General features: G+C 41.7%; 2 protein-coding genes across 5 annotated transcripts in view; one reads left to right on the top strand and one right to left on the bottom strand.

Annotated features, from left to right (window-relative positions):
• The first annotated feature begins 32,656 nt into the window (after positions 1-32,656).
• On the top strand, positions 32,657-84,467 carry LOC126474894 (uncharacterized). Of its 2 annotated transcripts, XM_050102387.1 has the most exons (7): positions 32,657-32,882; positions 32,963-33,025; positions 33,130-33,192; positions 72,611-72,655; positions 81,403-81,474; positions 83,435-83,548; positions 84,430-84,467. In XM_050102387.1, exons 1-6 carry the CDS (start codon positions 32,811-32,813, stop codon positions 83,537-83,539), a joined length of 420 nt encoding a protein of 139 aa, XP_049958344.1. In that variant the 5' UTR covers positions 32,657-32,810; the 3' UTR covers positions 83,540-83,548; positions 84,430-84,467. The 2 variants fall into 2 exon arrangements, with proteins under 2 accessions (XP_049958344.1, XP_049958345.1); XM_050102388.1 differs by lacking the exon at positions 84,430-84,467 and having other exon boundaries at positions 83,435-83,597.
• Positions 84,468-106,848: 22,381 nt separating this feature from the next.
• Positions 106,849-144,179, bottom strand: part of LOC126473407 (rho guanine nucleotide exchange factor 10) — a 554,949-nt gene continuing 517,618 nt past the window's right edge. For 2 of the 3 annotated variants that reach the window (XM_050100428.1, XM_050100427.1), the window contains exons 2-16: positions 143,366-143,510; positions 136,290-136,572; positions 135,908-136,081; positions 135,006-135,302; positions 134,777-134,869; positions 131,314-131,538; positions 130,831-130,992; positions 128,580-128,804; positions 125,217-125,400; positions 124,910-125,049; positions 122,868-123,136; positions 118,678-118,969; positions 112,802-112,936; positions 112,090-112,387; positions 106,852-109,701 (exon numbers count right to left, since the gene is read on the bottom strand). In XM_050100428.1, the coding sequence (XP_049956385.1) occupies positions 108,998-109,701; positions 112,090-112,387; positions 112,802-112,936; positions 118,678-118,969; positions 122,868-123,136; positions 124,910-125,049; positions 125,217-125,400; positions 128,580-128,804; positions 130,831-130,992; positions 131,314-131,538; positions 134,777-134,869; positions 135,006-135,302; positions 135,908-136,081; positions 136,290-136,572; positions 143,366-143,510 (3,626 nt within the window). In that variant the 3' untranslated portion in view covers positions 106,852-108,997. Of the gene's footprint in view, positions 109,702-112,089; positions 112,388-112,801; positions 112,937-118,677; positions 118,970-122,867; positions 123,137-124,909; positions 125,050-125,216; positions 125,401-128,579; positions 128,805-130,830; positions 130,993-131,313; positions 131,539-134,776; positions 134,870-135,005; positions 135,303-135,907; positions 136,082-136,289; positions 136,573-143,365; positions 143,511-144,179 lie in introns of all 3 variants that reach the window. The other variant, XM_050100426.1, reaches the window with a different exon arrangement.

Raw genomic sequence — 144,179 nt, 5'->3', positions numbered from 1 at the left:
AACTCACAGTGACCCCTCCCCTTTCCCCCATGTAATTTAGAGAGAACGTGAAGGACGCACACCATAGCAACTTCCCATCCTCTGCCCTTGTGAATGGAAGTGTAGGACGCCAGCCAAAGCGGCTACAACCACGTGTGTAAAAATTATTTGTGAACTTTTTCTTTCAGGTTTAGAAAAGACTGCTAAGAGATAATTATCTGTTTATGTATCATGTTATTTTCTTTGAATTTGTGTATGTAAAAGTGTATTTAATGTATCTAATGGATCTAAGATTTTCATAAATTTTCAATTTCTATGTGTTTGTTTGTCTAAGGCAATATGTATGCCAAAATATTTCATGACTTTGCTTTAAAAATTTTGAGTAATGACATTGTTTAAAAAGGCAGTGAATATGCCTACAACTTAAATAATTAATGTAGGTAATAAGTTTTCTTTAATATTTCTACAGGTTTATATTTCAATTTTGATTTTCATAGGGAGTTAAACTGTACTCTTGCTTCCCTTTTTGTAATTAAATTTTTTTTTCATTCATTAACATTCATAAACAAAAAAATTTAAGTAGAGGGTGATGTAGGGAAGCAGCCTACTCACGCTGTAGTAAATTCACATTAGTTTCCATCGTGTGCCAGCCAGTCTGCTGTAACTAGCTCTGACGTCATAAATGTTGCGCAATACCTTAAAAATCAAGCAAATGAACTAAAACTTTTCTAGCATGTCAGGAATATTACTAAATTAATGTGTGTTAAATATCAGTTCGATAACTTCAGCCATTTCCGAGATTTGGACGTTTTTCTGGAAAAATCATTGGCGCAACAGAAAAGAGCTAGAGACTTCAAAATTTATATTTAGATTCATCTTTCATAATGATTTAATAAAAACAGTACTTTGGATTTCACAAATTAAGACTTTAGTGGAAATTCATGTTTTTCTGATTTTCATCTCAAAACTGAAGGAAGCAAGATAGATTAAGTAGGCTAGTAAATAAGGCTAGGATGTTTAGATTTAAATAGGTTGGAGGTCCGCTATGATTATGAAGATGTGTAAAGTTTCTTTTTAATACCTATAAAATTATAGCGATAGCGGATCTCAAAAGGGGCAGTTCAGAGCTCATCTACTGCGGGCAGTGTAATTAGATTAATTCTCTCGCCCAGAATATTTAACTTAGCCACGTCAAAATTTTGTTATCAATACTTACCTGCGTGCTGAATGCACGTTTAAATTAAGAGCTTCTTCGGCCATCAGCCAAAGAAGCTATAAATTATTATGTAACTTGAAGTGGTGCGTTACTAGCCCAGCGGCTAGTCGGGAGAGCGGATTTGATCAGACGTTCCCTCAGCCGTCCGCACCGCGGCTTTATATATAAGAACACTGCGCGAGGAAGCAAGGCCCCAGTTCTCTCCAGACGCTGAATGACACGCCATCTGTGTCGGTAGTCGCGTCGCATCAGTGTATCTGCTACAAACAGCCTCGGGTGCCGTATTAAGTTACTAGAGATACGCGGAACCATGAAAACATTTTATGTGAAGTGTTAATTCTGGGATGATTTTCATTATCTAGCTTCAGTTTGCGTATTGTCGTATTTTTCACGTGCCGTCGCGGGACAGACATTCTACCAAAAATTTAGCGTGGCGTTTGATGAAATATTTTCATCAAATTTTGGCGAGCATTCTTTTTAACATTTGATTCGGACATTTATAGTTGCATCAGCGCATTAGACTCTGAACTGTTCTGTTAGTTAGGTTGTAGGGATACTTGTGGTTTTTATTAGTGAATTTCAGAATATACGCAACTATTTTGGAAAACCGTTTTTGATTAGTAATCCCGGACAATCTCCTAATTCCTCAGAGCTATAAGCTGCAGCTATAAGAACATTCTCAGGTAAAGTGGGCACTAGGATATCTATTTACTGGCTCCAAGTTTTATTAAATCACTTTCTGGGGGTCACGGAGTAAATAGAGAGCCAGTGTTGAGAACGGCAAAAGACAGCAATAACAACATTCTAAAAGCTAGAAACTGATTCAACACGCAAGCATATATCCAGCAATAGATTTAATTATTTTTACAAACTTTTATCCGCCGCCCCACAATTTGATGCTTTCCGTATCATAACTTGCATGCTATGACATTACGCCATTTCCGTGCTTCCACCCGGATCAGTTTACGATTTATGCGAAACACAAAAATGACGTTGAAAGATTACCTTCAAACCTCCTTGCCTAGGGACGCAAGATGAAAGTTGATGTCGTCAAGCCCTGAATGAAAACTGCGCAACGGCCAACTGGGGAGGGGAGCTTGAGAGCGCTACCTAGAGAGCGTGTCCTTCCTGTACGATACTAGGCAAGGGGCTGGAGGGCTCACACGCTGATGAGTGGGTCCCTGCATTCTATAGCTTTTATTTTAAATAAATTCCTTTAACTTGACTTCTTTGTGATTTTTAAGGTATGTTAAAGATTGATGACAATTGATTATCTGTTTATTTTAAACATTATCACTCGACTTTACAGCGATAGCAGCAATTGTTCCAGTTTACAGATATTACAATTTTACAACTTACAGCTCGGGTATATTTTATACTAATCTGCACGCACATTTCTACGGGCAAGACGGAATTGCGTTGGCCAAATGTATACCACCAAAGTCTCCCAATATTTTACGTGGGACATCCACTATTTGAGGGGGATAACAGGCAAACTGGGGACCATATACATTAACACAGGGGGGTCAAATTTCCGAAATTAAACGAGAAAATTCATTTCCTTACACAATCCGAAGCTGGAAATAAAAGAATTAGTACAAATATTCAAATACCTCTCTTCCACGCGTGAACATTGAGACAGACGCACTGAGGACACGTCTGCTCACTTACCCGTCTTCTGTAACACTCCCAGAATATGGCGGGCACCCAGAGGTCTTCCTAGGCCCCGGTGGAGGGGATGGTCGAACCACTTTGCCGTGACCAACCTCTCCACCCCCAAATCTTGTGACACTGGAACATCTTTGACTTTTACCTGCCTGTGCTGTCTCTCTGATTCCCTACTATACTACAGAACTGCTTCCCAACTAAGATTTGGCAACGCTTTACGGAAAGGTGTGAGGAGGATTAGGAAAGTTCATGTGCAGATTCACATTCACGTACAAGAAATGCATAATACACGACACATATAAATACGTATTATGAAGCCTGACACATTTCTTTCCACCCATCCACATGGGTTCTGTTGCACCCGCGGTCGGCCGCGTCGTGCAATAAAATTGGCGGCGGAGCCTCCTCTGCTTGTATTTCCCGGTGCTAACGAGCAGCGAAACCTGCTGCTTATGGAGCGGAAATTACTGTACCGTTTCAGCGTTCTGCCGTGTCTTACCAATGGCAACAACAATGGCGAACGTGAGCACGAACATCGTGCAATGCCTTTCGACCTCCTTGACGATTGCAGTGATCTTCTCTCACGCCAAAAAGACAATATTCCGCCGCCTAATTCATGTCTACATGACAACAGCTCGTGTGATTTTGCAGTCCGTCCATGTCAGGAACTGTCTAGCTGATCCGTTCATGAAGTCATGTGGGGTCCAGTCAGCTGGGCATGAGAAGACCCTCAGTTTGCCACCATCGACACACATGGTCCAAGAAATCCTATCTGCCATCATCCTCAGACCACATTTTCCAGCACATCAAGAGAACTTCTGTAGAGCACATATATGACCGACTTTCCACACCTAAACTGCCAACCTTCCAACCAGAACACAGTTCATAATCGTCTAATTCATTCTATACAGTTACAGAATCTTCGATGATACAGTAGAGCGTCGATTATCCGAACGTCGGTCAACCGAACGACCGCTTAACCGAACTGTGTACTCGCTCGCACCTGTTACTCTCCCACCCTACCGTCCATCATCCCCCTCACTCCCAAACCAAGTTTCCCACGGTAGTCACCGCACTGGGCCACCGCTGGCGGAACATTGCTTCTAATGGGGCCTTCACATGGCGCTGCTGACCGGCCAAGCAGCCAGTCGCTGTGTTCCAACAATCAGTACACTTCTGTCGGCTTGGCACTGGCAGTAGAAGTAGCGGCAGTATCAAAGCTGTTCACAGCAACAGCTGCGCCAGCTTAGAATTGAGGCGTGCCGCTCCGCGCAATTTGAAGGATTGCGCGCCCCCAAGAAGAGCTTCTCACGGTGCTAACAGTCACCTTCTGTTCTCTGATACGACCACTTGTGTGCTGCTGCGTGAAGAAGTGAACTTGACGATACAAGATGCTTAAACATAAACGTGTTGTCCTTTCTATGAGGGACAAGTATGTGATTATTAAAAGGTTAGAAGAAGGTGAATCTGTAACCACTTTATCCAATGAATACAAGGTGGGGAAGTCGACAATTACGGATATAAAAAAAAAACAAAAGACGAGCATAGCAAATTTTATAGCTATGCTTGATTCTACTGTACAGTACTTCTTTTTGGCAAATAAACATGTACAGTTCAATTATCCGAACAAACCAGTTTTCCGAACACCCATGTCCCCCCAATTACTTCGGATAGTCGACGCTCTACTGTACTTCCAAGTTCATGGTCCTGCTAAGCAATATAGGGGAACACACACACACACTTCATAAGTGATATCATACAATCACCTTGGACGAAGGCCAATTCGACTCTGCAGATCCTGCATTGCCCCACTGACTTGCCAAGAAACCAGAGCAACAGCTGCAACAAGTAATTTGCAAGGAAAAATTGGGCAGCAGGACACCTTCTCAGTTTTGGAGATATCTCTGTGCGTCTATCAACCTGACTCTCATGCCAGACAGCACACTATGGATTCTCCCATTAATTGCCCACATCTCGTGGTCGTGCGGTAGCGTTCTCGCTTCCCACGCCCGGGTTCCCGGGTTCGATTCCCGACGGGGTCGGGGATTTTCTCTGCCTCGTGATGGCTGGGTGTTGTGTGCTGTCCTTAGGTTAGTTAGGTTTAAGTAGTTCTAAGTTCTAGGGGACTGATGACCATAGATGTTAAGTCCCATAGTGCTCAGAGCCATTTGAACCATTTTTTTCTCCCATTAATTAAATTACCGCCTCAGACACAACAACCGATGATTTCGCACGGAAACGAAATGAGGGAACTCAAATAATTCCTGGCTCAAAATCCTTTTGCAATCTGTAAGACGCCTTTTCTATAAATTTTTGTGTAAAATTTTGTATATGCTTGTGCAAAGGAAAATTTAATTGATACATCGATTGAGGATCAAAAAGCCCATTTGGCAGTATTTATACTGTCTGTAGAAATAAACTAGGGCACAACCTTCAATTTTTTCTTCGAGGGTAGCTAGGAGATGCCTGGCTGTTCACTTTTGTCTTTTACCATCCTGATCTTGTCATTTAAGCATCGCTGTCTGCAGCTCTGAATAATTTCTAAAATAATTAGGGGCCATTGAGAATGTGTTCGAATACGTTATTACAATACGAATACACACATTTACGTTAATAATCTACATCTTCATCTACACGGATACTCTGCAAATCACACTTAAGTGCGTGGTAGAGGGTTCATCGAACCACCTTCATGCTAATTCTCTACTGCTCCACTCTCGAAGGCTGCGCGGAAAAACAAACATCTATATCTTTCCGTGCGAGCTCTGATTTCCCTTATTTTATTGTGATGACCTGTTCTCCCTATGTAGGTCGGCGTCCACAAAATATTTTCGCATTCGGAGGAAAAAGATGGTAACAGAAATTTCGTGACAAGATTCCGCCGCAACCAAAAACCCTTTGTTTTAATGTTGTCCACCCCAAATCCTGTATCATTTCCGTGACACTCTCTCCCCTATTTCGGGTATAATACAAAAAGGGCTGCTCTTCTTTGAACTTTCTCGATGTAATCTGTTAATCCTACCCGGTAGGGATCCCAGACTGCGCAGCAGTACTCCAAAAGAAGACACACAAGTGTAGTGTAGGCAATCTCCGTAGTAGATCTGTTACATTTTCTAAGTGTTCAGCCAATAAAACTCAGTCATTGGTTTGCCTTCCTCACAACATTTTCTGTGTGTTCTTTTCAATTTAAGATGTTCGTAATTGTAATTCCTTGTTATTTAGTTGAAGCTGCGGTGACTGATTTATCGTGTAACAGAGGTTTAACGGATTTCTTTTAGCACTCATGTGGATCCATTATTTAGGGTCACTGTGCTACTATTTCGATTTCTCACCCTTTTTGTGGGAGAGACATAACAGTTCGACGTGGCACAGGACCGTCATTGAAATGACTTTGTTACTAATTTTCAGTTTCTTTTTCTCTTATTGTACGACCTGAACCTGCAGTCATTCAAAGAAGAAGTCTGACAATTTTCACTAATCTCACAGCATAGAATGGTTAACAGGTCGCGTTATGGAATTTGTAATTTCAAATATTGCATCGGTCCACATCTTTAGTTGCACTGCTCCCAACACCAACCTGGGATAATTAACCCTTAACTACTATCGACCGTCTCTCAGACCACTACTAATTTTTGTGAAGAAATATTTCTCACACCCCTGCAAAGCCAAATGGACTCTTCCGTGTACCTTCCTATTGGCTGTCAAGCTACACGTGCCAGCATTCTTGCATTGTTGCTGCTCTTTGTTTCATAATTATTAGCCTTCAAGAGGTCTCACAGACGTGCCATAGTGTTTGCGTGCCGCATTTTTATTGCATGCTACTGTTTCTCCATGGCGGGGAAAGCTGGGCCTTCTGTGCAACGTGTGTTATGTGAGACAGATGTCTTCACTTGCAAGATGAGCCTCAGACACCGAAAGAAGAATTTGAAAATCGAAAAACGTGCACCTTTTGCCCTCCTCGTCTGAAGAGGAAAACAAGGTATCAAAATAGTTCAAAAGGCTCTGAGCACTATGTGACTTAACTTCTAAGGTCATCAGTCCCCTAGAACTTAGAACTACTTAAACCTAACTAACCTAAGGATATCACACACATCCATGCCCGAGGCAGGATTCGAACCTGCGACCGTAGCGGCCACGCGGTTCCAGACTGTAGCGCCTTTAACCGCTTGGCCACACCGTCCGGCAAACAAGGTATCCATGTCAACAGTGTGGTGGTCTGATTTCTTTGGACTGTTCCAGGAAGGGCTGCGAGAAGTGATTGCAGGTGGAAATTGACTAAAGTATGATTCAGTGGCACATGAGAACAAGTATTTAGTTTTTTTTACTTGTAATTTTAGAAGTAAAATGTGGCAGTTTCTCCATTCATAGACTTATGGAGTGAAATATTCGCTCTACATCGCAAAGTGAGTTGACTTCCCACACAATTTATCGTAAGTCATGTTGGATTTTTCCACCCAGTTATATTGCCAATTTGTAATATAATCCGTCTGATGAAAATCTATGTGTGAGTAGAGAGCTAACTATTTGCTGTTATTTTCGTAACTCATAAAATAAAAATATACTCCAGCTTTCGCTTTGTTTTAAGTGTCGGAGTGTTTAAAACATAGTAGTGTTCAAAGAAAATCTAATTTCTGCAAAGGCCACCTCTAAGAAGTGTAATGAATGACTGAAAGTCAAGAAACTATATATATTCTGCAAAATTCCGGTTTGATATATAAAATAGAAAAATGCGGTCTGCGAGACCCCTCCATAGTAATTGTGTTCCTGTAAATGACCATAGTAGTTAAGGGTTAAAATCTGCATTATTAAACTGCTTCGGAATTCATTTAGCGAGCGGAGGTGGAAGCTAACTCACGAATCCTACAAGAACGACAATACTCACATGTGATCGACGACAATGACCGCCAGCAGCACAGTCCTGACACGACACATCATTCACCAGACGCGACCTGAGTAATTACATACTCTCACGAGAGTGACGTCACTAGACCCCACTGTGAGGACAGTGACCTTCATTTAGCCGTGAGTGACAAACCCGCAGCCAACAATAACATTCCTCACAGCAGCGAGGGGTGTAGCTACTGCTGTGTTGGTTTCACGCCTGCTTTTGCTATGCTCCACGCCATGCAACAACCCAAATACAAGACGTAGTCCGCAATAGGTACTGAGGATCGCTACACGCAACAAAGTCACCTACTGCTTAACTACATGAACCAAAATAGTTTTGCCCCATTTACAAGTGACAATAGAAGACTGTACATGCTAGAGAGCTCAACAAATCAATACTTCCATATCGACTCTGGCGCTGAAGCGAGCACCATTCCTGAAGAGCAACAGTAAATGGAACTTACAATGTCAGTACTCCAACTGCACGCCACATACGACACAAGTGGACCTCAACTTGGACGAGAAATTTCCATTGCACTTTATGGTTGCAGATGCCCGTGAACATACATTGGGCACAGATTTTCTCCACCAATTTCACCTTTCTCTGACCTAACAAAAGTCATCCTCAGACAAACCTGAAGTGGAGAGTCAGTATGCTGTATCAGTGGCAGTCCGCTATCGCATTCACATGCAGCCTTGGAAGGGACTAATCTGGTACAACGCCCTTCAATCTCTATATATGATATCGGCCTCCAACTACTTAACGACCATTTGACTTTAGCATCTGAATTACAAACTGTGATGAAGAGTTACAAAGAAATAAGAAAGGAGAGGCTCATGCTACACAACGAGAATTTAGAATTGAAAACTCGAGTACTTTCGTTAGAAAGGGGACCGGTTCCATGCAACCTCACCTATGGCAGTTACAGCGAGAAATGCACCACTGTCTGCAAATATCCAGCGTGAATGAGACAGTACCTGCTGCGACGTCGATGGATGACACACATGGGCAGTCGGAGCTTAGGCGCTGCATAGCTCATCACAGATATAGGTCAGTAAGATGAACTTTTGTAATAGTGTGCATGCAACCCCTACTTGTGTCCCTGTGTTCTCTATGTGACCTGGACAACATATAAACGTAGAAGCATTAATCGCGACACAGTGCACAAAATAAACAACATGCCAGGTCCGCCAGTGTATCACAAAGTATGTGGACTGTTACCAGACAGACTATGAGCAGCTAAAACTGCTGTCGACGAATTACTGCAGGCAGGCACAGTCGGGCCATAGGAGAACCCGTGGCTTTGCCCATAGACTTAGTTCCTAAGAAAGATGGAACATACAGATTATGTGGTGATTATTGGGTCATGAACACCCACGCACAATACCACACCGTTACCCAATGCTGAAAATCCAAGACTACTCATACCTTAGCTGGTGCTTCTGTACTTAGCGTTCTAGATTGTAAAAAACCTTACCTGCAAATTGCCATGGCTACCGATGACATACCAAAAACGGTTATGGTAACACTGATGGCTCTCGATCTTCCACCATAATCGAGTCCATCAACATGAGGTGGCAAATATTCGGTAGCCAAGGAGGTGGAAACGTGGGTTCTACTATGCAAAGACTGCTTGGTAGCTACAACAGGAAAACACAATTAATTAGCAGGAGTACAAAACAAGAAAGTATTCATTATATAACTTTGCTGTAGTCCATGATAAGTTGGTTGAAAATTATAGAAGACGCGACTAGACTAACCGCCTGTAGAATGACATAATTTACAAGTCACAAATCTTGCAGCGACGAATTAATCTCTAGTTATCTTGAATGTGGAATCCGGTGAATTAAAAGACTAACTTGGAACGGAGCTACAAAGACTTGATGGCAGCAACGACTGAGCTGCAGGCGATTAACATGGGCGCTGGCTGACCACTGAGCGCGGCTACGAACTGTAGACTGGCACAACTGCAGTATTCTCCTGCTGCACATGAAGCGGCATCGCGGCGAGCATAAGTACTGCGACTGGCTGTGTACTCTTTGGCTAACACAGCCGTTCTTCTGTTCCGTTTATCGAGAGAATCGCATCCGGCGGATCGATCTCTCAGGCGGTGGTGTGGTCGTATGACTGACGACATCACAAACACCATTTGGGCGCAGCGAATTCTTGTTCATGCCTTATGATTTGAGAAACACAGCCCAAACGTGGCAATGCTTCATCAATAAAATTCTCCCCCAAGTTCCGTTCTGTTTCTCATACATAGACAGTCGTTAAGTTTTGTGCATCACTAAAAGAGAATGGGTACCAACTTATTTTTGAGAGCCTTGAACATTTCAGGGTACTGACGAATGACAGCAATCTGAAGCAACATCTCTGGGACACTCTGTCAGGTGAGTTGGAGTTTAACCTTACGATCCAACATACAGAGCTTGTCTGTCATCTTTCATGGCCCAAAAGCTATCAGGAGTTATAGCGATTTCTCAGCATGATTAATTTCTACAGACATGACATGACACAAGAGGCAGCCATACAGGCACAGTTGATGGGTGCATTGGCTGGAAAAAACACAATCGTCAGGCAGGCTCTCACTTGGACTCCAAAAATGCAACAGGCCCACAACTGTCTTAAGCTCAGCTTGCTACGGGCTACAACATTAGCCCATCTGGTAGCAAAATCTCCCAGGTCAATTACCTCTGATGTGAACGAAATTGCAATCAGTGCAGTTCTTCAGCAGACTGTTACAGGCGAGCAACAACTGTGACATGTCTTCTCACAGAAGCTAGCTGAGTCTCAATGTAAGTGGTCAACTTAAGACTGGGAACTGTTAGCCACATATCTGGTAGTGCGACACTTGCAGGATGATATCGAGGGTACACCACTCACAACTTACACAGACCACTAACTGCTATCAGATTCCATCTACTGTCTGGCAAGTACAGTTATCCACCATGTTACCGTCAGCTCGAGTAGACTGCGCAATTCGTCACAGACGTTCAGCACCTGAAATGCCCTAACATTAATGTGATCGATTACCTACCGTGAGTAAATGCACTGACAGTTGAGATGAGCTAAGATGACCTCGGCAAGGCTCAACAAAAGAATCGGCAAATCTGCAATCTTTTACAAGATATTACAACCGGTTTGTAAGCAGAATATCATCCCACCCATCATTCGTCCACACAGGTCTAGTGTGATGTACTACAACGCCATTTCCACCCACTTGTCCCACTAAATATGAGGAAGGCTATCTTTCATAATTAGCACCAATAGCCACATCTGGAGTATGCCCTATTACTAAGCTTATTACAGATAAGTTTGTCTGGCCTGATGTGAAGTGAGATTGCAGACTGTGGACTTAAGCCTACACAGCTTACTAGCACTGCAAGATTGATCGACTTGCACATCCAGGGCAAAAGCTATACAAAATACCTAAAGACCAGTAAAAACATGCTGACGTTGATCTGGTCAGTATCCTACATCACTTGCTGGATTGAGGTGACACCCTCGCTGGATATATTGATGGAAATGAGGCCTAGGGCGCTTGTAAAATTGTGGGTATCGGGTTTCAGGTTCCTAACATCCATCACTACTGACCAGGGCTGCCAGTCTGAGTTTGCACTGTTCTCCGATCGCCATAACACTTCTGGCATTCAGTGTTACTGCACCACAGCCTACCATCCACAAAGCAGTGGACTGGCGGAACAGTGGCATTGAATACTCAAGGCAGCTCCAATGTGTCATGAGGGCCAGTATGCAAAGTTCCTACCCTTTGGTCATACTGGGCGTTCGTTTCACATTCAGACAAGACCTCTGGGCCTATTTGGCAGAGATTTTATATGGTGAGCTGCTCAACTGGCCACCAGATTTCGTTTTCCAAGTACAACCACCAGTCACTATGGAGTTACCAGCCCTAGTCCAGTAAGTGAAAGAACAAATTACATGAATAGGAATACCACTGCTCCAGCCCCATGGCTCCGCAAAATCTTTGTGCACGAGAATCTAGCAGACTGCGAGTATGTCATGTTAAAGGATGATACAATCAGAGCAGCACTGCAGCCACCATATTCTGGACGACATCAGGTACTCGGACTGGAAGACAATACATTCGGCAAACCACTGGTCACCGGCTCCATGCATCACCTCAAACCCTCCTGGATTTTGCGACGTACACCCAGCATAGGCGAAGCATGAGATGCTCAGACAGAAGACAACACTCATGGTGGAACATCAAACATTTGGAATACTAACAACGATTTCAAGGTGAGCCTTGATGTGCGACAATTCCAGCCAAATGAAGTAAGTGTAAAACTTTAGACGATTTTATTGCTGAAGGACAGCGTGAGGAATGACAGGCTGAGAACGGTTTTATTTCCAGGCAGTTCACTTGTTGCTACATGCTAACCAATAGTGATGTACCAGAGGCGATATGATCATGCCTATCACCTGATGATTTCCTACCCATCACAGCTGCTAGGAAACAATTACCTCCAGCAAGCGCACATGAAGAGAAGGACAACACTGTACCACGTCTTTCGCCACCTTAACCAAAGAATTACACGCCGATCAGCAATACCGCTATGGCGATCCTCAACGACTTCCCTCATACGTCAGCCATTAAAATCTGTACTGAAGAAAGGAGGCACCATCACTGCACTTCTTGTCGAGAAACGGTCCAGTCGTGTCCTGTCTTGCAGTCGCAAATGTCCGAAGAACATGTCAGCAGCTGGAACCTTCACCAACTCGCTTCTGCCAGTGGTCCGCACTGCGGGACTGGGGAGGGGGGGAGGGGGGGCTCTGTAAGGCAACCTCACTTTCGATTACATACAATATTACTTAAATAAATCTTTGGCAGTGATGTGAATTCAGCCCTTCACTGGGAGAAAAATCTTTGACACTCTAGCCTGCTGCGTACACTATGAACAATTGTACTGTGCGCACGCGTTTCTGGTGTACGTCCGTTAGCGGTAATACAGTCTGTTAACTGCTTTTACTAGCATCCTCCAAGTATACCCCTCCAGAATCACTACGTATCAAAAATTGACGTCTTTGGTTGCAGCCTTTAGACATTTGTAAAAATTGTATACCGTGTAACACAGACGTAAAAATTGCATACCGTGCAACACAGACGATACTATCATCATCACGCCGTAGTTCAACAGACCGGGTCATGAACTTTGCAGGGAGCTGTATCAGATTCGTATCTACCTTCCAGCAAACTTTTTCCCCTTCTGTTGTAAATAATGTATTTGCCGCAATTCCTGTTGCATAGGCCAACGACTGGAACGTTTCTTCAGCAGCCATAAATCTTAACGTGTATGCCAATGTATGACAGAAACGATAAACGAGTTACACATTTTAAAATTTTATTTTTGTGGGGATCCACAGCCTCAACGAGTTTTTAGCCTGAAAGCATGATCCAATTAGGTTGTATTCTTTTTATTATCCGTGCAGTTGGCCAGTTTCAACCGTGGACCATTTTCAGCCTTTTTTTTTAAGCTTCCACCTTCATTTCACATTGTAATACATCACTGGTACCTATGGACAAGTCACTGTGCGATTTGTGCTTTTACCATTGGGGGGGGGGATGTCTTAGGGGGTTAGTATAAATATACATGTTACTAGCTTGGACCGTGGCGTTACCCATGGTTAAATAGTTATTTATAAATAGATGTTAATGTCGAAACTCACTATTCATGCGTATGCACTATCAGAAAAGCCATCCCTTGTTGTATCTTTAAAAGTACATTATAGGTAAAGCTTATTTACAGAATCATCTACATACAGGTATACGAGGGGTATTCAAAAAGTAAAGGCACATTTGTGAAAAGCTGTACTTATTCTGATGACAGAAAACTGAAACATGCGTTATTTTTCTACGTAACCTCCCTGGACTTCAATGCAGTTTTCCAGACGTTTTACGAGTTTTCAGCAAATACGTTATTATTATGGAAATGGAAGAGGATGTAGATGAAGACGAAATGGGAGATAAGATACTGCGTGAAGAGTTTGACAGAGCACTGAAAGACCTGAGTCGAAACAAGGCCCCGGGAGTAGACAACATTCCATTAGAACTACTGATGGCCTTGGGAGAACCAGTCATGACAAAACTCTACCATCTGGTGAGCAAGATGTATGAGACAGGCGAAATACCCTCAGACTTCAAGAAGAATATAATAATTCCAATCCCAAAGAAAGCAGGTGTTGACAGATGTGAAAATTACCGAACTATCAGTTTAATAAGTCACAGCTGCAAAATACTAACGCGAATTCTTTACAGACGAATGGAAAAACTGGTAGAAGCGGACCTCGGGGAAGATCAGTTTGGATTCCGTGGAAATGTTGGAACACGTGAGGCAATACTGACCTTACGACTTATATTAGAAGAAAGATTAGGAAAAGGCAAAACCTACGTTTCTAGCATTTGTAGACTTAGAGAAACCTTTTGACAATGTTGACTGGAATACTCTCTTTCAAATTCTGAAGGTGGCAGGGGTAAAATACAGGGATCGAAAGGCTATTTACAATTTGTACAGAAACCAGATGGGAGTTATAAGAGTCGAGGGACACGAAAGGGAAGCAGTGGTTGGGAAAGGAGTGAGACAGGATTGTAGCCTCTCCCCGATGTTATTCAATCTGTATATTGAGCAAGCAGTAAAGGAAAAAAAAGAAAAATTCGGAGTAGGTATTAAAATTCATGGAGAAGAAGTAAAAACTTTGAGGTTCGCCGATGACATTGTAATTCTGTCAGAGACAGCAAAGGACTGGGAAGAGCAGTTGAACGGAATGGACAGTGTCTTGAAAGGAGGATATAAGATGAACATCAACAAAAGCATAACGAGGATAATGGAATGTAGTCAAATTAAGTCGGGTGATGCTGAGGGAATTAGATTAGGAAATGAGACACTTAAAGTAGTAAAGGAGTTTTGCTATTTGGGGAATAAAATAACCGATGATGGTCGAAGTAGAGAGGATATAAAATGTAGACTGGCAATGGCAAGGAAATCGTTTCTGAAGAAGAGAAATTTGTTAACATCGAGTATAGATTTAAGTGTCAAGAAGTCGTTTCAGAAAGTATGTGTATGGAGTGTAGCCATGTATGGAAGTGAAACATGGACGATAACTAGTTTGGACAAGAAGAGAATAGAAGCTTTCGAAATGTGGTGCTACAGAAGAATGCTGAAGATAAGGTGGGTAGATCACGTAACTAATGAGGAGGTATTGAATAGGATTGAGGAGAAGAGAAGTTTGTGGCACATTTTGACTAGAAGAAGGGATCGGTTGGTAGGACATGTTTTGAGGCATCAAGGGATCACAAATTTAGCATTGGAGGGCAGCGTGGAGGGTAAAAATCGTAGAGGGAGACCAAGAGATGAATACACTAAGCAGATTCAGAAGGATGTAGGTTGCAGTAGGTACTGGGAGATGAAGAAGCTTGTACAGGATAGAGTAGCATGGAGAGCTGCATCAAACCAGTCTCAGGACTGAAGACCACAACAACAACAACGTTTATCGGTTGCATCTGTAGCCAATTTTGCACCGCAGCAATGACGTCTTCATCACTTTCAAATCTTCTTCCCTGTGGTGCTTCCGTTAAGGGTCCAAACATGTGAAAATCGCTTGGAGCCAGGTTTGGACTGTTTGGTGGATGTTCCAGCACCTCGAATCTCAACTCCTTTATTGCGTCGGCTGTCCGTTTGGCAGAATGTGGGTGAGCGTTATCTTGCTGCAGGATGACACCTCTTCACAGTTTTCCACGACGTTTGGATCTGATTGCAGGTTTTAGTTTCGTACGCAACACATCACATCCGCCATACAATACAGACCTGGCTGTAAAGCCTCGTTTACTCTGGGGCGACGTCTTGCAACATTGTGGCAGGCTACGGAAATGTGGCGTACGTCGTCTTGTCATTTAGTTCTAAATGCTTTGAAATTCTTAACTACTACGGAACACTTTTTCAAAATTAATAAGCAAACTTATTAATAGTATTAATAGTAAACTTTCAGTGTTCGGCTCCACAAATTTGAATTATATGTAAAGTCTTACCCCAGTGAGTGGGAAATAAACATCCCAGGTTGGGATGCATAAACTAAAACCAGAAGAGGGGATGGTCTGATGGAGAGGGGGGGGGGGGGAATCGCCCCCCCTCCCCCCATGCAAATCGCACACTTGGACAAGTATACATCGTACACTCCTGGAAATTGAAATAAGAACACCGTGAATTCATTGTCCCAGGAAGGGGAAACTTTATTGACACATTCCTGGGGTCAGATACATCACATGATCACACTGACAGAACCACAGGCACATAGACACAGGTAACAGAGCATGCACAATGTCGGCACTAGTACAGTGTATATCCACCTTTCGCAGCAATGCAGGCTGCTATTCTCCCATGGAGACGATCGTAGAGATGCTGGATGTAGTCCTGTGGAACGGCTTGCCATGCCATTTCCACCTGGCGCCTCAGTTGGACCAGCGTTCGTGCTGGACGTGCAGACCGCGTGAGACGGCGCTTCATCCAGTCCCAAACACGCTCAATGGGGGACAGATCCGGAGATCTTGCTGGCCAGGGTAGTTGACTTACACCTTCTAGAGCACGTTGGGTGGCACGGGATATATGCGGACGTGCATTGTCCTGTTGGAACAGCAAGTTCCCTTGCCAGTCTAGGAATGGTAGAACGATGGGTTCGATGACGGTTTGGATGTCCCGTGCACTATTCAGTGTCCCCTCGACGATCACCAGTGGTGTACGGCCAGTGTAGGAGATCGCTCCCCACACCATGATGCCGGGTGTTGGCCCTGTGTGCCTCGGTCGTATGCAGCCCTGATTGTGGCGCTCACCTGCACGGCGCCAAACACGCATACGACCATCATTGGCACCAAGGCAGAAGCGACTCTCATCGCTGAAGACGACACGTCTCCATTCGTCCCTCCATTCACGCCTGTCGCGACACCACTGGAGGCGGGCTGCACGATGTTGGGATGTGAGCGGAAGACGGCCTAACGGTGTGCGGGACCGTAGCCCAGCTTCATGGAGACGGTTGCGAATGGTCCTCGCCGATACCCCAGGAGCAACAGTGTCCCTAATTTGCTGGGAAGTGGCGGTGCGGTCCCCTACGGCACTGCGTAGGATCCTACGGTCTTGGCGTGCATCCGTGCGTCGCTGCGGTCCGGTCCCAGGTCGACGGGCACGTGCACCTTCCGCCGACCACTGGCGACAACATCGATGTACTGTGGAGACCTCACGCCCCACGTGTTGAGCAATTCGGCGGTACGTCCACCCGGCCTCCCGCATGCCCACTATACGCCCTCGCTCAAAGTCCGTCAACTGCACATACGGTTCACGTCCACGCTGTCGCGGCATGCTACCAGTGTTAAAGACTGCGATGGAGCTCCGTATGCCACGGCAAACTGGCTGACACTGACGGCGGCGGTGCACAAATGCTGCGCAGCTAGCGCCATTCGACGGCCAACACCGCGGTTCCTGGTGTGTCCGCTGTGCCGTGCGTGTGATCATTGCTTGTACAGCCCTCTCGCAGTGTCCGGAGCAAGTATGGTGGGTCTGACACACCGGTTTCAATGTGTTCTTTTTTCCATTTCCAGGAGTTTATGTCAGTGCATATGAGGCACAAAAGCAATACAACATTGTACATGATTACGACCATTACTCGACACAAACAGAAAGCTGCTATATCATAGTATAGCCACAGCTGTGCCTATAGTATGATAGGGCAGCTTTCTGCAGACGCACCAACAGCCACTGGAGGGCGCTACAGTGGAAAATCATAATAAAGAGCAAGTTCTGTGGCTGAAACCTGAAATTGATGGCAGTGGGATTTTTGGGGAAAATTTAAGTGTATATCGAAAGGACAGGCAAATGAGAAATGTACGTGTTGTATTTCTCAAGGTGGACAAGAAACTCAAATCCACTGAGACAGAAATTGAAGCTTCTTGTGAGATTCTTTGGGCAAGACTCAGTATCAGGGGTGGACAGAAAATAATAATTGGATCCTTCTATCACCCACCAAAATCATCTCCTGATGTAACTGAAAACTTTAGAGAAAACCTCAGTTCACTTGTACGTAAGCTCCCCAATCACACTGTAATCATCAGTGGATCATTCAACAGTCAATTACGAATATTATAGTTTTGTTAGTGGTGGACGTGATAAAGCATCCTGAAACATTAATAAATGTCCTGTCTGAAAGTTACATAGAACACATAGTTTGGAACCCCATTCATATGGAAATATGTTCGATCTATTGGCAAGAAATAGACCTAACCTCTTTGAGAATGCCCACATCAAAATTCGTGTTACTGACCATTACATGGCTGTGGCGACAATGATTGCCGATGTACAAAGGACAGCTGAAATAAACACAATGAATATATGTTCAATAAACTAGATAAAAATCTTGAGTGTCATATCTCAATGAAGAACTTGAAACTTGAAGCACAAGGTAGAGGTACTATGGCTCAAGCTTAAAAGAAAAATTGACCACACACTGGACAGATAGGTACTCAGCAGAACACTTCATAATCGTAGGGTCCCCCCATGGTATGCAGTCACAGTAAAGGAATTTCTAAAGAATCAGATATTACTGCATAATAGGTGTAAACCAAAGCATGGGGCTATAGACACACAGGTGCTGAATGAAGCGCAGTTGGCAGTCAAGAGGGCAATGCATGAAGCCTTCAAAGACTGCCGCAGCGGAATATTATCAAATGATCTTTCACAAAACCAAAAGAAATTCTGGTAGTATGTAAAGGCTGTTAGTGGCACTAAAGTTAGTGTCCAGACCCCACCGAATTAGACAAGAACAAAACTGAGGGTAGCATAGCAAAAGCTGAAATGCCGAACTCCAACCCAAATAAATTCTGGTCTTAGGTAAAGACTATTAGTGGCAATAAAATTAGTGTCTACTTCCTAGAGAATGAGACAAGGACTGAAATTAAGGGTAGCAAAGTAAAAGTTGAAAGGCCTGACTTCATTTTAAAATAGGCTAAACGCGATTGGCGGAGGCATGTTTGTTGCTGTCAGAAGTAGTTTAACTTGTCGCGAAATTGAAATAGATACTTCCTGTGAGTTAGTATGGGCAGAAGTCATTGTTGGCAACCGCAATAAAATAATAATTGGATCCTTTTACCGACCTCCCAATTCAGATGATACAGTTGCTGAAAGGTTCAAAGAAAACTTGAGTTTGATTTCAAACACGTACCCGAATCATACGATAATAGTTGGTGGTGACTTTAATTTACCCTCGATATGTTGGCGAAAATACATGTTTAATTCCGGAGGTACGCGTAAAATATCATCCGAAATTGCGCTAAACGCGTTCTCTGAAAATTATTTCGAGCAGTTAGTTCGTGAGCCCACGCGAATAGTAAACGGTTGTGAAAACACACTTGACCTCTTAGCAACAAATAATCCTGAGTTAATAACGAGCATCAAAACCGATTGAGGCATTAGTGAATACAGGGCTGTCATAGCAAGATTGAATATTGTAATCCCCAAATCCTCTAAAAATAAACGAAAAATATACCTATTCAAAAAAGCAGATAAAAATTCACTTGACGCCTTCCTAAGAGACAATCTCCACTCATTCCAAATTAATAATATAAGTGTAAACTAGATGTGGCTTGGATTCAAAGAAATAGTATCGACAGCAATTGAGAGATTTATACCAAATAAATTAAAAAACGACGGAGCTGATCCTCCTTGGTACCTAAAACGGGTTAGAACACTGTTGCAGAAACAACGAAACAAACATACCAAATTTAAACAGACGCAAAATCCCCAAGATTGGCGATCTTTTACAGAACCTCGAAATTTAGCGCGGACTTCAATGCAAGATGCTTATAACAGTTTCCACAACGAAAATTTGTCTCGAAACCTGGCAGAAAATCCAAAGCGATTCTGGTCGTATGTGAAGTATGTTAGGGGCAAGAAACAATCAATGCCTTCTATGCACGATAGCAATGGAGATACCATCGGAGACAGTGCTGCCAAAGTAGAGTTACTAAACACAGCCTTCCGAAATGCCTTCACAAACTAAGACGAAGTAAATGTTCCAGAATTCGAACCGAGAACACCTGCCAACATGAGTAACGTAGAAGTAAATATCCTCAGAGTAGTGAAGCAACTTGAATCACTTAATAAAAGCAAGTCTTCTGGTCCAGACTGTATACCAATTAGGTTCCTTTCGGAGTATGCTGATGCATTAGCTCCATACTTAACAATCATATACAACCGTTCGCTCGACGAAAGATCCGTACCCTAAAGACTGGAAAGTTGCACCGGTCACGCCAATATTCAAGAAAGGTAGTAGGAGTAATCCACTAAATTACAGGTCCATATCGTTAACGTCGATATGCAGCAGGATTTTAGAACATATATTGTGTTCGAACATAATGAATTATCTCGAAGAAAACGGTCTATTGATACGCATTCAATATGGGTTTAGAAAACATCGTTCCTGTGAAATAAAACTAGCCCTTTATTCACATGAAGTGCTGAGTGCTATTGACAAGGGATTTCAGATCGATTCCGTATTTCTGGATTTCCGGAAGGCTTTTGACACTGTACCACACAAGCGGCCTTGTAGTGAAATTGCGTGCTTATGGAATATCATCTCAGTTATGTGACTGGATCTGTGTTTTCCTGTCGGAGAGGTCACAGTTCGTAGTAATTGACGGAAAGTCGTTGAGTAAAACAGAAGTGATTTCTGGCGTTCCCCAACGTTGTGTTATAGGCCCTTTGCTGTTCCTAATCTATATAAACGATTTGGGAGACAATCTGAGCAACCGTCTACGGTTGTTTGCAGATGACGCTGTCGTTTATCGACTAATAAAGTCATCAGAAAATCAAAACAAACTGCAAAACGATTTAGAAAAGATATCTGAATGTGCGAAAAGTGGCAGTTGACCTTAAATAACGAAAAGTGTGAGGTCATCCACATGAGAGCGAAAAGGAACGCGCTAAACTTCGGTTACACGATAAATCACTCTAAACTAAAAGACGTAAATTCAACTAAATACCTAGGTATTACTATTACGAACAATTTAAATTGGAAGGAACACACAGAAAATGTTGTGGGGAAGGCTAACCAAAGACTGAGTTTTATTGGCAGGACACTTAGAAAATGTAACAGACCTACTAAGGAGACTGCCTACACTACGCTTGTCCGTCCACTTTTAGAATACTGTTGCGCGGTATGGGATCCTTACCAGATAGGACTGACTGAGTACATCGAAAAAGTTCAAAGAAAGGCAGCACGTTTCGTATTATCACGAAATATGGGAGAGAGTGTCACAGAAATGATACTGGATTTGGGGTGGGTATCATTACAAGAAAGGCGTTTTTCGTTGCGACGGATCTTCTCACGAAATTCCAATCACCAACTTTCTCCTCCGAATGCGAAAATATTTTGTTGACACCGACTTACATAGGGAGGAACGATCACCAAGATAAAATAAGGGAAATCAGAACTCGTACGGAAAGATATAGGTGTTCATTCTTCCCGTGCGCTAAACGAGATTGGAATAATAGAGAATTGTGAAGGTGGTTCGCTGAACCCTCTGCCAGGCACTTAAATGTGATTTGCAGAGTATCCATGTAGATGTAGATGTAAATGTAGAAAATGTTCATTTACAAGGGGAAACCCAGGAGAACTACCCCAATTTAATTCTTGTACCACTGAAAAGATGAGCGAAATAAGTATTAGTGTCAGTGATGTTGAGAAACAGCTGAAATCGTTAAAATTGGACAAAGTTCCAGAGCATGATGGAATCCATACAGAATTCTGTTCTGAATTTTGGGCTGAGTTAGGCCCTTTCCTAACTATAATCTATCGTTCATCTGTCGAACAAAAAACTGTGCCCAGTTCTTGGAAAAAGGACAGCTCACATCTGTCTACAAGAAGGGTAGTTGAAGTGATCAAGAAAACTACAGTCCAATATCTTTGACATCGATTTATTGTAGAATCTTAGAACATTTTCTGTGCTCAATCGTAACGCGGTATCTCGAACACAATGACATCCTCTATGCCGACCAGCATGGCTTCTGAAAACATCGACTCTATAAAAACCAACTTGCAGTTTTGTCACACGACATGCTTAACGGTTTGGATCATGGCAGTCAGACAGATGCAGTATTTCTCGATTTCTGAAAAGTACATCTCAGTAACACACCTATGCTTGTTGCCAAGAGTATGATCATATGGGGTGTCAGTGAAATTTGTGATTGGACTGAGCTCATTTTGGTAGGGAGGACACTGTACTTTATCTTGAATTAAGAGTCGACGTCACATGTAGAAGCAACTTCAGGTGTACCCCAGAGGAATGTATTGAGACCGTTGCTGTTCACGTTATATATAGGGTGAGTCACCTAACATTACCGCTGGATATATTTCGTAAACCACATCAAATACTGACGAATCGATTCCACAGACCGAACGTGAGGAGAGGGGCTAGCGTAATTGGTTAATACAAACCATACAAAAATGCACGGAAGTATGTTTTTTAACACAAACCTACGTTTTTTTTTAAATAGAACCCCTTTAAGTTTTGTTAGCACATCTGAACATATAAACAAATACGTAATCAGTGCCGTTTGTTGCATTGTAAAATGTTAATTACATCCGGAGATATTGTAACCTAAAGTTGACGCTTGAGTACCACTCCTCCGCTGTTCGATTGTGTTTATCGGAGAGCACCGAATTACGTAGGGATCCAAAGGGAACGATGATGGACCTTAGGTACAGAAGAGACTGGAACAGCACATTACGTCCACATGCTAACACCTTTTTATTGGTCTTTTTCACTGACGCACATGTACATTACCATGGGGGGTGAGGTACACGTTCGACGGGCGTTTCATAGGACGTGGAGGACGCATAAATTGACCAGCCCGTTCTCCTGACCTTACACATCTGGACTTCTTTCTGTGGGGTACGTTAAAGGAGAATGTGTACCGTGATGTGCCTACAACCCCAGAGGATATGAAACAACGTATTGTGGCATGCTGCGGCGACATTACACCAGATGTACTGCGGCGTGTACGACATTTATTACGCCAGAGATTGCAATTGTGTGCAGCAAATGATGGCCACACCACATTGAACATCTGTTGGCCTGACATGTCGGGACACACTCTATTCCACTCCGTAATTGAAAACGGAAACCACGTGTGTACGTGTACCTCACCCCTCATGGTAATGTACATGTGCGTCAGTGAAAAAGACCAATAAAAAGGTGTTAGCATGTGGACGTAATGTGCTGTTCCAGTCTCCTCTGTACCTAAGGTCCATCACCGTTCCATTTGGATCCCTATGTAATTCGCTGCTCTCCGATACACACGATCGAACAGCGGAGGAGTGGTACTCAAGCGTCAACTTTAGGTTACAATATCGCCGGATGTAATTAACATTTTACAATGCAACAAACGGCACCGATTACGTATTTGTTTATATGTTCAGATGTGCTAACAAAACTAACGGGGTTCCATTTAAAAAAACGTAGGTTTGTGTTAAAAAACATACTTCCGTGCATTTTTGTATGGTTTGTATTAACCAATTACACTAGCCCCTCTCCTCACGTTCGGTCTGTGGAATCGATTCGTCAGTATTTGATGTGGTTTACGAAATATATCCAGCGGTAACGTTAGGTGACTCACCCTGTATTAACGACCTTGCAGACAATGTTACTAGTAAAATCGGGCTTTTTGCAGATGAAGCAGTTATCTGTAATGAAGTATTATCTAAAAGAAGCTGCATAAATATTCAGTCAGATCTCGATAACATTTCAAAGTCATGAAAAGAATGGGAACTTGCGTTAAATGTTCAAAAATGTAAAATTGTGCACTTCACAACACGAAAAAACATAATGTTTTATGACTATAATATCAACAAGTCACTGATGGAATTGGCCAACTCAAACAAACCCCTGGGGTGCAACACTTCTTAGGGATATGAAATGGAATGTTCATACAGGCTCAGTCGTAGGTAAAGCAGGTATACACTCCGGTTTATTGGTAGAATACTGGGGAAGTGTAATCAGTCTACGAAGGAGATTGTTTACAAATCACTCGTGCGACCAGTTCTAGAATATTGCTTAAGTGTGTGGGACCAGTACCAAATAGGACTAATAGGGGATGTTTAATGTACACAGAGAAGGCCAGTATGACTGGTCACAGGTTTGTTTGATCTGTGGGAGAGTGTTACAGACTCTTGAAGATAGACGTAAACTATTCCGAGAAAATCTACTAACAAAGTTTCAAGAACTGGCTTTAAATTATGTCTCTAGGTATATACTACAAGCGTCCACGTATTGGTCACATAGGGATCGTGATGATAACATTAGAATAATTACAAAACGCACAAAGGCATTGAAACAATCATTCTTCTCACGTTCCATAGATGAATGGAACAGGGAGAAATCCTAATAACTGGCACAATGTGACGTACCCTCTGCCATGCACTTCACGGTGGTTTACAGAGTATAGAGGAAGATGCAGATATATAGATGTAGCAGGTCGTTTCGGGGCGTGCAGCAACCATCACAGCATGGTTGGCGTGCTACGCCATGGAAAACATCACGTGTGAGGACGGCTTAGTCCAAAACTTTGCACATATACACTACTGGCCATTAAAATTGTTACATCAACAAGAAATGCAGATGATAAACGGGTATTCATTGGACAAATATATTATACTAGAACTGACATGTGATTACATTTTCGCGCAATTTGGGTGCATAGATCCTGAGAAATCAGTACCCAGAACAACCACCTCTGGCTGTAATAAAGGCCTTGAAACGTCTGGGCATTGAGTCAGACAGAGCTTGGATGGCGTGTACAGGTACAGCTGCCCATGCTGCTTCAACACGGTATTACAGTTCATCAAGAGTAGTGACTGGCGTATCGTGACAAACCAGTTGCTCGGCCACCATTGACCAGACGTTTTCAATTGGTGAGAGATCTGGAGAATGTGCTGGCCAGGGCAGCAGTCGAACATTTTCTGTATCCAGAAAGGCCCGTACAGGACCTGCAACATGCGGTCGTGCATTATCCTGCTGAAATGTAGGGTTTCGCAGGGATCGAATGAAGGGTAGACCCACGGGTCGTAACACATCTGAAATGTAAAGTCCGCTGTTCAAAGTGCCGTCAATGCAAACAAGAGGTGACCGAGACGTGTAACCAATGGCACCCCATACCATCACGCTGGGTGATACGCTCGTATGGCGATGACGAATACACGCTTCCAATGTGCGTTCACCGTGATGTCGCCAGAGAAGGATGCGACCATCGTGATGCTATAAACAGAACCTGGATTCATCCGAAAAAATGACGTTTTGCCATTCGCGCTCCCAGGTTCGTCTTTGAGTACACCATCGCAGGTGCTCCTGTCTGTGATGCAGCGTCAAGGGTAAACGCAGTCTCCGAGCTGATAGTCCATGCTGCTGCAAACGTTGTCGAACTATTCATGCAGATGGTTGTTGTCTTGCAAACGTCCCCACTGAACAGAGGCAGCCCGAAGTATATGTTGCTGATAAAAGTTCACCACCCCTAGGAAACGGCGCGTCGTCCGTAATCCTCGGGGAGAGGCAGAGTGAGGATGTTCGCGATTTGGCCGAGACCGAATGGCCAAGTAAAGTAACAGAAATGGAACAGAGTTGCGAATAGTCTAAGACAGAAAATAACTTCAAGCCATGCAGTAGCTGCATGAAATCCTGGATATGAGGAATCGGATAGCTGTCTATAATAGTCTTAGTATTAAGGGACCTGTAGTCCCTGCACATGTGGAGCAAACTTTCTTTCTTAGGCACCAGGTGGATGGGAGAGGATCAGCTGCTGTCCAATGATCGGAGCCAGTAAATCCTGAACTACCTCTTCCGCTTGCAACAATTTCGAAGCGTTAAGACATCGAGATTTGTGACGTACAGGAGGGCCGTCCGTGGTGCGGATTCGGTGGCAGGTGCCATTGCTGATGTCCGAGACCCACAAAGCGAGGCACGTGTGGTGGGACAAGAGGGGGGCATGAGCGGCAGTGGTTGACTGACCTTGGTGTGCCGGGATGGCATGTATGAAGCGTTGGCAGTAGGTGACGGCTGAGCACACGGCGCAGTAGCCATGGAAAGCGAGTGATCCCACGAAGCGGGAACACGAGCATCTGAGATGGGCCGGAGTGATGTGGGCGGGGCCTCATCAGGAGACAACGATAATGGGTATAAAGCAATGGCCATGCAATGTGAAGGATCCCACGAAGCGGGGACAGGAGCATCCTTCAGGTCCAACTGCGTCCCTGTGGAACCGGCAGCAGGAAAGGTGCAGCTCAACACAGGAAGGAAACAGAGTGAAGACACAGTAGGAGAGGTTCTTCAGAGAGGCAGCATAAGGTAACTCGTGCATGAGCCAATATAGCAGAGGCGGTAGCAATGCGGGAGTGTAACTCCGCATTATGAGTGCGTAGTCCATCGATCTGCTTGCAGACGTCTTTGAAATCAGAGACGCGAACTGTAATATCTTCGAGCAGAGAAGCACTTAAGGAAAGTGTGGCCAAGGACATGGAAACATGCTGCACTCATTCGAGCTAGAACCTTAGGACCAGCGAAAGCTTGTAATGGTGTAGAAAGTCCAACCCGATCACAGATTCGACCACATCGGTGACGTGGAAGGTCTAAGGAAGTGTCACGCCAAGAGATAGACGAAGCGACTTCTTGATGGAGCTGAGGACCGCGATATCAGAGTTATTCATGGTGATCAGTGTGAGGTTAGCAGGAGAAAGTGTGTTTCCCACATGCTTGGCTGGGATAACGCTGACATCGGTGCCAGTATCATAGAGAATGCGCGTACCGAACGAGAAGTCCATGATATAGAGGCATCACGTCATAGGTGCAAATAATGTGGCATCGGAACGTAGGCAGCGTGCGGGATATGGCGCCTAAACGTGCCCGCCGAAATCGTTTGGGTACGCACAATGCTCGCAGCATCCCCATAGGTTTCATGGTACCATCGAACCAGGTAAGCTTGGAGGTGAGGCGTTGTGGGGCAGGCGGGCGATGCAGCTAGCTGCATCATAGCTCGAGAACGCTCGGGCTGCTGCTCGTGTTAGGTTTGCTGCTGTCAGGAGGGTGCAGGTAGTACCTTATGTAGGCTGCCAGTAGGCAGCTCATGGCTGGTCGCTGAGATGCTGAGGCACATGGGCTGGCCTCTACCGGCGGCGCATGGAACCGGCAAAGCTGGCGTGCCAATTGTAGGCAAAGGCGATGTCATACATGAGAGGCGGTGTCAATGACGAATGACTGCGTAGGCCCGATTGGCCATGCATAGGTGGACCTCAAGAGGGTCGGCAACATGCGATAGCAGGTGAAGCTGCAGGTCTGACGGAAGTTTCACCATCCACAGAGTCCACATCGCTGCACTGGGTAGTGCTTCATCATCAGTCAATGTACGAAGGCGCCGCCAAAGCTGCGAAGGTGTGCAGTCATTGAGGTGCTCATCATGGCCTCAGCCAGAGGGTGAGAAAGGCATTCGGTAAGCAAATTTTTCGCCATTACATACTTGGATGAAGTGGGTGGCGAGAGTAGCAGATCACTGATTAGGTCAGGATGGTCATGGAGGTGGCTCACGAGGCAGATGAAATGTGCATAATCGTCCGAGATCCCGTGGATATGCAGTAGATGGTCCACCAGGGCGAATCAAGTTTCCTTTTGCAATGCAGGCAGCTTAGGAAATCTGCTGGGTAACACATGTTGATGTATCACAGGCAGTCGGAGATCCATGTCGGTGGTTGAGGGAGCCCCCAAAGACGGGAGTGCAGTAGTGGTGGGCGCTGCGTCGCCCGAGGTTTGAGTGGGGGGGGGGGGGGGGGGGGAGACCGCAAGCAGTACATGAAAAGAAATGGACTGTTGCAACTGAAGGCACAATGTGTCCCAGCTGCAGGCCTGGAGGCAGGCGCACCGCAGGTGTAATGGCCAGTGCCATTGTAACAGTGGGCGGAAGGCAGTCACGATACAGAAAAGGGGGCTGATCCCGAAACCAGCATGGAAGAAACGGTTGGTGCCATTACAAGAGTGAGCAGAAAGCGATCTTGATGTGATCATGGAGTGATGGTTGCAGCAACCAGTGTGGCTGAGGCGACCGGTGTCGCCAAGACTGCGTTTGGGGGGGGGGGGGGGGGGGTGCAATGACATCAGGCAGGTAAGAATGTGCGAGCCCAGACGTATGAGCGTTCAGAGTACAGTTCTCGAACTGCATCTGCACATCGAACCAACTGGAAGGCAACTACTTAACCGGAAGGTGAAACAAAACGTCCTTCACATGCTTATCGTTCACAATGTCGGTGATTTGTGTGCACTGTCTAGGCGGAAGGCCTTGCTGCTTAGTAGCATTTGATGGTACCCATGTTGGGCCGGCAATGGTTAAGTAGCCGCTGGCGTGGCAGGGGCCAGTTAATTATTCACTTTTAACCAACTGAACATTAGGAACACTATTAAAAACGCAAGCACAATTGCTAGGGTGCCATTGTTCTGAAGACAATGTGGACTGGCATACTGATGAAAATATGCACAAAATAATACCAGAATGCACAAAGTTGAAGTCGGGGTCATCACTGTGGGTTTTACATGGCGCTGAACCATAACAACACACTTTTAGGATCGAAACCACTTTTATTTCGTCACTTAATAGAGCGAATACAGAAAGATGGCTGTCGAACATAGCGCTAGAATACGAAGACAAGATAACAAAACCAAAGAGCATAGTCAAAGAACTGTCGCTTCGTGTCACAGACGCCGCAAATTTATAGTCTTGTCACGCACCAATGCTTTGGCAATTTTCCACCAGTCATATTTCTTTCCCTTCGACATTTGTGATGTGGTTTGCTTTAACCCAAGAAACATGTTTGATATCTACATTCTCTTTGTACCACTCCATAGCTCACACAACTCATATCAAAATGTCAACAAGAACGAAGCTTAGCATACAAAATCTTAGCTGTAATGCTAGCGCCAAAGCAGAGGAGACGGGAACTTTCTTTAATTGTTCGCTGAAAAACCGACAACCAGCGAAACACAAAAGAACAACTGCAAATGCGAACCACGCATTACCGACTGCCGTTTGCGCCCATCAAGTAGAAATATCTCTGATGTGAGCATTCGGATGTGTAGAACAGATTGTGTGTTGTCAACATGCATAGCCATTCTAGTCCCGTGATCTCGGGACGCCATAGGTTTGTGCGTAAAGCGTCTTGTGCATTTAGAATGTCATTACACCGCTAGTACAAACATATTCTCTTCGTTGATGCCGTGGATTTGGTGTATACACTTCGTAAACATCGTAACAGTTTACATTTGATACCTGGAAGAAACCGGACTCTCCACCTATGAAGAGGTATTTTTGATTCTTTGCGACAAGTGTCACTCCAAAGGCACTGTATGGTTTTTTTTTTAATATGTGTGACAGCCACCATTATCTTTTGGTTATATGCGAAACTTTATTGTATTTCCGACTGTGTTGTGGTAAAATTTTGCTATCACAAGCATTTTAAAACGGTTTAATAAGCAAGCCAGTGCCTTTAAAAGTGTCCCAAAAAATACTGAGTTTGCCGCACATTAGATTATACCATCTGGTTCTTCGTCGATTGTCTGTAGTTCCTGTATATTTTTTTTCTTCTTCTCTGTAGGCTAGAGCACGATTTAGCCGAATGGTAACACTTTGACATATTTATTTATTGCATTTAATATACATACTTCCACTATATTACAGACTAAATAGAACGGGAAAAAAATCCAGTCGCTTGTTAACTGCACTACAAAGGCAAAATGTATCACCAATATTAAAAAAATATATGACATATTTCGCTGTCATCTCGGCGAACCCCCCACCCCAGCACACTGAACATTGCAGAACTTAACAATACTAGTCTCCACGACATTAATTTTAGCTCTTCAGTTGTCATCTGTTGAGGCATACACCATGAACGGGAATGAACAATGATACACATGAATGAGTTTTGTGGCATTATTTTATGCCTGTTAATCAAATGTTAAAGACAATAACCTGAAGGTAATTTCAAAAAGGCAGCTGAATCTTTACCTTGATTACAGGGCGCGCGCGTGTGAGAGAGAGAGAGAGGGATGTTTGTTCCCCAGTACTACGTTCACATTCAGTCTGCAAAGTAGAATATACAGCCCAGATGTGTGGACGCCAGTATTGTGATAAAGATAAATAAAGGAAGTGTTCTGTGCGAGACTTTTTGCAGAAAACGTGTTTAGGTAAATGCTGAAATTTCACTCAGTATAGCATGTCATTTTCCAGTTTTCAGGTACTTCGCAGATCATCTTTTCACATTTCTATTAGTATATATCGAACTTCCTTTTTACTTTTTATTCTCTCTCTCTCTGTTCACACACACACACACACACACACACACACACACACACACACACATACTGCCAATTCTGCGAAACACACTATCCAACCAAGAGTGGCATATTTCACTGACATTTTGACTTTGAATAACGCACGAAACTGTTTTTTCATGTTACGTTGTACCATATTGGAAGAATATTTCAGTTTAAAACAAACGAACTGACCATAAATTACGCAGGTGTGAGATATCAGAAAAGTATGAAAAGGGAAAAAGTCTTCTTTAACCACACTGCTGCGGTTTACGAAACGCTTTTCTCAAAACAATCCTACACATTTTGCACACTTAACAATACATTTAAAACATTTATTTAAAATGCAGCCAAAACAGCATGGTACGATATCGGGTACATCAAGTATTCATACAACATCAACTTTTTCTCCTTTCACGCTTTTCTCTTTGCACCTGTAGCAATTACAGTAATTCTTCATTGCTGTTACGAATAAATAAACGATGAAAAAGCAACAAATACGAGTAATACTAGATGTTTCAAACTTCGTCGCAAACACAAAGAGCGTCGTCCTGAGCTCACGTGTCATTCGCTGTTGAATGTGGCGACACGTGCGGAACGCAGACTCACTCCACAGATTTTTTTTACTCTATGCCAGCGCCCAGTAGTTTCACGAGAAATAATTGTCATTCGATGTTGCACCTTCGTGTGTGTGTGTGTGTGTGTGTGTGTGTGTATGCTTCGGTGTAAACAGGGCTTAACAACAGTCTATTGCATACAGTTAGGACACATTCTGATGCGGAAGTTGTTCCCTTTGACAGCCAGCTGCAGCGATACTAGCGGTGCAAGTTGTCAGAGAGCAGACGTTGACATGCCTCGCAGGGATATTGTTTACTGTTAATTATTTCCTATTTAATAAGCGAAATATTTGCTGTAAATTATCCAAATGCGTATATTATCGTGAAATACATGTAAAAACAGCCGAATCACTCTGATTCAATGACGTGAGGTACAGCTTATTCATGAAGAAATACTTTCGAATATTTGCAACTTATTCCGCGGAAAGTAGAAGAAGATAGACACATATTTGAAGCATGAGAAGCATTTATTTCTATTGTCGTCTCTTATTATCATAGACACTTTCTTTGACAATTAAAATACTTTTAAGGAGTCTAATGATTCGCCAATTCTTACACTTAACTCACCTTTCTAATCCAGGAATATTTTTGTAAATGTAATTAATTTTGCATCAAAAGGGAAAACGTCGAAGATTATTGCCATTTGTGGCTCAGATTTAGCAACAATTTTGGAATTGTTGGGAATGTTTTACTGATTTCGACGATTTACTAGGATGTCTGTGTGGTTGTCCATCAAGCTACGATTGTGGTGTCTTATTTGGTGCGTTAAAATAATGCAAATATAACATCCCATGCCGGTTTATTCCGTTCCATATTCATTGATTTGGCTGAACGTGTAGCGAAAAAACTGCGCTCTGTTGGGTAGATATACAACGTCTTTCAGCCAAACGTCACATCTTATAGTGTTTACCAGCAAGTTTTTGTTTGTGAAGGAAAACAAAAACAAAAACTGTCGGAGGAAGGCAAAGGCAATGGCAAACTAGGACCTTGCCTAGTAAGGCGACGCGGGTCTCCAGCGTCGCTCCCCTACGCTCTGAAAAGAAGTATGGGACTCATCATCATCATCATCATCATCAAGGAAAACAACGTTATTCAGTAAATGTCTGTACGTTACAAGAGAATGGCAAATAAACGGTACTATAACGTACCGTTCCGAACCTGCCAGGGTCTTTAGGAGACTAATGACAAGCGTGGTGTCATTTCTTATTTATTGTCGATTTTTATGGCACTGCATACACTTCCTATCTTAAAAACCATGTTACAAACCAATATAAACTTAGTATTCGCACCCATCGTTTTCTTAAGTGTAGCCTGCTGGCCGCTGCTATCGTTGCGGTTAACAATAAGGGGTCGGAGTGACGCAACTGTTCTGTTAAGACTGTGGAGTAACGTTATGGAGCAGGAGAATGAACCTGCTTTCTCTTTGAGTATGCGCATACTCTTTAAGAAAAGCCTACTTTACAGTACAAACACTATGAAAGAAACAAGTGTACCGTAATGGTCATATTTTGCTGTGAAAGTATATTCTTTTCAATATTTCTCACTTAAGCGCCATTCAAAAACAAGATTGGTGCTGTTTCGCACAACTGCTACATAGCTCAATGCGATTTCTGCAGTTAGTTCTACGAACCTGGGCTACTTTCTTTTTTTTTTTTTCTTGTTCTGTTCTTTTTAGTACCGGTAAATGACGGCATGAAGTATGGGAGGAAGTGCTTATTTCTCCGCAGTGCTTATTTTTCCATTGAAATTTTACCACTGAAGTCCCACGAAATATTTGATTCTATCAAACAAGAAGGTTGTATCTAAATTTAATAAGAATAATAAATTAAATTAGAAGTTAGTATCCTAACCAAAATCTCAAAAAGCTCAAAATAACTGTCAATATTAACATAGCGATGCATTTCGCGCTGGTAAAGCCGTTGCTATGTATACAAACTGTAAACAAATGAGTCACAGCATATTTTTTTTGCTAGACAGAAGGAACCATGTGACAAACAGCAAAAATATTCAATGACTTGATAAACAAATATACCCCCCCAGAAAATGTTATCCACCGTTTCACCTTTCTGGAATATTGTGTTAATAATGCTTAATGGAATTGTGTTTTGGACTGTGGTAAGCCCCGAAATGTTTGCAATTATCTATACATGCGTTCTGTTATTGCAGCACCTGCATTATAATTGTTTACATTGCAGCTCTGTTTGGTTCTTAAAGAAAGATGGACTTTGATTGCAAGTATACGACACCTGCGAAGAGCGGTGAGTAATTATGTAATACCAAACTTTCTTATTACAGTTTCTTTGTATATACCCACACGATATTGTTGAACATTGAAAGCATAAACAAATTTTCTTCGTTTTAGATCTTCCGCGTGAAATCGTTGATGGAGAGAATGGAAGATGAACTAGATGACTGCATTGAAGAGGTTGGCAACTAAGTTTATCTATAAATTAGATGAGACGTGGAGAAAATTTTATGTTCATGTTGTATTTGACAGTCGACCAGAAAGTGAGAATGCATATGTTCTGCACCATTGGGTTCCTTAATTGGACAAAAACGGAAATTGTCGATGAAATGCTTTCTGCAATTGAGACAGCAGCACTATATTTTACACGTCCTGTGGTAACGTCTGATTTACACTTGTGACGTGATGAAGCATCGCGCCTATATCGCCCAACCTGGAGGAGGAATATTCGATGCTAATCGTTGTTTTCGATCAGTGACGTACATTGCAAATAACTTGGTGACTAAAACGTGATACCTGTGGCGATTTTTCCATTCAGACCATGTAATTTTTGGTAAAAGTTATTTTTTGGACCATCCTTGCATTTTTCAGTATGGCCCCACTACTGGTCAGTTTGTTGCCGCAGTCAGATTTTCTGCTTTCACGTCTGTAGGAATCGCCAACTCACAACCATGTTGCCACCTTTCGACTTAAGCTGGACCTTGAGCTGCACTGCAGATCAGTCTGTCACCACAACCAAGACGGGGGTATCCAATAACATGCACTTTGCTATCATGAGCGTTGTCTTTGACAACACTCAGCGGAATGGTCATCTTCCAAGTCAACTAAAGACTTTAGGCTAAGCTACAACTCAGTGTCACCGCAGCCTGGTGTTTTACTTACACATTTGTCGGTTTCACCAAATAACAACTAAACTGTGAAAACATGTGCCGAAAGGAGACATCACAGTAACCAGTAACATTATGTCACTGTTCAGAGCCAACAACTATTATTGAATATCCCTGAACCCCCAATCTATTTGAAAACCATGCTGCTGCTATGCTTTGTTATTCTGTTTAAGTGGCCGTCTATTAGGTTTCTCCTTTTATTGTCATTAATGAGGTAAATTAACATACGGGGGCTGTCTGTTTTTTCCCCTTTAATGTTAGGATGTTTTCTCTCACTGTCTCCAAAGTGAGTGTCGGATGTAAGCAGCAATTAGATTAGATTTACTTTCATTCCAATTGATCCGTAGTGAGGAGGTCCTCCAGGATGTGGAACATGTCAGAAAAACAACAATACATGACAAATATTTAAACTAAAACAAATAAGCTAATGTACCATTCCACAGGTCCCAAGTGGAATGATCGTCATTTTTTAATGAACACTAAGAGTCATTTTACAAATACTATTGCACTGAATTTAAAATAAAAAAGTTTTATATTTATTTATAAGGTAAGAAACATGTAATACAACTACTGTAATACTTATTTACAATGAACACATTACTGCACTGAAATGGTGCAGAAGTTAGATTATACTTACACACACACACACACACACACACACACAAATTTTCAGTGAACACATTACTGCACTGAAATTGTGCAGAAGTTATGTTGTACTTATATACAAGTCAGTTGGTTTTCCTCAGAAATTCATCAATGGAGTAGAAGGAGTTGGCCACCAATAAATCCTTTAGGCTTCTCTTAAACTGAATTTCATTGGTTGTTAAGCTTTTTATGGCTGCTGGCAAGTTATTGAAAATGTGTGTTCCTGAATAATGCACACTTTTTTGTACAAGACTAAGTGACTTTAAATCCTTGTGAAGATTATTCTTATTTCTAGTATTGATTCCATGAATTGAGCTGTTGGTTTGAAAAAGTGATATATTTTTAATGACAAATTTCATTAAGGAATAAATATATTGGGAAGCTGTAGTTAGTATCCCTAGTTCCCTAAACAGGCTTCTGCAGGATGTTCTTGAGTTCACACCACATATAATTCTTACTGCACGTTTTTGTGCCCGGAAAACTTTAGCTTGGCTTGATGAATTACCCCAGAAAATAATCCCATATGACATTATGGAATGAAAGTAAGCATAGTATGCCAGCTTTTTCATTTTTATATCCCCTATGTCTGACAAAATTCGCATTGCAAACAGAGATTTGTTAAGACGCTTCAGCAGTTCTGTGGTGTGCTCCTCCCAGTTGAATTTATTATCAAGCTGTAATCCCAAGAATTTAACACCGTCCACTTCTTCTATCTTCTTGTCATCATATGTTAGACATATACTCTTGGGACACCCCTTACAAGTTCTGAACTGCATGTAGTGTGTTTTTTCAAAGTCAATAACAAATTAAACAAGTGAATTAAAGGTAGCAGCCATATTGCTGCTTTGAAGTACAAGTAGAGGAAGGACCTTGACAGATCATGTGCACCTGCGTGTGTAACTGCAGCAATGTGACACGGATTTATACATTTGCCAAAACTAAACACCATATCATCACAGTCCTACATTAAATGTAACATGCGGTGTACCAAATGCTCTTTGAACATGATGGTGGTGCTCGATGTCACCTGACTAGGTTTCAGTGTCAAATGTATTCTTCTAGAAGCAGCAGTGTACTGCTACACCGTGTTGGACCAGTATTGAACATGCACAGGCAGGGAAGGGGCGTACTGATGCTAATAGTAACTACTTGGAGACAATGAACTGTATAAATTGATAGATTGCTATAGCCAGTGGCATTGAGAAAAGCTGAAATTACTAAAACTGAATAAAGTGTCAGGGTGCAATGTAGTCCCAGTCCAATTCTACAGAATTTGCAACTGTGTTATCCTCTCTGTTATACATGTAAGTCCCACAAACAAAGAACTGTTCCCTGTGGTTGGAAGAAGGGCGTCACACTAGCCCAGAATGGTATTGGCAGAAGTGACACAGAAAACTGTCGTCAAGTATTATTAACACTCATCTGTTGTAAAACCTTAGAAAATATCCTGAGCTCAAATGTCATTAGGTACTGATATCTGAAACAGAATAACCTCCTCGATGCCAGCTGGTATGGATTCCAAAACCACTGGTCGTGCGAAACTCAACTCATGTTTTGTACTCGCAGACACCCTTAATGTCATTAATCATTGGAGAAGGTGGATTCCGCATTTATTTCAAAAAACATTTGACTCAGTACCACATTGACATTTATCAACAAAATTTGTCACTGGGTTGATGCTGCCTTGGTAGGGAAGAAGTAGCATGTAATCTTGGACAGAGAGTCATTGATAGATGAAGAACAAACCTCAGGCATGCTTCAGGGAAGCGTACAGGCAACATTGCTGTTAATGTTGTATATTTCTGATCTGGCAGACAATATTAACTCAGACTTTTTAATATGATTCATTTATGAAGTATTTTGTAAAAACAATGCTGCACAAATATTCACGTAGATCTTGATAAGATTTTAACGTGGTGCAAACATTGCAACTTAATTTAAATGTTAAGAATCTAAAAATTTTGCACTTCACAGAATGCAAAAACATAGTACATTATGACTGCAGTATCAGTGGGTCCTAGCTGGTATCAATCAACCTGTACAATTATCAGGATGTAATAATCTTTAAGGATTTGAAATGGAATGGTTAAATAGGCCCAGCTGCAAGTAAGGGAGGTTATAGACTTCGATTCAGTAGGAAGATGCTTGAAAAATGGAATAAGTCTGCATAGGAGATTACTTAAATACATGTGTGTGGTCCTTTCTAGTGTATTGCTCCAGTTTGTAGGACCCATGCCCAAACAGGACTAACAGGGTACATTGAATGTATACAGAGAACAGCAGAATAAATGGTCACAGCTTTTTTAACTCGCAGGAGGGTGTCAACAGAGACACTAAAGAACTTGAATTGGCAGACACTAAAGAGGGTCACCTATTATCCCGTGAAAGCCTACTTACAGAGTTTAAAGAACCAGTATTAAGTGAGGAATCTAAGGTGTATATACTGCAACCTCTCACCTACCATTCCTGTAGGGACTGTGAAAATGGGATTAGACTAATTACAGCACAAATACAGGCATTTAATGTGCTATTCTACCTATGCTCCACATACAAATGTAAGGGAAAGAAATCTTAATATATGGTACAATGGGATGTACTGCCTGCCACACACTTGCAGTAGTTTTCGGAGTGCTGATCCCTCAATTTAGGTTGATACCTGACTAGTCATTGTTTTGAGATTTTTATAAACAACCTCCTTGTGAAAAGGCATTCTGCAGCTGCTTACATATTACTTACTAGCTATAATTGTGCAGCATAAAAGATTAATTAAAGTGTGTACTGAGATGTGTAAGGGTCCACTTCTGTCACTCAGTGTATATTTATGGTTTGAAAGGAATATTTGATAGCATTAAGACAGTAAAAGTTCTCATCTGGTATCCTCCTCTTTCTGAGATGTAGGATGCATGTGCAGTTTAAAAAACAAATCTGCAGGCACTCATTCCCAGTTTTTACGAGTATCCTTTACTGCTGGCTGGGTTAAGAAATTACTGAATCCTGCATAAATAATAATAATCACTGTTGACCAAAAATGATCACGTAGTTAAGGCGTGCTGCTGTGAAAGACAGAGGACACATGATCATGAAGTAATTTTATTGGTTGTCTTGTATCATTTTCAGACAAGGTACAGTTGGATGCGGAACAAGTCATTTGTGAAATGATTTTATGGATATTTTACACCTGCATAATACACAACAGTTTACATTTTCTGCAAACCACTACGAAGTACATCGCAGAGGGTACACCCCAATGTACCAGTTATTAAGGTTTCAGTAAAATTTTACTTATGGTAGCCGCCCACAGTGTTCTGATGTTGGCAACAACCAGCCATGAGGTAAATAATTAATGCTGTTCCTGCTGTATGGTTGTCAAGTTCTCAGTAAATCAATTATCTTCGTAAAGTGAACATTTCGTAATAAAATGTTTGTGTTAGTATGAATGTCATGTAATTCTGAGTATTCAACCATCATTGCCAGGACACTATGCCACCTCTGCTGCCATAAGTAAAATTTAGTTCTAGAGTTTCTTCCCATTCCATTCACATAGGGAGCACAGGAACAATGTATGTTTGAATGTCTCTGTGCATGCTGTAAGTATTCTAATCTTATCCTCACGGTCCCTATGTATATATCCTAGAGTCATCATTTAATGCTGGTTCTCGAAATTTTTTTAAGAGACTTTCTCAGGATAGTTTACATGTAGCTTCAAGAGTGTTCCTGTTCAGTTCCTTCAGTATCTCTGTGAGATTCTCCCACAGATGAAACAAACCTGTGACCATTCACACTGTCCTTCCCTGTATATGTTTAGTATCCCCTGTTAGCCCTGTTTGGTACAGGTTCCACACACTCGAGCAATATTCTTTAACCAGTTGTACGAGTGATTTGTACTCAATCTCCTTTGTGGGCTGATTACATTTCCTCAGTATTCTACTAATTAACTGAAGTACATGTCAGACAATTGGCTTTAAGTTTTTATGTACACACAAGTTCTTATCCACATTCGTTTATTTTAATAAGTGTCAGGGCACCGATAACCTCGCTGTTGGGTGCCCATTAGATCCCAACACACACACACAAGTTCCCAAGGGATTAGTAGCTCCTTTGTCAATAAATACTAAATTTATTTAGTATTTTCTTCATTTCATAGTTATTGCATAGCTTGTGTCTGGAACATTCTTAAGGTTACAGAGAATATTATACAGTTTATAGAGTCCTTTTCTATCTGTAAGTGTTGCTTGCTGAGGATTTTCTGTATACTGTAGAAGCTGTAGTCAGTAAATGTCTTCAATCTGACTTTGAAAGTTGGCAAAGTATTTTAATGTTATTGTAAATTATTTTTCCATAATGTAACATTTCTTTCTGACAGAGGCTAGAATTTACTTGTTAAATGTGATTTTTTTTTGTGTGTGTGATCATGGAGGTCTTAATATCAGAGAAACCAACACAGATTTTAGTAGCATATTTCTTAATGAATGTAACTGCCTCAAATATATATGCATTGCATCCAAAAAAGCATCACCCTAGATGTTGTATTGCCTCAAGGACTCGCATTAGGTAATAAGTAAAGCTCAATTTCTTTTAGGCATCTACAATTATCCTGTAGCCAGATTCCTAGACTTTAGTGTTATTTATGAATTGAATAGCTCTGTCATATTGCTGTTTATTAATATCCCGTTCATCCATATTTGTTAAATTGTGGAAGTGTAGTGCTACTGTTTTGTTTTCATTAATGATCAGTTTATTTTTGTTGAACCATTTCCAGATACTGGTTAAAGTTTCTGTTATATACCTCTCAAGTATTTCAACACTCTTTCCACTGAATAAGTCACTTGTGTCACTTGCAATAATATTTCTTTGATTTCAGATCATTTATATACATCAAGAATAAAATATACAATAGGAAAAACAGGTATGACATGACCCTTTTGTTGGATGTGCTTCTGATACCTATTATTGTGAAACTTGTAAATTAATTTCTTGCAGTCAGTCATATAAAAGCCGTGGACAAGTCGAGGCATATACTGGTGATATGTCCCTCATTGCCTAACCTGTTGAGCACTAAACTTAATATTTCATAAACAGCTTTGTCAGTTGATCGGCTTTTCCTGAAACTTTGTTGTTCTGTGGAAAGGAGTTGATGTTTATACCGGAGATCTGAAAGGTCCTTTCGGAAAGTTCTAATTGATAGAGAACTCTTGCACAGATTGGAGAGGTTTAGTAATTAAGGTCACCACAATTCCTGATGGTACAGTTTGTCATACCATCTACGATGTAGAAAATTTGGACTTTAAAGTTTTAATTGTTATTAAGATCTCTTCCTCATTTCTTGGAAGAAGAGAGAAGCGGGGTGGTTGTCTGAGGTTTCATGCACTATATCCTGTTAGTCCTGCAATTCGAATCCACTGACCAGCTTTTCACTTATGTTTGAGAAGTGTTTGTTGAATGTGTCTGCAATTTCCTCTGGGTTACTTATTTTTTTATACTGTTTGATCTACTGCAAATTGTGATTTTATGGGCTGTCACTGTCTTTTTGCTGTTTTACTAGTTTTCACGTAGCTTTCATCATCTTGTTAGTGGTTCTGATGTAATTATCATTTAGCATTTTCTTTGTGTCTTTTATAACTTTCTTAAATAACATTTTGTACATTTCAGCATATGGGTGGAATTCATCATTTATATTGCGAGTTTTTGAGATTTCATAATCTTTTTTTTCCTTTGATATTTCTCAATGCCAGTGGCGAGCCACAAGGGAATTCTGGCTTGACTGCTAAGTTTTTGTTTCTTGATTAGGACTGATGTGGGTACTTGACTATACTGTACTTAACAGATTGAATGTTTCATTGTACCTGATTTATTCTGAGCATGGCTAATATACACTACCTGGCTAAAAAAGTGAAGCACACAGAAGACAAAGTCAGATGTCACTGTAACTTTGTAAAAGTACTCCCCATCAGCAGATGTGTAAATGATTAGAATTGAAATTCTCTGTGACAGGTAGAATTGCTACCAGAGTGCATTAGTGTTGTATGTGTTTAGTAGGCCTAGTAGAGTACATGGACAATGCCAGACGTTGAGTGAATTTGAAGAACATGCAGATACTGCATACTTGTGTCAGGCAGAGTTATCAGCACTTGGCTGAGTTTGAAATGAGCCTCATTGTGCATGTACATTTGGCCAGCTGATTGACTTGTGCCATATATAGATTTGTGTGGCATTTGGATGTGCCAGTGGCCCGATGTTGGTTGCCCATCATAAGGGACGATTGCCGTGTTGTGCACGAAACACATCGTAACTCCTCCACATGTCAGTCACCATCTGAGAATAAGTAATGTACTCACTGTAACATCCTTTGTCATCCTGCACCATTGGACAGAGACTAGCAGTAACTGAACTTGGATATTATCATCATATGCTGCTGCTAACACAGATGGCTGCGTTCAGAATGGTGTTATGATTGTGAAGCATGGAGTGCTGGCACATAATGTTGCACATTCTGTTCAGCTATAAATTCTGGTTGTGTGCTTCCCCAACAAGTATTGCAGGGACCTCAGGAGATGTCCCATACTTCCAATGTCTTGGAGAGAGACAGCAGTGTTACTCTTGGTGTCACGGTGTGGGGAGCCATTGGGTATGACTTCAGGTCATGGCTGGTAGTGATTGAGGGAATTCTGATGACAAAGCAGTACATTATGGACACCCCGCAGCTTCATGTGTTACCTTGTGTGCCACAGGACTGTGATGCCATTTTTCAACACGACAGTGCCTGTCCACCCATGAGACTTGTCTCTATGAAGTGTCTGCTTAATGTTGAGGTACCCTCGTTGCCAGCAAGATCCCCAGACCTGCCCCTGATAGAAAACATGTGGGACCAGCTCAGACTCTACTCTGTCCCAGTGCTGCTGTTCAGTAAATCGAGGACCTGTTACAACATATGTGGGCTAACTCTCCTCTGGAGAGGATAAAATTGCTTCATGAAACGCTTCCCAAATGAACCAGTGCTTGCATTCAGACCAGAGGGGACTTAGTGTTATACTGATAAGTGGGCCCATGATGGTTCTTTCTAAATTTTATTCTGCTTTGTAATCACTGAATTAATGTCACATACAGAGGCGCCAACTTGAAAATATTTTTGGGGGGGGGGGGGGGGGGGAAGAATAATTTTATTAGGTACTACATTTGACAGATAACTTTGCGTTTCCATCTACATGTTCGACACTCCAAACCAGCCCTATTTGCAGATGACACCAGTGTATTGTATTGATTGAAGGCGGAAATAGAAAGGCTCTTAGGCTGTATGCTGAACTCATAAATGAAAAGATTTCAGAGTGGTTTGTGAGGAATAAGCTACTGATTAACTCTATTTTTAATAATAAAAAAAAAAAAAAGAAAAAAACGCCACTATACAATTCCACACATAGCAAAATTAAAAATCCATTAAAACCAAATATTTCTTTGGAAAACCAAAAAATTAAGTGGCACTGAAACAAAATTGCTTTGTTTACTTACAAGACAATCTGAAATGGAATTCCCACATCACATTCTTAAATTCTAAGCTATCTAAAATGACCTATGCAGTGAGAATTATATGGAACAACACAAGTGCTGAAGAAGAGAGGTGTATTATGCACGCATGCTTTCCCTTTTGAGTTATGACATCATATTCTTGGGAAATTCCCCTCACAGCATAACAACTTTCAAGAAACAAAAAAAGATTGTGAGGATAATGAAAAATGCAAACAGCTGAAAATCATGCAAACTATGATTGGCTGGCAACTAGCCTCTACCCCTCGACTCGCTGAACCATCAGTCGCAATGTCATTTCGGTTGAAGTATAGGTCAGTAGTGGTACAAAACAAATACATAAATAAAGTTGAAGAAACATACCTTAATTTTTGATGGCAAATATACTCCTCCTCAGATCATTCCTGCATATGAACTCGTCACATATGGCATCAAGGTCGAGTTTCATCGATTCGTCTCTATGGGTGTTGAGAAGGGTGATGGCATTAAGACAATCCTGCCTCATTATAGAACGAAGATACGTTTTCACCCTCTACAGACAAGATAACGATCGCTCAGCGGTGCAGGACGTTACCGGAATCGTCAGCACTACACGTATGAATTTCACTAGTTCAGGCAGTACGTCAAACAGGTGGTTTTTCTGTTTTAGGTATTTCACTATGTCATCCAACGAAATAATATTCGCAGAATCACTGCTTTGGATAATCTCGTGAAACATGCTTCGGTGGAGAAGTAATCGTTCTTTGTCTGTATCTGATTCGTAGAAAGATAAAATATCGAGTGAGTGTTTGTTATCACCAAGAAGAAATTGTTCAATTGGATTTACAAACATGAATTATTGAGTTTCGAACCGTGATTCCAAGAAGGTGATGGATGTATACATCGTTTCATAATACAATCTTCTATGTTTGTCACATACTTCAGTGAATGTTTCTATAGATGAATTGCTGGAGTCATCATATTTCTTAGGGACTTTTCTTCTACGGGGTAATTTTGGGGAATCAACATCTGTATCTTGACATTTTGAAGTTATTTCACCCCAGAATGATTCAAAATTGTTTCTCATACATTTAATAGAAGTTACAAGAGTGGAAATCAAGTTATTGACCTCCTCTAAGTGTAGGGATTTCCTCTGTAGTACTATGTTTATGGTATCAATGTGACCAAACAGTTTTACCAAAACTGAAAAGAAATCATATGTCTGCATATGATTCAAAAAGCCGTTTGCTTTGGCCCCAGTGTCTGAATTGTTATTTCTTGGAACATTTAGAAAAAATTCCTAAAGTTCTGTATAGTTGGAGAAAACTGAAGACATTGCCAAGCATCTTACGGCCCACCTTGTAGAACAGAGTGGTTTTAAATTTGTAGAGGCATCTGCCTTCAGGTGAGCAAAAAGATCTAATCTTTTAGGTGAATCTCCCACAAAATGTATTAAGTCCTTCATAACATTTCGACATTGTGGAACTGCTTTCACAGTGTCTTGTAGTGTTAGATTTAAACAGTGTGCAAGGCAGTGCACAAACATAGCTCTCTTATCCATTTCCATAATCTTTGCCTGAACACCATTATATAATCCGGCCATGTTAGCTGAACCGTCAAAGCATTGGCCCCTACAATTAGATGTAGGCAAATCAAATCGTCTTAAAATGTCGATAATAATATCAAACAAAGCCTTAGCTGTGGTACTTTGTATTGAGTATAGCCCATAAAAATATTCTTCTATCTCTAGCAAAGCATCAACAAATCTTATATAGATACTAAATTGCTCGTTGGCCGTTGTTTTGTCTGCTATTATTGCAAAGTACTCTGCACTCTTGATATCCTCCAATAATCTTCTAAGAAGTGTATGACTTAAAATGGGCAAAATTGCGTTTTGCACATCATGGGATGTCCATTTGTAAGTTTTGTGTTGTAGCCATATTAAAAGTAGTTGGTTATCTCCACATCGAAGGGGTAATAAGTTGTCAAAGTTTTTTGTTTCATCAGTATGCCAACGTATTGCAAGCCCCTGCACTGGTAAATAATGGAGGGAAGATACGATTTTTAGTAAACAAGCCTGGTTTTCTTTCATTTGTGTCAGTTTTTCTTTGGAAATCTGGCTAAATACATTGACATTCAATATTAAGGATTTGAATTTCAGTACAGCTTGTCTGTGGCAGCCTGATGCTTCGTGCGCTTTCAACTTTTCTACTCCTTTCTTCCAGTTCAAAAAACCAGTTTCCATGAAAGTTTTTTCCATTTTGTGAGAAAACTGAAAACGATTTTCTTCAAACATATGTCTGCAAATTTTGCAAAAAATAACATATTTTACCTTATTGTAGTCGATCCATGCAAATTGCTGTTTCCAAGAGGGCTGATAAGAGTGTTGTTTTTTTCTGGGAACAGTGTTTTTTGTCACTGCCACAGGTCCCTCACTATCTGTGTCTTTGTTGTCACACACAGCACCACTAACACTGGGTCTAGCTTCACCATCGCTAACACTTGCCACATTGTCACATTTCTTCCTAATTATAAACTTGTCCATTTTAAACTGGACAGTAAGAGACGAAAGATTAACAACTGAACCGAGTCACAGTAAGACTAACTGACCACTGGCGATGCCCAGCTCCAGAATACTTACGTTCGCTGCCAACATTAGCTGCGGCCTGCGTATCAGTACTGTGTGCCTAACAAGAAGTATCCATGTAACAATAGTGTTGATTATTGTCAGGGCCGGCTCTAGGGTGGGAGGGGGGGGGGGGGGGGCACCGTGCCATCGCCCAGGGCGGCAGATTTTTGGGGGCAGCAAATCCATCTTGCGTAAATGAAGGAATGTGAGAATAAATTGGAAATACAAATTATTCATAAAATCAAGGGTTTTATTGAAAATTATCTATGGTACAGAAACAGTGTGCTCCGATTTACGAAAGAAACGTTTCCTCCAACAAAAATGGCTTATAATGTATTGCACTGTAAACATATCACTGACTGCTGCTTTGATCTTAAAGACATATTCACAACAAAGAGACAAATGAGTGTGATCTGTGAAAATAAGATGTCATGTATGAAATATATTGTGGGAAAAGTTGAATATGTCAAAAAAGGGGGGGTTGCGGGAGGTGCTGGACATGTCGCGCGGGGCAGCAAAATCCCTGGAGCCGGTGCTGATTTGTGTGGTGTTGTACCTAGTGATTGTCAATAGAATTTACAAAAATGAATGAATAGTCTTTAATGTTACCTAGTCCTTCTAGCGATCGCCATTAAATTCGGTGTCACTATTGCTCATTAGTTTTTTTTACAAGCTGCCAGCAGGCTGCTGTGGGAGGAAGTGGAGCTCGTCCTAGCAGCCAAAGCGCTGCGAGCTCATGGTGAGCTTTCGTTCTCCGCATGCCTCCGTACAGTAAAAGTGTGCGAATAGTACAGATGCAGGGGACAAACCGTGTCACGACAGTTCGTCCTATGCAGAGGTTGGAGGAGTAGCAGAAAGGAATACGCAATAGCTCGTAAAATCGGTATTTTTTCCTACATAATCATTACACTCCATTATGCAAAAATGTATGTGCAAGTTTTAACAAATTTCCCAGTGAAGGATGAGGGGGGGGGGCACAAAGTACCTGCCCCCCCCCCCCTCCCCCGAAGTCGGCCACTGGCCGCATACCCTTTCAACCTTTGAAGTTTCGTTTCATTTCATTTCCTTACCCTCTTTCCTGGTGCTTAATGTTTTTATTGTTTACTGAATGAGCCCCACACATGTTCAGCGGGGCCACATGCAGAATGAATTGGAAGACCAAGGGAGGAACAGCAAATCTCATGCAGATAAGAAGCCTTGGGTACTTCTTGTAACATTAACAGAATAAGCAAGGAAAGCACTGAATGGACATTGTCACTTCATTCTCAACAGTCTGCCACAACTGTCATTGTTGAAAAGATTCAGGACACGAAGCAACCAGGATTGTTCATGATATCCTAGACCAGAGCTGGCCAGAAAGTCTGCACACTTGTGGAGCTGCTGCCTGTGTGCAACTTCCTGGTCACAGTGTACACACTTACCAGGCACACAAACCGGGAACGGAACTGTCTCTATGCACAGATGTCACCCGCTTTGCTTAACTCACCAAATGGGATAAATTGTACCTAGAGCACTCTTGTGCTCTTCTCACAGTGTGCAATGGGATCATGGGAAGGTACATCTTATTCCATCCCCCTATCAAGAAACATCACGGTTCTAAAACAAAACATAAAAACAAATGGTGTGTAATATGCTGGATTGGTTTTATGCCCATGGTACCTAAATACTCTACGAATTACAGTACTCAGGATAGTATTAAATGTAACAACAACTAACAGGTTGTACAAATATTTTACTGTCCTACAAGGTACAAAGCATGTTGTCACAAACATCAATCTGAGTGAACTAACTGCAGATCCAGAGAGGTTAGTTGAGCGGCTCAGGGCAGCGATATTGTTTCAGGCGACTCCACATAGTTATGTCCCCATAGAGGACCTCCACCCCTCCCTTGTAATGTGAAGCATATGGGAGAAAGCTGTGTGCACTGGTGGGATGTTGGTGCGGTGGCACGTTAATCGCTGAAATACCGTAATTGGTGAGTCGCACCAGTGTGTACAGTGTGCAGCCAGTCATCACTGATGGAGTAGGGGCAGCATCCCCAGCGTGTTGATTAGAGGCTGGTGAGGCAGCTGTAGAGGCGGCGTCATCCCCAGCATTGACAGTGGGAGTGGCGTATACGGGGGCAGTGATGATGGGAGCTGTATTGTTCGTGAAGCAAGATGTTAAACCTGCTGTATCAACAAAGGAGGGCAGGGAGACTACACTGGGGCCTGCCTATTTGCAAAACTGGTGGAGATGACTAACAGTGAGTCATGTGGGGTGACATCAATATCGTCCAGCAGTAAGTGACTCACATTGAGTTGTACTTTGAAATGAGTGTTTGTTGGTTGCGGAGGCACTTATGCAGGGCATGCCACCAGGGTGTCACTGTAAGTCCATGCAGGCTTCAGTCTGTTTAAGGACACAGTAGTGGTCTTTCCCGACATGATAATGTCAAATGTACTGGTGTTCCACTTGACTATGTGGTATGGGCCGCTGTTGGGGGAGGGGGGGGGGGGAGGAGGGGTTCAAAGTGGGCTGGACAGGATCTGTGTGCAGCATGACGTGGGAACAGGTGAAAAAATATTGTAAGCTATGTGTGATGGGTAGTTGGTGGCACACGGATGTTGCATATATGCTCATGCACTCGCTGCACTGATTACGGCAGGTAATGGTCCAGTGTAGCTAAGCCGTGGCAGCTTTAATTTTGGTAAGCATGGCGCTCTGCTGGTGCCACTAACTTAGGGCTGTCGCTATCAATCCCGCTTATGTGTCAGAAGATAGGGTCTTTGGTCGAGGCGTATGTTATTGGTTTTGGTGGGCCCTGGTACTGACAGTTTGCTGGAGGGCACGTGGCAGTTAAGTTGCTGCTTTTGGGGGACTCCTGCGGTCCAGTATGGGCCTCGAGAAGCCGTGAGTGATTAAATCAGCTGGATTACGGATTGATAGCAGCAAGTTGCGGGAAGAGCAGTGGATGCCTCGTGCAACCTGGTCAGCAAGTTCTAGGCCAACTCTGCAAGCTTAAATTTTACAACACCTCGAGGGCCACTTGTACTCATTGGAGGCAATAACACACCTGCTTGGAATCCTGGAAGTCACAGCTCCTTCACATTTGGGGTGGAGTTAAGTGTTGTTTTTTATCAGTTCTTGTTATCATAAGGCCACGTGTGTGTTAATGTGGAATTGAACCAGTCACATTAAGGCACCTCTGAGTGATTGTGTGCATGGTCATCAGTCAAGAGTAACTGGTGATGATTTGTTGTTCCAGGCCATATTCCATGCGAGTGTGCGAGCATTCTCTGTTAAAAGAGAAGTTGATGAAATTGAAAGTGTAACATAGCCTGTCTTGAAGGCAAGATACCCTTTTAGAGATGAGTATACCCTAGTAATTGGATTTGCAAACACTGATATTTCACTTTGTTAATTTTCAAGTAATTTAAGGAGTGTTAAGCTTGTAACTTGTATGTTTAGTCACTTCCGGAATAAGTCACTATTGCGTACATCCTAGACATTCTCATCTGTGGCCTTATTTGGACAGATTACTGTTCCCTTCTGATGTGTGTTGGTGGGGTAGTTTCAGCAGCGGATGATTCATTTTAGTTTCCTGGGCCTGGAGCAAAGACTTGTGTTCTTTCTGTTGTGGTGACACTTCTGTCATCGCACAACATCTAGGTTGGCCTGCAATTTGGCACCTGTACCAGCCGCCTTACATTGGCCTGAGTTAAGTAAATTTGATTGCTGGATAACACGGCAGAGCATCACCAATTAATCAGGAACTCTGGATCTATTCAATAGTGTGAATTCAGCAAGCACGTAAGCTTCGAAGTGTGTTCTGCGAGCCCTAAGTTCCTCGTCACTATACCTACTCTTTAACCACTCGTTTAAACCTTGCACAATTATTGCTAGTTCTGGAGCATGTTAAGTTTTAAAGCCTTTTGCTTATGAGTGTGAACAGTCGAGTTTTCCTTTTATCCCCAGTCATTAGCTAACTCCACTGATTGTAAAATTTGCCTGCTTGTTGGCTGTGACATCCTCCTGCTGTATTTGCCAGCTTATCTTGCATTTTTGGGGATTGTGTATTTATTTAAGGATCATTGTCAATATTTATGCTGGTGTGCACCAGCAGGTATTGTGGGGGATTGTATATTTGTTTAAGGGTCATTGTCAATGTTTTTGATGGTGTGTACCAGCTGGGAGTCATATTTAAATTGTATGCCTTCCCAGCTTTTCTTGTATTGTGGGGGATTGTATATTTATTTAATGATCATTGTCAATGTTTCTGGTGGTGTGTACCAGCTGCGAGTCACATTTAAATCGCATGTCTTCCCAGCTTTGCTTGTGTTTTGGGGAATTCTGCATTTCATTGAGGGATTTTATTAAGGCGTATAGATTGTTAAGGGCTTTGTGAAAGCCACAATCAGTGGTATGACTTGTTATCATTTCTGTATTTTGGGTGTTCATTATCTGTTTATTTAAGGTGTTATACATGCTTGGGAATTGTTGGTACATTTAGTTACAGTAATTTGTAATTCATTTTTCCAGTAAAACTCTGTTTGTTGAACCCGCCTGCAGCTACACCTAGTTGGTGATTTGTTTCTTGTATTTGAGAACTGTATATTCATGCTTTCAAGACCTGTTCTTAATGGTATAAATTGCTAAAGTTTGTTATTAATTAATTGATCCTGTTCAGGTTCTTTAAATTACTGTGAGCATTGTTATTCTTTTGACTGGGTTTTTAATTTGTAATCATAATGATTGTTGTTAAGCTGTAAAGTGTATTCCATGAAACAACAAATGAGGAAATATGTGGGTCCACAGGTATCAGTAGCTACACCTTGAGTGACAAATTCTGCAGGGAGGCAGAATGGCTCACCATATAAGTGAGGTGTTCAGACCTTCCTTATGAGCAGTCCTAACTCTGAGAAGCACCCAGGGCATGACATCAGTTCACGACTGCCAGTGGCAGGTTAAAGCTACCTTGAGTGTGCAGTGCCATTGTTCCACTAGGCCATCAGCTGCGGTGGTCAGCAGTCAATAGCACCTGCAAAGTCTTCACACTTCACTGGACAAGGCAGACTCAAATTGTCCGCCTTGGTCAGTCGTTAGTGAGGTAAGACAGCTGAACCTGGCAGTTCAGTTGCAAAAAAAAAGCCTTGGGGACTGTTTCAACTGAAATGTCCGGCAACAGGGCAGTCTCAAGGCAACATGTCATATCGTCAGTCGTGGATAAGATGTACTTTGAACCCTGCAACTCTGGGAGTGGCCCAACTAAATCAGTATGAACGTGTTGAAAATGCCCCTTTGGGATATGGAATTTTGCAAAGGGAGTCTTGAGCATCGTGTCCTACGTTTGCCCTATGTAAAGAATCAGTTTTTTTCTCCTCTCGTTCTTTTCTTTTTGTACACACACACACACACACACACACACACATATATATATATATATATATATATATATATATATATATATATATATATATATATATATATATATATAATGGAAGGAAACATTCCACGTGGGAAAAATTATATATAAAAACAAAGATGAGGTGACTTACCGAACAAAAGCGCTGGCAGGTCGATAGACACACAAACAAACACAAACATACACACAAAATTCAAGCTTTCGCAACAAACTGTTGCCTCATCAGGAAAGAGGGAAGGAGAGGGGAAGACGAAAGGAAGTGGGTTTTAAGGGAGAGGGTAAGGAGTCATTCCAATCCCGGGAGCGGAAAGACTTACCTTAGGGGGAAAAAAGGACAGGTATACACTCGCACACACGCACATATCCATCCACACATACAGACACAAGCAGACATATTTAAAGACAAAGAGTTTGGGCAGAGATGTCAGTCGAGGCAGAAGTGTAGAGGCAAAGAAGTTGTTGAAAGACAGGTGAGGTATGAGTGGCGGCAACTTGAAATTAGCGGAGATTGAGGCCTGGTGGATGACGAGAAGAGAGGATATACTGAAGGGCAAGTTCCCATCTCCGGAGTTCGGATAGGTTGGTGTTGGTGGGAAGTATCCAGATAACCCGGACGGTGTAACACTGTGCCAAGATGTGCTGGCTGTGCACCAAGGCATGTTTAGCCACAGGGTGATCCTCATTACCAACAAACACTGTCTGCCTGTGTCCATTCATGCGAATGGACAGTTTGTTGCTGGTCATTCCCACATAGAATGCATCACAGTGTAGGCAGGTCAGTTGGTAAATCACGTGGGTGCTTTCACACGTGGCTCCGCCTCTGATCGTGTACACCTTCCGGGTTACAGGACTGGAGTAGGTGGTGGTGGGAGGGTGCATGGGACAGGTTTTGCATCGGGGGCGGTTACAAGGATAGGAGCCAGAGGGTAGGGAAGGTGGTTTGGGGATTTCATAGGGATGAACTAACAGGTTACGAAGGTTAGTTGGACGGCGGAAAGACACTCTTGGCGGAGTGGGGAGGATTTCATGAAGGATGGATCTCATTTCAGGGCAGGATTTGAGGAAGTCCGGAATTTTGAGGTTTTGGAGGGAGTGGAGCTGGAAGTGGGAGATTGAGTAGATGGGAGAGACTGGGTTTGTGTGCAATGAGAGGAGGTTGAGGTTTGCTGGAAAGGTTGTGAAGGGTGAGTGAGTTGCCTTTCCGGAGGTGGGATACCAGGAGATTGGATAGTTTTTTGAGGTGGAGGGTGGCATGCTGTTCTAATTTACGGTTGGCCTGTAGGAGGATGCTCTGAACAGCCGGTGTGGATGTGGGAGAGGAAAGATTAAGGACTTTTATTAAGGATAGGAGTTGACGGGTTTGTTCATTGGCTGAGTTGATGTGTAGGTGAAGGATTAGGTGGGTGAGGGCAATGGATTGTTCAGTTTGGAACTGGTATAGGGACTGATGGAAGGAAGGGTTGCAGCCAGAGATGGGAACTTTCAGTGTGAGGCCTTTGGGGGTAACGCCAAATGTCAGACAAGCCTGAGAAAATAAAATATGCGAGCGTAATCTGGCTAGGGCGAAGGCATGTTTGCGGAGGGAATGTAAATAAAACTTAATGGGGTCATTGTGGGGGTGTTGTGAGGGTGACATGGTATTAGAAGGTGGAAAGTGTAACATGAGGTGAAATGAAAATGAAAATAAAAATATATGGGGAGAGATAAAGGTGAACCGGAAAGAAACTGGAGATCTGGAATGAAAAAAGGCGAAAAGGTGTTGGTTACAGCTGGGCTATGTTGGACTTGGGTTGGTAGACAACGATGTGCATAAAGGTTAGGTGGTTGTGTTGCCGCCAAAACACGTTAAAGGACGGAGAAACTCGGGAAAATTTCGAAAAAACTGCGTGTAGTATATTAAAAGGAGTGGTATTGTGGTGGCAGATTATGAAAATGAGGCTAACAATTGTCTGACGAAGAAATAATGGCGTTAAAACCTGTGGGAAGCGGCTAAAAATGATCAGTGATGTGGGAAAAACGGAAATGGAAATAAAGCGAAAGTTATTAGAACTGGCCGAAATGGTTGTTTAAAAGGTGAAAGGAGCTGTTTGTGAACTAGAAACGGTGGATATTATAGCGGCGGTAGTGCTGAAAGCGGGGAAAAAAAAAAAAAAAAAAAAAAAAAAAAAATTGGTTATGGTTCGGAAGTGGGTTACGTATTATTGAGTATATATATATAGGCGGGATAAAATAGTATAGCAGATTACGGTAAAAAGGAGAAGGTGAATAATACAAAGTGAAACTACTGGCAAAAACAGAAAGAGGAAAATAAGACGACAGAAAAGATTTCGAAATGCAACAGTGACAATAACAAACGTAATTGTTGGATTCAAATTAATGATATCAATATAATGGAAATGAGATCCATCCTTCATGAAATCCTCCCCACTCCGCCAAGAGTGTCTTTCCGCCATCCACCTAACCTTCGTAACCTGTTAGTTCATCCCTATGAAATCCCCAAACCACCTTCCCTACCCTCTGGCTCCTATCCTTGTAACCGCCCCCGATGCAAAACCTGTCCCATGCACCCTCCCACCACCACCTACTCCAGTCCTGTAACCCGGAAGGTGTACACGATCAGAGGCCGAGCCACGTGTGAAAGCACCCACGTGATTTACCAACTGACCTGCCTACACTGTGATGCATTCTATGTGGGAATGACCAGCAACAAACTGTCCATTCGCATGAATGGACACAGGCAGACAGTGTTTGTTGGTAATGAGGATCACCCTGTGGCTAAACATTCCTTGGTGCACAGCCAGCACATCTTGGCACAGTGTTACACCGTCCGGGTTATCTGGATACTTCCCACCAACACCAACCTATCCGAACTCCGGAGATGGGAACTTGCCCTTCAGTATATCCTCTCTTCTCGTCATCCGCCAGGCCTCAATCTCCGCTAATTTCAAGTTGCCGCCACTCATACCTCACCTGTCTTTCAACAACTTCTTTGCCTCTACACTTCTGCCTCGACTGACATCTCTGCCCAAACTCTTTGTTTTTAAATATGTCTGCTTGTGTCTGTATGTGTGGATGGATATGTGCGTGTGTGCGAGTGTATACCTGTCCTTTTTTCCCCCTAAGGTAAGTCTTTCCGCTCCCGGGATTGGAATGACTCCTTACCCTCTCCCTTAAAACCCACTTCCTTTCGTCTTCCCCTCTCCTTCCCTCTTTCCTGATGAGGCAACAGTCTGTTGCGAAAGCTTGAATTTTGTGTGTATGTTTGTGTTTGTTTGTGTGTCTATCGACCTGCCAGCGCTTTTGTTCGGTAAGTCACCTCATCTTTGTTTTTATATATAATTTTTCCCACGTGGAATGTTTCCTTCCATTATATATATATATATATATATATGCACACACACTCCTGGAAATTGAAATAAGAACACCGTGAGTTCATCGTCCCAGGAAGGGGAAACTTTATTGACACATTCCTGGGGTCAGATACATCACATGATCACACTGACAGATCCACAGGCACATAGACACAGGCAACAGAGCATGCACAATGTCGGCACTAGTACAGTGTATATCCACCTTTCGCAGCAATGCAGGCTGCTATTCTCCCATGGAGACGATCGTAGAGATGCTGGATGTAGTCCTGTGGAACGGCTTGCCATGCCATTTCCACCTGGCGCCTCAGTTGGACCAGCGTTCGTGCTGGACGTGCAGACCGCGTGAGACGACGCTTCATCCAGTCCCAAACATGCTCAATGGGGGACAGATCCGGAGATCTTGCGGGCCAGGGTAGTTGACTTACACCTTCTAGAGCACGTTGGGTGGCACGGGATACATGCGGACGTGCATTGTCCTGTTGGAACAGCAAGTTCCCTTGCCGGTCTAGGAATGGTAGAACGATGGGTTCGATGACGGTTTGGATGTACCGTGCACTATTCAGTGTCCCCTCGACGATCACCAGTGGTGTACGGCCAGTGTAGGAGATCGCTCCCCACACCATGATGCCGGGTGTTGGCCCTGTGTGCCTCGGTCGTATGCAGTCCTGATTGTGGCGCTCACCTGCACGGCGCCAAACACGCATACGACCATCATTGGCACCAAGGCAGAAGCGACTCTCATCGCTGAAGACGACACGTCTCCATTCGTCCCTCCATTCACGACTGTCGCGACACCACTGGAGGCGGGCTGCACGATGTTGGGGCGTGAGCGGAAGACGGCCTAACGGTGTGCGGGACCGTAGCCCAGCTTCATGGAGACGGTTGCGAATGGTCCTCGCCGATACCCCAGGAGCAACAGTGTCCCTAATTTGCTGGGAAGTGGCGGTGCGGTCCCCTACGGCACTGCGTAGGATCCTACGGTCTTGGCGTGCATCCGTGCGTCGCTGCGGTCCGGTCCCAGGTCGACGGGCACGTGCACCTTCCGCCGACCACTGGCGACAACATCGATGTACTGTGGAGACCTCACGCCCCACGTGTTGAGCAATTCGGTGGTACGTCCACCCGGCCTCCCGCATGCCCACTATACGACCTCGCTCAAAGTCCGTCAACTGCACATGCGGTTCACGTCCACGCTGTCGCGGCATGCTACCAGTGTTAAAGACTGCGATGGAGCTCTGTATGCCACGGCAAACTGGCTGACACTGACGGCGGCGGTGCACAAATGCTGCGCAGCTAGCGCCATTCGACGGCCAACACCGCGGTTCCTGGTGTGTCCGCTGTGCCGTGCGTGTGATCATTGCTTGTACAGCCCTCTCGCAGTGTCCGGAGCAAGTATGGTGGGTCTGACACACCGGTGGCAATGTGTTCTTTTTTCCATTTCCAGGAGTATATATATATATATATATTTTTTTTTTTTTTTCAAAAAACAAAGATGATGTGACTTACCAAACGAAAGCGCTGGCAGGTCGAAGGACACACAAACAAACACTTAACATGCTCCAGAACTATATATATATATATATATATATATATATATATATATATATATATATATATATATATATATATATATATTTTTTTTTTTTTTTTTCAAAAAACAAAGATGATGTGACTTACCAAACGAAAGTGCTGGCAGGTCGAAAGACACACAAACATACACATAAAACTCTAGCTTTCGCAACAAACTGTTGCCTCATCAGGAAAGAGGGAAGGAGAGGGAAAGACGAAAGGATGTGGGTTTTAAGGGAGAGGGTAAGGAGTCATTCCAATCCCGGGAGCGGAAAGACTTACCTTAGGGGGAAAAAAGGATGGGTATACACTCACACACACACATATCCATCCACACATATACAGACACAAGCAGACATATTTAAAGACAAAGAGTTTGGGCAGAGATGTCAGTCGAGGCGGAAGTGCAGAGGCAAAGATGTTGTTGAATGACAGGTGAGGTATGAATGTGGCTCTCCAGCAGGGATACGACTTCCTCAAATCCTGCCCTGAAATGAGATCCATCCTTCATGAAATCCTCCCCACTCCACCAAGAGTGTCTTTCCGCCGTCCACCTAACCTTCGTAACCTGTTAGTTCATCCATATGAAATCCCCAAACCACCTTCCCTACCCTCTGGCTCCTATCCTTGTAACTGCCCCCGGTGTAAAACCTGTCCCATGCCCCCTCCCACCACCACCTACTCCAGTCCTGTAACCTGGAAGGTGTACACGATCAAAGGCAGAGCCACATGTGAAAGCACCCACATGATTTACCAACTGACCTGCCTACACTGTGATGCATTCTATGTGGGAATGACCAGCAACAAACTGTCCATTCGCATGAATGGACACAGGCAGACAGTGTTTGTTGGTAATGAGGATCACCCTGTGGCTAAACATGCCTTGGTGCACGGCCAGCACATCTTGGCACAGTGTTACACCGTCCGGGTTATCTGGATACTTCCCAACAACACCAACCTATCCGAACTCCGGAGATGGGAACTTGCTCTTCAATATATCCTCTCTTCCTGTTACCCACCAGGCCTCAATCTCCGCTAATTTCAAGTTGCCGCCACTCATACCTCACCTGTCATTCAACAACATCTTTGCCTCTGCACTTCCGCCTCGACTGACATCTCTGCCCAAACTCTTTGTCTTTAGATATGTCTGCTTGTGTCTGTATATGTGTGGATGGATATGTGTGTGTGTGCGAGTGTATACCCGTCCTTTTTTCCCCCTAAGGTAAGTCTTTCCGCTCCCGGGATTGGAATGACTCCTTACTCTCTCCTTTAAAACCCACATCCTTTCGTCTTTCCCTCTCCTTCCCTCTTTCCTGATGAGGCAACAGTTTGTTGCGAAAGCTTGAATTTTGTGTGTATGTTTGTGTGTCTTTCGACCTGCCAGCGGTTTCGTTTGGTAAGTCACATCATCTTTGTTTTTTGATATATTTTTCCTACATGGAATGTTTCCCTCTATTATAATCACTATATAATGTACCATAGATAATATTGGCATACAAACAAAACAAGGAGAGTTACACTCTTCAGTTTACTAATCTTCACCTGTTTCTCTCTATAAGTGATAGAGAGCATACGTATTACGAGTTCAGCCAAGTTAATATTGTTAGAAAAAGAAGTGTCATAGAAAGTTATTAGGAAAGCAAAGTTTATTCGTGCATTCATATTCTGTTCATCATTTCGCCCGCACCGAGTATCCTGCATCAAGAGGATCGAAGCAAACAAGAAGAATTTGCGTGAGCAGAGGAGGGGCGATCCAGACTCAGTTCTGTCATACCAATCACCCTGCACAATAGTGGTAACAACAAATGGATGTGCGTAAATTTACTTAAGTTAATCTAATAATGTATTGAATATTGAAGGTCTTGAAGTACTTTCCACTTTCTTTCAAAATTTCTTTCGTAATTATTAAGCAGCAATTTTTTGTCAGTTTCCATTATATATTATATTTTAAGCACCCACCCTCCCATTCTCCCTCAACCACTATTCAATGGCGACCGTGACAGGACGGTACAGAGCGGAATATGAACAGACCTTTCAATTGTTGAGATAAAAATCCTTTCAGATAAATGGTCCATTTTATCATTACAACAAACTAATGAGGCCTTTGCTGCATTTGTTACATGTCCGTGAGATTGGGACTAATAAAAACTTGAAGGAGCAAATTAAAATTAAATTCTGTCTACAAACGAGACGCACCGGGAATGCTGATTTCAGCGGAAAAGGTAGAAAGCTGCTATGCTGTATGCTTATATGGCTGCGCTTGGCGCCGTCTCTCTCGCAGCAAATAGTCTTTTCCTGCCAGTTAAAATCATTCACGGAAAGTGCATTTCTGTAGGAAAAACTAAAATTTGTGTAAAGTCAACATTACAGTGCAAAATAATTCATTCAAATTCTGTAAGACTGTGTCAGAGAATAATCAGGTTCATTAATGAATATGCATATATATGTGCTTCAACTGAATGGTATTGATACAAAAAAATTTCATGTGAAAAAATTTTTGTTTTCTTTTCATAATTTTATTAAAAACTGTTCACAATCGAGTCAAAGGAAATGGCCATTGTTGAACACTCATTACAAAATGCAATATGCCAAGATGTCGGAAATCTGAGCTTGGCAACAGTTGAAAGAAATGCACCAACTCGTGAACTGGCCGGTGGCTACCAAAACAACCAGGTTCGTGTCCAACTATTAAAAAATGATGACACTGGTAATACAACTAATCATGATGTCACTTTTATGACGATCAATGAGACAATTTCTCAGTCCTCACCAGGAAACATTTTTCAAATAGTGAAACTGATGCATGCGACAGCGAAAATTCCTCTGATTATTTGCTCACAATGTCACAAATGCAAGAATGGGAAATAGTTCATAAAAGCAATGTAAATAGTGGCGAGACATACAATTTGACACAACTCATGCAACTAATAACACAACAGTTTACTCAGCAGTTCACAAGACATCAGGAAAATATAGGACAACAGCTTACACAGCACAATCAGGCATTTAACGATTTCAAGAATAGTATTAGTCAATAGTTCAGTGAGGTGAGCAAAACTATACGCACTGAGTTATCTGACAAACTATGCGGAAAGTTGACAGAGTTTGGTAAACAACTAAAACAAGAAATAATTACCGACATGTCCCGCAATATAAATACATTAGCGGAAAAAGTAACGTCCGTAGACTATAAACGGGAACAAGTTGCAGGTGAGTTACAAAACCTTAGTGAAGCATATTCTCAAATTCAGGAGATGCAATCCGAAGTGGATGCGTCGGTAAAAAATGTGACAAACGCAGTGAGCAAGTTGCAAGGCGTATGCAAAAACCTACTTACAAGAATACACAAGTTGAGTCCAAGAGCAGATAAGTTTAGTTAAGTCAGAATTTGCCAAAAAACAGAGAGATAGGTTATCTACAGATGTAAAGGAAATAACTGAAAAAGCTGAAGCTGGGATGCTGGATAAGGGCAGCACCCTTGCTTGTCAGAATGCAACATTTCTGTAGATACTGTAGAAGAAGCCCTAAAAGAGAAAGAAAGTCAACTTGTAGCTAAAATAGATCCTCGTTTGAAGGAAGCAAAGAAAAGGTTACGAGGCAGTGTTTATTAGTTCTGCTGACATTCCAAAACAACGTATGACAGGAAACCAACCTATGCTTTTAGAAAAGTTAGATACCTTCTCTGGTTTCCCACAATACAGGGTTAGCCCATCGAAAGAAAATAACAGTAGGTTGCAAAATGCAACAACACTTGCTGGAAGTTGCACCTGTAGAGCAAGCGCAGTTGCCATACACTACGCCTCGAGCAAGCGAAAAAAACACCTGTCACTGACAGCGCGGCAACTTTGTCAACATTACTTTCAGATGAGGGATTACTTAGGCATCGACAATTTCTGATATTTACTTCTGAAAGGAAAAGAACACACTCTGTGTTCTGTATCAGAGCATTTCGAAATTTTTTACCTCGTACCTGGACCAAAGGCCAGAAAATTAGAGTTGTTGTTGGATATACACAGGGTGATATTCTGCTATGGGCTACGGACATGGCGGAACATTGCCACTATTATGAACAGTTTGAGAGAGCGTTTCTGGGCAAGTATAGGTCTGAGGCCGTACAAGAGAAGCTCAGATATGAAGTATTCAATCTAGCTCCATTCAATAGCAAGTATGGAAGCTTAAGGGGCTATTATGAAAAATATTTGAATAAAACCAGATACCGGACAAACAAACAAATCTCAAGTAAACATGCTGAAAATTTTAAAGATCCATCTTCCCACCTACATTAGGGAAAAACTCATTACCATCCCGGAAAACGACACCGAATACTTTCTATCTGTAATGGACTCAATAGATTTGATATATGAAGATAGATCAGTACAATCCAAGCCTGTTAATACGCTGATAGCGACACAGAGATTTTCGGACCAACAAGTAAACAACGGATTTGTAATACGACAAGGATGGCAACCTTACTCCACACAGACCTGTGGTAATGGTAAGGGTAATTGCGAGGGCAATGGAGAAAGCCGTAAATACAAAGGTGGATATAAAGGAAATGGGGAAAGATTTAGCACAAACAACTACAACAGGCGAGTAGCATATGACAAGCCTGTACAATATATACAGACACAAGCTACCAGCATTAATCAGCCGATCGCTTGGCAAACGCAAAACAATACCAGACAACCGAATAACCCACAGACGATGGAATTTGGTCAGAAAAGTAACATACAAATGCCGAATAATGCGCAGAGGCAAAGAGAATTTCAGTTTAGAGCCTCTCGGGATGCTGATTGGCTTAATCAAACACCAACAGTCCACATAGTGGAAGTTACACCTAACCCAGAGATTGATGCCACCGCGACGCCAGAAAACTTGAACCAGTCATGGTAGGCCCCCGTTCTGTGACCTTGGAGGGGAGTGGGGGCACAAGCTTGATAACACTTGCTTTATCAGATGTGATCAAGGTAGGTATACCCTCTAAGTTGTATGTATGTATAATAATATTACAAAATTGTTGAGGCTTTCGTGGCCACTTGTTGACAAACTGCCTATTGGCTTCTGTCTCGGGTTCTTCGGCCGACGTTCATCTAATGATTTTTCTGACGTTTCGCCAGCACGAGTGGCTGGCATTGTCAAAGCTTCACCCTCCATTGCCGGTGGTGAACCGGAGCCGAGCTCGCGGGCGCAGACTATATGTACCTGGTGCGCCAACGTCCGAGGGCTTCTCCGCGGTCATTTCCGGTGTGGTTCTCCTCTTGCTACCTGCGACGGTCGTTCGCTACAGTACGGGAAGCCAGGATCCGTTTACCTTAAGGCTTTCCTCTTTCTTGTTCAAACTGTTCGGGTGTTTTTGTATTTCTACAGCTTCTCTCAACAAGCGCGTGTGATAGTGGTTCTCTACAGCCAGAACTTCCGTGTCGGCGAATTTTATTACGTGGTCGGTCTCATTCAGTGCATGTTCTGCCACGGCCGATTTCTCCACCTGCCCCAACCTGCAATGTCGCTTATGCTCCTTGATTGCAGGTTGGGGCAGGTGGAGAAATCGGCCGTGGCAGAACACGCACTGAATGAGACCGACCACGTAATAAAATTCGCCGGCACGGAAGTTCTGGCTGTAGAGAACCACTATCACACCCGCTTGTTGAGAGAAGCTGTAGAAATACAAAAACACCCGAACAGTTTGAACAAGAAAGAGGAAAGCCTTAAGGTAAACGGATCCTGGCTTCCCGTACTGCAGCGAATGACCGTCGCAGGTAGCAAGAGGAGAACCACACCGGAAATGACCGCGGAGAAGCCCTCAGACGTTGGCGCGCCAGGTACATATAGTCTGCGCCTGCGAGCTCGGCTCCGGTTCACCACCGGCAATGGAGGGTGAAGCTTGGACAATGCCAGCCACTCGTGCTGGCAAAATGTCAGAAAAATCATTAGATGAACGTCGGCCGAAGAACCCGAGACAGAAGCCAATAGGCAGTTTGTCAATAATATTACATTTATGATCCTGTAAAATCACATTCCAGAATTTATGTTGTTAGTTGATAAGAAAAATTTTTGTTTGTGTTTTTTCTTATGTGTCAAATATGCAAATGATAAGGTGAGTGGATGTAACAAGGTAGAATTTTACTTTTGTGTGTCTAGATACAATGATACTTTAAACACAACGCTTCGCCTTGTGCGTAGCCCAATTGTAAATGATTTAACGAACTTGTGAAACGCACAGTAGCACGGCAATGTACTGCATAACTCGCCACGATGTTAATGGTAACAGAGCGACACTGCGCATGCGCATTAGGGAGAAAGCTAGCCAATAAACTGCAAGCGCATGCATGCCAGACAAACACAGCTGAAAGTGTTAGAGCACCCAAAACAAACAAACCCTATGAGCTACAGCCTTAAGGGAGAGTTTATGCTACAACTACAGCTATCTACACAATACACACAAACAAAGGTAAGCTAAGAGATTATATACACAGAAAGGGATCCTAAACTACGAGATATTTACTGAAGTTATATTACTATGTTCATTATTTCTACATATTTACAAATTTAAGTATTGAAAGTACACACACTAATTATAATTGAGGGACCAGAAAACTTGCTGCAGGTAAACAAGTGAGTACAATATAAGTGGCAAACTGAATAGGAGTTCACACCAAGCTTATAATACACATTGTCTTTCAGATTTATAATGTAAATAGAGACACACACATGATTTTCAATGAGTTTGTGATAGCACGACTGCACACTAAAGTAAATGAATACATGGTTAACATCAAACCACAGTACACTTATCCATGAAGATTTAGTTTTAAGCAAGGGTTTTTATTTTTTCCCCCTCCTTCCAGGGACTGATGCATCGACACATCCTAAAGTGAAGAAAGATAAATGCTTGTCGAGTGTTAGGTACCATATAAACATAAGAAAGGACCGCACCACAAGTAAATATAGTTATAAGTTTATATGTATGAATGTGATAGTGTGAAAATATGTGTAGAAGAATACAGTTGCAGTACATCGCATATCACGATGCTGAAATAAGGTAGAGCACTACCAAATAATCAAGGGGTCGAAACCTAACTACTGTGAGCATCGACTACCCATGGAAGCGTGAAACACCTGATTTACATTGAAATTTTTATACACGTTTGCTACTTATATAAACACTATTTTACACTCATTGTACATATCATATAGTATTGATGATACGTATTAAAACAAAATGACAGTCAGACTATAATGTATATAAGCAGCGATAGCAAATGAATAGAATAAGTTTATTTTTGGTGGTTTTTTTTTATTTTATTTTATTAATTTATTTTTTGTTATGTGTGCAAAGGACACTACAGAAATTTTGTGTAATGCAACGGTATGAAAGGCACTCAAAAACATACGAAACCTGCCTGTGTGTTAGATGTGTGTGTGTGCGCGTGATGAACTAAAGATGACAATACTTCGTGTAACAAAATTTTCTGTGCTTGACAATGTCGTAGAAGCGGCTAAAAACTTACCTTGTCGGTGGATGTCGGATGTATGGCTGGTGTCCCCACTGAATAAGTATGAGCAACGAGGTGAAATACATTCCTCGGGTTGCTGATATGGAAACCAGTTGTCACCGCATTGAAGATTTCACAAAGGATCACGCCGCTGAATATGAGCTTCATGAATTTGTGCGGTGAAGGCTATGTGAACGCACTACACGGGCACTCTGACTTTGTATTAAATATGTGAAAGTGAGCTGGGACGGTAACGGACATTGAACTGCGTGTACATGCTTCGCAAGCTATGTATGTGTTAAGGGAAGCTGACATGCCTATATAAATCGATAACCATATAGGATAAAAAAATAAGCTCAGACACTGTGCACTTCCGTATGATGTCAGTGCACAGTGGGGAGCAATTGTAAAGAATAATTTTTTTTCTCCTCTTGTTCTTTTCTGTATATGAAATAGTAATTTTGTACTGTAGATAATATTGGCGTACAAACAAAGCAAGGGAGAGATATGCTCTTCAATTTATTAATCTTCATCTGTTTGTCTCTATAAGTGATAGAGGGCAGACGTATTACATTAAGGAAGTGGTACAGAAAGTTTTTACATTCATATTCTATTCATCATTTTGCCCGTACTGAGAATCCTGCATGAAGAGGATCGAAGCAAACAAGAAGAATTTGTGCGAGAAGAGGATGGGTGATCCAGAACCAGTATTATTATACCAATCTCCATGCACAATAGAAGTAACAAGTAAAGGATGTACATAAATTTACAAAGGTTAATCTAATAATGTATTGAATATTGAAGCTCTTGAAGTACTTTCCGGTTTCTTTCAAAATTTCTTTCGTAATTATTTAAGCAGCAATTTTTTATCAGTTTCCATTATATATCGTATTTTATGCATGCCCCCCTAAACTCCCTCAGCAACTATTCACTTGTCGACAAGGAATGTAGACCCTGGTCCATGCAGTGCAATCACATTTGAAGTTGAGCCTCATGAAGCATTGTGTGTCTAATGTGAGTGAGATGTCCACCAAGATGTGCAAGTTTGTGCAGCAAGTCAAACACTGTCTTACTATAGGATCGTGGGATGACTGGTTGTATCCTCTCGTGCAGCACATCACACCAAACAGGTTGGTGACTCATGGTAGTGTGCGCTGTTGTAGTTGTAGCTCAGTGCCTTGTCTAGTGAGTAGTAGTTGTCGGTCAGGATCTGTGGCCTGTGCATCAGTGCACATATCAAAGTCTAGTTCAGTATACGTGGGCACTAAGTGAGACAAGTAGTCTATGAGTATTTTCTGCATCTTGACATGTCCGACGCGTTGGAAAATTGTGAGACCATGTCGAGGTGGGAAAAACGCCTTGGCTTAGTATTAGCACAAGGTGGGGGGGGGGGGGGGGGGTCCGAGCACTATGCGACTTAACTTCTGAGGTCATCAGTCGCCTAGAACTTAGAACTACTTAAACCTAACTAACCAAGGCAGGATTCGAACCTGCGACCATAGCGGACGCTCGGCTCCAGACTGTAGCGCCTAGAACCGTACGGCCACTCCAGCTGGCTATTAACACAAGCATTTTTATTATGCAAAAGGTTTGTGGTCAGTGTAAATTGTTAGAAAACATCCTTCACGTCATCCTGGAAATAACGGACCGCAAAAGACGGCCAAGAGCTCTTTATTAAAGGCTGACCACTTCTTCTGAGTAGTATCAGTCAATTTTCGAGAGAAGAAACACAGCTGTGTTAAGCCGCTGATCTCTTGTTGCAGTACCGCGTCATTCATGTGGTCGTTGGTGTGTGGAGTGATTATGAGGTGTGCGTCCGGTGATGAAAGGGCAAGGGCGACAGCCTGTGTGCGGTTGGATTTAATCTTACCAAAGGCCATTTGCATTTCAAGCGTTGTTTGCCAGTGGTGTTCTTGCCACAAGGCACCTCAGTCAGAGGCAATAGTGTTTCACCAGCATGAGGGAGATGGTGCCTGTAAAAATTGATGACTTCGAGGAAACATAGTTCTTTATAGTCCCAAGGGGGGAGGGAGGAGGCAGATTTGTTCCCTTTTCTCCCGTGTGGGGCATATCCTCAAAGCATCAACCAGATGTCCAACGAAGGTGACACACGACTGCCATAGTTGGCATTTATCATTATCAGTTATGATGCTGTGTGCCACTGACTTGTTCAACGTGGTGTGTAAATGAATCTCATGTTCATCGGAAGATTGCAAGAAAATTATCACATCATCTAGGTAAGCATAGCAGAAGGACATGTTAAGTAGGAGGCCGTCAACAAATATCTGCCAGGTCTGTGCCATGTTTTTTAATCTGTATGGCATAAATAAAAACTCGAGCAGACCAAATGGCGTGATGCAGTTTTTGGTATATCCTCATCAGCCATAGGTATCTGTACATAGGCTCTTTTACAGTCAACAACCGTGAATATAGTGGCACCAGCAAGTTCATGTGTGGAGTCTTGTAAGTTCGGTACGAAGTAGCTGTCTATTGTAGTCTGGGTGTTGAGGTACTGATAATCGCCATACAACTGCCAAGTATTATTCTTTTAGAGGACGAGCTTGGTAGGAAGCCCAGGCACTGATGGACGGCTGTACAATACCAGCACTCAAGGGTTCGTCCATGGCATCCACTTTGAGTTTCTGGCAGGTAGGCGATGGGGGTGACGGCAGACCAGTGGGTTGGAAGTGGTGTTGATGCAATTAACTTTCCCATCACGGATGGTACAAATCGTCTGTGGCTGGATGGGCTGGCATGAAGTGGGGGCCCAAGTGCATAGTGATAGTTGTTATTGTAAACTATTGTCAACGGACAACCTGGTCGAGGAGGCACTGTCAGTAACACTGGGTGTAGTCGGGTGAGCACAGTTAGGATATGGCACTTGACTGATTTTTTTGTGAAGTTGACAGTGTGTTAATCATTGGGTAGTGGGTGTAAATGTTGCAGAATGGTGAGTTGCTGTTGAGCTGTGTGAAGCTCACTAGATGTCTCGGCGATGCTTGAGCGAAGGAGGTTGTTGGTTGCTTGCATATCCAAGTTGGAATGCCAGAGTTTGAAGTGCACAGCTGATATCATGCTGAGCTCATCCAGAAACATTAGATATTTCAAGATATGATCAAGAGGCATCTCTGACTGCAAAATAGGAGACAGCAGCGTAATCATTGACAGGAGTCACTGATCTTGCTGCCGATTGGTTGTTGGCCATTGTGGTGCAGGAGCAGAGCACGGCATTAGGTCTTGCAGTAAACGGTAATGCCTGAGGGAAGTCAGCTCCTAAGACGGATTCCACCATTTCAGCCACCAAGTACATCCAGAGCATAGGTGCATGGTTGCTAAGATAAAGAGTGACGGAGGCGGTGCCAACCACTGGTATCATGCATTTGCATGGACAGAGGTGAAAGTGTAGCTGGAGTGAGAGACAGTGGAATAGTGTTGACATCTGCTCCGATGTTGACTAGAAAGTGAGAATTCATTTTGTGCATCGTAAACGAAGAGGTGAGAGCCATTCATTCGTAGTTGAGACCTGCGGACAATATCATGAAGTAGTGATTTGAAGTGACTTGAAGACAACAAGCAACATGATGTGCCAGTTATCAGACCATGTGATCAGTTTGGCTATGAGCAAGGCTGTCTTCAGTGTAGTGAGTGTGGAACCAGCAGAGGCAGTGTGCTGCAGCAGGTGTAGTGTCCAAATGGCTCACTTTGTTTTGTGTGCCAGGCACACATCAGTGACCGGGTGGAGGGGCACCAGTGGTATTATGCACTGTAGGCATTTTGTTTATGTTCAGCACCCAAGAGACCACATGGAGCAGTAGTGGGTGCCAGATCAGCAAGGTTTGGCAAGTCCCTGAAGACTTCGTGAGGCCGCCATGTGCGCATTACGAGGTGTGCAGTAGTGGCCAGGAGTGCAAGTAGGGCATTGGCTAGCCTTGGCTATGGTTGTATGTTGTCGGCGCTGTAGGTGGGGACGCTGACGGTTATAGCATGGTCACAATGAGAATTAATCAACAAGCCGTGTTGTGCGAGCAGTAGCATTCTGTGAGACAGGCGTAGCTTGAAATCTAGTGGAGCATCCTCGTGTGTAAGCATTGCTGTTTGAATACTGTACGGCAGTTTTAATACCCACAAAGTCTGCAGGAGTAGACTTGTATCGATTTGCAGGTGAAGCTTGCACCATAGTGCGGAAGGCGTAGGTGACTGAGTGAGGTTTCACGTATCACTAGATGAAGTTGTTGCTCTTGTGAGCAAGAGAGGCATTGAAGCAGAAGTGCTTTGACAGTCTCTTACTAGTTTGTTTGTGTGTGCACATCAAGCCGAAAGTTACTAATGAGGTCGGCATTATCACCAAGGTTGTTGAGAAGTACTGCAAATTTGTCATTGACCTCAGTGATGCCTGTGGGCTGAATTATGCACTCCCTAAGTATGAACCATAGTGTAGGCGAATCCACAATCAGTGGAGGGAGTTTTGGCTGAAGACCTAGGGAATGATAAGGGCCATGGTTATGTGAGGCTGACACCATCATGGAGGAGTTGCAGTGTGTGTGCATTGTGCGTAGTGGTGGCAACAGCAAGTGAACACGGAGCGGGTGGCAGAGATATGATGCCACTCAGGTGACGTGGTGGCAGTCGCAATGCGGACGACATGGGCAGATGCTGATTGATGACATAGTATGTGTTGGGTAGTTCGCTTTTATGTCCAGGAAGATCACTTGAACCCATGTTAATTTGTCCAGGAGGTGGTAAATAATTGGAAATGGTTGAGGGGGCTATTGTTGGCCAACTATTGTGGCACTCTGGTGGGTGTCTGTATAGTTTTGCAAAACACTGGAAATGTTAATGTACATAGATTCACTGGCGCTGAAGGAGTGTCCATGGGAATAAGTGTCATTATTTCCCATTTGGAAGCTCAGAGCACTATGTGCACTGACGAATGAGGCAGCAGGAAGCCATTGTTTGCCCATAATCACATCCATTGTCGTAGCAGAATTGCTAGGCAAATAGTCACCTGGCATCATTAGAATGCTGTCACTGGTAAGGTCACACTGAGAAGTCAACACACATTGTTAGCAGGTTTGGTGTGAAGCGGCATGAGTCTGGTATAGTAGATGAGGAAACAATGGAAGCATTGTTGTCGGTTCACTACTCACTGCCGAATCAGCATCTTTTACCAGGTTTGGGCAAAATTGTACCAAACTGAGGCATGGAAAGTTTATGGAATTCACAGGCATTGGCAAAGAAGTGAGTTTGACGTCCCTCGATGCCAGAAAACAGTTGAGCTGTCGACAGCTGCAACATTGTAGGAGAATGGCCCGGCGTGGGAGATTATACATTTTAAATGCGGTGCAGTTGAAATTTCGCGGTCACCACTGTACGAAGTACCGTACTCAGGATAGTAGGTTGGTTGATTTGGAAGAGGGGATGAAGTCACCAGTCCCATTGGATTAGGGAAGGATGGGGAAGGAAGCCAGCCATGCCCTTTCAAAGGAACCATCTAGGCATTTGCCTGAAGGGATGTAGGAAAATCACAGAAAACCTAAATCACGATGGCCGGATGCAAGTTGGACTGTCATCCTCCAAAATGCACTGCATTGCTTGAACAATAACTAACAAGTTGTACGATTCCATACAAATATATTTTATTGTCCTACAAGGTACCAAGTATGTTGTCACAAACATATATCTGAGTGAACTAACTGCACTTCCAGAGAGGTTAGTTGAGCTACCTCAGGGCAGCTTATTGTTGCAGGCAACTCCACAGAGTTACATCCGTACAACACCCTTCACGGCAAGGGTATCAGTCATGTCTCTCTGTAATTAAAGGATAATTTTTAAGTGTCCTGTTTAATACCAAATTTTTCAGATAACACTGTTCGCCTGTGTAACATGGAGCAGGATGAGGCAGTTAGTAAACAAAAATACTAAATTAGAAAAAGAAAGAAATCTGAAACATGTTTATCATTGGTTATGAGAAACAAAGTTAATGTCAGATCAAAACCTTGATTTATTAATTTTCGTTACAGAAAAAAACCTTTCATACACATAAATAGATCTGAACATGGACGTAAATCTCGCAGCTTTATGATGCAGGTGTGGAAATTCTTGCTGTGGAAAGCTTTTGTAGAATTCTTTTGTACTTTGTTCTGCAAAGAGCTTATTCTTCGGCCATGTATTGCAAAGCAGTGAATGATACGAGACACACTCGTAACATCTACAAATAGTGCTCGAAATTGCTCATTGGTTTTTTACAATTACTGACATGTATTCTAGAAATCTAGCACTTATTTGGACCAAACCAAGGGTAGAGAAATGTGCAGTGTTTTCAGACAATATTTGGCTCTTCCCACATGTCAGAAGTTTCATTATTTTCACCTTGAAAACTGATTTCAGGATGTTCATGCAAGATGTAGAGCCCGAGAAAAACACAAGGTCTGCTATCCAGCAAGGGTCTTCTAATTTCTGCCCACTCTTTCCCTTCCTGTGTAAGAAATGTACCAGAGCCAAACATAAGTCAAAAAATCTTTTTGGCATTTTATACCTTGACTGAGCCATCATACTTCTGTAAAGTAAGGCATGTCCCAATACTCCTCTCCTGATTCCTCCAAGAACTGCTGAAACTGGTGTTTCGTAAGCCCACGTGGTTTCAGATGGTTTACAGTACACACAACAATTTGCACGACATTTTCTAATGTTACTGGTTTTGCACAAAGTGCATCTCAATGTGGAATACAATGAATTTCATACAACGTCTCTTCTGTGCATCCTAGTTCTTTGTGCATCAGTGCTATGATTCCTCACTGATGGCCTCGTATTGGTGGTGCTCCATCTGTGGTCACTGAGAGTAACCAATTCCAATCCATGCCGACACCATCAATCGTTTGTTCAACAGCTTGGAGTAAGTCTACACCTGTTGTAGTTCCTTTCAAAAAAGTCCAAAACATCCTCTGTTACATGCAGACTGTTATTGACACCACTTATGTATCCAGAATGAGATTTTCACTCTGCAGTGGAGTGTGCGCTGATATGAAACTTCCCAGCTGATTAAAACTGTGTGCTGCACCGAGACTCGAACTCGGGACCTTTGCCTTTCGCGGGCAAGTGCTCTACCATCTGAGCTACCCAAGCATGACACACGACCCATCCTCACAGCTTCACTTCTGCCAGTACCTCATCTTCTACAATCCAAACTACACAGAAGCTGTCCTGCGAACCTTGTAGAACTGGCACACCCGGAAGAAAGAATATTGTGGAGACATGACTTTGCTGCCACAGCCTGGGGGATGTTTCCAGAATTAGAATCTTCACTCTGCAGCAGAGTGTGTGCTGAGATGAAACTTCCTGGCAGATTAAAACTGTGTGCCGGACAGGGACTCGAACTCGGGACCTTTGCCTTTCGCGGGCAAGTGCTCTACCATCTGAGCTGCAAGGTTTGCAGGAGAGCTTCTGTGAAGGAGACAGTCTTTTACAAACTGATCTTTGGGAAATGGTTTCCCCTATTTTAATGCAGTTTTGAAACTTGCTTTCAGTGCAGAGATACCATAATTGTAATTCTGGAAAACTGAAAACAGCACATTGTAGAGTAAAATGGATACAAATGTAACTCAAGAAATGAAGAGTTCAAGAGGTGCAAATTATTATGGTTTACATTAAAAACCTGTTGATGTTCCTCATTTGTCTTGCCATTCATCATTGTTCAGTACACAACACTTGTCTTTATGAAATGACTTGTAATATCTTTCAATCGTGAACTTGCACTGGCTGCCTATTATTCAGAGCACAGCAAACACTGATTTTTCACCTACTGCTGTAGATAAGAATTGCAGTTCCCAGTGGTATTTAAATAACTGAGAACACAGATCTCCCTGTTCTTTGCTTGTTTGCAATACTTGTGTTTCACAGTTTGTCTCACATAAGGCTCCAGTTGTCAGAGGGAGGCAAGACTGGGTGTGCTTCGGTGCTCCTAGTGTTACATAAACAAGGAAGCAGAACCGTCGCTGCTCATTTGGTATGCGTATCTAGTCACAGATGCTGCTGTTCTACTTGGCCTGCTGGCTGAGATATGCGCACGTGTGCTACACTTCTACATTTTTACATAGTGTGCAGCATTTGGCTGGCCTTGTCGTAGACCATCGCATTAGGCATTCATTTGGTATGATGATGGAATATGTACTCAGAGAGATGGAATTCACTGGTATAGCACTTCATGCCAGGGAGTTTCCAGGGTGGAGTCACCCACCCCCCTTCGCTCCCACGAAAAAATCTTCCAGGAATCAAGCGCAAATCCTGCCCCACCAAACGGACTGACATATGAATTCAGTACCACTTTGAAAACAACTAGAACATAAACTGGATACTGCTTAGTAGTAAGTGTACCCAGAGGCATTTGTCATCTAAAGACCATTCCATCAGTCACAGCAAAATTAACATGCGTTGCCTTGCCTCCTCCCCCCCCCCCCCCTTCCCCCCCTTCTAACTCAGATCCTGGGCACATTCTAGGGCTCATGCATATTTAATTGAGACTATTGGAAAGATTCACCACAAAATTCTGTGAAGAGTCCAATTATTTGTGATTTGAGGCTTTCCAAATATACAAAAATAAATAAAAAATTGATTTTTTTCCAGTGTTCTGTCATATGTAAATATAAAATTCTTACAATGTTTTGAAACTGTCCACACCACTATTGTTAGTTGTAAATGACCCACTGAACATCAAATCCACAAGATATCTCCCCCACCTTTCTCTTCTAATGTAACTGAGGGTACGGCACAGTCAAGAAAAGTGTGAGACTCAATAATTTTTCCATAGTTCAGGGCCAAGCAGCCACAGTGCAGTTACTGCCAAATTGTCATTCACCATTTTCATTCAATAAATTATCTATGTACAGAGGCAACATTTGAAAACACATAACTGAAAAAGACAATTGAAACAACTAAGCAAATTATCTTTTGCCTGGGATGAATATATGCAAGCTTCAAGTTCCTGGGATATTGTTATTAAGGAATATATCAAATTTAGAAAGTCACAAAACCTTACAAAGAAGAACAGATCAAGACCACATTTATAGCATTTTTTAAATTATGATCTGTAAGAAAAGTTTCATGGAACTGTGGCACTGGAGCAGGAAACAAATGCATATCAAAAAAATGCACACTAACTGGCACCGGAAGTCGAACTGTGCTGTTAGTCATCAAAATGTTTGCAAAATGGAACTATCAACTGAGCTAGACACAGAAACATAATATCTGTCTCTACAGAACTGGTTGCCTCCAATTCTCTTTCGTTGTGATCTCAGGAGATTTCAACTGTGAGAGTAGCTTTCCGCAGTGCCGATCTACTTATATATTCACATTGTTGGACCTTTGGGGTTGTAAAAACATATTGAGGCACTGCTGTTATCAGAAAATTGTTTAGCCCCCACCTAACTAAAGTGGGAACAACCAGACCTACTTCAACCAGAATGGCTTAGTGATTACTGCTGCATATGGTGCTCTAAAGTAGACAGGTAGTGTCTTCACTAGGGATAATGAAGTTTGAATAGTTTTGACAGAATCCCAACATTACAGCCTGCAGCTGGCAATAGGAAAATGAGTTTACCCAATAAATACATCACAGAACAAACACTACAAAAATTGCTGTGGGTCTCATGTCTCAAATTGGACCATTTAATTTTGACATGATCATACAAAATTACTTAACACATATATCCCCTTTTCGCCACAAAATGTTTGTAGTTCATCATAATTGTCTCACTTTTTACATTAAATTTTTATCCATGACTCAAGTATATGGTGGTCTTTTATCCCAAAGACTAAAACTTATTCTTTCCCCACTTGTAAGTTCCCCCTTTTCAAGCTAATGTAAAAAGGCCTTCAATTGTAAGTTTACATAGTTTGAGCTGAGCATAGCCAGTAATTTTTAAATGCCCAAAACACGAACCAAATTTATTAGAATCCTCTCGAAAATTTAAAGAACAGCGGGCACATTTTTCCTATATAGTATATTGGCTCACAAAAACTAATCTAGAATTGCATTATGTTTTTTGAGATATTTTATGTAATGATCTTGATAATATACTTATGTTTTGACAGTCTGCTGTTTTTTACAGATTAAGACAAATGCAGTTGAAAGGAGTGAGAAGGTAGGAGAGAAGGTAAGAAATTTCTGATATATGAACTAAGTAAACAAATTGCACTACTGTTGATTGAAAAACTTAAAATACATAAAATGTTGAAGGTTCAGATTGAAAACAAGGAAACTTAATTATCACAGAGGCCTTTACAAGTGGAACATTAGTGCATATTGACATGAACAGAAAGAAAAAAAATATATATGCAGCCATATTGAAGAAACTATCTGAACATTCATCTCATATTATTTAAGAAACAGTGAAAAACCTTAGCAACTTATTTATTTATGTTATTTTCGCAATTATAGAGAGTTATTTTGACAGCCAAAATAGGTCATATAACTCCATACATTTTTGGGTAAAAATTATGTGTATAATAATTGTTTCTATTTGTATCAGATCATAAAAACAAAAATTACGATTATCACAAGTCTACAAGTGACCAATCACTCAATTACTGTGGTACTAGTATATCTACTAATCTACATCTATATCTACATCCATATTCCGCAAGCCCCTTGACAGTATGTGGCGGAGGGTACCTTGAGTACCTCTATCGGTTTTTGCTTCCATTCCAGTCAGTCTTGTATTGTTCGTGGAAAGAAGGATTGTCGGTGTGCCTCTGTGTGGGCTCTAATCTCTCTGATTTTATCCTCATGGTCTCTTTGCGAGATATAAGTAGGAGGGAGCAATATACTGCTTGACTCCTCGATGAAGGTATGTTCTCGAAACTTCAACAAAAGCCTGTACTGAGCTACTGAGCGCTTCTCTTGCAGACTCTTCAACTAGAGTTTATCTATCTTCTCCGTAACGCTTTCGCGATTACTAAATGATCCTGTAACGAAGTGTGCTGCTCTCCGTTGGATCTTCTCTATCTCTTCTATCAACCCTATCTGGTACGGATCCCACACCGGTGAGCGCTATTCAAGTAGTGGGCGAACAAGTATACTGTAACCTACTTCATTTGTTTTTGGACAGCATTTCCTTAGGATTCTTCCAATGAATCTCAGTCTGGCATCTGCTTTACCAACGATTAATTTTATATGGTCATTCCATTTTATGTCACTCCTAATACCTACTCTCAGATAATTTATGGAATTAACTGCTTCCAGTTGCTGACCTGCTATATTGCAGCTAAATGATAAAGGATTTTTCTTTCTATGTATTTGCAGCGCATTACACTTGTCTACATTGAGATTCAATTGCCATTCCCTGCACCATGCGTCAATTCGTTACAGACTCTCCTGCATTTCAGTACAATTTTCTATTGTTACAACCTCTCGATATACTACAGCATCGCCCCAAAAAGCCTCAGTTAACTTCCGATGTTATACACAAGGTCATTTATATATATTGTGAATAGCAACGGTCCTACGACACTCCCCTGCGGCACACCTGAAATCACTCTTACTTCGGAAGACTTCTCTCCATTGAGAATGACATGCTGCATTCTGTTATCTAGGAACTCTTCAATCCAATCACACAATTGGTCTGATAGTGCATATGCTCTTACTTTGTTCATTAAACGACTGTGGGGAACTGTATCGAATGCCTTGCGGAAGTCAAGAAACATGGCATCTACCTGGGAACCCGTGTCTATGGCCCTCTGAGTCTCATGGACAGATGGCCTGAGCTGGGCTTCACATGATCTTCCTTTTCGAAACCCATGCTGATTCCTACAGAGTAGATTTCTAGTCTCCAGAAAAGTCATTATACTCGAACATAATGCATGTTTCAAAATTCTACAACTGATCGACGTTAGAGATATAGGTCTATAGTTCTGCACATCTGTTCGACTTCCTTTCTTGAAAATGGGAATGCCCTGTGCCCTTTTCCAATCTTTTGGAATGCTACACTCTTCTAGAGACCTACGGTACACTGCTGCCAGAAGGGGGGAAAGTTCCATCACGTACTCTGTGTAAAATCGAACTGGTATCCCATCAGGTCCAGCGACCTTTCCTTTTTTGAGTGATTTTAATTGTTTTTCTGTCCCTCTGTCATCTATTTCGATATCTACCATTTTGTTATCTGTGCAACAATCTAGAGAAGGAACTACAGTGCAGTCCTCCTCTGTGAAGCAGCTTTGGAAAAAGACATTTAGTATTTCGGCCTTTAGTCTGTCATCCTCTTGTTTCAGTACCATTTTGGTCACAGAGTGTCTGCACATTTTGTTTTGATCCACCTACCACTTTGACATAAGACCAAAATTTCTTAGGATTTTCTGCCAAGTCAGTACACAGAACTTTACTTTTGAATTCGTTGAATGCCTCTCACATAGTTTGTTGAACGCCTCTCGCATAGCCCTCCTCACACTACATTTCTTTTCATGTAATTTTTGTTTGTCTGCAAGGCTTTGGCTATGTTTATCTTTGCTGTGAAGTTCCCTTTGCTTCCGTAGCAGTTTTCTAACTCGGTTGTTGTACCACGGTGGCTCTTTTCCATCTCTTACAATCTTGCTTGGCACATACTCATCTAATGCATATTGTACGATGCTTTTGAACTTTGTCCGCTGCTCCTCAACACTATCTGTACTTGAGATGAAACTTTTGTGTTGAGTTGTCAACTACTATGAAATCTGCTAAACAGAAAAATGTTCTTACCTTTTTTAATATTTCTACTTATGGCTGAAATCACCGATGCTGTAAGTCTGCCTGCCATGCTCGAGCCTATTCTACAGACCACAACATCTGCTATTGCTGCTACACACCTGACAATCCTGTCCCATGCCTTCACCAGATCACAGCCACTGCCAGTACGTCAGCTGCTCCCTGGGCTTCACCATAGTGGCCACAATAACACATTGTTACAGGACATTTAAGTTGTATTCATGTGTGGACCTCCATCCTCTAGAGCTGTACAGAGTTTAGTTTATGGTGAATAAAAAATAGTTGTTATTTCAATGTGTGCATATCAATGAAACTTTGGCACACCAGTCAGTCAACGATACTTTGGGATCCTCCAACCTATTGTTTAGTCCTGTAGTCAACATTTTGGTGATAGGTTCATTTTGAAAGATGATTCTGTATAAGTGCACCACAGCCACATCACGAACACCTTCCTCCAGGCTAGCTGTGGCTGCGGGCTGTAGGCTCCTGGCAGAAGGTGCAAGTGGCATCAGGTGCAGCCACAGGAGGGCAGCTGCTGGGTAAGCAGGCAGGCAGATGAGGTGAGGACTAGACTAGGAAAAATGAGTCATGCAGGGCTGTCATCAAGAAAGGACAACCAGGATGGTGAGACCAGGTGCAGCCAGGTCTTGTGACGAAACTGCCAAGATTGTGCACAGGTGGTGCAGGGAAGTCTGTGAGGCTGTATGAGATGACTGCAATGAAAGACATCTGGGGGTGGTGACAAGGACAGGATGAAGTTGGGTAGCATCCCACAAGAGGCCAAATGCTTGTCATGAAAGTTCCTGTCGGAGAAGAAGGAAAGACCACGAGAAGGGAGGAGACCCGGGAATTGACCAGGCTGGCTGCGGAGAGGCCGATTATGCTGGAGATGGCAGTGCCGGAGCTGGAGCTGGAGCAGGAGCAGGAGGTGCCGGAGTTAGAGGCACCAGAGATGGCGCAGCATGTGGCGCTGAAGCTGACTAGGCCCGTGGTGCAAGACTCTGCGGCACTGGGACAGGGTCAGGGAATGCAGCACTGGAGGCGAGTGGGTGAGAGGCAGGGACTGGGACCAGAGGTAGCTAGGAGGGAAACATCAGGAAGAGTAGAAACGTGAAGGAGGCAGCCAAGGCATTTTCGAACTCTTGACACGAGTCCTGGGCAGGGGGGCGTCTGAGGTGCAGTCAAAGAAGCTCGGTGGTGCACAGGAATTTCTGTGCATGACGCAAAATCTGTGCTGTCCTGTCCTTAGCACATGGTGGAGTTGCCACTGAACATTACGGAGTCAAGCGAGCAGTGTTCTGGGTCCAACACAGCAACTGCTTATACCATTACTGGGAAAACTGCAGCAGTGATAATTCTGGCATGGAAAGAACTATGGTAAATGGGCAAGTGAGACCAATGATGAACACATGAAAAAGGACCCAAGATTGGCAGTTAGAAATGCAGATGGGCACAAGCAAAAACGCTGCAGTGAGGAATGAGGGTTCACCAGCACGAGACAGAAGCAAGGCAAAACTAGGAGGAAGAATGCAAAGAATAACGGAGCATGAGAGAGCAGAAAACAGGGTGTACACAGAGCAGAAAGGGTGCCGCGTAAACATACAACAGCTGGTGGAAACAGAGTGAGAGGCAGAACCATGAAAATACCATATGGATAGTACACAGATGCAGAGAGTAAACTACCTGGTGGAGCACAAAACATTGGGGATGAAATGCCAGAACCAAACCAGTCATCATCAAGATGAGTGTGGTACAGAAGAAACAAACATTTACTATGTCACCAAGTGAAGTACCCTTGACCGAGTGGTGTGCCAAGGTTGTGATTGATGTGCACACATTGAAATAAAAACTATTTGTTTATGCACCATCAGCCCGCCCAGTTAGCCATGCGGTCTAACCCACTGCTTTCCAGGGGGGAAGGTGTGTTGGTCCCCGGCATGAATCCACATGGCGGATTAGTGTCAAGGTCCGGTGTGCCGGCCAGTCTAGATTGTTTTTAAGGTGGTTTTCCATCTGCCTCGGCGAATACGGGCTGGTTCCCCTTATTCCACCTCAGTTACACTATGTAGGCAAGTGCTGCACAAACACTGTCTCCATGTACGCGTACACCATAATTACTTTACCGTGCAAACATTTGGGGCTACACTTGTCTGGTGTGAGACGTTCCTGGGGGGAAGGGCGTTCACTGGGGGTTGAAATACACAATAACCCTGGGTTTGGTGTGGGGTGAAGGGACTGCTGTAGCCTGTTGTTGGGTTGTGAACCACTGAGGACTACGGCGGGGACAAAGCCTCTCCGTCATTTCTAGGTCTCCATTTCAATTCAATACGATGCACCATGAACTAAACTCAGCACTTGTTAAGAAGGTGAAGGTCCACACATCACTGCAGCTTAAATGTTCTCCTATAATGATGCTTAGTGGTAGCCACTATGATGGAGCCCATGATTGTCAGTAGTGGCGATGAGCTGAGCCAAATGGGGCCTTCTGGAGTGGCTGACATACTGGCAATGGCTGTGACCTTGGTGAAGGCATGACACAGCACTGTCAGATGAGTGGCAGCAGTGGCAGATGTCTTGATCCTTACCGTAGGTTGAGCGCTGTAGGTAATGTCTAGCGCCCAGAGCTGAGCTTGCTGTCGAGGTGGTGAGTGGCGACTTAATTTTACGTCTGTAGTGTAATACCAGCACAGTGTTGCACGAACATGTGACTGCACAGTGCCGTTTACTGTGACCTGTATGCCACACATTGGCATGGCTCGTGTCCCTGGACAGTTGCAGCTGCAGAAGGCTTGGCAGTAAATAACTAAGTGACTCTTCAATTAACAGATAACTTGCAAGACACAGTGCCTGGCTCGCAAAGCATAACCGCAAGTGTGGTGACAAATACACAGGTGAACTAGCTCTGCGTATACTATAGATCATATCTCAACTGTGAAGATGTCTTAAAATACACATGACAGTGAAGGGAGATGTCCAATATCTTTACATGATACTGACCCAAAACATGAGTGACCTACCTCCTTGCTGAATACAAGCTTGACATATGCACTGGTATCTGGCCACCTCCAAACTTTCTACTACTGTTATTACGTGTCGGCCAAATATAGCACTCGGTGGTGAAGAGAACCCTGTGCTTATGAGCTGTACTCTCTGGGTGAATTTTTGTGCTCCATACCCCACAATAGACATTAACGTGTTGACTGCCGCACAAATAGTGATGGATGTTTCACTGCCAGGCCACACTGAGGGAAGTGAGGCTCTGGCTTTGGCTGCCAATGGTTACACGGCATCAGGTGTAAGGTTCTGCTGTGGCTTCCGGCAGCCTACTGGCAATCAATGTTTTAAAATAGGTTGGTGGTACGTTCCAATTCTTTTTGAGTAGAGCCAAAATTTTCTGTTTGAGGTGTTGATAATTTTGTGCATTATTACACTTCTTGTAATTGTTACATCATTTAATTACATTTCAAAATTTGTTGTTTTTTCAGCAAGGGTGCACAGGCTTTATCAAGTACAACTGTCACTTTCACTACATTGATATCATCTTTGTGGTCATCAAGAAAAGCATTAAATCTCATAGAGTTCTCGAGTTTACAATTACAGTGAATTGCATGTATTTGCAAATGGCACAACTCCATTTACATTACCATTATCGTGTAACTTCAGTAGTTATAAACACTCTAGAGCACTCGTAACCTGATGGAAAAGAGCCTTTCAAGAACATCTGCTACTTCCCATCCTGGACATATCAGTGATACTTTTCTATCATAGCAGAAGTCTCTTAGATAGTTAGGAAATGTATTCACAAATTGTTAATATGATAGCACAACATCTATACAGTTTACTTGAAACATGAAAATTTGTGCCAGGACTCAAGCCTGCATTTCCCGCTTGTAACGAGCAGTCACCTTAACCACATAGGCTATCCAAGCATGCTTCCAGAACCGACCCAAATCTCCATGTGTGCCAGTGTTTGTTGCCCATAGTGCTTGCACAGTGAGTGATTTCTGCACAGGGAGAGACTTCTTATTTTTTCATCAGGTTGTCTTGGCTTTGGCATGAAATATGTTAGTGAAGTGACTGTACTTGACAGTGTCTGTATATTTCAATGCAATGTTCCTTCAGAACAGACTCTGCACTGCACTGATGTCTTATAAGGAATCCCTCGAGTGCTAGGGTCACAAGTTCAGTCTATAGCAAGGCTCATTCGAAAGTGTTGTGTTAACAATTATGACAAACAAACTGTTAGCCGCTCTTAGGTAACTCACAGGTGTCACTCATGGAGAGCGAAATGAGAGGTCAGGATGACAGTAGATTTGTTTAATTAACTTCCTTCTTCTGGCCCTTGACTGTAGTACATCAGGACAGCTTGGTGGGGGCAGCCAGTTGCCTCTCATGTGAAGCAACAGATTCTGGCATCGCTGATAGCGCAAAGAGCGGGACCGAGCACGACAAGACTCGAATGCCACTGTCAGTGATGTCTCTGGCTGAGACCGTGATGACAGCATGGCAGTGCAGCTGACGATACCATGGAGCTGAGCGGGCGGGCAGCTCTCTGCTCCACTGGCGGCTGCTTTTGTGACTCGGGGCAGGCAGCCCCGTCCTGTGGTCGAACAGCTGCCCCATACTGTATTCTGGGCTGTCGCTCTGGGTGTCAAAGGCTTGTGGTGCAAGCTGTGATATTGAGAGGGAAATATTTTAGTACACAAATGGCTGAGTACTTATATGCTGCAGACTATGTTCGTTTAGGGCTTTAGGCACGTACTCTGAACACTTCCTCGATGGGAAATGAGGAAAGGCCTCTGTCCTTCCACGAGCGTATTGCAGCATCAGCTGTTGCTGTACCGTGCCAGCTGGCTCTACTTTGCAATGCTGCCTGCCGTGTTTTGCTTCGCAATGCAGAACACTCTTGCCTGCTTGCAGCTGACTCTGTTGCAACTCGCTGCTCTGGCATACTTCTTGACCAAATATGGATGATACGCTACACTGGTAATGAGTCACCATGTGTGTCAGGAGGGTGACAGAAAATGAGTGTTAAGGAGCTGCAGAGAACAACCTTCTATGAGATGTAAGTATTACACTTCACAGTATGGATATGATTGATATTAAAGAAATATTATCTTGCACAATGAACACTGAATGAAAGATTGCACATCACAGCGATTGTAGAGGTTCGCACCATCGAGATCGAAGGTGAACTGCTCGGGTCTTACAAACCATGTAGGACTTTCAGTTAGCTAGCTATCCGTAAAGAATGCATATAGAATGATATAGGTGTAATGGAGTGATGAGAACTGATGGAATGTGATGGCATGCAAGCGAAAATGAACAGTCTGTCATGGAGCTTATTATGAAACTGGCTATCCTGTAAGATGCAGCTGCAGATAGTGCAGCTATATGTCTTATAGGCACATAAAAAAACGAACATTCAGAGGCTGAATTTGTCCAGTGGTTCCAGGTGATATGAATTGATATCACAGTTTTCAGGGGGGATAGTTAGCTCTAAAGGAGTATGATTTTCATACACAGACCAGGAATGAAACAAAAGCAAGTTATTTTGACAAGCTATTGGCCAAAAGCGGTGCTCACATTGTGGTTTTAGTTCTCTTACACCCATTTTCCCATTCTTGCTTGCTGTGACAGGAACGACAACAATGCAAGCATGAAGTACAAGTGTTTAATTGCCCTACTGTTGACAAAAGGTTGCAAGATAAAACTGATACACACGTCTGTCTTGTTATTCAGGTATTAAACGATGTTACATGCAAGATAATTACATTATTTTGCGAAATATTAGACAACTGTAATTTTGGAGAGCACCGTGATTGCTGTAATAATTCTTTTTTGTTTTATTTAACCATGTAAGACTCAGGTTTTCTACATACAATTACTGGTTTCATTTGCAATTGTCTTCAGATCCAGTACTGCAGCATAAAATTAAAGCTGACCCCGGTAACTGTGTGAGTAAAACCTGTGATTCTTACCTGGTTAAATAATATAAAAGAAGAATTACATTTCCCAATCTCACCACCAACTCTCATTTTGGTTCCTTGTGTAGAACTTACCATTATTTACAGTCCTGTTATCTGTACAAATGAATTTTACATGTTTTCAAACCATCTCCTCTATTTATGAAATTAAACTTATTATTTTTTAACTCTTTTCCAGATTGACGAATTAAATGCAGAGATGACTCAGTTGGTACAAAGATTTTTTTGTTTAGAGTCCTCAATTGATGAGGTAAGAAAGATAGCTAAAGTGTTGTTAATTTGGTGTGTGTGTGTGTGTGTGTGTGTGTGTGTGAACAGGATTAACAGCAACCTTAGACTTTTCACAGATGGACAAAGTACCGTCTGAAAATGGCTGCACAAGTATTCAGTCAAATCATGATACAATTTTCAAGTGGCACAAAGACTGGCAACTTGCTTTTAATGTTGATAAATGTAATATTGTGCACTTCACAAAATAAAACTTAATATGTTGCATCTTATGACAACAATATCAGTGAATCACAACTGGAAACTGTAACTCATACAAATAAGTGGATTAACTCTTTGTAGGGATATAAAATGTAATGTTCATTTCCATGAAACCTACTTTAAAAAATTCTAGAATCAACTTTAAATGATGAATCGTGATAGATCTAGCAGTATAATACAATTTCTTATCTGTCACTCCTGTGGGAATCATGAAGACAAGATTACAGTAGTCACAGCATGCACAGAGGCATGTAAATTACCATTCTTCTTGCACTCCATATATGAGTGGAACAGAATGAAGTGCTAAACTGGTACACTGGGAAGTATCCTCTGCCATGCATTTCACATTAGTTTGCAAAGTATAGATATAGACTTCACCAAACTCACAATCATATAATTTGTCACCAAAGTCATCTGAATCATGCTCATTCTTACTAGTGATGAGTGTGATCATTCTGTGTGTTGCCATAATACCAGGAATTTCATTAGTAGCACAGCATGTTACAACTGCTCTAGTGAAATATTCCTGTTAAAAGTGTGCAATCTTCTTCCAGCTCAAGTATATGTAAGTAATATTTAAAAAGTTATCTCCACCATTTTAAATTTATCGTTTACTTCAACACTTATATACTGAAACCCATAAGTTCTCCTTTTGCTTTGCCATGGTAGGCATCATGTCGACAACAACAGAATGGTTGTGTTATCGAGAACAGTTGTTGACGATGCAGGTAATTAATAGGCAACAGTTTCTCTTGACTGACCTTGTAAGGCAATCCCCTAGCCAAGGGTGTGACATTGAACATTTCCACCCTATAACATTTAATGAACTTGCTTCAACATTGTACAGTATCAAATAGCAAATAATAGTAAAAACAAATAATATTAACTCTGCAACTGTAACTAATGAAAACAAAATCTCAGTGCGTAAACTGCAACATAGTGCCAGTGGCTATGTGTTACAGAGGTGAGGTATGGGTAGGTGAAGCTCTAGCTACCACAGGTGGGTGCTGTGGCCACAGGTCTCATAGGATTGGCTGAATGCGGCTGTGCCTCCCGCATAGCCTGACTGCACTGCTTCCTTCATAGTTATCAATCTTAAAGTAATTTTGAACAGATTATCATTTACCCTTGATACTATGAAGATAGTAAGACCGAGCTTTTGGATGAGCTGAGTATATAGAGGAGAATTATTATTATTATTTTATTATTATGGCCTCCATTGTTACTCTTCATCTTACATTACAGCCCTAACGAGTTTTCGAAACTTTGTTATATTATTAAAGTGTATCATAGTGGATGAATATAAAACGTATGTTGACAATTAGAACAAGTAAAATGAGATGAAATATTATTGTACGAGAAGGCGGGTGTTCTGTATTTCACCAGCTTATACTCATGTACAACTCATTGTCTTCCTAGTGAAGTTGCAGATAAGATGTGAGTGTGGACACTAGTCATCTCTGCTATTGGGACTTCATCTTTTCAGCTCTGGTATCAGCCTAATTCAAAATTCTTTAATGTTGTAGGTATCTTTATTTAACTTGTTTACTCAAAATTATGGAAATGTGATCAGTGTAAATGCTACAAAAAAATCTGTTACTTTCCTTATGATTTGGAGCACAAGAACACAGTACTGCAAGTTGTTCATTATTCACATGAGCCACAGAATAAGGGAACATTTGCATGCGTGAATCCTAATTGCTACTCTTTTTTCTGTTTAGGTACATGGCATAAAAAAAGATGAACTGCAAACAACAGAAAATGAGGAAAGTGAAGAGCCTTTAGTAGGAGAAATTACAGAGCCAAAAGGCATAAAAGTGTTGTGAAGTGAGAATGTATGTTAAATAAAAACATGTCTGTGTGTTGTCAAACAAAATTTGTGAAAGAGAGTGGTAATAAAAATCAATATTAAGCATATTTCATAATACTAATGCACGCATTGCAGGGAAAGCTAACATATTTGGTTGTGAAAACTTCAAAGTTCTGCCAAATTTCGGAGGAGGAGGGGGGGGGGGGGGGATTTGCTTTAAAAGAAGACTGAAGCACACATCCAGAATTATATATTTTGCGGATTGCATATAAATGTCCTTCACTTTCACTAATGCCTGAGGAAATTACAGTAGTATGTCTTGTTTTTCATCATTTTTAATGTAAAACTACCTTAAATGATGAAAAACTAGTTTGGGTCAGATTGGTCTAATTAGTCCAAAAGAAATCATTTTAAGCATTCACTGAATTTAATGTAGATGGAAGAAGGTTAAAGTAGAAAATGCCACCAAGTAAAAACTTATTACAAAAACAATAGCTTGAAACCAATAAAATTAATCTGAGAAACTATTTTTTTTCCCTAGTCATCACCTATGTTTAGACACTTCACATTCTATGTGTCTCCTGCTGAGTCCAGTTGCAGCTTCTTTCATTTCCCATTAGACTGCTCATAAGAATTACTGGAAATTAGTAAAAAGGATTCTCTCCCTTAAGTGATTTTCCTATGTTCCAATTTCCCTTGTTCCATGATAAAAATTATTTTTAAAGTTCCAAAACCTAGAAGTTATTGTATTTTTTAATTTGTTTGTGTGCATCTGAGGTCTGTTTTAGTTACTCTTTCTATTAATTGAGAATTACTGTTTCCTCTTTTTTCTCCAATTTTATTGAAGTTTATGAGGAATAAAACAAAATATCATTTAGTCATCGCCACAATTTTGTTTTGTTTCAGTAGACACTTTGAACTTCACACTTAACAAAGAAAGGTGCCAGTGCTTTCTCATTGCTTGAGACACTGATTTCCGTGTTGAATCTTTCCATGCTCTGACTTTGGACCTGATACATACCAGAGGATGGAACACTCTCCAAAGGCATAAAATCCTGCACTCGCCATTGGAATATCAGCTATAGCTATAGCTGTTTACCATAGGCAATGTTGTTTCAGTCTTCAGAATTGGTAACCTGATACACAGTGGAACTGAAGCTAAAATTAATACATTGAAGGTAAGAGAGTGGAAAAATTATGCTGCTGATATACATGCAAATCACGGGTAAAAAAGTGTTGATTTGTGAGTTAGCAGAAATTTCTAAATGCTTTAATGATGCAAGATGAGCAAGAAGATTTTGATAGCCTCTGCAACTAAGGTACATCACAGGACACTCCATAACATCTTACAAAAAGACAAAGGAAAATGACTAATGCTCTGGATGCCAGTAGTAGTAATAATGGATCACAGTGTTTCACTGAGTGTGATAAGATCTTAGACAGATGACATGTTAGCAATGTTACTTTAATTGAAGCTTTTATGTATAGGGAAGGATGATAGGTTTTTATGATGTATCGTTCAGGAATATCTCTTCGCCCATCCACACTTTACTTTTTCATGTCTGGAAAACGTCTTTTAAAGTATTTTAGCCCAATATTGAGCCACATCCAGTGCTTCTTTCTCATCATGCCGTAGATCAAGGGTATCTCTTGTGGGGCTGCTGGGACATTGTCGATGTTCCATGTCCTGGACTTCACATTTGCTGTTTGCTTCATCTTTAAAGCCCCATTTAATTACTTTTATTATGACTGATGCTATACCTGTTCTGATGTGATTCAGTATTCTCTAACAGATCTAGCAGCTTGATGTAATGCCACTTGGACATCTTTTATGAGGCAGTGTAGTTCTTTGGGGGCTCATTTAGCACAGTAGTAGTGAATCGTTTATCAGAGTTAAGTCTCCCACATCCGCATGAAGCACCATGCAGAGGGTCGCTTTCATCAAAGGCGTTTTTAAAAATTTCTGTGTATGCTCATATACAGTTCTTTGGGATTCAGGACATGAGAATCTGGCCACTTTATACAGCTTCCCAAGTGACATCAGTTTTGTGCATACTGTTGTTAGCCTGAATGTGTCATTTAAGCTTGTCCTTTTTTTTTTTTTTTATTATAGGTACAGATCTGAACCATAGGGGCCATGCATATTCTGCTGGAGAAAAGCAAAGTGCTTGGGCAGTTGTTCTTAATAAATTTGGTCTGGCTCTTCATTTACTATTCACTGGTTTCGTCAGTACGATGTTCCGGTTTGTCTGTGTGTTTCAGGTTGCTGCCATTTCAGGTGATGTTCAGCTTCCTGTTTGCCGATTTTCGGTGCAGGTGGGAAGTGCCAACTTTTGTCTTTGTGGAGTGTTTGGTATGAGGGGGTTCTGTTGGTAATATTCAGATATTATGTTTAACAAGTTTTCCAGTTTCCCTTCTACTTCCTCAAAGGTTTTTCCTTGTGCAGTAACAGCTAGATCATCAGCACATAAGAAAGGGATACTATGATCTGTTGTTAGCTGACCATTTGTTTATGGGTTAGATTGGGGGGGGGGGGGGGGGTCAGGACACTGCCCCGAGTGAGACCCTTAACTGTTCTTACCCACCAGCATTACATAAAACTGTATTTCTTGTAATTATGGGTCCACAGCTTCAGTAAATTTTTAAAATGAAGTCATCTTTCTCTCAGCTGTTAGTGTTTTATTTTACGATTGCAACTTCAGTTTTATTGATTTATAGGTATATGTAAAAATCTTATGCTTGTAAACTGCATGAAGCCAAAATAGCAATCGTAAAATAAAACACTAAGATGACTTCATTTGAAAACGAAAACTGTCTGTTTTGTAATAGAGATTCAGTAACTTTCGTTAGCTGATGGTCCTGATATTTTGTAGTTTTTTCATAAACACACTACGGCTGACAGTGTCATACGCAGAACATAGGTCTATCAGAGCTACACCTGTTGTTTGTTTGTTTTCAAACCCATCCTCCATGTGTTGTGTGTGGGGCAGGATTTAATTAGTGCACCTGCCTGTTCGGGAATGAGCTTCTGGTTTGCAATATTTGCTATGTGGTTTAAGATCATTCATTTGTACAACTTAATAAAGATGGCATAGGAGCACTATAGGATGGTAGTTCTTTGGTTGGCCTGCAAGTTATGCTGAATTAGATTTGGTATGGTGCGAACACCAATAAGATAAAACTTCCAGAACCCTTAAGATGTTCACACCATGTATACTTTCTTAACACAAAATAAAATGGACAATATGATGACTACCCGGCATTTACTGATGATTTTATCATATTAACCTGCAGCATCTCAGCACACAACATGAACATGACTTAGAGAAAGGTAGGGACTGAGACAAAAACATAAACAGCAAAGGGCCCGAATGTATAGCACATGACAGGAAGACAGAAGAGGCCATACAGTGTGACTAACATGCCCAAAAAATAGATATCAGAATGAAAATAATAACAATGGCAGTTCACATTGTAGTGCAATTGAGCAATAAACCTCCACCAAAATATTCTCATTTGAGAAAATTCTACAATGCCAAAACATTTTGGAATTAGACTCGGGTATTCACCTGCCTCTTAACATATAATTATGTAGTAGTTTATTTGAAGTGCCCTGCCGGTGTCCATAGTCGTGACTGAAACTAATACGCGGCTTAAACCGTGTGTGAAATCTGGTTGTGAACCCCTGAAAGCCCTTGTTTCAGCTGCTGAGTTTGGTTACCCGGGGGGAGGAGGCAGCGTAAAGTGCAGCAGGATAGGACACTCCTATTCTGAGCAATGGAGCTAAGCTCCAGCGTCTCTCTTCCAAAACAACTACTTCCCTCCTGCTGTTGATCCTCACTCTTCTTCATGACACATAAATAGAAACTAATTAATATTTACACTATTCCATAACCTGTACAATATCTACAATTTCAATGGTCCCGGCATGTAATTATACTTCTGAAAATGAAACAGCAACAGAGCCTAGTTACCAGTTCTGTGCAGAAGTTCTCTCTCATTTGCTATTGAGTTATCAATACTGTAACTACTGTTTTACTGTATGGTGCACAGGAATATTCAGTCTGCAGTTTTGAGTGTGAAGATATGAGTTCTTAGTTGTGCACTGTCTTGAGAAACTAATTTCTGTTCTCTGTTGCTTGAAGATAAGCTCCAAATCGAGGACATATGGAGACTGATGCCAGAAACTAAATTTCTTTAAGAAAACCAAAAATGAAAACAAAGACATTTTAAGAACATTTGGGCCAGAAATTTATGAGAAAATAAACTAAACATGTAGTTGTGATACTACACACAAATTGTATTGTACTGTTCTTCATGTATTTTGTTTGTAAAAAGAGTGCTTTGGGACATTAATATGTGTTGCCAATCTTGAACTGTCTGTCACAAATGATTAAGGAATGTGAGTGGCCCATATCGCGTACTACTACATAGCTAGAGCGCAGTGTTCTGAAAAACACAGTATAACAACTGGATAGTGCCCATAAACAGGCAATTAAAAGACACAATGATCAGGTTCACAAAAATTACAGAATCATGCTTTAAAAGTCTGAACTGTTTACTTTTTTATTTTTTTTAGGAATTGCACTTTTTAACACATCAAGATGCTTTTCAATTTATTTTTTACCTTCAATTGTACAACCAGTTTGGGTCAGGTACCATTTACCAGTACAGATTCTTGTTAATAGCAGCAGAGGAAAGGAAATACAGCACTAACCTGACTACAACAGATGTTGAAAGTGACCACCATTCATCTCCTGGCACTTTCGGGCCCCCGGTCAGCAAGTTGCTGAAGGCGGATCAAAGATAGACTGCTGGAATTGCTGCAGTCTCATCCAAAATGTTCTGCTGCTGTTCTTGAAGACTATGAGGGTTGTTGTGATACACCTTAGACTTGAGGGCTCCCACACAAAGTAATTGCACACTGGCAGATCAAGTGACCTAGGCTGCCAGCTAGGGCCACACCAAACCGACCTCTGCTAACAACTCTGTCAGGTGTGGAGAGTGTGTAAATGTGGTCCAAGTTTCAGTCGGCTGTTTGGGCAGTTGCTCCATCCTTTGAGAAGTAACTGTAGGTCTTTTCCTCCTCCATTATTGCTACCACAAATGGTTTTAAAATGTTGGCAATATAAAGTGTCAAAGTCAGCATCTCATGAAAAGAAGATGGGACCAATAAAGCGGTGTGCAGACACTGCACACCAAACTCCAGCCTTCTGATCATGTAGTGGTGTTTCGCGGAAGTTATGCCGCTTCCAAGAACCTGCATATCTGTGAGCTGACATAACCATTCAGGTGAACCCAGGCTTCATGAGACATAGAGAAAAGGTCCATGTCCAAGCCATTCTTGTTATATTAGTGAACAGGCGCCCAAAAAACTGGAGGTGCTGAGGAGCATCTGCTGCTTTTAATGCATGAACCAAAGACATTTGGCACGGATGTATGTGCAGGTACCAGTGGAGTGTTCGTCCACAAGATCGACATGATATGGCAGTGTCTTGCAATGGGTATCGGGTTAATTTGGACTGAGGAATTTTCTGGTGAAAAAGCTACAGTTTCTGCTGTGTGGGCAGGTTCCAAAATGTTTTTTTATTTGTCAGAAATGATCCTGTCTGATGCCATTTTTGGACTAAGTGTTGCATGGCACTCTTCGTTGGCAATTTGACATCTTTAAACTTCTCAGTAAACAACTTACCACACCACTTCTATGACTTAGTTGTCACATAACTTTCCACACTGATACAGCCCACACTACTTTTTGAACATGCGTGGATCACACAGTAGGCATACACATCATACACATGGTGTGGGCATCATGGGGTATTGTTATATGCATATATTCACATCCATTCGTATCCAATCTGGGCCACTTTTATTTGCCCCACCTGTCTATTTATTACCTTGTAGCTGTTATCAATAATGAGAGAACTGAAATTTCCATATAATGTCCCTGATTGTCATGTTTAATGAATATGTTATGTTTACTGTTTATTATAAATAAGCCTGTATGAAGGTCCTGAGGTGTCATCACTCCATGGTGCGAAAATTTAAGCAAAATTACTTAAACAGACTGTTGTCTATAATCCAGATAAAGTTATTTCTGAGATCCAAAGTGGCGTTGCACCTATCATGAGCGATCGCGATTCACGTGTACTTGTAAGAAAACAAGCAGGGAGTCACTCGTATAGAATGGTTAGAGAAAATTGAGCTGACATCTCCACACATCGCCGGAGGGGCCGAAACAAAATGGCACTGCCAGTTGATAAAGCAGAGTGCCATGTGGTGATATGCTGAGACGGTGAAGTTATGACGACAACAACAACACACTGTCATACAATACTGTGGTCATGCGGCACAGACACTTCCAGTGTGGTCAAACAGGTCCAAATGACGAAGAACTCTGTGGCAGACCATCTCTCAGTGAGGAACTGGGAATTGAAAGAGATGTGGAGGTCCTAGTGCTCGAAGAGCAGTGTATCACAATCAAAGTCAAAGTTTAAAAAAGTGTAAATCAGTCACGGATCAGTTTCTAACGTCCTCCAAGACATTTTGAACACAACAAATGTCACCACCCGCTGGGACCCGCAACTGCTCACACCCATTTAAAAAGTGGAAGTGTTGCAGCTGTGTCAGACCAGTGTGCATTACTTCTGTTGCTGGTAGGTTTATCATTATATCCCCAAGACGAAGGAGCAAAGCAAGCAATGGAAGTGTGGTTTCACCACAACCATAAAAGGCAAAAGACCGAACCATTGTACCACAAGGTGACTCAACAGTTTTTTGGCATTATCATGGTGAAGTGCTCACATATTATGATATATGGGGCAACGTGTCACCCCTGTTCTCATTCGGGGAGGCTGTTAAGACAAAGTCTCATAAGAAGCTGTCCAAGGGAGTGTTTTTGTACCACAACAATGTTTCAACTCATTCAGCACTGGACACTCACATTTCCTAATATGGTGTTCCGTGATTTCTTGCACTTTTCTAGGATTAAGAAACCACTGTGTCGCAGTCATCAGCAAGTTGTCCACTGCTAAGAGAAATGCAGCACATTAAAGGATGAACATGCTGAGGGGGACTAACACCATGGTTGCAGCAGTTTCCTGGGCTGATAATTAAGACTTTATGACTACCTTTCGTAAGTCAACATATCATACCACAGCTAATATGTGTACTGTCAGTCACAAAATTGAGTGGTTGCCCCGCTGACAGTACAGCAAAGGGTACAACATTTCAAAGGTGCTGCATAAGGAATTCATGATAGCATCACAAACACAATTTGCAAGTGCAGCATGCTGTTGCATGGAGTGTAAAGGCGGGGAAGCGAAATTCCAGACTCTGTTACTGCAAAAGAAGTGTGCGACACAATTATAACTCGGTTGCAAGTCAAATCCTTCACACATTGCTGCAGATGTCTTACAAAATATATCTTTTGAATGCAGTAATCCAACAATGGAGCTTCAGATACTCTACATAAGAAAAAGAGTTTGGAATTCTCCCAAGTGTTATTTCATTTATGGAATTTGTGATCAAAAATAATTTGCCAGAGTGTGTTAGCAAAAAAACTTCTGAAAGTGGTGGTTATTATATAAGTAGTAATGTTTCATGTGGAGTATTCTCTCTCAACCCAGCAAAGCGCTATGAGCCAAGAGTGCCTATTAGAGCCACAAGTGCTCTGCATCAAGAAAAACTTGTATTACCATCATGTACTAAATTGGTGATCCCTTGATGCCTCAGAATTTGTCCTAACAACCGATCCCTTCTTCTAGTCAAGTTGTGCCACAAATTCCTCTTCTCCCCAATTATACTCAGTACCTCCTCATTACTTAAGTGATCTTCCCATTTAATCTTCGGCATTCTTCTGTGGCACCACATTTCGAAAGTTTCTTTTCTCTTCTTGTCTAAACTATTTATTGTCCACGTTTCACTTCCATACATGGCTACACTCCATACAAATACTTTCAGAAACGACTTCGTAACACTTAAGTCTATACTCGATGTTAACAAATTTCTCTTCTTCAGAAACACTTTCCTTGCCATTGCCAGTCTACATTTTATATCCTCTCTACTTCGACCATCATCAGTTATTTTGCTCCCCAAATAGCAAAACTCAGCTACTTCTTTAAGTGTCTCATTTCCTAATCTAATTCCCGCAGCACCACCCGATTTAATTCGACTACATTCCATTATCCTCGTTTTGCTTTTGTTGATGTTTATCTTATATCCTCCTTTCAAGACACTGTCCATTCTGTTCAGCTGCTCTTCCACGTCCTTTTGCTGTCTCTGACAGAATTACAATGTCATCGGCGAACCTCAAAGTTTTTATTTCTTCTGCGTGGATTTTAATTCCTACTCCAAAATTTTTTTTTGTTACCTTTACTGCTTGCTCAATATTGAATAACATCGGAGACAGGCAACAACCCTGTCTCACTCCCTTCCCAACCATTGCTTCCCTTTCATGCCCCTCGACTCACATAACTGCCATCTGGTTTCTGTACAAATTGTAAACAGCTTTTTGCTCCCTGTATTTTACCTCTGCCACCTTCATAATTTGAAAGAGAGTATTCCAATCAACATGTCAAAAGCTTTCTCTAAGTCTACAAATGCCAGAAACGTAGGTTTGCCTTTCCTTAATCTATCTTCTAAGGTAAGTCGTAAGGTCAGTATTGTCTCATGTGTTCCAACATTTCTACAGAATCCAACCTGGTCTTCCCTGCAGTTGGCTTCTACCAGTTTTTCCATTCATCTGTAAAAAAATTCTGTTAGTATTTTGCAGCCGTGACTTAGTAAACTGATAGTTCTGTAATTTTCACACCTATCAACACCTGCTTTCTTTGGGATTGGAATTATTATATTCTTCTTGAAGTCTGAGGGTATTTTGCCTGTCTCATACATCTTGCTCACCAGATGGTACAGTTTTGTCATGGCTATCAGTAGTTCAAATGGGATGTTGTCTACTACCGGGGCCTTGTTTTGACTTAGGTCTTTCAGTGCTCTGTCAAACTCTTCACACAGTATCATATCTCCCATTTCATCTTCATCTACCTCCTCTTCCTTTTCCATAATATTGTCCTCAAGTACATCGCCCTTGTATAGACCCTCTATATATTCCTTCCACCTTTCTGCTTTCCCTTCTTTGCTTAGAACTGGGTTTCCATATGAGCTCTTGATATTCATACAAGTGGTTCTCTTTTCTCCAAAGGTCTCTTTAATTTTCCTGTATGCTGTATCTATCTTGCCCCCTAGTGATATATGCCTGTAGCTCCTTACATTTGTTCTCTAGTCATCCCTGCTTAGCCATTTTGCACTTCCGGTCAATCTCATTTTTGAGACTTTTTATTCCTTTTTGCCTGTTTTATTTACTGCATTTTTACATTTTCTCCCTTCATCAACTAAATTCAATATCTCTTCTGTTACCCAAGGATTTCTACTAGTCCTTGTCTTTTTACCTCCTTGATCCTCTGCTGCCTTCACTATTTCATCTCTCAAAGCAACCCACTTGTCTTCTACTGTATTTGTTTCCCCCATTCTTGTTTGTTAATCATTCCCTAATGCTCTCTCTGAAACTCTCTACAACCTCTGTTTTTTTTTTTTTTCAGTTTATCCAGGTTCCATCTCCTTAAATTTCCACCTTTTTGCAGTTTCTTCAGTTTTAATCTACAGTTCATAACCAATAGATTGTGGTCAAGAGTCCACATCTGCCTCTGGAAATGTCTTAAAATTTAAAACCTGGTTCCTAAATCTCTGTCTTACCATTATATAATCTATCTGGAACCTTCCAGTGTCTCCAGGCCTCATCCATGTATAAAACCTTCTTTCATGATTCTTAAACCAAGTGTTAGCTATGATTAAGGTATGCTCTGTGCAAAATTCTACCAGGCGGCTTCCTCTTTCATTTCTTTCCCTACTATCGAATTCCAGTCACCCATGACTATTAAATTTTCGTCTCCCTTCACTATCGGAATAATTTTTCTTGTATCTCAACATAGATTTCTTCAATCTCTTCATCATCTGCTGAGCTAGTTGGCTTATAAACTTGTGGTACTGTGGTAGGCGAGGGCTTCGTGTCTATTTTGGCCACAATAATGCGTTCACTGTGCTGTTTGTAACAACTGACCCGTGCTCCTATTTTTTATTCATTATTAAACCTACTCCTGCATTACCCCTATGATCGTCATCATATAATTCAATAAATGCATTGCTGATAGATGCTTCGCTCTTGATGAGAAGTGGGTGGTTGTTTAGTACTAGCGTTCAGGATAAGGTAAATGTATTTCCAAATAGCATTCATTACTAATGAAATCTGCATTCATTACTAATGAAATCTTCTCAGGTTATCAGCAGAGTCAAGATGATGTGTTCACACACCATTTCAACAAGTTTCCTACTGCTCAGAAGGTTGTGATAACACGACCCCATGACTTTGCCGATAACCCAAGAAGATATAATGAATGAAATTAACAGAGAAAGCCTGCATTCCCATATAGCATGCATTACTTGCCCATCTTTAGCCACTGTATGTTATGTTAGTTACCTGCAACTTCTAGAGTTACTCGCAACTTCTAGCTTCCAGCAAATTCCCTAAAAAATAAATTTAAAAAAATAAATAAATAAAACTGTTCGTATTAACATTGGTGGCGAGTTGATAGGAAGAACAAAGGAATATTGGGCTTAACTTACCATCAATGCCAAGGTAATTAGAGACAAAAAACAACTGCAGATAGGGCAAGAGTACAGAAGGGAATTGCCCAGCATTTGCCTTAAGATATTTAGGGAAACAAAAGAAAAACGAAATCTGGACGAGTGATTGATAACTGAATCCAGTTCCCTCTTATGCAAGACCAGTGCCCTAACCACTGCATTACCTCGTTCAGCACAAGCTGAATGCAGTTTATAAGAAACATTAACATAGACAAATGTGACTAAAGGTAAATAACAGATAACCAAGCGATTACAAAGTGAAATCATACTTCTTATTAACAGTGTGTTCACTGCCACCTTATTCAAATGAATAATAAGACACATCACATCCATTAAAAAGAGCAGATATTGTTGAAATACATTGTGTTTCATCTATGGCTGCGATGTAGCACATAATATACAGGGTGTTACAAAAAGGTACGGCCACTTTCAGGACGTATTCCTCACACACAAATAAAGAAAAGATGTTATGTGGACATGTGTCCGGAAATGCTTAATTTCCATGTTAGAGCTCATTTTAGTTTCGTCAGTATGCACTGTACTTCCTCGATTCACCGCCAGTTGGCCCAATTGAAGGAAGGTAATGTTGAGTTCGGTGCTTGTGTTGACATGCGACTCATTGCTCTACAGTACTAGCATCAAGCACATCAGCACGTAGCATCAACAGGTTAGTGTTCATCACGAACGTGGTTTTGCAGTCAGTGCAATGTTTACAAATGCGGAGTTGGCAGATGCCCATTTGATGTATGGATTAGCACGGGGCAATAGCCGTGGCGCGGTACGTTTATATCGAGACAGATTTCCAGAACGAAGGTGTCCCGACAGGAAGACGTTCGAAGCAATTGATCGGTGTCTTAGGGAGCACGGAACCCTATGACTCGCGACTGGGGAAGACCTAGAACAACGACGACACCTGAAATGGACGAGGCAATTCTTTGTGCAGTTGACGATAACCCTAATATCAGTGTCAGAGAAGTTGCTGCTGCACAAGGTAATGTTGACCACGTCACTGTATGGAGAGTGCTACGGGAGAACCAGTTGTTTCCGTACCATGTACAGCGTGTGCAGGCACTATCAGCAGCTGATTGGCCTCCATGGGTACTCTTCTGCGAATGGTTCATCCACCAATGTGTCAATCCTCATTTCAGTGCAAATGTTCTCTTTACGGATGATGCTTCATTTCAACGTGATCAAATTGTAAATTTTCACAATCAACATGTGTGGGCTGACGAGAATCCGCACGCAATTATGCAATCACGTCATCAACACGGATTTTCTGTGAATGTTTGGGCAGGCCTTGTTGGTGATGTCTTGGTTGGGCCCCATGTTCTTCCACCTACGATCAATGGAGCACGTTATCATGATTTCATACGGGATACTCTACCTGTGGTGCTAGAACATGTGCCTTTACAAGTACGACACAACATGTGGTTCATGCACAATGGAGCTCCTGCACATTCCAGTCGAAGTGTTCGTACACTTCTCAACAACAGATTCGGTGACCAGTGGATTGGTAGAGGCGGACCAATTCCGTGGTCTCCACACTCTCCTGACCTCAACCCTCTGGACTTTCATTTATGGGGGCATTTGAAAGCTCTTGTCTACGCAACCCCGGTACCAAGTGTAGAGACTCTTCGTGCTCGTATTGTGGACGTCTGTGATACAATACGCCATTCTCCAGGTCTGCAGCAGCGCATCAGGGATTCCATGCGATGGAGGGTGGATGCATGTACCCTCGCTAACGGAGGACATTTTGAACATTTCCTGTAACAAGGTGTTTGAAGTCACGCTGGTACATTCTGTTGCTGTGTGTTTCCATTCCATGATTAATGTGATTTGAAGAGAAGTAATCAAATGAGCTCTAACATGGAAAGTAAGCGTTTCCAAACTCATGTCCACATAACATATTTTCTTTCTCTGTGTGTGAGGAATGTTTCCTGAAAGTTTGGCCGTACCTTTTTGTAACACCCTGTATAAGTGACAACTTTATCTCATAATGCAATTGAAATGCATTTATCAGAAATTTTTCATGTTTAATGAGAACTATTTTTCTGTTTTTGATAAAGAATGATTCAGTGCTTGCATAGAACTATTGTCAGTTTCAATAGAGATATGACCTTACAACCTCCCTTGCAGTTATTTGGGCTACATGAATTTTCTGAGTAGTAAGGACCAAACACAGAAACAAAATACACAGTGGCGCACGAAATGTGTTATCATTTTGTTTTTGAATATAAACTTTATTGTCAATACAATCTGAAAGGAACATATACTACAATGAAGAGCCGTCCATGGAGATTTGTTCTAATTCAGCACATGCTCAATATGTCCACCATTTCGTTTCCTAACTTCCTCCAAACGAACACTGAAGTTAGTGATTACCCTACGGCACACGTCTTCCGTAATTTCTGAGCTCCATTAAATCACGTGGACGTTTCGGGAAATTTTTTTCCTTTAGGTACCCCCAAAGAAAAAAATCACATGGATTGAGGTCTGGACCATTGGGGTGCCAATTTTGTCCATCATTGAAGTGACCTGGAAACCTGAGTGAAATGATCCGCATGTCGAAATGCTCGTGTAAAAACTCAAACACAGTGTTTGCAGTATGTGGCCTTGCTCCACCTTGCATGAACCACTGCGTGTTGAAGGGCAAGGCAGTAGCAAGAAGCTGTGGAATGAAGCTATTGCAAAGCATGCTCAAATAACGCTCGCTGTTCACAGTTTCTTCAAAGAAAAAGGGTCCAATAAATCCGTGACTGGATATTACTGCCCACGCTCTAATCCTCGGAGCATAATGTTGTCGTTCATTAAGCACTTGTGGGTTTTCAGTGGCCCAAAAGCGTACATTTTGTGTGTTAACCACACTGTCTAAATGAAAATGCGCCTCGTCTGAAAACCAAACGTTGTTGCGAGTTTCTTCCCTATCCTCCGCCCTGAGCAAACAGTAGTCTCTGCTGCTTGTGTTCTTCAGTGAGCTTCTGTGCACAGGGCATCTTGTATGGGTACATATGGAGGTCACTTTTAAGAATGCGTTGAACGGAGCGTCTGGATATTCCCAGTTGCACTGCTGCCTTTCTACACGATTTCCCGGGACTTCTCTGTACAGCTATTCGTACCGCTTCAATATTCTCCGGCGAACAACCAGGCTTAGGCCGAGGTCGCTTCGCTTCCAATACTGTTCCTTCCTGTACAAATTTATCGTACAACCTGTAGATGGTCTTCTCGCAAGGGTCCCATCGTGTGTTAAACTGTTGTCGAAAACGCCTCTGAGTCACAACAAGGCTTTTCGTTTCATGAAAAAGTAACAGTTGCCGATCGTTGCTGTGTCGTCAGTCTTCCATTGTCAGCCATTGCTGCTTACTAGTCTCCTAGGCAGTTTCGTGGATGACACATCATTTTGTAACTCATTGTTTTTCCAAGCTCTGCTGGTACTGCTGTAGAGATCCCAGTGGGATATCTAATGTGCGTCGTAAATAAATTGTGGGGGGGGGGGGGGGGGATTGGCAACACATTTCGTGCGCCACCCTGTATATGAATAAAAATGAAATAGGTGAATATGAAGGTGGTTTCAGGAACAGTTGCCCAAAAGCTGAACAGATCCACGACTCAAAAGAGTCTTGAGCTGTGCATAGGTCTAAAAGGTACATGTCACATGTCATTCTCTGTACATTTTAAGAAATTATGTGACTTGATAGACCACGAGGTCTTGTTGACCCACGAGCGGGCATGCTGTTTTTCATAACACGCGGTTGCACATGGTGCACTTTGTAGATGTATAAAGAACAGCTGTCTCTTAGTTACCTAGATATGTATGACTAAAATCACAGTCTAATCGTAGTTTACCTCAGTAATGATAAAATAAAGTTACTTTATATAAGCTAAAGCAATGTTTAACCAAACAATAAGCTGATGCAATAATGAAGGGATAGGTATTGGCTCACAACTGTGAAACATCAATGGTACAGTACAAGACAATGTTATTTGTGGTTGGTGCATTTTATACATAGGTGCGCCAGCTCAAGGGTTAAACATCTTGATGAATTTGTGGATTACCTGAAACTGATATCCATAATTAGAGCGATCCTTACAATCACGAAATCTAAGGTAAACTTGTATGGTAAGTCTTGCATTCCTTTGACATTAAAACAAGAGTGCAACAAGGCAATGTTTTTTTTTCTTCAATTACTTTTCAAATACATCTCGAAAAGATCATACCAAGCTTGAGGGGAAAAAAAGGCCTACATTCCATTCAGAATGGGGTCCAAATGTAAAGCGATCATGGTAAACAATGTAGCTTTAGCCGATGACTTCACCGTCCTCCATCCTGTCAACCAACATGGAAATCACTCAGATCCAGATTAAGCTACTAATGGAAGTCACCGAGCAAACTGGCAGGAAGACATCCTTTAGAAAACAGATTTATGGACCAACTTCAAAGACATCCTACCAAACCTACCACAGATAACCAAAAACCCACTCTTCAGGCAACACAAAAAACATTCCAGGCCTTAACATTACACTGAAGTTCCATTTTTCTTCTCATTTTTCATTAAAACGAATGCAGAGGGAAGAATGCCAATGCACTGTCAAAAATCTTTATGTGAAGTTAAAATTTTATTAGTGAACATGTGGGTTTTCTCAATAGTTTGCAATGATTAATGATAAATCATTACTTAACTCAAACTTCACTGCTAATATGGATAAAAATCAAAGAAATTATGTATATTTTCTGTTCCCTTTGGTGTTATACTCCACACATAGTTCATTACAAAATGGAAAATCCAGGATGAAATAACAAAAATATTATGAATATGTAGAGAAGTTGAGTTGCAGACAGGCTCAACAAAAAGAATGCTATAAATGTGAGCTTTCGGCCTTCCCTATTATTGAGGGACACACACACACACACACACACACACACACACACACACACACACACACACACACACAACCACTGTTTGTGGCCACCAAGTCGACTGTGAGGAGTAATTGTGCCTGATGGGAGAAGCCATCTGGGTGGTGGGGTAAGGAGGCTGGGGCAGGGAGGGTTGGTGGAGGATGTAGCATTGCTTGTGAGAGAGTGCACGGACACGGTGAGGATAGCATTCAGCTGCTAGGTGCAGTCGGAATGTTGGGGAGGGTGGGGGTGTAGTGGAGGGGAAAAAAGGAGAGAGTTGGTGGAATAGAAGGTTACATAGTGCTGAAGTGGAACATAGTGCTGAAGTGGAATCAGGGAAAGGGATAAGTGAGTGAAGGACAGCGTCTAGCAAAGGTTCTGGCCAGGGGGGTTAAGGAATGCAGGGATAATTCCAATCTGTGCAGTTCCGAAAAGCTGGTTTTGGAAGACGGGATCCAGATGGCATGGGCTGTGAAGCAGTCATTGAAGTGAAGCATGTTGTGTCAGCCAGCATGTTCAGCAACTGGATCTACATCTACATCTACATTCACACTCCGCAAGCCACCTGACGTTGTGCGGCGGAGTGTATTTTGAGTACCTCTATCGGTTCTCCCTTCTATTCCAGTCTCGTATAGTTCATGGAAAGAAGGATTGTCGGTATGCTTCTGTGTGGGCTCTAATCTCTCTGAGTTTATCCTCATGGTCTCTTCGCGAGATATACGTAGGAGGGAGCAATATACTGCTTGACTCCTCGGTGAAGGTATGTTCTCGAAACTTCAACAAAAGCCCATACTGAGCGTCTCTCCTGCAGTCTTCCACTGGAGTTTATCTATCACCTCTGTAACGCTTTCGCGAGTACTAAATGATCCTGTAACGAAGAGCGCTGCTCTCCGTTGGCTCTTCTCTATATCTTCTATCAACCCTATCTGGTACAGATCCCACACTGGTGAGCAGAATTCAAGCAGTGGGCGAACAAGTGTACTGTAACCTACTTCCTTTGTTTTCGGATTGCATTTCCTTAGGATTCTTCCAATGAATCTCAGTCTGGCATCTGCTTTACCGACGATTAATTTTATATGGTCATTCCATTTTAAATCAGTCCTAATGCCTACTCCCAGATAATTTATGGAATTAACTGCTTCCAGTTGCTGACCTGCTATATTGTAGCTAAATGATAAGGGATCTTTCCTTCTATGTATTCGCAGCACATTACACTTGTCTACATTGAGATTCAAGCGTCAATTCGCTGCAGATCCTCCTGCATTTCAGTACAATTTTCCATTGTTACAACCTCTCGATACACCATGCATCATCAGCAAAAAGCCTCAGTGAACTTCCGATGTTATCCACAAGGTCATTTATGTATATTGTGAATAGCAACAGTCCCACGACACTTCCCTGCGGCACACCTGAAATTACTCTTACTGCGGAAGACTTCTCTCCATTGAGAATGACATGCTGCATTCTGTTATCTAGGAACTCTTCAATCCAATCACACAATTGGTCTGATAGTCCATATGCTCTTACTTTGTTCATTAAACGACTGTGGGGAACTGTATCAAACGCCATGTGGAAGTCAAGCAACACGGCATCTACCTGGGAACCCATGCCTATGGCCCTCCGAGTCTCGTGGACGAATAGCGCGAGCTGGGTTTCACACGATCGTCTGTTTTGAAACCCATGCTGATTCCTATGGAGTAGATTTCTAGTCTCCAGACAAGTAATTATACTCTAACATAATACGTGTTCCAAAATTCTACAACTGATCGACGTTGAGATATAGGTCTATAGTTCTGCACATCTGTTCGATGTCCCTTCTTGAAATCGGGGATGACCTGTGCCCTTTTTCAATCCTTTGGAATGCTACGCTCTTCTAGAGACCTACAGTACACCGCTGCAAGAAGGCATATTCCTGCTATCTCTTGGCCACAGTTTTTCAATGGCAATTCATGCAAACAGACAGCTTGTTGGTTGTCATGTCCATACAGGATGCTGCACAGTGGTTGCAGCTTAGTTTGTAGATCACTCGACTGCTTTCATTGATAGCCCTCCCGTTGATGGGCTAAATAATGCTTGTGACCCAGCTCGAGTAGGAGGTGGTGGTGGTGGGAGGATGTATGGGACAGAACTTGCATGCAGGCCTATTACAGGGATATGAGCCATGAGGCAAGAGGTTGGGAGTAGGGTTGGATAAGGATATTGTATAGTTTCAGTGAGCAGTGGAATACCACTGTGGGAGAGGTGGGAAGGATAGTGGGTAGGATATTTCTCATTCCAGAGCACGATGAGAGGTAGTTGAAACCCTGATGGAGAATGTGATGCAGTTGCTTCAGTCCTGGGTGGTGCGAATGCTGCTTTCTGGCTGGATGGTGTGAATGTGGGGGGCAGCAGTGACTGGAGAGACAAAGCATTTAATACCTGTTTCTATACTAGGTTGGGAGGGTAATTTTGGTCTGTGAAAGCCTCAGCGAGACCCTCGGTATATTTTGAGGGGGACTACTTGTCACTGCAGACACTGGCCATTGGTGACTAGGCTGTACGGAAGCGACTTCCTGGTATGTAATGGGTCAAAGCTGGTGGTTGGTAGGTTTGATATGGACGGCGGTATTAATGGAGCCATCTTTGAGGTGGAAGTCAGAAACTAGGATGGTGGCTTGTTGGGCTGATGATGACCAAAGCAACAAACACCACTTATTTATAGTTACATGATTTTGTTAAGCCTAACTTATAGTGCTATGTGGAATTACAGCTGGATCAGCCAGCTGAAATGAGTGCTGTTCTGCTCCACCGATGAATGGCCCAACTTTAACATAATGAAGATTCTCCTGTGAATAGCAGAACTGATGTATTGTAAGTGTCGTTTGTTGTTTCTTTGTTTAGCCTTTCCTGGAGTTCCAATGGAAATAGCATTCTGTTGGTAGAACTTTGGCCGCCATTCCTTAAAATTTAGCACCTCATGCATTTTTGGCATTTTCAATTCAAAATTAATCTTTGTGTTGGACTCTCATTGGTTGTGCATATTCTTTCAGTAAATATATCCTATCCATCTTTCTAATTTTCCTTTTTACCATGCTGAAATCTCTATCACAGAGTAACACGTGATGAACTGAAAACTTCCATGTGCCATAAGCATAAAACAAAATCTCACTATTGCATGGTTTTTATTTTGCCTTCCACAAGAGTCAGAGAACAAGTTTAACATGTTTCCCAACATTTTCATTTGTGTAATCAAAAAGAAATGAGAACAGATTTCATTAGGGCTTTTTTGTGATATCCCCTCATTCCTGGATTTTCTGCCCCATAATTCAGGCACACTGAAAACATTGGCTGAAAACTGATGCAAGTAAAATGTGTCTTGTATTGGTATCTGATAGCAAGTTCTGCACAAAACCAAATGAGAAGCCAGCAATCCTAGAATCTGTTTCCGTGTTCTCTTTAACTGCAAGCGATTTCTTGAAGAATTTATCAGCACCCCTCTTGTGCACTATTAACTTAGCCGTTGCTGCCATTTAAGCAGCATCATTCAAAGGTGGACTTCTCATTTTTACACCAAGTTCTTCACATGTGCAACACTTGTCCACTTGCGGCTTGCCCAGATTTTAAATTAAGATCTCCACAGAAAATTTTCAAATAAAATTGAAAATCAACTTGAATATTGGGTTACATGTTTTTGAACATCTGACACAATCTTCACGTCAAGTTCAGGGTCAAGATAATTCCATTCTTTGTTGGTGTAATGTGCTTTCTTGACTGGAAATGAGTTGATGTGATGATTGATTTCCACTGTTAAATCCACTGCCTTGCATTTTCAGGAGGGCATTTCCCCCTCTATCTTGTGGAGATTTTTCCTTCTGGACTGAGAGCATGGTCGGAATGCAAAAAAGACTGGATTATCAGAAGAACACTTACATTGATACATAACATAAAAAGACAGTATCTTGTGACTGCATTAGCATTACTACAGAGAGCAATAGTTATGCTATCTTTGGCAAGTTTTGTACCTGATACAGACTTATTTTATGCTGCAAAAGTTCTTGTAAGGAGCATTTTGTAGTTTAAGCCTGATTTGATTTGATTTTAACAGGAGAGCTAAAACAGCCTAGGTCTAACCCGCCACTGCCCGCACCAAAACTAGGTTTATTGTGCGGTATCGCTCCCTGTATATCTAGTAAAGCCAACCAGTGCCCTTAAATAGTGCAAGGGGTCCCTCTACCAGTTTTTTGTTAGACACAATTTCTTCAGGTCTAGTTGTCACGAAGATTCTGTATCTTTTACTCTCCAATGCCATGCATTCAAAGATTAGGTGTGATGCAGTTTCTTCACCCTCATCACAGATCCTACATTTAGGGTCCTCATCTATTATACCCAATGTGTGTAGGTGTTTTTTGAAGTTCCCATGGCCGGTCATCAGCCCAGTCATGAGTTTGACCTCTTTCCTGTTCAATCCCAGGATTACAGAGCTTCTTTTAAAACATGGCTTGGGCATCATTACCTTACCATGTTTTTGTTTATGGACCTTGGTCCACTATCCTGCGTGCTGTTTCCTAAGCCAGTTCCGTAGCTCTAATTTGATCATAGCCTTGGTAATTGTCAAGACAGGTTCCAGTCCAATAAATGGAGTTGTTGCCCCCATCGTAGCCAATCTATCGGCTTGTTCATTGCCACAGATCCCTAAGTGGCCAGGGACCCACACTAGATACACCCTATTGCTTCCCCCTAGCTCCCCCCAGAGCCCTGCGGCAATCTGCAACAATCTTAGATCTTGTTGCAGGAGCTGCCAATGATTTCAGGGCTGCCTGGCTGTCTGAATAGATGTAGATGCTACGGTCATTGTAGCACCTACTCATATTCTCCTCCACACATGCCCTGATTGCAGTAGTTTTGGCTTTAGGAATACAGAGGCCAGTTTCCCTAGAGAGATGCTGCTCTCCATTCTTGGCTGAACCCTGAACAACCCTGCCCCAACGCCTTGATCTGTTTTCGACCCATCGGTGAACCAAACGATGTCCCCTGTACGGTGTCGAACTGTTTTCTCCCACTGCTACCTACTTCCAATTATTATATTGTAAGGCTTGTCGAAGCAGTTAGGAATTATTATATAGTCAGTGGGCATTTCCCCAGCCATACCTATATTTACCTCACTCACTATGTTAGTGTGTGATTCTGGATATCCAAATGAGACCCAGTTTTGGCCAGTTTTAAGTCAGTATGCCCCAGCTGCTGCCTCCATCTTAACCCAAAGGTGAAGTGGAGGCATGTCCAGCATGGCTTCCATTCCAGCAGTTGGTGTGCTGCTAATTCTGCCCGTTATGGCTAAGCAGGCCAATCTCTGCACCTTAGCAAGCTCTTTAGCAGCAACCTGCTGTTCTGCCTTCTTCCACCCCAATACGGCCCCATAGGAAATCCTAGGTCTAACCACTGTGGTGTATATCCAGTTTAAGTCTGACTCAAAAATGTTATACACTTTTCAAGAGTCAGATTAAGCTCTTTTAACTAAGTTTCCAACTCCTGGAACAAATTCACTGATAGCTGTTTCATCAGCAGACATCTCACTGGAAATAACTAGATTGTATCACTGGAAATAACTAGATTGTGACTGCCACCTTTTTTTCCCACTAATACAATCAGCCTTCACTTGCTGTAGACTTTTCATTTTCATTGTTTCCATCTGAGTTTGCCAGTGCCTTTTCTATTATCAAACAACATTTCCAGACAACAGAGTTCCTTTTCTTCTTTCCTGCTCAAACCACATCCACAGAGATTTGTGTAGAATTTCACGTTTAGGTCTGTTAAAAATCTTGTGCATTTTCAGTCGTTTCTCATCATCAATTGCCATTGTAAGACTTTTAAAAGTTTTCCTATTTTTTCTCCAGATCTTAACAGTTGTTATGCCAACCCCTACCTCACTTGCAATGTTTTGAAGGGACTCACCTTTAGGTAATCTTTCAAGCTCTAAAAAGAGTGTCACTTGTTCAATTTATTTGATCCCGTAACTTACTTTTACACACTTAAATATGAAAGAACATTTGTCACTAATTTATAAAACAAATTCATGTACAATAACATTTGCTGATCACATTAGAAATGAGCTGTTTCATAATAAAACTGAATGAATTATTCCATCTATCTATGGTCAATCGTCCACTGATCCATTTTGGAGACCAAACACCGGAAATGGGATAGTCGGAATAAGTGGGGAACAGAACATCAGACGTCAGATTAGTGAGGTTCTACTGTAATTAACTCTCAATTTTGAAGCAACACTAAGTTTCAGGTCGGAACTCACCTGCAATCATAACCATGACGTTTTGGTTCATCTCTAGCCCCTTTCCATTTTATATATGCTTCTTTCTTCACCCTTTCTCATTTTATGGCTGTACGTTTCGGAAACTTCACTGCATTCTTCCTTCTTTCTTCGTTATTTCCAGACTTTGTCTCTAGCATCACCACTGTTTAACTTTTCAGCACAAATAACAAAATAAATCAATTAAAGCAAAGAGTAAGAGACAATATCATTTATTCTCTCTGTTTATAACAGTGCTGAAAATTTAAAATTTCAAGAAGTTCAAATCTTTCATAAGTGTGGGGTTTCTCTTCAGTTAACGTGATACAATGGCTGCATAAAAATGCAAAAAATGCTAGAATGTATGCGATTTCTCTATATCGTGATTGGCCTATGTGTTTAAGCCACAAAATCAAAAGAACAATCCTCTCACAAAATGGACATTTGGAGTTTCTCAGTATTCCCATTCAATAAGGAGGTATGTAAGAAGTAGAAATACCTAGGCAAGATCAAAAGTTTGGACAAAGAACAACTTCCAGAAAGACTACAGAACCTTGAACAATCTACTAAAACATTCCTTTTTCAGAACATCAGCATATGTTATTTTACGACACCTCCGAAACCAGTAGTTTGGTATGCATCTGAACCCTATTTGTTCCTGAGTGATGGTTATTTCAAACAAATGGATGAAAAAAGTTTGAGTAAGAATATATTTGGCTTTTTCCAACACGAAATCCTAAACCACAATGACCTGCCATATGAGCACAAGGAAAAGAGCTTCAAACATCATAAATTAAGTGTAAAGATAAATTGAGATGAACTACCAAGACAAAAAAGCTGTGTCCCTCAATAGGGAAGCGCAGACATACACACTCAAAATGAAAGATGAGAATTTCAAGTACAGGTGAAAGCAAAGCTCGTTGCCAAATACAGGAAGTCGACCTCAACAAATAATCAGTTTGCATTAAGTAAGAGTAATAGGCGATACATAGCAGGTCAAGGTACCAGAAAGAGCTTCTCTTTCTTCCTCCTCACAGGTCAGTACGGGCTAAGTAGGAACTATCAGACTACAAAGAGAAGGCATTATATTACATTGTGAGCCTAACAGTATAGAATTCTGCATCACATTCCTTATACTTCATAGAAGCATTTCTGAATGTGTAACAATGTTTGTTTGTTTGTTTGTTTGTGTGTGTGTGTGTGTGTTTCCAGGTATGGACATTTTTCCTTCTGTAGTATTAGAAATTTATTTTGGCTCTCTCAGATGTGAGCATCAAATAAAATTACACAGTTATTATAACTAAACAATTAGGAAGGTAGTGTGAGTTTCTTGGCAGTTAAAAATTACAGACAACATTAAAAATGTTAAATTTTTATTGTGTAACAAACTGTAATTTATGCAATGAGGAATCTCAGTGATGTAACAGTTTTATGTCAAATAATACATTTTGTTTCTGGATTGTTCACTGAAAAAGTCTATTAAACAAAAAGATATGCAGAAATATACAATGAACTGCCAACATTATTTTTTTGTTTCAAAACATGAGATTAAATAAGAGTCATCTCAAAATGATAGTTCATTTAAATTTTAAATACTGCAATAACTTACATCTTAGTCTTAAATCTAGTAACTTTGGATAAATGCTTTAAAATAGATTTTTAAAAAAGAAATTATAATACACTGTGTACATGGAAAATGTAATAAGTGATTTTATCAACATCTCACTTTCATATACAGATATTTAATTGGCTGCAGTTAACCAGTTTTGGTAACACTTTTCAAGTTCCTTGTTAACTCTGTAACACTTCATCATGTTTGTCATTTTGTGCAGTACTTCTATTGTGCAGCAAAAATATAGAAGAGAGCATGAAGATCTGAGGGAGTAGTATTCACAAAGTAAAGAACCAAATCAAGTTTGATAATATTAAGACATTCACAATAAAGCAATTACATGAAAATACTCCATAATATGTTTTGTAGTGGATAGCTATGTTAATGTTTACTGCCGAGATTGTACCAAATGTAACTGTGAACTTTTAACTAAAGCCGTATGAATGAAATAACGCTTTTCATCTTAAAAAAAAATCATTTTCAATCAAATTTGTACTTTCTTTATTATAGATACATATCAGAAGAAGAAGAAGAAGAAACTTTAGAGGCTCAACAGAAAATAGTTTGTGCGTATACATTCAGTGTGCCTCCAATGTATGATTATGACAAGAAATGTGCAGTAACAGATAAATATTAGAGAAACATGAAAATGTTTTAGATGCTGGGATGAAGGCAGAATAAGAACAAACTGTCTATGTATAAGTGTTGCCTAATGTTTTTCAGTTCAAGTGGATCTCATGCCTCTACCACAAAACCAAACTTCCATTAGCAATTCATAATTATACGTGCCTCAAAAAGCAGAGTAATTCTGAAGGGGCAGTGTACACATCAGCTGTCACTGAAGATGAGCTTTTATTATCACAGATGGTAAATAAAACAGAATTTTTAAGCTACACAATACGATAAAATTTTCATCTGCACAGTCACTGTGTACACCCACTATTTACCAGTGAAGTATATATCGCAAAGTGTTTTACAGAACCTAATCACAGTGACACCCTTGGAAATGTGGTATATAAACATTTCTAAATAACAAGTTTACTAATTAATAATTTGGTGAAGGAAAGACAGATGAGGAACTATCCTCCTGGTTTTGCAACCTCCTCCACACATGTATTCAGTCTTAAGATTAAAGCAAAATTCTGTAGCATCATGACAAACAAAGGAAAAAGGGGGAACATGTACAAGAGTGATCATGAGAGCCAGCAGTAGCTCAGGAGCCACTTTGTAGCATTAATTTGGCCCACAAGTAAGCAAGTTTCTGAAAACTATAACTGACATAACAATTCAAACATCTCAGTCATGTACAATAACCTAGAAATGTTAGCGTTCTTTGAAACTGTTGAGCAGTCCAGTATAAAAACCACAGAAGGCAGCAAATAAGAGATCTTTATCCATTATATGGGAAGGGAGGGAGGATTGTGGTCCACTGCATTACACTGAACTGCCATCTACACAAATAAGGAACCAAATGACTTTAAGCACTGAACATTTTTCTAGTTCAGTTCAACAGAGACTTACATGTCATCAAAAACATTTATCAGCAGATACTGCTGGATAAGTAATAACATTCCTGCTATCTATTTACATATGTGCAACATCAAAAGTATTACACATATCATCACAAATGCACAGCAAAAGCGTAAACCATTACCTCTCTGTTCTGACACCAGAGCATCTTCATAATTAATGTCAGTTCTCAGAGAGAAATTTCACTTTTATTTTTTACAGGTACCCAGAATTAATAAGGACAACCGAAGTTTTTAAGTATAACAAAAACATCTCAGTTGGCTTTCGCTATAATTAACATGACCAGTTGGAGGCCTGAACCCAAGGGGGCATGACAGCTCTTACACCTCAATTCTTAAGAAGACAACCAGGTCGTAAGAGCCCTCTGGTCCTGCCATTCATATACTTACATACCAGCAAAGGTATGTGATAAACATGCTCAAATTTACATAACACGGAACTTCTCAGTGTACTGTCACAGTTTCATTTCCCAGATTACAATATGTGCATCATTACTGTTTGGTTCTGGACCCCCTTTGCCCTGTTGCCTCCAGTTGACATAACCACGTCCACCCATTAGTGTGACAACTGTGCGCCGAGGAACAGCACCTGGATCGTGGGGCGGCGGAGGCTGGCGTGGTTCGGGATCGGGTGGCAATGGAATTGGAGTTGGAGGACACTGAACAAGATTGTCAACCGGTCGGCTGGCATCTTCAGATCCCGACGATGTCGACGCTCGTGAGTCGACAGACCACGAGGACAAGTCCAAAGATCTGGGTCGACCTGCTGCTAAAAGGAGCCTGCGATCTAGAGTGCTCACACGACCTGGCACTGCTGCCAGCTCAGGGTCGCTGCGCCGGAGTGAACCGTAACCGGCATCTGTTGCCGTACCACCTACGCCACCATCTGTAACACCTCCTGTGCCAGCTCGTCCTTCACCCTCATAGTCCCGCACATACATCAGTTCTCCATACAGTCCATACACGTCACATCCATCACCAGAAGCAGATGAAGCAGCTGAGCCACCTCCTAGTCCCCGAGGAAGTGTCTTCGAACCACGAGCGAGTGGGTCGATATCCCTCGGTCTTCGACGCCTTAGTACCACAGGGCTCCCAAGATGCACATCATTTCGCATTGCAGATGATGACGATGATGTCTCCGATGATAAGTCACCTCCACCTGTGGGATAATGTACACGACTTTAATTTTTGTGATATTAGTTCTAATTGTTACGGAAGAAGAGGCAGAAGAAGAAGAAGAAGAAGAAAAGAAGAAAGAAACACATTTTGGAAAGATCTTTTATGTGCAACAACATGTACGCTGCATATTTTCGTATTACAGCGAATTTCACCAAACACAACATCTTAATTTCCGAAGCACTGAAATACGGATTCCAATGTACTTTTGTAAGCCAATCACAGCTCATGTCACATGATCTCGCCAGCCAATGACATAAGATATTCAGAGCATAGGGACACGTGATGTAGTCAGCCAATAGTAATATCACTGCTAAGCAGTGTAAACACACAAATAGGAAAAGTTAATGATTTAAATTACTGTACATAGTGTAGATACATGAAAAGCTAAGCTTTCACAAACATTACCGGTCTTTCTTAGCATATGTTTAGCGTATGTTACACTAAGATACATCACACAAATGTGCCAGTAAAATTTTAAACAATGACAATACGTCTGGTCTTCTGGGCTCGAAATTATTCCAAATGGTTGGTACTTTCAGAGAATTATTCGCAATATTTTCCCCGGACCTCTTCGACGTGGGTTCATGGGCAGGTGCATGGGCAGCTATGATGACATAGGAACCCCGTATGTTCCTACACATACAGCTTTAAGAGTTCTTACATGTCGTCATAAAAGAAATGGGACATCAGTGGATACTCCAAGCTCATAGGAATTTCGTAAACCATACTAAAATGCATAATTCGGCTTAAAGGACACATTCATATGTCCAGATTTACAATTAAGTAGGCCCCAACCTGATATTAGGCTTTTCAGTGCACTTTTCGGTATGCAGATTTTCTTGGAGTACCTGTACTGTATTGTCTCCCATGTTTGGTTCTTTATTGTGGTATAATGCAGTACATGCCAGATGATGAAAATGTGCACTTGAAATTCAGCGAGCAGTTGAAACTAGCCAATAGTGTGGAATGAAACATTTCATTTCTTATAAATTGACTGCATCTGCAGAAAAGATTAATAAAAGCCTGTTTATTTAGCAAACCAACAAAAATAACTTCATTGTTGTGCAAGGCGATTAATGCTCGACTGCCAAAAATGAAACTACTAAAAAACTGAAACTACTAACAATTTTAGCCTTCCATAAGTAAGTGAATGTATTTTAATTCACTTGATAGCTGCCGGCCACAGAAATCAGTTTTATTTTCATTTGATATGTGAGCTGCGAACTAAGAGAAAGCAGCAAAATCATCAAACTTAAACATGGGTCACTATCCCACTCCCACTACAACCCAGACTGCTCTGCACATGTGCGAATCTGGCAGCTTAGATGTGCCATAAAAAATTTTCTGGGTAGCATGACTGCTTCTTGATACTGCTACAGCCACAGTTCAAGTAGCCAGAAGCAGAACTTACTGTTCATACGCGACTCAATTGCGCATACGCAGGAGCCCGCTGGCAATTGCTCAAAACAAACTTAATGTAAACAGTTATGACGTCACGCTCATCGGAAGTAGTTTGCTATTACGAAATATTCTATTATCTTTGTCCTAAAGTCTTTTACAAATTTTGCTTTAGGCAGGCACTTGTATGTGCACTGTATGTTGTTGTAAATGGTCCTTTGCAACTTAAATTTTATTTTGGTTTTATTCCGTCGTTTACATTTTGTTGCTGCAGTATTATTCTGCAGCAGCGGGATACAGTAAAATTCTTTGTTAGACTATCAGTTCTTACCAGTCAAAATTACAAAAAATTAACTCAAGACTAAAACAATGAAAAATTCCCAGAATTCTAAAAGATTCACATCTGCAGATGTATGTGCTAGTTGTGTTTGCGTGAGTGTGTGTGTCTATACTGCTGACAAAGGCCGTAATGGCTGAAAGCTATGTTTGTGTGAATCTTTTTATTGTGCCTATCGCAGCTCAGCATCTCCATTATATGGTGAGTAACAACTTTCCTTCTCTCTCGTATTGTTACATTCCATCCTGAATTTTCCATTGTTTGTTACTTGAAATGTGAGCAAGAGAGTGGTCCAACTGTTGATAAGCTTCAGTATGGTGCTTGTTATCACATTCATTACACCTTTCATTTTCCTTTATTTGACTTGTCAAAAACAGCTTTCCATTTTGGATGCTATCAATCCGATCTGAACTACTGCACCACCTTTTTAATTTTAATGTAACCTGTAGTCCTCACTTTTATAATAAAATAGGGAAAGGAATGACCAGAATCTTTTATTGTCTCAATGGTATCTTCTAAACAATAGGCACCAATTTAATCAACTGAACCAAAATATTCTACTGCCATCAATTACCACAAGCCTTAGATTTTAGTCATATTGCATATGTATCATAACATCAAAAATTTTCTTACCAACAGAAGCAGGTGACTGCTGAGTCTGGGGTTCTTGATGTGTAAATTCTTTGTTGCTGCGAGGCTGCAGTGCCAGTAGGAATGAAATAGGACCAAAATGGGCATGATATGAAATGTTAACACGCCCCGAGATGATGGGCACACCTTCAAGTCGAGGCAGTGGCACTGTCAGGCAGACACCAGCATCTGTGCCAACCCAAAGTAAACCCTTACAAGCCATAAGGGCTGTTACCGTTACAGGTCCTCCATTCCCACTGCCTCGAGGGAGGCATGCAATATTTGAAGCTATGTTGATGTCCTGAAATCAAATGTATCTATTGTATTATGATACCAAGGATTTACACGCACAAACTGACAGAGCTGGTAGATCAATAACTGATTGAAAATATAAAATGTAAATTCTAAGTGTAAAACATAGACACTAATAACAACATTGTAAGCATATACAGGAGGTCCACAGCAAGCCCAACTTACTGAAAATTAGTATCTTCTTTTTGAACTGATAGCACCTTTCTTAGCGGAACACACAAGCAATAAAAAAAAAAGAACCAACTTTCTTCTGTACATCTTTTACATTCTAATAGAAGGCAGAGACCAGGTAATGTAACTTAGGTTTCAGATATGCTACATGTGTTCTTGGCTTCATGACTGCTTGGTACACACTCCTGCACTGCCATATTTATGTTTTAACTATTGCAAATATCTTTCGTACCTGGAGATGCTTGAAGGTCTCTGTGTGGTACAGGCATATTGTGCTGGAATTTTTTAAAGATATCCACAATCCAATACCAGAATGTGCCATCAGATTCACACTGCCAACATGTTCGTGTTGCACACTGAAGTTTTTCTGTACAGATGAAAGATTTTGAAGATGTTAAAATAAGTGTAACATACACATTATGGTTAAACATAAATCACATACATCTCAAAAGACTGTTTCTTTTGTTTCAAAATGTCTAACCATTTTCTCAAGTCTTGTTCTTTTGTATTTGCCCTATGAAATCTATTCAACACACTAAGATATTGAGTTAATAAATTTAATACATCAGTTGCAGGGGAAGAGAAATATGAATGGCCTAGAACTTCACTACACAGTTTGATATTATGTTACCTTTTTAATCTTTTTATAGCCCATTTGCAAAATGTATGAATTTATTAATAGAATACAATGCTGACGTGCTTTTATAACAGTTGTGTCATACATGCTGCAAAAAGGAAATTCAATGCTCACAAATAGTGAAATAAGATAACTCATCCGATTTCGCGAGTGTGTTTGTGACCTTCATAGAGAGAAGTGTCATTAGCCTTTAAATAACCAACATAATTTCTATGAACATTGCTGAAATACATTACTCACAAGTGTAGGAAAGGAGGGGATTTTTATCAAATTCAACAAAATGCATTTTTCTAAGTTATAGTAGTCACTGTGAATCATATCAAAGCAAAATTTAAATGCAACTCGAGTCCTTAAAATATATTTGAAATGTAAGATTTCACATGGTAGTACAGCACATACACTGCTCTGCAAAACTTAATATGTTACAGTAATTTATCTCTCTCATCCTTAACTACTTGATGGATAGAATATGCAGTAGCATTTTGTCAGAGATATCCCAGTCATGCACACAAAGTTGGACGTCAAATCACACGAGATCAGTGTGACAATGGGGCTGGTCCCACAAGATGAGACTATTTTAGGAGTGGGGAAAAGCAGTGCATGTGTCAATCAGCAAGCGGTGATGCTCCTCATTACAACATAGTCCAAACACAGCGACTTCACGTGGGGAACAGTCATCAGGAAGCTGGAAAGACGACAAAGTATGATGCGTCTAGTCCAGCAGTTTGGTACTGTTCACAGTATTGTTTCACCTGAATGGGCAGCATTCCAAATCATTGGCACTGCTGCTTGAAAGATAGGTGGTGGCCAACCACAGTCAATTACAGCTGCAGGACCACTACATTGTGCAATAGGCAAGAGGGGACCCATGTCAAACAGCAGATGCAATTGTGACCACATTTAACATGTTGGCAAGGCACGGAATCTCTCACTCCACAGCAGCACGGTGACTGCACGGAGGTGATCTCTTTGCCTGACAACCAGTGAGTCGTGTTCTGTTGACACATTGGCAGCACCATTTGCTGTGGTCTCAAGAGCACACGGACTAGTCCAGTGAGGAGTGGGATCGTGCTCTTCTCGGGTCAGAGCAGATTCAGTCTGAGCAGCAATAATGGACTTACCCTCATATGGGAAGAGGGGGAACACGTAATGCACGCAGGAACATTGTCGAACATGATCATTTTGGTGGTCCTGGTGTTATTGTGTGGGGGAGGCATAATGTTGCATGGGCTTACTCATCTACAAGTCTTTGAATACTGTACACTCACTGATCTATGCTATTGTGACACTGTACTCCTTCCAGACATACATCTTTTCAGGGGTGCATTCGGCCAGGACTTCATTTTTTATGGTGACAGTGCATGACCACATTGAACAGTGCGGCTGGAGCAACTCTTAGAATGAGAGGATATTTGGCAAATGGACTGGCTCGGCTGATCCCTATTTAAATCCCACCGAGCACATGTGGAATGCATTGGGGAGACATACTGCAGCATGTACATATGCACCAACAGTCATTTGGTGTTAGTCAACTGTGGTTGTGAAGGAATGGAATGCCTTACCAAAAGAACTCAACCTAGTGGCCAGCACAGAAGTACACTGCAGAATACAGAACATACAGTGATATTCGCAGTGATCACACACCCTATCAAAAATCATGAACTGGTATCACTGACTCCAGAGTAAGTCTTGTACTTAATTAAAGTGTCATTTCTGTTCATCTTGTTGTGTATTTCTTTCAGTTACCTACTGTACTATACTGCAGCAGTTATTTCTATGCTTGCTCCAACTTTCATCGAGCTATGTTACCCGTCAGTAACACATCATGCTAAAGTTACTTTCATTCTTAAGTTTTGCACACCAGTTTATATTAACATATTTAAAAACAAAGATGATGTGACTTACCATACGAAAGCGCTGGCAGGTCGATAGAAACACAAACAGACACATATATACACACAAAATTCAAGCTTTCGCAACAAACTGTTGCCTCATCAGGAAAGAGGGAAGGAAAGGGAAAGACGAAAGGATGTGGGTTTTAAGGGAGAGGGTAAGGAGTCATTCCAATCCCGGGAGCGAAAAGACTTACCTTAGGGGGAAAAAAGGACAGGTATACACTCGCGCGCACACACACGCACGCACACACACACACACACACACACACACACACACACACACACACACACACACACACATATATATCCATCTGCACATACACAGACACAAGATGTGCGGATGGGCATGCGTGCGTGCGAGCGCATACCCGTCCCTTCCTCCCCCCAAGGCAAGTCCTTGGGGGGGGGAGGGTGGGAAGTCGTTCCAGTCCCGGGAGCGGAAGGACTTGCCTTGTGGGGGGAGGGAGGGACGGGTATGCGCTTGCACGCACACGCATGTCCATCCGCACATCTTGTGTCTGTGTATGTGCGGTTGGATGTGTGTGTGTGTGTGTGTGTGTGTGTGTGTGTGTATACCTGTCCTTTATTCCCCCTAAGGTAAGTCTTTCCGCTCCCAGGATTGGAATGACTCCTTATCCTCTCCCTTAAAACCCACATCCTTTCGTCTTTCCCTCTCCTTCCCTCTTTCCTGATGAGGCAACAGTTTGTTGCGAAAGCTTGAATTTTGTGTGTATGTATGTGTCTGTTTGTCTTTCTATCAACCTGCCAGCGCTTTCATATGGTAAGTCACATCATCTTTGTTTTTAAATATATTTTTTCTGCATGGAATGTTTCCCTCTATTATATTGATATCATTAGTTTATATTAACAGTTTTATATAACCTGAGAAAATAAATCATCATCGTCCAGTGAGAATGCACTGCTGCCCCAGCCCGCTACGGATTCTGCAGTGGAAGTGCAAGCACTAGAGAAATATTCACTGACTAGCTCACAAATAACCACCATTGTCACTGTCTGATGTTCTCGGGCAGTATCCAGACGTGTCTGTGATGCTGAGTATCACAGACTACGCAAGCCCTTAACTTCGACCCATTAGCTGTAGGTGTCTGCTCAAGTTGGACTTTGCATGGAGACAACTCGACATCGTCGCACCACTGGGTCACCTGCTAGGCGACTTTCCTTCTGTTGACAACTACCTCCCTGGTGGATCACGTGTCGTGCCTGGGCTAGCGCTTGCCCACCTACACTGTTGCTGTTTACAGGTCCTTGTGGGCTCTCATTACTGCTGATCACCATCCAGTGTGGGCACACCACTTTGTCTTAGAACGTGCTGGGTACTAGAGTTTAACGCTCTTTGTTCCACTATGTCGTCACTGCGATCACTGTCTTCCATTACCAATGGGATGACACTTGCAACAGCATTTCATGCAAGTGTGGACATCAGCAGCTGTGGCTTCCCACATGTTGACATCAATACGATGCACACTCGCGGCAATATGCCTCACTGAAGCCAATAACCTACCCTCTGGTTACAACTCTGTACTTGTAATTGGCATGAGTAAACCATTATTTAATCAGGGTTGTTTTAGTGGCAGTTCACTATTTTAGTACAGTTACCATTGCATGCTGAAGATTAGATGGGTAGATCACATAACTAATGAGGAAGTATTGAATAGAATTGGGGGGAACAGAAGTTTGTGGCACAACTTGACCAGAAGAAGGGATCGGTTGGTAGGACATGTTCTGAGGCATCAAGGGATCACCAATTTAGTATTGGAGGGCAGCGTGGAGGGTAAAAATCATAGGGGGAGACCAAGAGATGAATACACTAAGCAGATTCAGAAGGTTGCAGTAGGTACTGGGAGATGATGAAGCTCGCACAGGATAGAGTAGCATGGAGAGCTGCATCAAACCAGTCTCAGGACTGAAGACCACAACAACACCACCACCATTGCACCTATCCCACATACAGGCGAGAAGACGGCGCTTCATTCTAGACTGCCATCAGCCGTTCCACATGTCACCTTACGGGTCACGAACCGATCCCTACAGACCCTCATTAATTTTATTATTTCTTTGGGACTCCATTTTGCTCATTAAAGCTGACATCACCAATCTTTCCATGTTCATCGCTGCATCACACTTTATTCTTGAAGTAATTATCATTAACATCCCGAAAGCAACTATGCGTACAGTAACAGCTCATAAGCCAACAGTTTTCATAGTTTCTGACTTTATGTCCGATTTATTGAAACACGAAGTAATCTAAAAAACAAGCAACTGACAGTTTCGTGTTGTAAAAATTAGAAGACCTAAAAACCTGAATAGTTTCACCAACAATTTTTTCCATAGTACGTCATGCACACGCACTTGCTGGCAGCATAATTTTAAAACTCAGTTTCACAGTGTTGTGCACAAGTGTAAATTAGCCCTCAGATTTCCACAATGATCCCCATTCTTCCCACTTGTCTACTGTGTACCCATCTTCTTCAGTCTTCTGAATAGTTGATACTTCACTTCTATCCTCTACCATCCTTCTCAGAAACTTCTTTTTCCTTTTTATTCCTCTTTCAGGTATTACTGCTACATACCCAGTTTCAACAAAAATGATCAGTTCTCATTCTCCTTACCCCTCTTCCTTCCCCTTCAACCCTTCTGCCAGAAGAAAGAGCCACTGGCTCTGAAAGTTTGCATATGTAATGCTTTTTATATGTGTATATTCAGTTTTAAGTGCTTCTCACTGCTGTAGCCAATTTTAATCTATCCCAACAGTATTAGTTTTGAGTTTATAATCTAAATGATTAATAGAAAATCTCATATAAAGATGTGAAACAAATACTAACAAAGAGATAGAGGGGCTGGCCTGTACTTACCTCAGCTCAGTACAGCCGATAGATACACAAAAAACAGAACCGAAAATTTATGTTCCTAGCTTTCGGAACAAATGTTCCTTCATCAGGGTGGAGAGAGGGGAAAGAAAGGGAAGAAGGGAAAGTGGATTCAGTTACTCACAACCCAGGTTATGAAGCAACAGGGAAAGGAAAACAGGGAGGGTAGCTTTCCCTGTAGCTTCATAACCTGGGTTGTGAGTAACTGAATCCACTTTCCCTTCTTCCCTTTCTTTCCCCTCTCAAGCTACCCTCCCTGTTTTCCTTTCCCTGTTGCTTCATAACCTGGGTTGTGAGTAACTGAATCCACTTTCCCTTCTTCCCTTTCTTTCCCCTCTCTCCTCCCTGATGAAGGAACATTTGTTCCGAAAGCTAGGAACGTAAATTTTCGGTTCTGTTTTTTGTGTATCTATCGGCTGTACTGAGCTGAGGTAAGTACAGGCCAGCCCCTTTATCTCTTTGTTAGTATGAGTTTATAATCTATCATTCACAAGTCCTTTGCAAAAAGACTTCATAGAAACTGACAAACTGACACGTAAAGTTATGACTGAGATCTATTAAATGCAAATACATAAAACTCTTGCAATATTACATACGAACGCAGATCAAAATTACTTAACACTGTATCACTAGAAAATATATTCTTCAATAATAATAATAATAAAATTGTCTACTGACTGGCACTCACCTGCACATCACCTGATGGACCCAGAACCCAGACTTTCTTCCCACATGCAGCATATAGACAAGAATTTATGGGCAAAAGACTTGACACAGGATCCATTCCTAATGAAAGTGTTTGCGGTTCACGAAGCAGCCAGGTGTCATCTGAAGCCTTGCGGAACCTCTGTAAGCTTCCATCTGCCAGTGCCACAAACACTGATTCTCCATGTGCTCTGATCTGAACTACTACTGCTGGCACTACCACACTTCCAACTTCCTCCTGACGTTCTGGTTCTGAGGCTTTGTACAACACCAACCTGTTTTCGTGGAAAACATCAGGAACAACTGCATGACTAATAATTTTAAAACTGAATATCTAATAGCACTAGTTGACTAATTATTATATAACTGGTTTGAAATTATTTTTCTCTTTTCAGAAATGATTTATCACCACAGAGATTTGGTTCGAGTAAAGGAAAATATGAAATTGAAATGTGGTTGTGACAGATGTCTCAGGATAATATTATATAGGAGGAGGAGGAAAGAGCAGTCTTATAGAAATACATCATAATAATAATATTGTGCACTCCAGTAAAAACATTATTTCCAAATAGACACTTTATGTGTATAATTTTCTGATCATATTCCGATCACGTAGCAGTAGTGTAGATAGAAAAGGGAGGAAAAATCAAATAAAGAACATATAACAGCAACATTGTTGGAAGAAGTTGGCAAAATCTCAAGATATTCTGCAGAATAGTAGAACAGTTGGTTTCATTTTATTTATATAGGGTGCGGCAGAACCAATTCAGCTGTTTTGAAGAGAAATCGTGGTATATAGATAAAAAATATTCTCATTTTCAAAGCTAGAATTTAATACCATTTTATATTGATTCAATGCTGAAATTAATGTCCTGAAGACAGCAGCCATTAGCAGCAATACACTTTTGGGGAAGATCTCTGAAGTTCTGAATAGCTCAATTACACATATTGTAGAGTATGGCATTCACTTCTTCGATAATCCACTCCCTTAACTCTGGTAGAGTGTGAGGGAAATGTTTTCCTTAAGATATCCTCAAAGAAAGAAGTCACAAATGCTCATATCTGGTGACCACACAGGCCACCCCACATCATCCCTCTCAAGGAGACCCAATGTCCCAAAAACATTTCACTCAAAGCATTAAACGAATTTCGGGCTGTGTGAGCTGTAGGCCCATCCTGTTGGCACCCCAAGTCCCTGATCCTCCTCCTGCAACAATCTCTTTCCATTTTGGGCTGCAGAAAATTTTACAACACTGAAACATAATCTCCTGAATTCATGGCTCGACCTTCCTTCTCAAGTAAGTGCAAACCTATCACGCTAAATTGTTAAGCAGAACACCTAACTGCTAGCTCACGTAAATTTAGTCTCTCTCTCTCTCTCTCTCTCTCTCTCTCTCTCTCTCTCTCTCTCTCTCTCCTGCGAATGATTTCAGCCCAGTAGCAAAATTTTGTTTATTCACAATCCACTGTAGTGTAAATGTGTCTTGCTGCGTTACGGAGATGTTTAATAAACTCAAGTGGCAGACTCTGCAAGAGAGGCGCTCTGCATCGCGGTGTAGATTGCTCGCCAGGTTTCGAGAGGGTGCGTTTCTGGATGAGGTATCGAATATATTGCTTCCCCCTACTTATACCTCCCGAGGAGATCACAAATGTAAAATTAGAGAGATCAGAGCGCGCACGGAGAATTTCAGACAGTCGTTCTTCCCGCGAACCATACGCGACTGGAACAGGAAAGGGAGGTAATGACAGTGGCACGTAAAGTGCCCTCCGCCACACACCGTTGGGTGGCTTGCGGAGTATAAATATAAATGTAGATGTAGATGTAGATGTACTGAAGTGAATGCCTCCAGAGGGATCTCTACAAGCATCTGCTCCACAAATTTCGGCAGTTGACGTGGTCTGCTGGGTTCAGTTCTTGAGCCATCAATATTTTGAAGGGATGGAAATTCAAACCAAACACAGAATCCTCATCAAACTGCACTCTGAAAGCTCCAGTCAAACAACATGCCTTTGAGCAGAACATCTTGATGATGGTCAACTGCTGTTCTCTTCAGCTGCACATTTTCTTGTTTGTGATGGATGTGTGTCGGCCATGTGCATCTCTGTGGTACCAAATTCCTCAGACTGCCAATCCTTGACTGTGTTGTGTTAGCATTAGAAATGGCATTGTTTCAAGGAATGTTGAATCTTTGCCAAAAGCTCTGTCGCGGTCACGCGTCTGCTGTTTTCAAAGTGCGACAAACTTCAAACTTCTGATGTGCTCTAGTCCAAACCACATTGGCTACCGAAATGGGGTCATCGACAAAACAGAGGGCGACCACATGTAACTGCCTCCTTCCATCACTGCTTGAGCAGTTATCCCTTGTGAGGCGTAGTGCCGTATACCGATCCTGCCTTAGAGGCGGTTAAGCGGATGTGTCTCAGAGCTGGATAGTGACAGATGGCGATGCAAGACTGGACGCACACGTAGTTTATGTATCAGCCAATAGAGGACAATATTGGATAGGGGGACTGATTTTAGTTTCGATTGTGCCCACTATAGTGCACTAAAGTAATACAATGCTTTTCATAAACTATTCTAGTATTTTCATAAAGCGTTATTATGTCTTTTTATATACATATATGTCTGCTTGTGTCTGTATGTGTGGATGGATATGTGCGTGTGTGCGAGTGTATACCTGTCCTTTTTTCCCCCTAAGGTAAGTCTTTCCGCTCCCGGGATTGGAATGACTCCTTACCCTCTCCTTTAAAACCCACTTCCTTTCGTCTTCCCCTCTCCTTCCCTCTTTCCTGATGAGGCAACAATTTGTTGCGAAAGCTTGAATTTTGTGTGTATGTTTGTGTTTGTTTGTGTGTCTATCGACCTGCCAGCGTTTTTGTTCGGTAAGTCACCTCATCTTTGTTTTTATATATAATATATACATAAAATGTTATAAATGTGTTTTAGCAGTATGAAAGATGCACGAGTGTGGTTTAAGGTTAATATGAAGGTAATTGTTTAACGAGTTATGTAGTGGGATTTAGTGTGGGAACATTTCGAAGAAGTATGGATGTGGACAAAGGGGATTTTAGTAGAATAGATTTGTAAAGTAAGTTTATGGTAAAGGTAAAGTTAATTCAGGTATAAATAAGAATAGTAAGTAACTTTATGCATAATCAAAACTTCAGCATATTAGATAATTATGTCAGTAAAAAGTGCAGTCGTTAGGTTTACTATTTTGCGATTGGTTATCGATGAAAAGTGCGGACTGACGCGGGAGAATGTTGTTTTGCTATTGGCTGTTGAGTAAACTGACCAATGGTAAAGCAATATTCTTCGCGCGCCTTTCTCTGCTGGTAAAGAAGACTTAAGAGTATTCTAGAGAAGAGTGAGAGCCTAGCCATAAACAGTTCAGATGTGTGTAATAGTAGTTCTGATGGAAATGATAAGTTGCCCGATCTAGCAGTGTTTCATACATCAAAAGTGTAGTAAAGTGACGGCATAATTATTCCGGTAGGCATGTAGAAATTTCGGAATTTTTAAGTGAATTTTGTGACGAGCAAAGACATATATTCTGCGTGACGTATTGAGCAGGTCGGTGGCTAAAAACTGTGACTGCATTAGGTACCAATTGAATTAATATTTGGTGAGCATTGTCAATCAAAAACAATCAGTATTTTTGTAGCTATTACGTTTCCGGGAAATGCAACACCATAAGGTTGCTAATGTGAGTGAAAGGGAATGTAAGTGACTGTGTTAAGACTAGCGCGGGCTTGGCAGTGATACTTGTTCACCTACGCTTCAGAATATGTTAATTGAGGACAAAATTTCCGACCTTTCATTTGTGTGAAAACTTTCTCCCGAAACGTAAATTAGTGACTTAAATTGCACCCTGGTTCACGCCGAAGTACAGTAGGTTTCACTCAGCTTTCCTACTGATGATCTGCTGAGACAATGTTCACAGGTAGGTGAAGGTTCGTCGTAAAGGGACGGAAAGAACTGCGCCGCCACACTTGAACCTGTTTAGCGAGTTCTGCTGAACCCTGTACTAACTCTCAGGAGCTACACGAAAAACTTAGATTCCTTCAATACAGGCAGTACCTTCAAAGGTGTGCATCTGGCATGGAAATACATAGTCAATTGTCATAAAATGAACTAAATAAACACAATTTTTAACACTTTTTTAGTCTTACCTCCTGCTGTCTGTTCCCATCCAAACAGCATCTGGGGAACCACGAACAAATTCGACTGCTGTAACCCTCGTTTCAACCAAGTCGAAGGCAGTCACTTCCCGCAGCTGTGCCGCTTGTTGTTGTGGCTGTGCCAGTACAGCGACGTGACTGCTCGCACCGTCTGTGGTGCACACCCACAAGTACGACGCAGGCCGCCTCCCTCTCCTACTACTCCTATGGTCCCGTGTTGCAGCCAAGGACCCAGCCGAGTAGAAACAACCGCAGCGCACCTGCGTAATGCAATTTGTAGGAATGTGAATGAAGTTAATTAAATAGTGAGGTAAGAAAACTAGAACTAAACTACAATTTATTTTAAAAACTTGTACTCTCTATGCAGGATGTTACAAAAAGGTACGGCCAAACTTTTAGGAAACATTCCTCACACACAAATAAAGAAAAGATGTTATGTGGACATGTGTCTGGAAACACTTAATTTCCATGTTAGAGCTCATTTTAGTTTCGTCAGTATGTACTGTACTTCCTCGATTCACCACCAGTTGCTCCAATTGAAGGAAGGTAATGTTGACTTCGGTGCTTGTGTTGACATGCGACTCATTGCTCTACAGTACTAGCATCAAGCACATCAGTACGTAGCATCAACAGGTCAGTGTTCATCACGAATGTGGTTTTGCAGTTAGTGCAATGTTTACAAATGCGGAGGTGGCAGATGCCCATTTGATGTATGGATTAGCACGGGGCAATAGCCGTGGCGCGGTACATTTGTATCGAGACAAATTTCCAGAACGCAGGTATCCCGACAGGAAGACGTTCAAAGCAATTGATCGGCGTCTTAGGGAGCACAGAACATTCTAGCCTATGACTCGTGACTGGGGAAGACCTAGAACGACGAGGACACCTGCAATGGACGAGGCAATTCTTCGTACAGTTGACGATAACCCTAATGTCAGCGTCAGAGAAGTTGCTGCTGTACAAGGTAGAATTGACCACGTCACTGTATGGAGAGTGCTACGGGAGAACCAGTTGTTTCCGTACCATGTGCAGCGTGTGCAGGCACTATCAGCAGCTGATTGGCCTCCACGGGTACACTTCTGCGAATGGTTCATCCGACAATGTGTCAATCCTCATTTCAGTGCAAATGTTCTCTTTACTGATGAGGCTTCATTCCAACGTGATCAAATTGCAAATTTTCACAATCAACATGTGTGGGCTGACGAGAATCCGCACGCAATTGTGCAATCACATCATCAACACAGATTTTCTGTGAACGTTTGGGCAGGCATTGTTGGTGATGTCTCGATTGGGCCCCATGTTCTTCCACCTACGCTCAATGGAGCACGTTATCATGATTTCATACGGGATACTCTACCTGTGCTGCTAGAACATGTGCCTTTACAAGTACGACACAACATGTGGTTCATGCACGATGGAGCTCCTGCACATTTCAGTCGAAGTATTCGTACGCTTCTCAACAACAGATTCGGTGACCGATGGATTGGTAGAGGCGGACCAATTCCATGGCCTCCACGCTCTCCTGACCTAAACCCTCTTGACTTTCATTTATGGGGGCATTTGAAAGCTCTTGTCTACGCAACCCCGGTACCAAATGTACAGACTCTTCATGCTCGTATTGTGGACGGCTGTGATACAATACGCCATTCTCCAGGGCTGCATCAGTGCATCAGGGATTCCATGCGATGGAGGGTGGATGCATGTATCCTCGCTAACGGAGGACATTTCCTGTAACAAAGTGTTTGAAGTCATGCTGGTACGTTCTGTTGCTGTGTGTTTCCATTCCATGATTAATGTGATTTAACGAGAAGTAATAAAATGAGCTCTAACACAGAAAGTAAGCGTTTCCGGACACATGTCCACATAACATATTTTCTTTCTTTGCGTGTGAGGAATGTTTCCTGAAAGTTTGGCCGTACCTTTTTGTAACACCCTGTATAATGACACAATTAATAGTTTTCAGACAAACAAACTTACATAAACTAAGTTAACATTTCCATCTTACACTCAATACACATGATACACTACCGCACCTCTGTTTCATGCTGCGATCTGTACACTGGCTGGGCACGTACAAATAGTGGCATTTTTGTCGAAGGTCGCCTTTCTTGCTCTGGCACTTCCCACGCAGGCGAGTTGTTTGGATCCAATGCCAACTGAGCGAGTCTTAGTTCTGCAGAAAAAAAATGAAAGCGTTGTCTCAGTCAGCAGTATATACCACACGATTTCATTTTACAAATGACTGATACTATTCACCATTACATCTCATAAAAATAATATCCCCTGTACGGGGAAAAATTACTGACTGCAGAAAAAACTGAGGCGATAGCTCAAACTGACCTGTTATCCATTCTTTCTTAACAGATGGATTATCAGTCTGAAAGGTAAAAGTCTCTTCCTTTCCTTTAGTTTTCACAGCCAGCTGCAAACAACAGGAGTCAACCCAAGCCATTTCTTCATCCTTCTGCTGAATTGATCCTTGTATTTCCGAAAGAATACGTCTTATTCCTGGCACATTCAAATCCTGTAACAGAAAGTACGTATAGTTGCTTAGATTATTCCACGCGTTAAGATAGTATTGTAATGTATAGAAGCCACATTAAAATTGCTTTGTATAAAAGCTGCATTTTTGGAGTAAATATATCTTTAAAGTAAATAAAATACAAAAACAATATTACAACTATTTTACTTTTACAAGAAAGCCTGGACTATTGTCTACTTTCCAACATAATTTCCATAGTATTATGGCATTAGCACTATGTGATCAAAAGTATCCGGACACCTGGCTGAAAATGACATACAAATTCGTGGTGCCCTCCATTGGCAATGCTATAATTCAAAATGGTGTTGGCCCACCCTTAGCCTTGATGACAACTTCCACTCTCACAGGCACACTTTCATTCAGAAGCTGGAAGATTTCTTTTGGAATGTTGGCTCATTCTTCACTCAGTGCAGCACTGAGGAGAGGTATCGATGTCGGTTGGTGAGGCCTGGCACGAAGTCGGCATTCCAAAACATCCCAAAGGTGTTCTATAGGATTCAGGCCAGGACTCTGTGCAAGCCACTCCATTACAGGGATGTTATTGTCGTGTAACCACTCCGCCACAGGGCGTGCATTATGAACAGGTGCTTGATTGTGTTGAAAAATACAATCACCATCACTGAATTGCTCTTCAACAGTGGGAAGCAAGAAGATGCTTAAAACATCAATGTAGGACTGTGCTCTGATAGTGCCATGCAAAACAACAAGGGGTGTAAGCCCCCACCATGAAAAACACGACCGCACCATAACACAACCGCCTCCGAATTTTACTGTTGGCACTCTACACACTGGCAGATGATTTTCACCAGGCATTCGCCATACCCACACCCTGCCATCAGATCACCACATTGTGTACTGTGATTCGTCACTCCACACAACACTTTTCCACTGTTCAATTGTCCAATGTTTACACTCCTTACACCAAGCGAGGTGTCATTCGGCCTTTATCGGCATGATGGGTGGTTTATGAGCAGCCACTCGACCATGAAATCCAAGTTTTCTCACCTCCCGCTTAACTGTCATAGTACTTGCAGTGGATCCTGATGGAGTTTGGAATTCCTGTGTGACGGTCTGGATACATCTCTGCCTATTACACATTACAACCCTCTTCAACTGTCGGCGGGCTCTGTCAGTCAACAGACGAGATCGGCCCGTACGTTTTTGTGCTGTACATGTCCCTTCACGTTCCCACTTCACTATCACATCAGAAACAGTGGACCTAGGGATGTTTAGGAGTGTGAAATCTCGCGTACAGATATATGACACAAGTGACACCCAATCACCTGACCACGTTCGAAGTCCGTGAGTTCTGCAGAGCGCCCCATTCCGCTATCTCATGATGTCTAATGACTACTGAGGTATCTGATATTGAGTACTTGGCAGCAGGTGGCAGCACAATACATTTAATATGAAAAACATATGTTTCTGGGGGTATCCGGATAATTTTGATCACATAATGTACATCGTACAACCAGCTTCTGAAATCCATTTTCAAAAACACATGCCACCTGATTTTTCAACCACTCCTGTACTGATGTTCTGACACTGTCATCTTCCTCATAGCAGTGACAGGTGAGGTGCTTCATTAAATTCAAGAAAAAATTGTAGTAACTCTGTGCTTTGTCATAGTTATATGGAGGTAACCACTGCGTTCCCAACCGAATGATGTGATGGGCCTGCTAAAAGTTTTGTTCTGGACTGTAGGGTACAGTTTCTTTAAGATCTCACAATAGATCTCTGCAATGACTACGCTACCACAAGACAAGCTTAACATGCCATCCATCCCAAAAGTACAGTGCACATATTTTTTTGGGCTGAAATTGTTTGCTGGAACTTCAGGTTCTTGGGAGACACTAAGTGCCACCATTCCACAAACTGTCATTTTGATTTTGGTGTAATGTGGGCAACTGATGTTTCATCAACACTGACAATTTGTTTTATAAATGTATTCCCTTTGGCACAAAAGTCTGGAGGAAAGGATTTTGAAATCCAGCATGCACTAACTTCTGATACTGTAACTTTTCTGTAACAGTTTCACATGGAACACTTCTGGAAACATGAGGAAAGGCATAAAATAGTGGTGAGCATGTAGTATCGGTCATCTCAAATCTTTTTATCTACTTTCTGCACCAGGTCATCAGTAATGACACACGGTTGCCCATTTAGTTTCTCACTGTCCACATTTGAGCGGCCATCTAACCATTCCTGCACTGGTAGCATTTTTTACTCAAAATTAGCTAATCTGATGATGAAGTCCAGGATAGCTTCCACATCTCTTGCATTTAACAAATGAGTAACAGCATAGATTTCACAGCTGGCAGCATTTTCAGTCAGTTGTGCCAGTTTGAAAGTATATAAACAAACACTGATTCAAGCAAAAGCTAACTTAATAGTATTTGTGGTTAGCCAACTGATGAAGGTAATTAGCGAGCATGCACAGTATAGTGATCCCAAAGCTCCAATGGTCATAATTTTAAAACAGTACTTACTGTAAGAACATATATCCTAAATCATCTTCCTCCATACATCCAAGAAACAAAAGTAACTGTCTTTGCTGACAATACAAGTATTATAATCTAGCCTAATGGAATAACTTCAACACTTGAAAATGTAAATAATATTTTCTTGAAAATTAACAACTGGTTATCTGCAAATGGAGTGTCACTTAATTTAGATAAAAGCAATAAATGCAATTCAGTACTGCACAATGTCCCGTCGACAACGAGGTCATTAGAGACGGAGCACAAGCTCGGGTTAGGGAAGGATGGGGAAGGAAATCGGCCGTGCCCTTTCAAAGGAACCATCCCGGCATTTGCCTGAAACGATTTAGGGAAATCAAGGAAAACCTAAATCAGGATGGCTGGAGACGGGATTTAACCGTCGTCCTCCCGAATGCGAGTCCAGTGTGCTAACCACTGCGCCACCTCGCTCGGTATTAGAAATATTGTACAATGCAAATCAATGAGTGGAACACAATGTTATCAATTCTTTGGTTTTTCTATTGATAAAAACCTGAACTGGAACAGGTAAATAACTAACCAATCAAAACAGAGAACGGACACACACACACACACACACACACACACACACACACACACACACACACACACACACACACACACACACACTTTTTTTTCAAATTTTAAGGACGAATCTCTCACCTTATAGTTGCCTTTCAAAGTTGAAACAAGATCAGATATTCGACTTACGACCTCATAATCGTGCATGAGGTCATTCATCTCTGCACACAGATTATCTGCAGCTCCACTGCCACTCATATTTGAATCGAGTGATGTGGAACTGCGGTCTGACTTAAGACTTCCACCACGATTTAAGCCAGCTGCCAGCAAACGACTCAAAGTAGGTGACGTACTTGTATCCACAACCTATTGAAAAAAAGTAGCTTTAGTAGGGCTTAAAATCTATACTTGTAGCCACACTAATGATTTTCAATTCCCTGCCTCACACATATACACAAAAAAACAGAACTCACTTGACACTAAACAACTGCACTGTTTTGAATTTGCATAGACTCAACAAACAAAGATAATGAAATTTTTCACACACGAAAAATGAAACAGGCTACAAAGGAAATGAAAATTTTCCTCATGAGATGGCATATCATCTGGAAAAATCCTGGGCATTAGACATGCTGGTAGAGATAAATTCAATAATTGTACATGATTTTACGGCACCAACACTATCATTAGCAATATCAAGATATTAGGAAAAGGACAGACTGCTGCTTATGGTAAGCGGGCACGCTGAGTTGCAGACAGGCACAACAAAAAGAATGTTACACATATAGCTTTCAGCCAAAACCTTCTTCAGAAAAGCGCGCGCGCACACGCACACACACACACACACACACACACACACACACACACACACACACACACACACACACATTCACACAATCAAGCACACCTCATGCACACATGACTGCCATCTCTGGCAGCTCGGACTGGAGCATTCCTAAATATTCCAGTCCAAGCTGCCAGAGATGGCAGTCATGTGTGAATGAGGTGTGCTTGCTTATCCTTTTCCTAATATTGCTGATATTCCAACCAGGAGTTCATTAACAATATATTTTCAGAGGGTGATGCCCCACAGCCCATATTGTTTGTTGAACAGCCAGTTTTGGCCCACACACTATCATCAGGTTCATAAAATCATTTACAACAACATATTAGGCGATATAAAATCAATAGTCTCAGATAATAAAATCCATGTATTCATCACTGCTGTCATAAAGTAATATAAATTGCAGTCTGCCATAGTTTATGGCTTTTATTATCTGATGCCAATGATTTTATATTACCTAATATGCACAAACAGCAGGCCAGATGTGGCCTGCCCCTCACTATTTGTTCTTTTTTTTCCCTTTTACATTCCCTCTCAAAAAGGAGAGAGTGGGTCCTTGCATAATTTAGAACTTTCGAGCAGACTCCTGCTGGCATTGATGCAGGGGGGAATCCCAATGTGGAATAACAACTCATCTCACAGTACATTATTTTCAAAGTTGCAGCCCTTACGTACTCATGATGATGGGGTTGCAGCCCACAGTATTAGCAAGTCTATACATCCCTGTTGTAAACGCTTTTATGAATGTGACTGCAGTCTGTGGAACAAAACTTGATAGTTAAATTAAGAAATTTTATCAGCAGCTCTTGGTGGTATACATGACTTTCATCAGTTTTCATTAACTCCTCAGTGTGTGAAGAACACAGATACTGTAATAAAGGAAAGTAAGTTAATTTAGGGATTAATGTCCTGTTGACAACAGTGCCATTAGAGATGGAGAAAAAGGCTGAATTGGCGAACAACGAAAGGAAATTATATATACCTTTCAGAAAGACACCATCCTAACATTTACATGATTAATTTAGAAATGCAATGGAAATATTAAAATCTGGACAGAGAGATAGGAAATTTAAATTCTGTTCTGTCGTATGTGAGTACAATGCCACTTTTCTCAGTGATATAGTGATAAAATAAATCACTATACGTCAATGGATACACGAAGCAGCTAATTCAAAAAATTGTATCACTACCTGCACAGTTCCACACAATTTTACCACTGCTATGCTAAAACACAAAGTGCAAGCTACATCTCAGAAATCACTCAAACTGCTACAACAGTTTTGTGATCAACTCCAACCGATAATGGATATGACTTAGTGAACACAGTTTTCAGAAAAAGTCTTTATCTGATAATGGAATTCAGAATGTTTTTGTTTTATTCTGACTGGCCTTCACAAATATTTTCTTTACGACAACACAGCCTACAGGTTCATGGATGGATGGTTAGTGATAGTGCTTAATGAGTGATTTAACTGACTGTCAAAATTCAGGTAATGATTCACTCAAGGAATAAGAAAATAATGTTCATGTGTTGCTTTTGAAACATACCTCAATGTCCGTTACAGGATACGACCATTTGAGACTCAGTCTCTCACTGCCGCTGAAGTCATCTGTTGTTTTTGGTGTCACTGATACACACACCACCATATCATTAAGCAAAAGCAGCCTTCGACTCTTTGATTTTGTAATCATTCCAGCTTGGTTGAACTCCTGAAAAAAGAGAAAACCACATTTTAATTATGCACCATTCACATGAGTATTTCTTAATTTCAAGTCTTTCAATAAAAGTAAGTACTATAAAATGCAAATGTCTGGAAAAATAAGCAGTCTTATATTGACAGATTAAGGAAGACACTGTCTTCTAGTTGTTACAAAATACTGAACCTTCACATAGCAAAACCACATATTAAAACTTGAACAGGCTACAAAGGAAATGAAAATATATAATCGCCAATATGAGGACAAATACAATACTCATAAAATATATAATTTAAAACTAAAAATATTTTAGTAATTCTGACAGGAGCTGACCAATTGTGTGACATTATCCTCACGTAGCAAGTACCGATGACCGTCAGGCCTAGAACGAGCTGCAAATCTTCCGCTAATGTGACGCATCATTTCTTTAAAGGCCTGGAACTGTTCAGCTTCACGTTTCCGCTCATTGAGCATTTCTGCCAATGATTCAAGCTGTGTTAGAGCCAGCTGCAGTGACATGCGATCATGGTGGCCCTGAGGTGTATGCTTCAGCAGGTCCTGTGTTGGCAGAAAAACAAATGTGGATATTAACTATAGTTATTGTTTGCTTTATCATTGGATGACTGTGATGCACTATTTTTAAGTAATGAATGTGAACTTTACTAAATACTTTCAAATTTGATTCTACATACACTAAAGGTAGTGCAATTCAAAATGAAAATTGCAGTTACGAACAGCAATGCCTATTTATTGCACTACGATACATTGACAAGAACTACCATGAATGGTGAGGGGGATGTAGAAACGTATTTTATAGTTCTAACTGACTCCCCTTGGTTATACAGATAACATATAAGCAATAATCCATTTCTTGCTCTACTTTACGAAAAACCCTGGAGGCACTGAAACGAGTGCATTTTAAATGCAATTTTTTATTGCTGGAATTGTTTCCATCAAAGGAAGCCCGTACAGAAGGTCCTTCACATAATCTCACAACAAAATAAATAAATAAATATCCACGGGTGTCATGACCAGAGATCTAGGCAGCCAAAGCAGAACACAGCATCACCATGTCCTGTATGACCGAACTCACTGTTCAGATGACGTTGATTTAAAAATGTGCGAACCTCCACACCAGGTACAAATTCACTGCACCTGTGTAATAATTGAACTTTTGCACTTTCTTTACATTCTGTGTAGTTCTTATTGGTGTTTTGCTATGCATTAAATGGTTATAATTGTGTATTTAACCACTATATTCATTTTGAATTCCCTTTCCACGAAAGTTAATAAAACTAAAATTCAAAATCCATGTGTCCTCCATTTTATACAGTTCATGTATTTTATCAGCATACATAATTCTTTCACACATGCAACTGCACGGGGGAGGGGGGGGGGGGGGGGGGTTGAGAGAAGGATTAGGGTGTAATGTCCCATCAACATGTGGTCATTAGAGACAGAGCACAAGCTCAGAATGTTTCATTGATGGGGAAGGAAATTTAGCAACTTCTGGATGCACTTGCTCAGGCTTCTACATTACAACAAAAAATTGTCAAGTTTACTTCTGAAAATGATTTTGACAAGTAAATTTCAAGAACTTGCTGCAAGTACTTGCAGAAGTGTTTTCACTGGAGTCACATCTTGAGATCACCACCACCACCACCATTGAAGAAAAATTGTACCAAAAAACAAAGTTAAAAAAACTAATTGGCTGAAGAAATGGATACAGAGGTGTACATATTTATATTGTCAAGATACACTTATGCTAAGATTTAAAAAATCTGCTGAAATTTAAAGATGTGTCTGCTGCCACTCCCCGTCTGGAAAAGTAATTGACAAATTAATTTTGCATTTCTCTGGCTAGTGGCGACTACCTTACGTTGATGGGTTCCCATAGTAGAACATTTGTTTTGGGTCATCCATCTCTATTCCATTGTTTTCGACAATGACACTGTCACACCGGTACTGAAAACATAAACTACAGAAACTTGGAGAAAAATCTTCCCATAACTGGCATGTACTTGCAGCAAGATACACGACACTGTTTCCACTAACTTGCAGAAGCTACTTGTCCAAGCTGATGGAACTTGCACCACTTACTGGCTGGGGATGTTTTCATGTTAAAAAACTTGCAGGAGTAGCTTCTGTAAACGACTTATGGAAGTAAACCTTAACCCCCCTGATATATTGCAACCATGACTGCTTTAGGTGTAACTCCAATCAAAAGATCAGAAACTAAAATGGACCTTAAGACGAAAGTGACTACTGAGGGATAAATTATGGAAAATATTTTCTATGTACTAACATATTATATAAAATAGATTTATTGATTATATTTTAATAATGCATGTCTTCCACAAGAAAGACAACAACCATTACTGTAAAAACCATGAGGGGAATGAAGTTTCAGTAGTACAGGCTATTTCTAATAACCTATACAAATCATGAGAAATTTACTAAGAAGTATTATCATCAACCTATTAGATAGGTTTGTGAGCAAATTTGCTTTCAAGCACTTTAAATCTGATGCAAAAAATCCCAATGAACCTGCATACCAAAATACAATGTCATTTGCTAACAACAGGTGTACTAGATTGAAGAGCTCTGAAGGGAACACTGGGAAAGTTTCACTTTCTTGCTCGTGACTGAAAATAACTCCTTCCAAGGAACCTAAAGCATTTCATAACCTCCCAATCCAACACATTTAGTTTTCAAGCAATGGCCTACTGCAGGATTATCACAGAAATTCAGTAAAGTGCCGCCTCCATTAAATTTTATGGAGAAACAATGTGTACCCACACACACACACACACACACACACACACAGGTTCCACAAAAGGAGGAGGGAGGGAGGGGGAAAGAGAGAAATTTTCTACAAACTTGGCAAAAAACTTGCTTAGGATGATGAATTACAACCAGTGCTACAAGCGGTTTAAGCCTTTTCAACAGGGCAGAATGTCAGTTGGCGACGATTCCAAGCTTGGACAACCTTCCCCACCTACAGATGACAACCACGTTGAGAGAGTTCATGCTGCCATTCGCAGAAATCACCGTCTGATTGTTCGAGAAGTTACTGACAAATCCTAGCACACATCACTCCTTTTCCTCAGCTACCTAGCAAAATATCACATTCCCATTGTGCCCCACCCACCATATTCTCCACACCTAGCCCCAATACACTTTTTCCTATTTCCCAAACTTAAAACCACGTTGAAAGAGCATCGTTTCCAAACTGCAGAGGAAATCAGAACAACGCAACAAGAGACCCGCATGTCGTCCCAGAAAATGAATTTCAGGAGGCTTCCCAAAAGTAGAAAAAATGATGAGTATGATGTATTGCCAGTAGAAGGGACTACCGAATTGGTACAGTGCTTAAAATGCTGTACAATAAGCAATGAAGGTCTTACATCAGAATTTTGATATCTTTTCGAACACACCTTGTAAAGAGATATCGGTTTCAATAGTGCTTGCAGAAAACATTTAAATGTGCTACCTTCGTCTGCTGTTGTGCTTTGGACACACTATATTTTGGTGTAAGCAGTCGATTGTATGAATTTTTGTATTATTAGATGGCATATTTTCATTGGAATGTGTAATATTTAGAATTGATTGCTTCTTTCCCTCAGCATTAAAAGTAGTAATTTGATGACAAATATTTAAAGTTAGTCTTAAAAAAGTGCTCTGACGAATTTTAGTTGCTGAAAGTATAGTCCTCTTTAAGCACCTCCATCCTATTCTGTGTCCAAAGAATTTATGATTAAACAGTTAAACGTTAATGCAACAATGAAGCTCTCACCTGCAGAAACAATATGAACTGGGGAAACCTCTGAACAGGTTTGACCATCAGACCAAAGAATGAAAGCCGGTCATGTGCACTGATCTGCTTCACCTGAAACACATTCCAAAAATATGAATCTTAACAATGTATAACAATGCTCTGTGTATCTTACACACACTGCTTACATTTGTGGAAGACTATTTCAGAATTTTTATGTATTTCAAAAAATTCAGAGTAATTACGATACCTTAAAGAAATCCGCAAGTGCTGACTTCCTCTTTGCCTCCATTTTGGCTAAATCCATGGCAGATGAAAAGTTGTTAATGAAATCACTATATATTTCAAGCACCACAGCCTTGGAAAAAGATGCAACAAACACATCACCAATACGTTCATCCCTATCCCAGCTACGAACGCACTCCGCCAGAGCTATGCGAAATAAAGTGTGACACTGCAGTATCTCCGGCAGGCGCAGGAACAACGTCTGTATTTTTGCTGGACTGAGAATTGGTGGTGTGCTCTCTTCCAGAGGTTTCTTATAATCCTGAAAAAAAAAAAAGTCCAAGATATCACTTTAAACAGATATTTCACAAAATGGTTCAAATGGCTCTGAGCACTATGGGACTTAACATTTGAGGTCATCAGTCCCCTAGACTTAGAAGTACTTAAACCTAATTAACCTAAGGACATAACACACATCAATGCCCGAGGCAGGATTGAACCTGCGACCATAGCAGCAGCGCAGTTCTGGACTGAAATGCCTAGAACCGCTCGGTCACAATGGTCAGCGATATTTCACATTAAGTCTTGCTATGATCTGTTATTCTTAACAAACACAGTAAATTGTTTAACTTGCTTAATATTTAATTTCACTATTGTACCTATAAAGTACAGTTGACTTTGTACCCATCCACATACTGACAGTTTTATTTCCGTAGTTTCTGAATAGCTTTTAGAATGTGTAAGTAGAGAGGATAGGCAGAGGGGGGGGGGGGGGGGGGGGGGGGGGGGGGGGGGGGGCGGGGGGATGGAGTAAGGGAGACTGTAAAATCTGGTTACTAAACACAAAGTTTTCTGAGTATTCTTCAATCACAAGGTAACAAACACAAAATCAGAGGATTTGAATTTATTTTGTTATTACCAACTTACATTGACTAGCCTATGCAATGTGGCGACATAGGAGTTCTCACTATGTACAATAGCAGCAACAATGTGTCGCCTTTTCAGCTGCTCCGGAGTGAGTCCGTGAGGAGGTGGCGGTAATGTGGGAGGCATCTGGCGCCGCCCAAATGCAGCAAAGGTAGTGCCATTTTCCTCTTCCACCTGAAAAATGGTTCCCGTAACAGGAGAAGATATAATACACTGACCTGTAAACAATTTTCCTATGCCTACCATCACAACTGCGTTCTTAGAATTCTTTGAAATGTTCACTCGGTTTACATTATACACTATTTCTTTCAAATCCCACTTCATAACAGAAATTTATTAATTCCATTCAAAGCAGTACTGTCAAACAGAAACTCAAGATCACCTCTGGCAGAAGAGGCATTTTGTTGGGTGTCGGCACGCGGTCACAGCTGCCACTGCCGCCCCCTCCGGTGTCGACATCGTACTGGTGGGTCGAGCCGCGCCGGATGGAGAACCAGCGCGACAGGCGGCCTCCGGGCACCGCCACCGCCTCTGGAGCCGCCTCTGACACGAGTGGTCCAGAGCTCCCTCCTGCTGCCGGCAGAGTGGCACTCGGCCGCCCTCGCCACTTGTCGCACAGTGTTCGTGCCTTGCTGCCCAGAGTCGTCCTCGCTTGACCGTTACTTCTGTAGACATTTTTGTGGATTAGAACTCTCTTATTGCAAGCCACCTCATCTCAATGTACTTACGAGTATTCGAGAGTGTCCATAGAAGATAGTAAAAATATTTATTGAAATTTCAAAAAGGAATGTAAACAATTTCTGTGCAAAAAGGTGGGAAATGAGTGATGCCAATCTGTTGCTGCTATAGTGAAATGTTCAAACGTGAATGTGTTAATGTATATCTTGAATACTGTTTCAAGAAGCAGAACAGTGAATAGTTGTCAGCATTTATGATACTTCAGCCTGTAGACATTTGTCTCAGTAGTTTGAATTATCCAGTATTTTGAATTACCCCAACACGTGATGTCCAGATATCACGAGGGATATCCTCGACAAGGGATATGCTAGACAACAACTACTTTTTTGATAGTAAGTCAAAATGAAACAGGCTAATTGTGTTAGAATGAAAAACTTTTAAATTTACGCTCATAACCAGTCCACAATCTTGAAATGATTTTTCTCTGCGAGTTTATCCGTAAGTCTCTGTCCTACCATAAGAAATTCAAATGCATAACAATGTCGTGTTTTTGTTGAAATGTCACTGGTTTTTCATGATCATTTTATTTCCATCACAATTCAAACATTATGTATGCTTATTTCAGTAATTAGAAGTGGCATCTAAGCTAGATGAAAAAAAAGAACAGTTCTGGTGTAAATTTACGCAAATATTTAGTGTTTTTAAAATTAAAATAATACAAATGCTGTAATACTTCTTTTGCTAACTTAGAAAAATGACTGACTATGAAATGTGAGAGCAAATAACAAATGTGATGTTTTGAATAAAAAGGTAGGGCTATTATGTCAATCAAATCTGCCCTCTTAGTTTTGAAATGATACTGATGAATGGTGAGGCTAGAGCGTTCTGAGATAATTGATATCTATATATACATCCGAAAACAATTAGAAAGGAAAACATGCGCACTGAAATTATTTGACTATATAAACACTGTAAGTTAGTTAGTTATGGGTATGGCTGAATAAATCATCATCTTTTTCTCTTATCCTTTATCTTACTCTATCAGTGGAGTTTAACACTATGGCAAACATTCGTGCCACTTCCTTGAAGAGGCAAAAATATGTAAGATTTACACATACTGATGAAACTCAAGAGAATGCTATTTTCTACAATGTTTTTATCCAGATTACCTTAGTATCAATGTATATATCAGATATAATTCTCCAGTTCCACTTACTTACACACTGAATACACACGGCTGGGGGAAAAATAATTAGTACACCCTTTCAGAGGTTCCCAACCGTGCATGTGGGGTACATGAAATGATTACATTTACAGATCATTAGCACAAACGGTTTAGAGGTACCAGGTATCAATCCATGCTGAAACTCTCACATTAGTATGGCGATCATATAGATGGCAAATACTGCCCTGGAATATGTTATGCCATGCCCTCTTGACCTGTTCATGTAGTTAGTTGCAGAGTCGCACAAGTCACTTCTCAACCCATCATACCCCACACATGCTCGACCAGTCACTTCCCAACCCATCATATTCCACACGTGCTCGACCATATGCTGACCAGGGACGTTGCTCCATGTCTTGCAGCGCAGACTGAGTTTCGTGGGCAGTTTGTGGGTAAGCATTATCCTGTTGCAATAACGGCAAAAGAACAGGTCTAACAACATTCTGCACGTACCAAGTGATGGGCAGTGTCACCTCCAGAAACAACAAAGGTGAACGAGAGTCGTAGCTTATCGCACCCCAGACTGTAAGACCTGGGGTGGGGATACTGTGTCTCAGACGAATGCACTTCACAAGACAGCGCTCACCAGGTCTACCCCATCAGCACAAACTACCATCAGCTGCATGCAGGCAGAATCTGCTTTCATCACTGAAGACCACAGTGCACCATTCCATCATCCAAGTGATCCTGTGACGGCACCAGTTGAGCCGTGCACATCCCTGCTCCGGCGAGAGTGGAAGATAAGCCAGAGGTGAGCGTGCCCATAGTCCTCACTTCTTATGACCAGTTTGGAACGGTTTGTGTTGACACATCTAGGTCCACAAACCCTCTTATCTGTGCTGTGGTAGCTGTACAACCTGCCACTGCTGCCCTTACAATACAACAATCATGGTGTCTTGTGCTTTGTGGTGTCCAGAGCCTCACTTACGGGTGTGAGAATGTTCATGTGACCACTGGTACCAGCATCAATGCACAACTGATACGGTACATCAACATTGTATGGCAATTCTCCAAAAGAACTATCCTGCCATTCAGAACGCCACAATTTCACCCCCTTCAAACTAGCTCAGGTGGCTGTAGGAAGGAAGAGTGCGTCTCCATGGCTTATGCTTCACATTTTAGCACCACACTGAGGCTTCTGGCTGTGAGGATACCCTGCTGAAGCATAGACAAAGATGACATTTTGGTAACTATGCCACTATGGTATGTGTTGTTGGACAGCACTAAAACCATTATCAGTGCATCTACTATATCCCGAAGTGGCATACGATCAATGTAAACTTTCGATGTGTACAATTCACCCACCCTCGCTCCCAGCAGTGTATCTGTTATCGATGACTTGGTTGTTTACTTCACTCTGATGGCCTGAAATCTAACTGGATTCATCCTAAAATCTGCCCACCACCTTTCATGTAGCCCTTCTATGCAGGATACTGGTCTCCTCTTCCATGCCACACATCTGCAGTACTGAACTCTTTAACATAATGACAGAGAGCAATTCCAATGCTATTATGATAGATGCCATATGCAAACAATGTGTGCCATACAACAGAACCTGCTGAGATCAGACCTACTGTGACCTACTGAAACTAAGCCTCTACTTTCACACATCGCATATGTAGTTCATACTCAATCCAACATTGGACTAATGTTTTACTCCACTTCTTTCGACCTGAATTTACTTTGTTATCTATCTGTAGAACCCCCAACAGCCAAGACACATCGACAGCCCACATCAACAGGTCAACTTTTTTGGGACACCATTTCTTTTACTTAATTCACGTTCATTCATTCCGAGTACCTTTGTAGTTGCATCCTTTTCATTTCACTTCTAGTAATATTTTGTATGTGAGGAAAATGGGTCACATCATCATTTTCAGTACGAATTGCATCTCACATTATATTACTTCTAATAGTACAAGTCTCAATAAAATATCGTTGTACACAGTCCACTATTTCAACAGCTCAGTGGTTCATTTGAAAAATAAATCAATTCAAATACATACTCAGGTCCTTGCTTCCAAACGAAATGTATATAACAATCATCTTTGATTCACTGTTTTCATAGGCTCTGACTGTACAATAGATATTGCTTCAAAATACAGAACTCTGGATAAACTTTAGATGTAAGTTATAGGAACCTGGCTTACGTGGAGTGTAGCTTACGAGATGTGACCATCTTCAAAAGAAAATTATACATTTCTTATGTAACATTTGTATTTTCTCACCGAGGTTTTTTTTTATATTTACTTTAATCTAGGACAGAACAGCAATCAATAAGGAATCAGCAACCTTTGCTGGTCACGATCTTAAAAGAATAGCACCTTATCTACACGAGAAACATTTTGAATTTATGTAAGATATGTACACTGATGAGACAGAAGACAATGACCACTGCCTACTGTGAGATTGAATGCTGCCTGGTAGCGTAGCAGGCACGTGACGGGATAAGCAGAGACCAGCAAAATATCCCTCTGTGACAGTACGGGTCACAAATGGGGAAATCCACTGACGCCTGCAACTCTGACGACGGGCAGACTGTTGTGGCCCATCTGGGAAAGAAGCAGCTTGTAAATGTTAAGGTTGTTAGCTGTTCATTGCTACTGCTCTGAGCGTCTATGAGAAGTGGTTTAATTAAGAGCACAGGACAAGTTGTTAAGACTTCCACGTGTCATCACAGAATGTTGACGGTGGAGACTTGTCCACTATGAAAAGCAAGATAAGCAGCAACCTATGGCAGACATCGGGACTCAGTACAATGCTGGTTTAAGTACAAGCCTTTCCGTGAACAATGTTCAACACAGGGTCCACAAAAGAAACACTGCGTGTTCCCATTCATGTGGGCTTCCAAGGACCCTGTGGTACTACTCAAAGGCTCTGTTAACAGCTGTAGATTACGTGAACACTGTTGCAAACCTCCAGCATCACTACACGCTTGATGCTGCTATATCCTGTGACCATATCTACCCACAATATAGCGTCATCTGGCAGGTTGTCATACTATAGGCTGACCACTGGCTGCAGAACATCGGCCCACAAGTACCCCCACTCTGTTTACAAGCGATCTTACAGTGGAGTCCTGGGAACCTGTGGCATCACAATCTGCAGCACTCGTATTACCACAGGAAGTGCTACATCTGTGGAACTACCACAGCTATGCAGGTCACGTCCCCACCAATTGCAGGACCATTGCTTATCCGCCGAGACTGTACGTAAATGGTCACCCGATACCAGAGCGGCCACTTCCAGCCGCAACACTCATCCCAGAGAATGAACTCTGGAGCACTGCGAATGAGCAACCCAGCAGTGGTCAGTAGCTACCACTCAGTCAGTGATTCATGGACATACACTGGCAGTTGAATTTAGAATCACTGCTATTGGACAGCCGTTAATGGCAGTAACTAATGTCCTGTGGTACTTTGAATATTTTTATATTGCTCATCCTGGAAGCGAACTGCTTTACCGTTGACTAACTTTCCTTGTCAAAACTATTTTCAGTTCTTTGATTTGCACATCACTCAAATTACCTGGACTTAAGTCGTCCTGTGGGCAATTACAATTCTTTTCTTGTTGGTGCTGTGCTTGAATAAAATGTTTATTGTACTGTAATACCCGGAAATCATTTAATGCATGTGCACGTTTTTTTTATCAACACAAATGACATTCTCTGACTCGCAGTCGCAGTGGTTTGAGAATCGTGACAGTGAACTCACACTGACACCTCAACTACCAAATTCGCCCAATCTGAACCCAACACGCAAATCTGGCATGCTGTTGGATGTCAGCCTTGTGCCCATGAAGCACCAGCCAGTAATTTACAGGAACTGAAAGACCTGTGCATAGATGTCTAGTGTCAGACATCTCTGGAAACCTACCGAGCACTTGCCAAACCCAGGCCACTCAGAATTACAGATGTATTGTGCTCGGAAGGTGGACGAACACGCTACTAAGGAGGTGGTGACAATGCTAAGTCAAAACAGGGCCCCGGGAGTAGACAACATTCCATTAGAACTACTGACAGCCTTGGGAGAGCTGGGCCTAACAAAACTCTACCATCTAGTGAGCAAAATGTGAGAGACAGGCGAAATACCCCCAGACTTCAAGAAGAATATAATAATTCCAATCCCAAAGAAAGCAGGTGTTGACAGATGTGAAAATTACCGAACTATCAGTTTAATAAGCCACGGCTGCAAAATACTAACACGAATTCTTTACAGACGAATGGAAAAAGTGCTACAAGCCGACCTCGGGGAAGATCAGTTTGGACTCTGTAGAAGTGTAGGAACACGTGAGGCAATACTGACCCAACGACTTATCTTATAGAATCGATTAAAGAAAGGCAAACCTACGTTTCTAGCATTTGCAGACTTAGAGAGAGTCTTTGACAATGTTGACTGGAATACTCTCTTTCAAATTCTGAAAGTGGCAGGGATAAAATAGAGGGAGCGAAAGGCTATTTACAATTTGTACAGAAACCAGAGGGCAGTTATAAGAGTCGAGGGACATGAAAGGGAAGCAGTGGTTGGGAAGGGAGTGAGACAGGGTTGTAGCCTATCCCCGATGTTATTCAATCTGTATATTGAGCAAGCAGTAAAGGAAACAAAAGAAAAATTCGGAGTAGGGATTAAAATCCATGGAGAAGAAATAAAAACTTTGAGGTTCGCCGATGATATTGTAATTCTGTCAGAGACAGCAAATGACTGGGAAGAGCAGTTGAATGGAATGCGCAGTGTCTTGAAAGGAGGGTATAAGATGAACATCAACAAAAGCAGAACGAGGATAATGGAATGTAGTCGAATTAAGTCGGGTGGTGTTGAGGGAATTAGATTGGGAAATGAGACACTTAAAGGAGTAAAGGAGTTTTGCTATTTGGGGAGCAAAATAACTGATGATGGTCGAAGTAGAGAGGATATAAAATGTAGACTGGCAATGGCAAGGAAATCGTTTCTGAAGAAGAGTAATTTGTTAACATCGAGTATACATTTAAGTGTCAGGAAGTCGTTTCTGAAAGTATTTGTATGGAGTGTAGCGATGTATGGAAGTGAAACATGGACGATAAATAGTTTGGACAAGAAGAGAATAGAAGCTTTCGAAATGTGGTGCTACAGAAGAATGCTGAAGATTAGATGGGTAGACCACATAACTAATGAGGAGGTATTGAATAGGATTGGGGAGAAGAGAAGTTTGTGGTACAACTTGACTAGAAGAAGGGATCGGTTGGTAGGGCATATTCTGAGGCATCAAGGGATCACCAATTGGGTATTGGAGGGCAGTGTGGAGGGTAAAAATCGTAGAGGGAGACCAAGAGATGAATACAGTAAGCAGATTGAGAAGGATGTAGGTTGCAGTAGGTACTGGGAGATGAAGAAGCTTGCACAGGATAGAGTAGCATGGAGAGCTGCATCAAAGCAGTCTCTGGACTGGAGACCACAACAATAGTATCAGACTGGCACGGCAGATACACTCTAGTGACAAGGAAATGCAGATTAGCGTATTTCCTTCTCTCGGCAGGCAGGCTTTACGGTTACTAGCGGAGGAGGAGCTGCGGTACTGACTTGTTGCTGCTGCGCTCGCTCTCGTCGCCGGACGAGAGGTCCCCGTCGGAGGCGGAGAGCCAGCAGGAGTCGTCGGCGCGCGGAACTGGCCCCGAGCCGGGCGCCGCCCGCTCCTCCCACGAGCCCGAACCCACGCGGGGCTCGTCTGCAACACACACACACACACACACACACGTCACACCACACCTCCTCACAAACACTCTCCAGCAAACTACTGCCGTACAGGCTGCGCCAGCAGGAGAGCTCGCTATTCACGGACACGGCAGGAACGACCATTCGAAGCAAAAAAGTCTAGCCCCTTAAAAAGATTTTTTCTTTCAAGTTATGTTCCACAAAGTAATACTTTGTTATTAATTTAAAAAAATCCCATAATGAATGACATTACATACAGAAATAGAGAGACAGGTTTTAAAGCTCAAAACAATGAGTTACAACATTCTGAAGAGCACCAGTAACACAATCCCAAGTACATTCGTCCACAATATATACAGGGCTATTACAAATGATTGAAGCGATTTCATAAATTCACTGTAGCTCCATTCATTGACATATGGTCACGACACACTACAGATACGTAGAAAAACTCAAAGTTTTGTTCGGCTGAAGCCGCACTTCAGGTTTCTGCCGCCAGAGCGCTCTAGAGCGCAGTGAGACAAAATGGCGACAGGAGCCGAGAAAGCGTATGTCGTGCTTGAAATGCACTCACATCAGTCAGTCATAACAGTGCAACGACACTTCAGGACCAAGTTCAACAAAGATCCACCAACTGCTAACTCCATTCGGCGATTGTATGCGCAGTTTAAAGCTTCTGGAT

The sequence above is a fragment of the Schistocerca serialis genome, chromosome 4 (genome assembly GCF_023864345.2).
Source record: "Schistocerca serialis cubense isolate TAMUIC-IGC-003099 chromosome 4, iqSchSeri2.2, whole genome shotgun sequence".
In the NCBI taxonomy this organism is placed as follows: Eukaryota; Metazoa; Arthropoda; class Insecta; order Orthoptera; family Acrididae; genus Schistocerca; species Schistocerca serialis.
This window is presented reverse-complemented; position numbering and strand designations above follow the sequence as displayed.

What these genes read in the sequence shown, in the direction of transcription:
- LOC126474894 (XM_050102387.1), top strand. Translation starts at nt 32,811, where the DNA reads ATGTTATCCACCGTTTCACCTTTCTGGAATATTGTGTTAATAATGCTT. An exon ending in TACGACACCTGCGAAGAGCG is followed by an intron (nt 33,026 to 33,129) that starts GTGAGTAATTAT and finishes TCTTCGTTTTAG; the next exon opens with ATCTTCCGCGTGAAATCGTT. An exon ending in GTGAGAAGGTAGGAGAGAAG is followed by an intron (nt 72,656 to 81,402) that starts GTAAGAAATTTC and finishes ACTCTTTTCCAG; the next exon opens with ATTGACGAATTAAATGCAGA.